This window comes from Astyanax mexicanus, chromosome 21 (assembly GCF_023375975.1).
Source record: "Astyanax mexicanus isolate ESR-SI-001 chromosome 21, AstMex3_surface, whole genome shotgun sequence".
In the NCBI taxonomy this organism is placed as follows: Eukaryota; Metazoa; Chordata; class Actinopteri; order Characiformes; family Acestrorhamphidae; genus Astyanax; species Astyanax mexicanus.
In genome coordinates, this window is record NC_064428.1 from 4,926,356 (window position 1) to 5,070,534 (window position 144,179).

Consider the following 144,179-nt stretch of genomic DNA (forward strand, 5'->3'; position numbering starts at 1 on the left):
AATGCATCAACTAGCATTATAAAGTTGAATGTTAAAAGTTGGCCTGACTCTATTTTAAAGTGATGGGTAGAATACATAAAACAAGATTGGTGGAGGCCTGTATACTACTAGGATGATGATTTAGTGGACACTGTTTCCACAGTTTTGTTGTGCTTGTTTTTGTCTTTCTTCCTGTTTCTGTTGGTGTAATTACAATGTTTGTCACATTGTTAATCATCCTTTGTCCAGCAATTCTATGTTTTGTTTGAAAAAGTAAGTTCAATAAAAATTGACAATCATAAAAAAAGTTGGTCTGACTAATTACCTTGGTTGGCTAAATTTACTGATTGTAGTTGAAGCCTAAGGCTGTGTCCAGAAACCCCAGGTTGCTACTTTTGGAACTAATTTTGTGGCGCCATCTTGCCACGATATTCAGTGGAGGATACACCAGGGTATCCCACCCAGGAAGTCTTTTAAAGAATTTGGAGTGACATCACAAGCATTCGTTATTTAATGAATTAATGATTTATTTACTAATATATATTTTTTTAATTATGTAATCTTATAAAAACACTTACGTGCTTGTAGAAAATATATTCACCTATCATAAACAAATAAAAAATAGATAAAAGTTTTGTTATTAATTTTATTTCATTTATCAAATTGACAGATATTAAATACAATTTTAGAAATGTTTTCTCTGCAATGAGCAGGAATTTAAATACACAATTAACACAATTAAAGGGATGAACATATATTTGCTGACTGTATCAGCTGTGCATCACACACCTGGTGCTGAAAGCGCACCTCCCTCCCTCGAACTCAGCTCTGCCTAAGATCTTTAGTCTCCGGAACACGTTACACAGAATGCAACACACATGGACTACACTCACTTACATGATCACATGACTCCTCCAGGAAGTAATCCATGTATTTAGTCTTACCTGTTTTCCTGTGTATATAAGACTGTTCAGCTCACTCACTCTCTGCTGAGTATTGTTTTGGTTCATCCTGCATTAAAACATGTTTCCCTTGCTCTGATTGTTTATGTCCATTTGTCTGTGTACCTCGATGCTGCCTTTTGCCTGCCCTATGTTGCTGTTTGCCTGTGTTTTGAACCTCGACTGTCTCTCTTTATTGGTATGTCATTCCCCGTTGGCTCCTGTTCATCGGTATTGACCCCGCTGTGCCCATAACTGCCCCACCTACCTTTGGCCACCCTGTTTGTGAGCCCAATCTTTTTGACGGCACCTCTGAGAAATGCAGTGTTTTTTTGCTTTAATGCTCTGTGTTTCTGAACAACTCACCTCCGTCTACAGACAAAGCCAAGATAGCGTTTGTTATCTCACGTCTCTTGGATAAGGCACTGGATTAGGCTACCAGAACTGACATGCAAAGATGATAAACTCACCCTAGACAAGATGATTTCTATTTCCATCTGTCTGGATCAGCTCCTCCACTTATGCTACTACTCCAGTTCCAGTTCTAGTCTACAGCCCTGCCTTTAGCATCAGGTCACTACTCCCTGATCCAGTTTCCATGGAATTCCAGAAAACCCATGAGTCAGCGCCGGATCCGTCTGCGTTTGTGCCTATATTTTGGAGGCTCCAGTCACGTCAAGGCTGACTGCCAGCAAAATGTCAAGGCGTTGACTCTGGGAAAGTGCATGGAAACTACACAAGCTAATGTGTTGCATAACCATTCCTCAGGGTTGGCACATAACAATTTCAACATTGAAGTTGCTATTACTTGCCCAACTGGAGTTTTCTGTGTTCCAGCCCTTGTAGATTTTGGTTCTGAGGGAAGACCTCTGACCATCTGTGAAGACCTGGTCCGTGAGTGGGAAATCCCCCTTCATCGCCCATCCATGTTGTTCACGGAAAAAGCATCCAAACTCAAGGTTCGTCTTAAAGAAGCCAACAACATGAAGGAGGACTGACATATGCTGTCTAACTAGGAGAGCTCCTCCAACATGTGTTTAACCTGAGTCTGCGTCTAGGGAGGGTTCCTGCCACGTGGAAGACAACCTGCCTCATTCCATTTCTCAAGAAGGCATACCCGAAGGAGCTGAATGACTACTGGCCGGTTGCTTCTCACATGATGAAGACCATGGAGCATCTGCTGCTAAGACCTCTCAGACCTCAGGTCTACCATGCTGAGGACCCACTGCAGTTTGCGTACCGGGAAAAGGTGGGAGTGGAAGATGCCATCCTCTACCTTACCGTAATGGTGATGGGAGGGAGTACAGAACCCTGGTGGAGGAATTTGTGGTGTGGTGCAAGATGAACCATCTGCAGCTGAACATCACCAAAACCAAGGAGATGTGCATAGACATCAGAAGGTCCAGGCTCTCTGTTCAGCAGCCAATCTCCATCGAGGGAGTCGATGTGGAGGTGGTCAAATCCTACAGATACCTTGGTGTGCACCTGATGATATTTATACATGAAAATATATCGCCTCTGATTGGCTAACAGCAGTGAAGCAGAGAATGCCTACCAGCCAGTGGCGGATGCTGGTCTTTCAAGGAGGGGACGCTCCATTTCGGCCTACGTCATAAAATGTTTCGGTTTATTTATACATAAATTCTACCCTTCGTTCCTTTTCAAGAAAATTATCTGTGACCCTGTCGTACCAACAAGGTGTCTTTTTCAGGGACTTGACTAGTGTCCTCTCAGTGGCCAGCAGAGCTAGGCTGCTTAAACGGCCTTGGCCCATGGCGTTGCAGGTATAAGACTTGAGCCGCTTTAAGGAGAAGCTCCTCTCTACACCTGCAGATGTAGCTCCAATCGTTGCCACTAATGACAATAGTTTGTACACCTGAGGCATTGCACTGTCCAACTCCATGTCTTTCAGAAACAGCAAGAAATCACATAGCTTTCTCCTGTTGCCCTGCAAGTCCTGGTTGGAATATAGGACTTGAAGTTCGGACCTCAGTCTCCCTGAATCAAAGAACTGGCCAAAACTTTTCAGTACACTCTGAAATGCCTCCCCTGAAAACACTTGTCTCATCTCATCAAATTTCCCTGGATTGACCAATTCCAAGAAGCGCAGACTTTCCAAATTTGCCAAGGTATCTGCTCTGTGAGATTGTCTAGGATGGCAATGTACAGATTTCTGTAGTGCTCCTTGGGATCCTGTAGTTGTGACAGACTGCGTTTTCACATAAGCTCCGTTTGTGGGTCTGATGTGAGATCTGCTGCTTTGGCATAAACAGCTTGGAAAGCCTCCTCTGACCTCTTCTCTTTGACAAAGCAGGGAAGGGACTCTCTGCTGGACAATGTCAAACACCACATCGGTCTCAGAGAGGATTTGTTCATATGTGTACAACATGAACACAAACTCAAAATCCTCCAGTTTCATCAGAAGGCCTTTGGCACAGTCTAATGTGTCATCATCCATGGACTTATCTGCAATGATCATCTTAAAAGTTTGCAGGAAGGCATCATAATTGTTTGCCACAGTGCTCACTATTCGTGATGTGAAATTCCATCGAGTAGGAACATTTCTGGGCAACCTTGAGCAGCCTGCAGACTCAAGAAAAGACATCCTCTTTTTAGATTTTAAGAAAAATGTGGCGAAACCACAGAGTGCCACAAAAAATATTGTGCACTCAGATAAGCATTTAGCCCCCTGAGACAGAACCAGATTCAGTCTGTGTGCATATCAATGCAGAAACATTGCATTGGGGGCTATTGCTTTAACTTTGGCCTGCAAACCATTGAGAGCTGAAGCCATGACAGCAGCCCCATCATAGGTTTGCGCCACAAGTTTCTCCCTGAAATTGTAGCCCTGCATGTTCTCATTCAAGACTTCAAAAAACAGATTGAGCATCTCTTTTCCCAGAAACATAAAAAAAAACCAATAAAGCGCTCCTGAATTTTACCTGTCCTTTCCACACAGCGAACAATGACAGAGAGTGGAGCATGGCAAGCTATATCAGTTGTTTCATCCACCTACCTTGCAAAAAAGGGAGCAGCCTGGATTGCATCATTGATCTCATCAGAAATAGTGGCTGAATGAGCAGAGATCAAGTCATTTTGGATTGCATGGAACATACCAGAAAACACAGCTGATGACTGGAATTGTGTGGCCAGGACAGAGTCATATTTAGCTAATGTTTCATTAAACTCCCCTCATTAATTCCCCTTGTTTGGATGATTCAACACTCTCATCATGCCCCCTAAATGACAGCTCCTGACGTCCAAGCGAGGAAGTCACATCAATAAGGAGGTTTAGGAAAGCTCTGTTTTGTTTAACTGCTCACATGGTCATTGCTTTTTTCATGCCTTTTGTATGCCCTGTCAAAGTTGAACAGATCCCCAAAACCCACTTTTTTTTTTTTATTAAGTGGCATGATGGCCAACAGTACATTTTATTTGTTAGAGCACTTCCAGACAGCCAGCTCACTTTATCACACCAGCACAGCTAAAAAGACCTGTTACTTTTCCCCACCGTTTACACCAAATTAATCTGAGGAGTTGATCTGCCCTGCTGTTTAAGTAAAAAACTTAAGCAGGGCATAAGGAAGAATATCAAATGGCTTCGCCAAAATCCGGTGCAACATTAAAACTGTCTGACATTATGTGCAGGTTGCTACCTAGCTAGCTCACTAGCTGGGACTGGAGCGAGGCTAGTGTGAAGTGTGTCCGCCTGTGAGTGCTTTGTCAGCGAGAGTGATAGAAGCAAGCAGCTACAAAAAAACCCCCACCAGTAATAGAAGCTGGATTTGTCGCTAGTTTTTAACAAAGAAAATGCAGCTAAGAGGATTAGGGAAGTCTCAGGTTCAACAGAATGAAAGTTAAATGCTTCCAGCACGGATGTTTACACTTAAAGATCGCTGATTTTCTCATTTCGCTGTCAATCAAAAATCAATTCAGCCTCAGATAGATCATCGAAGCACGCAGAAGCTGAGCGTCCGGGCCAGCCGAGGCCAGCCCACTTCCCCATAGACCCCCAGAGACGCTGAGCATCCGATGGGCGGGACAAATCCCAGCGTTTATCCAGTGACTCGCTGCACTCTTTGCTTCGCTATTGAACTCTGTGGATGCTCAGCGTCTGTATAACACCGCACACCACCCCTTCAAATCTTTGCCATCCAAATCAGGGCTTGTTGGTATGACTACAACCAAATACTGTGGTATTAGAACATTTGAAATATGATTTTAAACTAGGGCAGCATTTCATAAAATGTTATGCATCTGATGTGCCAAATTTCTGCTCTCACTAATACAAGCCAAAAATCACTCCAGCATGTGCATTTTAAGATGGGCACAGGATTGGGTTTGCTTTTTTAATTTGACATGGTTTTCTGAAAACCAAGCACACCTAGTTGTACGTTTAGGAAAAGGAGTCGGCAGGAAGTTCCTCAAACTCTCTAGAGATCATTTCACTCAGCCGTGTGCACCGGTGTACATTTGAGCATCACTGTCTGTGTGGTTAGCATTTATCCAGTTAGCTAAGTGTTAATGTTCTGTGCTGTGCTGTTATCAAATAGCTTGTTGGCCTCCCAGCTAATGTTATTGTTCTGTGGTGTAAGGAGTTAACACGATTACTCCTAGTTAAAACCAGGGGTCCGTTTCCCAAAAGCGTAGTTGCTAACTACATTAGCAACTTACATAGTCTGGACGATGCAGCTGCGATGCAGGTGTTTCCCAAAAGCGTGGTTGGAACTATGGAGGTAACCACGTTAATAACTTACACCTTAGTTAAGCTACTCAGGTGTTTCCCAAAACCGTGGCTCCAGCGAATATTCGCAACTACCGTGGTTCAGCTGCGTCGTTCCAACTACAGCTCTAGACCTGTCGTTAGGAGCTTAGTTCCTGGAGCAGACGATGGACGTTAGGATTCAGAAAGCTGATAAATCACATTAATATCGCTGCATAAGGATATAAGATGTCAAGTGTTATGAACATGTACCTATTTTTTTTTTATGTTTGTGTTTATTAGATTTATTGAGCCACTTCACTTTTACCAATGTGCGCCCAGCGAAAATAATCAAATTTAGTACTCAAATGTATTTTGAAAATGTAAGATAATTGCCCATTTTTAATGTATGTCTTTAACATTTAGCTTTATTTAGCAAACATGAATTCAGTGTAGTGAAAAAAGTGCACTGAAGTGCTCTTTAGCTAAAATGTATTTTACAGTCTTGGAAATATGTATGTCAGTTATTCAAGCAGGCATCTCTTGAGTAAAGATAACTTGTGATGTGAACATTTATGAATGTGTATTTTTTTTAAACCCACTGTGCACTACTATATGCACTCTTTGAATAAGGGTACCAAACTGTCACTGGGGTGATACTCTAAAATGGCTTTAACGTAAACACCTGTACCTTAAGGACCTTTGAGGGTATATCTGCATTGTTTGTACCCAGTGAAACAAATTTAGCCACACAGTAGGCAAGAATGTGTCTTTTACTAATATATTCATAACAAGAAAAAAACTAAGTAAAAAGTGTCTTAAAATAAAAGTGAAAAATATAGAGACATGTAATAAGCAGGTGTTTTGAATTACCTAATTACTCCTCTAGAGGTAACAGGACCAGGCAGAGTGTGAATAAAGAAAATGTATCATTTACCCACTACATGTGTGTTTCTAGGCCTATACAAATGTTATTTGTTAAATAATATATATCACAGAGAATAAGTAGAAATATGTAGGCTACATTAATAGATATTTTTTAAAATGAACATTAATTGGCATTATGAAAAAAACATTAAGAGAATAAAACCAGACTGGGATTCGAACTAGGCTTCCATCCGGTGTTCTGTCGAGTTTTGCTACTCTGTCAAACCGTGCTACCCTAGTGCATATTTAAATGTACAATTGCTAGACAAATTCCCATATTTAAACATGCTTTCGGTAGAATATTTGGAAAGCCTGAATCAAAATATCAGGAGATAGTTTAGAGTTATTAGGGGTGATTTATAACCTGTATTTTTTTTGCACTGCTCACTTATTACTTTTATTTTTATCAACTGTCATTTACGCATTTGTAATACTCAGACAAATAATGGCAAAAGGTTTCTGGTTGTTTAATGCACCCAAGAAGAACAGAATTACCATAAAAAATGTTTCACGCATGGGCGCTGGTGTTGAGAAGCACATCTCGATGGGTTGCACAATTCGACAGAACACCGCCCGCTACACCGTCGTAGGTGCTCTGCTGAACCACTGAGTAACACAGTTCTCATGTCTCATGTTAATAAAACTCACTCAGAATGGTGATGTATATACATTTTATTTAAAAGAAATATTGCAAAAGCAAATGTGTATGTTTTTTTTTTTAAGTAATACTGTTAATAAAATAACAATGAACAGCAAGTAAAATCCACACAATAATTGCTAGATATTAATTATTAATAGTATTGTTGTCTGTTTATGTTGTGGTGATGATTACAATATAAATAGCCTAAATAATACATTAGTAACATATTTTTGGCATAATATTTTAAAGATTGTGAGTTTCGCACGTTTTCTGCTGGGAAAGTCTGGCCAAACACGTCTGGAAAAACCTTAGTTAAGACCACGGTGGATCTAACCAACATAGTTCAGACTCCTGTGGTACCAACAAAGTACGATGGTTTCGGGAAACGGTGGTACTTCAGATGTTAGTTTAACGATGCATCGTACCACGTTAGTTCAATGCTAGGCTCCGCCGTTGTACGGGAAACGCACCCCAGATGTACTGAAATACTTAACATGTTTTGATAGTCAGACTGACAGCTGAACAGTTACTGTGCAACTGACTTAAGTGTGTGCAGAATTCACCTAGTCAGTAAACGAACTAAACTGAGAATTTTACCATTTTTTTGTTTAAATATAAATGAGAATTTGACTGTATTGCAGCCACTTAAACATGACTTGTGCAGTAATCTCAATTAAATTAAACTTTCTTCTGCGCACAGTGCACACAGATTCAACATCAGACAGTGCTTTATAAAATAAAGACAACACCACCTTATCTATAATCTTTTTATTTTTAAATCTTGGAGTGAGTGGACTAAAGACAGAACATACTGTTAGAACACACCTGCACGGAGCAAACAGATGCTGCAACCCCCTCCTCCCATTCATTGTTAACCATAAAGAAAAATAAAGGAAAACAAAATTTAAAATAAAAATCCAAACCAAAGGAAAAAAAAAAAAAAAAAAGTAAACAAACAAAAGTAACTGTGTAACTGACCACTGAGTCTTCCAAGCTCAACAAGCAGGTTTTGATTCAGAGATCAGATGAAGTCTCAGATTGTGTTACGTTTTAATAGACGAGAAGTTTTTGATAATACGGCTGAGCTAACTCAATATGGAGAGAAGAAGTATAGTTCCTACACTGGAAATACTTTAACACCTAATGACAGTGACTTCACCTTCCTACTTTCAATCAGATGAGCCCAAGGATTCTTCTCTGAAGACTTTCTTTGGGAAGCTGAACCAATGGGAGGGGAAGGTGTGGAACTTAGTCCTACAATAAAGCCATGCTACAGTTCCTGGAGAGGAATGGGGTAGGGTTCCGAAGACGTCTTCCAAATCAAAGAGTTCTTATAAGGTGGCTGAGCGGACAGGACAGCTTCACTCATGCTGTGTTGAGGAGATCCTGAATGGCCTTTTGGTGAGCTTCATTAAGACTGGATACACACTGTGTCCACAGTCCTCCAGAGACCTGAAGATCAGATACACAGATTTTAGTGAGGTAGATCTTTACACTGAAGCAGGACGTCTGCAGGTACGTGAAAATTTCATTCAAGCCCTTAAGGCTTATTAAAAGCACTTTGGAAACAATACAAAAAAAAAAAAAGTGTGTGTGTGTGTGTATGTATGTATATGTGCAAAATTTGGGCTTTCAAACTCATCTACAGTACTGTTTTCACTAGCTAAAACTAAAAATACCTAAAAAAAAGGCATAACACAGGCATTATTTTCATAGCTCAGAGGGGGCGGTCCCGGTAACTGTTTAATGGATGCATCATAAGATTTATGGGGTTATTTATTGTGAACAGTATACTAAAATTAAAGCAGCTGTTTAAGGCACCAAAATGCACAATTTTCCCCACTGTGGGTTTAAATGATTACAATGGATGAAACACAAAAGAGCCCAGACCCATCTTTGAATACTGATACAATACAAATATCTAAAATTGAATCAAATTTAGAAGCCAGGTCTTTTTTTTATTTATTGTGGGGACATAACTACATATTTTAAAGGTTAAAATATATATATATATATTTTTTTACAATTTTCATAAACTTGTTTAAGATTTTGTTCTAGAAATCAGGTCAGAATGAGGTGTGGAATTAACATTTAATGACAGAATTAAGATGATTAAATGCTTGGAACAGAGCTGTAGAAGCAAAGACAAAACTTAAAAAAAAAAAAAAAAAAAGAAAAAGTCTCGTCTTTGCTTCTACAGCTCTGTTCCAAGCATTTAATCATCTAAATTCTCTCTTCAGCACAAATCCAACAAACCTATATTCTGTAATTACGGTCATATAAATAAAAAAAGCACAGTGTACTGTAGTGATGCTGTCAGGATGTTCAGTACGTCATATTTAGGGGCTTTATGAGTTAAAAGTGCTGTAAATTTCACACCTTTTAGACTCTGTGACATACATCTTTTCCTTTTAGATAATTTCTTAGATTTAAATTAATTTAGGGATCTGTAGAGACCCTGTGAATCATCGGCCCATAGTTTTCTCTCTAAAACATACTGAGAACAGATGGGGATCTGAGGACACTTGCCTGTACTTGACGGATGACGTTAGCCAGCCTCTTGCTGCAGTCGTAATCGCTCTTAATGGATTCATTAGCAACTCCCTCAGCAATGATGAGGAAAATCTTGGGAAGGTTTGTATTGTCGGGGCCGAGAACCACAGGATTATTGCTGTTCAAAAGAGGAAAAAAAAAAAAAAAAAAAAACACCCCTCAATCAGAACTGCTCAAGCTTTTAGTAATTCTTGGCTGAATTCCAGACTCAGAAACGAAGAACATACCATTCAATAAGATCACACAGATAATTAAAAGTGTGCACAGCCTCTTCTTTGTCTTCGTTGAGCGGCAGCCATGAAACCCAGTGAGGAAGAACCTCGCTGACGTTGATGCACTCAGGCCGATACCTCATGACCTTCCCCACAGCAGAGATGCAGTTCTCTGTTGCGTTGACGTTCTCTTTGGCTTTGGACTCTGCAGCCTGGATCACACCGATCAGGAGAGGAATCGCTTCTGAAAACACAGAACCAAAAATATGGAGAAAAAAAAAAGCTTATTTTATGACCATTTAATACTTTCATAGTTTACCAAGACCCACTATTTCTATTAGCATTTGTTTAACAGAAAAATAAATTAAAACAAATTATTTAAAAATAACAGCTGCTTTAAATATTTCCTCCCTACCTTAAATAAAAGTGAGGGCTACATATAAACAGTGATTTTGGGTGGCAATGCTTCAACTTTAATGATACAAATGGACAATTTTGCACTATCCAAATATCCCCCCCCTCCTATTGCCTGAGCATAATCACAGTGCGCTCGGAGGAAAGCACAGCGGCTAGGTCACGATACATCAGCTCACAGACGACTCGTGCCGCCCAGCACCACCTTTAAACGTGATTGCTCCCTCTGAGTTCGAACCTGCTATATTATAACTACAATTTTAAGGTATTTATGGAAAAAAATATAGGATTAAATTTCTATCAAACCATTTTTTGAGGTTTATTTATATAGTCCTTTCACTTATTTGTCAAGGGTTAATTATGCTTGCTGAATAATAAGTATTCCATAGATATTGTAAAAAGGATTGACTACAAACCATTTTTTTCCCCCTTCCAATATTTACCCAGCTCTAATGTGAAGGTGTTCATTGGAGAACCAGGGTAACAATATTTTCGGTCACAACTCATTTACATACTACTTTACAGGTCTTCGATGACAAATCTCACCTGTACAGAAGGGCCTGTAGCTCTCTCCTCCAAACTGGGCCATAACACCGATCCCGTACGCGGCCGCCTGCCGAACCTCAGGGCTGGTGTCACACAGAGACTGAATCATGGGTCTCAGGAAGTACTCCGCATACTTAAACGACGAGGGACTGCAGTGCTCAATCACATCATCGAAGATGCATAAACCCCACTGTCTGTCTGCCCAGGGTCTATGTGGACACTGAAACAGAGGAGAGGAAGAAAGAGAGATAGTGAGAACATTGACAATTCAGTCATACTTACAGATGTTCACACAAGAGGTAAATGTGGCAAGATGGGCGTGTCGTTTCTGTGATTTTTCCCCCCCCGGGTCTGATTTTGTCCACTTCAATATGTGGTATTGAAATCTGATACATATAAGGATGTAAGTTGGGACAGTGCCGTTTTAATATCAACAGGGGAAGAAGTCTGAGTAGAATGTAAAAATACACGAAAGCTGTAAATAAGTGTTTTAATTGGCTAAAAAAAAAAAAAAAAAAAAAGGGATATAATATTCAGGGTTCAAACACTTTTTAACCAATACATTTTCATTATTTTTTTCCTGACTTTTTGATGCTTTCAAGGCAGCTTTTCATGACCATATGATTTTAAAACATCAGTGCAGACAAGGGGGAAAAAAAAGAAAATCACTTAAACTATCAAAAAATAAATAAATAAATAGTGTCAGATCCTAAGAGTACCATTGTGTAGGGCTAAATTACTGAATAAACTCTGTGCTGATGCATTTGTTAGCTCAAAATAGATTTTCAATTGTCAATAATGAAAACACAAATTTTCATGACTTTTTCAGAATGTTTTGGGTATTTTTATTTTTCTAAAACTTATCCAGACCTGGCAATGGCCATTCCTAAATTCTATGACATTTCCAGGTTTTTCATGATCGAACGAACCCCGAATATTATGAATAAGGACAGCTCAAATATTTTAATAAATATTAGAAGACTTGTGTCTTAACCGCTTTGTGTTCCTAATGAAATGGCCCAATGTGGACATGACTGCAGCGTCAAAAAAAAAAAAAAAAAAAAATCCTAGAAAGCACTGGCAGTCTGTGGCCCACTTTAGCAAGCTACAGCAAATTCTAACCCAGCCCAACTCATGTTTCTGCCTATTCAGTATATGAAAAGCTATAGATGTCAGTCACACAAGGCAGGCTGTTCAGACGAATGCTAGATATGGGTCAGATTTAGGCCACTTCCACCTCAGGTATGACCATAGCCTTTGTTGTTCTTTTCAAAATACTGAGCTACAATTACCTCAAGTTCAGTAATTTAGATTTTAATCCCAAAGAATTAATGGATTGCTGAAGTGAGAAATATAAGAGAAGAGAGCACTGACTGTACTTACCACAAGATTCACTATAAGCTGAAGAAGCTGCTCAAACCAGGGAAGCACTTTCTCTTTGTAACTGCTGAACACTGAGTGCAGAATGTCTGAAACCTTGGTAAGGATGTAGACATCATTCTCATCCTGGAAAAGACAGTTAAGAACAGTTAAATCAAGACTTTCATCTGCAAATCAAAAATATAGTCTAAGATCAGCAACTGAACTTGCCTCATCTTGTAATGTTTCCTCAACTTGCTCATCATAGTCTTCATCCTGTCTTTTGGCTGCAGAGAAAAGCAAGTAAACTGATCAGATAAGATAATAAATAGATGGTGAATAATAGATTTTAATAAATCTTTGAAACAAGTCTCACCTTGTCTGAGTTCCTGGTTTTTAAAGTGCTCCTCCAGTTTTCCCTTCAGAATTCCTCCCAATTCCTCAAAGTGCTCATTGTTTAAACAGCCATCTCCCATTAACTCAATGCACTGTGGGTAAAATACAGAAACATCACACCCAGTGAAGAAAGAGAGACCTTATACTTGCAGACACAAATAGAAATAGATAAATAAAGTTATTTTTCAGTAATTCTGTTCAAAATGTGAAACTCATTATATAGATGTGTTACACACAAAGTGATCTATTTTAAGCGTTCACTTCTTTTATTGTTGATGTTTATGGCTTACAGGCAATAAAACCCCAAAAATCATTATCTCAGAAAAATAGAATATATGATCAATTGGTACTTTTGGCAGTGTGCCAAGTCCTGCTGGAAAATGAAATCTGCATCTCCATTAAAAAAGTAGTCAGCAGCGGAAAATCCCAGAAAATCTTACAGTACTTTATGCCTCCCTCTGCTGACAACTTTTATGAAAATATGGATTTCATTTTCCAGCAGGACTTGACACACTGCCAAAATACCAATTGGTCTTATTAAATATATACATTTTCTGAAACGCTGATTTTTGAGTTTAATTAGCTGTAAGCCATTATAAACAACAAGCAATGAACACTTAAAATAGATCACTTTGTGTAATACATCTACATAAATGGGTTTTACATTTTAAACTGAATTACTAAAATAAAGGAACTTTTAAATGATTTCTAATTTTAAGATGCACTAGCAGAATTTCAAACTTAACTTACTCTATACATGCATTATTTCACAGTTAAAGGTAGTAACAAACTGAATACACAGATATATAAATAGCTTTATACATATAGACAATTGAAAACATGCTAATGTAAATGTATCCAAATCTAAACAAGAGACATCGTTTGAGTGATAGAAATTCAGGTGCAGGTGCAGTGTGACTAAAGTTAGTACAGTAAGTAAAATGCAAGGAGCATAGTGAGTTTGTAAGGTATAAAAAGGTGTGGTAACTTTATAGTAAGATAGATGACGAGAGTTTACGGCGGACTATAGACTGATACTCTGCTACTGTCCGTTTAGCAGCCTAACAGCCTGGAGGAAGAAGCTGTTTCTGAACCTGCTGAGTGTAGAGAGTTTGATGCAAATAAAAGTAGAATACCTTTGCGAAGGAGTGCATGATTTCTGAAAGCACATCCGAGTCTGGTTCAGTGCCAATAGACTTGATGAGAGCATCACACATGAAATGCCACATCTGAGTGAGATACTCGGGGCCACGGACCCGAGCACATTCCAACAGCAAAGGCATGGACTCAGCAGCAGCTACACGCACACGTGAGGAACATTAAGGAAAACACATCTCAAACAGTTGCCTGACTAAAATGTTATGAAAATTCGTATTTGTGGAAATAAGATAAGTCAGCCAGCAGAGTCACAGGACAGTGTTTGAGCATTTAAAAATCAGTAAAAGACACCACATATGAAAGACAATCTGAACTGCAACTCAATTTAATTACTGCCATATGAACTGGGCCATCATATGAATTTGTAGAATAATGAGCTAAAAGAGTAGAACTGTTTTCTCTAGGTTTTTATTCATTTATACAGACCGCCCACCTTTAGTCAAAAGACCATAAATAGGTCCACTCTAGTGGTGGGCGATACGGCTCTAAAATAATATCACGATATTTCAGGGTATTTTTGCGATAACGATATACTTGACGATATAGGAAAACTAAAATAATTAATTCATTTCAGGAATATAGCAGAATAGTATAACAGTTTAATCATAATGTGGCAAAATAAATAATATAGCATAAAATAATATAATGCAGCAAAAAATATTGCAGAATATTTAGTGCATGCATATAAACTGCAAACTAAAACAATTCTATAATAAATACATTTAAAGCTTCACAGTAAATAATAATAGACTACTTTTAAGACAGAACATCCCTATTACCTCTATATGGATTTTTAATATCACGATATTCCTGTGTCACGATATATTGTATACGATATAATATTGCCCACCCCTAGTCCACTCATCCAGCACAATGTTTTATATAATACACTCACCAGACGGCATTATAATTGGTTATATGCGGATGGATGCTTGGCTAAACTTGCCAACTGAACATTGTATGAGATATGCTGCTTAAATGCAATTCATGAACACAATTTATAGTTTATCATAAAATCACTTTTGTAACCATTTCTAACATTTACTGTTGTATTTCTTAAACTAACAGTGCCAGCATGACAAAGCCAGATATAGTTAATTGACATCAAAATAAAAAATATTTTTAAAAATATACAAAATTCTGTCTAAAAATCTGCCACAGAAAGGTGAAGGTGGCAAACTAGCCAGGAGAAATGGTATGTGTAAAGGATATCATCATGGAAGTAGAATTTCAGCAAAGGAACCATCAGCTTCACCACCTGCTCTGTGTACTCCACAAAACCTTCCTTTAACTCCTTGGCATAGCAGACCTACCAAATAAAGACAGAAAATCATCATTAATAAATCATACTGGAACAAACATCACGTTTTTAAATATAATTTTGGGAAGTTAGCAGGTTGTCCATTTTTGATTTATTGGCTGAATAAATTTGACGCTCAATGGGTGTTTGTGTCAACGACCAACTTAGCCTAGTCTCCACTCAAGTGTGTTTACTGTGCATAACATAACCAGAGCATCAGTTTGAGGTATAGTTACTGTGAGCCATGAAATAGAACAACTAGAAACAGACTTGCTTTTATAATCTTTGGAGAATTTAAAAGCAATGAGCATTTTGGCTGAAGCTCCAAACACTAAATAGCAGGGGTGTGAGGAGACACTAATATCACGAGACGAGACACGATACTGGGTTCACGAGAATGAGACGAGATTAAAAAATAAAATTTTAAAGTAAAAATTTGACAAAATCATATAACGTAAACTTAACAGACTGGTTCCTCTCACACATTGATTCTATAAGAAATAGAAATAAGAATAAAAAATAAATCTTTTCTACGTCTTATATAGTGCAAACAAGAAGTGCAAACCATAACCAGTCATATTAAGACTAGGGTTTGTGTTTTTTTCTCCTAAATTTCTTGTAATGTAACTATTCATAACCATAACCAGTCATATTAAGACTATGCTTGAAGTGAAACAGAGACAGAACATGTTTTTAAATACAGTACAGAGCTAAGGGATTAGTACAGCTGCCTATGAAACAGTCACGTGTAGATTTACTTACAGTATTGACTAGAGCTGTGAATCTTTGGGACAGTAAGAGCACTGTCACGGGGAGCTTTTTAACTGGACCGCGGAGCTCAAATACTGTTTTTTTTTTTTAAACCTGGATTTTACTAATACACATTTTGGCTGTAAAAACAACAACTACTAGAGTTATTTCTAGAATAAAACAGAAATTGTTTACTTATGTGTTTGTTTATTTAATCAGTGCGTTTGACAGTCCTGAAGTACGGCATAAATTGGACCGCGGGACATTCTGCTGTTTAAACAAAAGCAAATCGACCACTTTCTGCTACTCTGCCTGGATGTGTGTGTTAGTTAATGACTTGACTTTCCTAAACGATAGTCTGTCCCATGACTTTTGGCATGACAACGACAATAGTAACAAGGAAAATGCATTTTAAAATGCATGTTAAGCTATACTCGCTTTTAGGGCGTTACTCAAACAAGAACAGCGAGAGATGGTGGTCTTGGTCGGATGCCAAAAACGAACAGCTCCAGACCATCACATATTCCATGTTCAGCTAAACAGCTGTTCAGGTGCAGTTTAACATGATTTCTTTACCCCGATAATTACTACAGCAATTAACTAATGCCGTCTCTGCAGCTGCTCCATTCTAATGTTATCTGATTTGGACCAGGGGTTTGGGGGTGGACATACCAACATCTGACATGCTGTAGCTTTCTCTTCTAACCCAGCTGTCTTTATTCCGAAGCTTTGTTGATCTCCCAGATTCACAAACTCCCAACCATCGTCTTCAGACATGTTCTCCATGTCCTGGGCTGAGAACAGAAAAAGAAACATTTACTTACATTAAAAGTAAGTAAAAATCATTTGAGCAATCTTGTCATGTGCTAGAGTCTTTAAAAACACAAGGCTTCTGCATAAGTTATTACTTACTGTCCAGAAGAGCTACTTCAGGCTTAATGGACGCAGTTTTCATAAGTGGACCCATAACCACAGGCAGGTACTGCTGGAACTCCTTCCCCAAAATCTTACACATCCTGGCCCACGCAGAGATCATGTAGGAGATCTATGGACAGAAAAAAGATGAACAATAAATGACTCGAACATAAACCAAATAAATTATAAACGAATGCAAAGTAATGCAAACTAGCCAAGCAGTGTAAAGTTTTACTGATTCAATAACTGAGGTTGAGTTAGAGCTGGACGATTAATCGATTTTATCGATTAATTCGAATTTACAGTTAAGGACGATGTGTTGTAATGAAAATCGATTTTCTCTGAGTTTTAATTTTTCACCACCGACGCTCCCCTGAGCTTAGCCCCGCCCCTCTCTCCCGCCCTGTATTTACAGAGCAGAAATATGAATATAAGTGTCTTTAGTGTGACACAGGGGAAGAGGGAAAAAAAAAAAAAAAAAAAAAAAAAAACACACCTCACTGAATTTAACTCACAGTCTCCTGTCAGTCACCTCGTCCACAGTGTCTCCCTCTTTGTAAAAAGCTATTCAACAATTTGTCTATAATAGGTTTGAAAATAAAGAACTTAAAGCTAAAAAAATAATTTAATAAAATAAACTGCTCTTATAATAACATTTAACACGGCAAAAAACTGATTTATGCAATTTACGTAAAAAAATAGTTATTTTGAGACGTGACTGCCTATTTAAAAAGCAACAGAAGTTGTTCATTTGTTGACGTTTATTTGTAGCATTTCTAACATATTTAGAGTGTTTTTACTCACTTTTTTCTCTCTCAAAGTTAATCCTTTATAGCTTAAAAACATGTATAGTGCAAATCAGGCGATGACGTCATTAAGCGACTTTTAGGAGATTTTAGAAGATTTAGATTTTAGAGATTTTCGATTTTAAATCGAAAATCAGATTTTTTTTTTTTTTTTTTTAATCGAAGATTTTTTTTTGGGCCGTATCGTCCAGCTCTAGGTTAAGTTATAGACCTCACATGCAGCTCAATTATTAAATTTCCAACAGGGTCTGTTTATGGAGAGCCTGTCAACTTTATATTCCCCAATATCAAAATTACAGCAAAATCACTAGAGGGAGTCAGTGAGTGAGTAGTCAATGAATAGGGTGAATTGGATAAAACTAAAAAGTTTAATTGAATATAGCATACAGCAGTTAGTATAGGATATTCATTAAATTTAAAAAAGTTGGGGGGGAAAAAGCATTTTTCTACAGCAAACTACAAGTTTTGGATAGAAGATGCCAGCATTACTGGAGATCATAACTGGATTTAAACTATAAAAACTAAACATTAAGCTAAAAAATATTTTATATAAGTTTCATATGAATCCATTCATTTTGGACTCCCTGAAACACTTTAGTCTCAGACAAACCCAGAACTCATCCTCAACTGAGTCACTTCCCCCCCCTCTCTAGAAGTCTAAAGTTGAGAAATTTAAAAATAAATGCATTTTGAAGTTAAGAGGACTGTATTCAGAAAGGATTAAAAGGAAAAACAGGATTAAAAACATGCAATGCCAAAAAACATTTAACATGTGTTGTGTGATTTGCTCCCTTTTTTCATCGTCATCAGATGCAAGCAAACATCAGTGACTGGCTAAAACACAATAAAGCACTCACCTGTGGATCATCATCTTCCAGGTCATTAAAGTCAGTCTGTGTTTTCAGGAGCAGCTGCATCACTGCTGAGGCGTCAGGTATGAACTGGAGCAGAACAAAAAAAATAAAATAAATAAAAAATTAAAAAATTAAAACCTTAAATACCATAAGAGTTTCTGTACTGTAGGTGACAGTTTTAAAGAATTTTAATACAAATATAGATATTTGGCAGCACATATCTATAAAATAACACAAATGAAAATTATGCATCATGATACATATATTTTAGTCTCTACCCTACTTTGGACATTGTGAAGTTTTGAGAGGATAATTAAACGCACCCCACACAACCCACTAGGGGTGTCATGATTTCGATAAAATATTGAAATTATGTCATGGTCTCGAGCATCGACATTTAAAAGATGGTCGATAATCCCTCCCTCTAAGCCGTGGATGTGGACATTCTCATTTTCTTAAAGAAAAACTTGAAAATATAAAAATAACAGTTGTTTTGTCTAGCCTCAAATATGTTAATAGTTTTGGTACCTTAAGGAGCATCTTCCTCTCAGATAAAGTTAATAATATATCTTTATTAAAGAAAAAAAAACATGTCACTCAGGAACTGTCTTATTTTTCATGTTTAACTGTTATAGTAGGATAGAGTTCAGTTTGTTAAGGCTCTAATTGTTCTATTATTTTGTACATGACTGTTCCTGTATTTTTTTATTATTTATTTTATGTTGCACATTGCTGTTTTAATAGCGCACACTGCTGCACTATTACCAAAAAAGCCACTAGATGGCATTACATATATATCTTAATTAAATTATTTAAATTTGACCATTAGTGCCTAATGTGGTGTATTACAGATCACTTGTATCACTTTGCATCACTTACATCAAGCCCACCTTCTGAAATAAGATATCGTAAATTTGATGAATCAAACCAATGACTGACCATAGACTAATCTAAAACTGGCATAGACCTCTCTGCTGTTAAAGAAAATCGAGTGAAAATCGTATTGAATCGTGACCCTAATATCGGAAATGAAATCGAATCGAGGATTTAGAGAATCGTGACACCCCTACAACCCACCCATACGTACCTTCTCTTTGCCCACAGCCAGACCGATCAGACTGATGCACTCGATGGTCTTTCCTCTGAGCAGACGAAGCTCCTTCTGTACGGCGTTCTCTACTATGTGTTTCAGGGAGGGCATGAAAAGATCATAATAAGGAACGAACTTCTCCTCTGCTGTGTCAGCCACTGATGCAATGGAGGTCACCACCTGCTCCAGCACCAGCTTGGTGCCCTTCTGAATCAGCTGAGAAGATAAAAGGAGTAGAATAAGTTAATTACATTGAGTCTAACGTGTAAAATTTAAAATGAGAAACAGGCTGTAACTTGTACAACTGTATGTTCTGTACAAATAAAATAAAGTCAGCATTAGACACATTAAGGCTTACTTGGGTTTTAATCACTCGCTTCACTAAACTAATATGAGCGAAGCACATGGGTCCAGAAATAAAACTAACCTCTTGAAGCTTGGCAACCATGATCACATGGAGGTGCTGAACCAGGTTGTCCAGGTAGGGAATGAGGAGAGCTTTGGGGCAGTCCTCTGTGAAGTTAATCAGAGCTGCAGCAGCGTGAGCCTGGACGCGAGGGTTCGACTGGTCCTCCATGGTCTGCAGCAGGGCAGAGATCACCTACAGACAGGTGGGATAAAAAATAAAAAAGTAAATTTACTTCAGTGCAGTTTGCTAAGATTCTTTATTATTATTATTATTATTATTATTATTATTAGAAAGAAAACACACCTTGTCATGGAACTTCTTTTGGAAGGTAGGGGCAAAGTCTGTTGCCATCTGACCAATGGCATTGCAGGCAGCATATCGTACTCTAGGGTGCTGAAAAAAAGGAGGAAAAACATTAATACAGTCAAGTCAAAAATCATTGGTGCCTAATATTGAAAAGGAAAAGAGCATGTGTCAAACTTTCATGAAATTACTTAGTTTATTAGTTTCAAAATATTATAAATGAACTGAAATTAGGAAATTTTATATTTAGAAGAAGTGATCCATTTATTATGGACCTATATGAACAGAAACAGCTCTATTTTTTTTCGCTCTGACTTTATCTGACCTGAACTTTGGTGGATGGGCCCCTAATGGGAAAGCACACCAAGTTCCAAGTCTAATTAATTTGTGGTGAACAGCTCTTGTGGTCTACCAAACTCCAAATACCTTAGTAACAGCTTTGTAATGCTTTCCAGACGGGTATTTTTGGGACATTCTAGTTTGTTTTAATTTCCCAGACATGGGAACATATAACATGGGTGTTATTTACATTGTATCAACAAGGGACAAACACATTAAAATTAGCTTCCCCTTCATTAAACTCGCCATTTCAGTGATAACTTTAAATGACTTACACTAAGATTAATATTCAAATAACCAGATAGTTAGTGCTGAATTGTTTAGTGTAATAAAATATGGCATGTATCTAGTATCATCCAATATGTATTGTACACAACATCATGAAATGGTAACAGTAATAAGAGTTTTGTATTGTTGTATCGCTATTGTGCATTACATTAGATTGTGTTACATCATTAATTTATACAAAATTAAGACTCCTGGTAAGGTTCTGTTTGGACCAAAAAACAACCAACTAGTAATTTGATACAGTAATAGAACATTAAAATGAATAAAATCAGTGTTTTGTCACATTGTCAAAAATCCTAAAACATTACATTTGAAGGCAGACAAATACTTACAGGATCTTGGCAGAAAAGCAGAACGAAGTTGACAATTTCATTCAAAATTGTCTCCATTTGCTGATGGCAACCTTCGCCAATGGCAGACAACGCCATAAGACCAGCATGCCTGTACCTCCAATCGGCTATGGGTTAAATAAAAAAAAAAAAAAAAAAAAAAAAAAAAAAAAAAAAAAAAAAAAAAAAAAAAAAAAGGAAGAAGACCATGCATTGGATCAATTTAAATCTGTTAAAATAAATAAATAAAATTAAAATAAAAGAGGATATCAAACTCACAATTCTGCAGCATTTGCATAATGTGCTGTTTAATCATGGGAAGCACAATTTTTCCTCCAAGGCCACACGCAACTCTGTCCAGAGCACTTTCACCTGCCACTGCATTACTGCAGAAGAGAAAATGAAGAAAATTATCAGACAAAAGGCACAGGAGGAACAGGACAACCTTCAAATACATGTATATCAATCATGCATCGCGAACTCTCAGCCACATCATCCATCCACCTAGTGGACTGGAATGAAATGGCAGCTTTCATCTGCTGTGTGAAGATACTCTTGGCCAATAAACTGCACAAAACCACGAGTAATAGTTCAGTCCAGCTGCAAAAGCTTACACAGAGCAGGTTAAAAGTCAGGAAATATATACCGGCAACTAATTTTTATTACAAAACTTTTTTCCACTATAACAGAATAATAAGAAAATGGATCACCCCATCACTGGTGATGGCACAACAAGGAGGGTAAAGACTAGCACATGCCTCTCATTTAAAGCATTTAAATGAAAGCATTTATCCATCTTAGAATAATACAGTTTAAAACATGGGTAATTATTAGTTATTATGCAACGCATCTTGCGACACTTCTTTCTTGACTTGCATATTATACTCTAGCATATTATAGTTATTATTATTATTATTATTATTATAACATTATACTCTGCGTAACTGAGGGAAGAGTCGTGGCAGGTGTGATGTTTTCGTGCACTTGCGCTTGATTTCAAGTTGATTATGATGTACTAAGAGAAAGTACGTGGGATTCTGTCTACGCAGTTTGATAAATCAGGAATTTTTTGTGCGTACGGAACTTTCAGGTCTGAGCGTACGGAACATTTTAGTAGGAAGTCCACGCAAGTCTTAGTACATGAGGCCCCATTTGTGCTCTCTCGGGGCTCTGGCAGCTGATGGCAAGCTGCATGACCGGGATACAAAATAGCGATTTCCTGATCATAGTTACCCGCTGGACCACTTGAAGCCCCCCAAACATTCTTTTATGCCAAATCAGTTTTTGTAAGCTTTGCAGCAGTTTCAAACATTACGTACATTTATTTTCATTATACTACAACAAAACTCATGTTTTAGCTTTGTTAAAAAATAAATCAATAGTGACCAATCTCCCACCTATAGAAAGAACCTTAGCAATTAATTTGTATATAATGCAGGTTATTATTAAAACTACATTAAATCTGCATCTAGTTAAAGCACTCTTAACTATGGTGCCATTTCTTCAATGATTATTAAATGCATGAATATACAGTATTGTTTTACCTGTCAAAATCATCATCCTCCAATTCATCTGCCATTGCCCAGTCCTCATCCTCTTCCAAATCCACCATCATAGCCAACATCTGGGGAACTGCAAATAAATAAATAAATAAATAAATGAAAATTATGCAAAAAGGTCACCAAGATATTCTGTGTGTTATTCTGTGTACCAAATTCTCAGCATGCAGACGTGCCTGTAACAAACTGGGGCACACTTATGATTAATTCTTTTACTGTATCGGCCATGGTTTTTAAAAGCACCAGTGTGCACTGATGAACATTGATCCAGCTGTACATTTCATTACGCTGTGAAGAATCCTATTTAACTGGATGCTCTGCAGCAAACACTGAATTAGTGCTGGGCGGAACACCGGTATACCATTGCGCAATTTTGAACCGGTATGCACATTTCACATACCGCAATACTGTAGAACAGCACCACCAAAGAAACACGCTGTGCGTTTAAATACGGTCACTCTAAACTCGCTGTTCCCAGCTGCACACACCCCTCACCTCTCCCCTCACATGCAGACCTCACGGTCAGACAGTGCTCTGCTCAAGCACCAATCAGAACGCTCCAGCAAGTACCAAGCACTGGCGCCACCTGGACCAGAGTTGAGGAGAAGCAGGAGTGGGAGGATATTGGCAGAGAAGTTTTGGATGATTCAAGGCTTTACAACAGACATCATTTGTTTGTGTCTTCATGAGACTGTAAGTGTTTGGATCTGTTTAGTGGTGTATGGAGTGCTGCTGTTTGCTTTGTCTGCGCAAAGCCTCGCCTCATTCAATAGCTTGAACTATTCATCAAAATATTTAGTTTTGTAAAGTGTTAACGTTGTTAGCGTATCTCTTTTTAAGGTCTATCATTTATATTCTTTAGCTGTTTTTCTGCTAATAAAATTTGATTACCTTGAATATTGTGTAATTTTTTAGAACAAAGTAAACCCAATAGTAATCAGTCTTAATTTAAAGCCTTAGTGTTTTATAATATATGTACTTCTAACAGCAACAGTAAGTCACGGACCTATATAAAAACCCTGTTATGCACAGAAATACATAAATAAATAATAAATAATGTGATACACCATGAAACCATCACAATTTTGAAAAACAGTGATATGCATTTTTGGTCATACCACCAAGCACTACACTGAATAAAATTCACTATAAAATGTCAAAGTATTTAAATAACAGTATGGAATCTGCCACTGCTGATGCATTGTCTGTCAAAACAATGCAATAAATCACATTTTGTAAAAAATATCTAAATATTGTGATAATTTTAGCAAATCGTCCAGCTCGAACAAGAAACATGCAGCACATCTAACTATATCCATCATAGTTAGCACTGCACAAAAAGCTTAAATTAGACTAAATGTGCCTTTTGTGACACTGCCTGCACAATAGTCAGGTGTGCACACATTGAGATGAAGACGCCGAATAATTTTATTGAGCAGTCCAAATGATAAAATTCATGTTCAGCTCTGTTTCATAAGTAAATGGAGGGAGACTGCTCCCAGCTTACCGCTCTGTGCCACGATTGACGTGTGTTTCCTCAGCATGGCAGCAGCAGTCTCAGAAAGCGTCACAATCACTTCCAGAGCCAGCTGCCTCTGCATATTCGACAAGTTGGTATCTGCACACAACTGAAAGCAAAAGAACACAAATATTTAACTAAACTCAACTGTAATTACACTATCAATTTGAAATAACATTTTTTTTTTTTATGATAGTTTATCGTATCTACATAAGCACTTTAAAGCATATTGAGAAACCAGTTAATAGAACAAAGGCCTATAAGTCACTAACAAGTATAGGACAGCATTTAAAGTGTCCTTAAGGATCCGACACTACTGCACTTTAACTGAGATCAACCATATATAGTAAAAGTTTCTTTAAATATAAAAAAAACAATATACTGCCCAGCTCTAGCTAAATATTATTAAAAAGTTACTTTTAGTCTGTTCAAAATGTGAAACTTACATTTTATTTATTTTAGTTTGTTTCTTTTATTGTTTATGGCTTACAGAAAATGAAAACCCAAAAAACAGCGTCTCAAAAAATTGGATCATGTAAGAAATTGGTACTTTTGGCAGTGTGTCAAGTCCTGCTCGAAAATGAAATCCGCATCTTCATAAAAGACACTTCCAAAAGTACCAATTGGTCTTATATATTATTCTAATGTATCTATATTCGATACTGGATTGTGTCTTTATTGGATATAGGTCTTAAAACAATAAAAAAAAAATCTATTTTAAGCATTTAACTGTGTATAATACATCTATACAATATGTTTCACATTATAAACTGAATTATTTATAATAAAGTAAAGTAACTTTTCAATGATACTGAAATTGACATGCACTAATAAAAATACAAATATCAATATCAAATTATAAATAATAATAATAATAAAAATTAATTCCACACAGATTTTAACAAACTGACCACCAAGGCTGTCTAGAATTAACATTTTTATAAATTAACCAAATAATTGTTTTGCCAACAAATCAGCTTTATTATAACTTTTAAAAAAGTACTAATAAAAACAAACCTACCTTCAGACAGAGCTGCAGCGTGGCCTCCAGGTTTGGCCTCAGGTATTTGGGGGCAGTGTCTGCAATTTCTACCAGAGACTTCAGCACAGAATCATCTCCACTGTAACAGGACTGATCCACTGCCTGGTTCAGAACAGGAATACGTTACAGTGCATTCTCAATCCAATCAATTAAACCTGTATCAACTTAATTACAGGAAATGCTTTGAAAAAAATCAATATCTATAAAAGAACTGCAAGCAAGTAAACTGCATTTGGAAATATTTAGTTTAAAGAAAAGGAAATCTTTACCTGCAGGATTCCAGGCAGCAGGTCAGAAAAGTGTTTAAGCAGTGCTGAGTTGCCCTCGTTGGACAGGATGAAGGAGGCGGTGGCTCGGGCTGCCAGGGTACGAATCTAAAAGAAAAAATAATTGCAAAAGATTTGAGAAACTAACAAAATTGAAACAATAAGCAATACTTTAGGTAACATTGTGGACCTCTTGGATAAGAAGTTAGTTTGTTGATGCTCTTCAGGCTGGAAAATGTTACAAAACCATCTCTAGAGAGTTTGAACTTCCATAGTCAGACAGATTGTGTACAAATGGTGGAATTTCAAGACCATCGTTACCCTCCACAAAAGCGATCAAAAAAAAAAAAAAAACAACAACTCCATGAGGATAGGCGTCGAATTGTCATCAAGGTCACATACAACCCCAGGGTGACTTCAAAGCAACTGAAGGCCTCTCTTACATTGGCTGTTAATGACTCCACCATCAGGAGAACAGTACATAATGAAAGCAAAGGTTCACATACTTTTGCCACTCACAAATACATAATACTGGCTCATAATCCTCAATAAATAAATCATCAAGTATAATATTTGTCTTATTTGTTTAGTCATCTACTTTAAGTGTAAATAAAAACTACTGGTTTGGGTATGCCCGTTTCTAGACAAGTGCTAGACCTTAAAGCAGCACTAGGTAGGATTTTCTTGATTCTTGATCATTTTAAAGAAGTAAAATTACAGCTTGAAACTCACTGCGCTCGTGAGAACTGCGACCTGCTTTCCGACCTTTAGTTCTAACAGTTCTACAAGGACTGCTGGTTCATTCTTTACAAACTAACATACAGACACTCTGGCAGAAGCTGAAAAGAGACCGAATATGTCTGTGAAAGAGAAACTAATCCGCCTGAAACATTTATTACACACTACAACTGTAGTGGGACCCCACAAGCACAAAATCTCAATTCTACCTAGTGGAGCTTAAAATAGTAAACATAAGGCCCACTACGGAAACGTGCAGTGTGTGGCTCTTATTAACACTGTATAAAACCTCACTGTTGTGAGTCTATGCTCTGTAAAGTACATTATCTGCCAAATAAAATGCTCCACAATTAACCTAATCATTAATATATAAAACTATTTATTGACCTAAACTCCAACATGGCTGTTTTCTACAGCAGCTGTGTGTAAGGTGGAGTTGTGTTAAACTGACCTGAGCATTGTCCTGGTCCTGCATGCACTGCACCAACATGCGCTTGATAACCTCCATATAATGCTGCTGCTGGTTGCCAAAAATTCCCGGAAAATTCCTTTACACAAAATTAGAAAGAAAAAGTAGTAATTTAAATTAAATAAAAAAATAAGTTTAAAATGTTTAGTTCATTTTAGACTGAACGTCGTGCATACAGATTTATTTATTTTTTTGCATTGAAATGAATGGGTGGAATATGAAGAACTCCTCACCAGAAAATATGGAGCGCAGCTTCCCGCAGAGCAACGTTCTGAGAGTTAACAGAGTCGAACAGGAACTTGAGGAGCTCCGGCCACTGATTGTTACCATCGTCATCTAAACACAAAGAAAGCATGCACTTGAAATCAATCACTTAATAAAAGGTAGATATGCTAAGTGTGAACTGAACAGTTTTGCTGATCATATTCAGCAAAAATAATTAGTATACAATACTTTTTTTTTTTTTTATGGAGATAAATGTTCTGTTGCCTGAGGGAAGAGAGGTACAGACAGTGTGTGGTTTGTAAAAGGTTATAAATAAATAATGTGGCAATTGAGGAGACTGTGCTGTTCAGGACAGCTCAATTAGATCTCCATGTTACTGTAAATGTTGCCGACTGGGGTCACGTGGGTACACTTTTTAAGGACAGTTTACACATGGGGGTGGGAGAATTGGTCTAATACACATTTCTATCTAAGTAAGGCAACAAATACTTTGTTACTTTACTTAAGCAGAAATATTGATTATACGTTACAGGAGTAATTTTTCTCTTTCTTTTATTTTTTTTCCCCTTCACTTCTACTTCTTTAATTTTTACTCAATTATCTGAACTTTCTACTCCTAACTTTTTAAAAATAGCCTTGTTACTCCTATTTTACCTAATATGTGTCAGCTTGTTTTCATTTCAGCTTCTCATTGTTCAATAAAACCCCTATACAGATAAATCTCTCCATCCAGAAAGAGTGAATCTGATTGTGATTGGATGTAGAGAAGTAGAAACAGAGCTGGGCAATTAATCGATTAATTCGAATTTACAGTTAAGGACGATGTGTTTTTATGAAAATCGATTTTCTCTGAGGTTTAATTTTTACCACCGCCGCTCCCCTGTGGGCTCCTGTACTTCAGAGTGAGCTTAGTTATCATCTTTAGTTTGATTTTTAGTAGGGGGAAAAAAATCTTTTTTTTTTTTTTTGTTTTGGGCCATATCTCCCAGCTCTATATAAACATATACCATTCCGACACCCTATTGGTTTATCCTGTGATCCATCATATCTACACACGTCACATCACTCTGTGGCACAGCCTAAGCTTACATTACTTTTATACTTTTATAATTTTGAAACCAGTACTTTTACACTTTTGAGTAAAAACTTGACACTTCAACTTCTATTAAACTATTTTAAACCCTAGTATATGTATATATAGTATATATGCTCCAAAAATATCATAATGATCACAATTATCCTAAAGCAATACCCAAAAAAAAAAATCATAAAACTATAAAATGTTATATAACTTATTTTCCATGTTTGAACCAGAGGTGGAGGACTGACTGTTCAGAGTTTGTGAGTAAGAAACACTGTAAATGTAGTTCATTAATATTATTAATCCTCTTACTGTGAGCTTCTGTTTAACTGGTGTTATTGGAAACCAGTTACTGCAGACAAAGACTAATAGATGTTGGTCACATGGTTTTAGCGTGATTATTTAGGGGTTGCAGCGCCAGTGTCAGGGCTACACCTTTCAGCTGACGTGGGGCTCAGATGCCGTGGTCTTGGGTGGTAGAAGATGCAAATACTCACAATAACGCCACGTAAATATACAAGTAGGAGCTCTTGTGAGCTGAAAGATATACACCTGACGCTTTACTGAACGACTAGACCAAAAACCAGTTTCACTTCTGTTTTATTCTGGCGCCAGTAAGAAACAGCCGAAAAGGAAAGGAGATGAGCCAATGCTATGTACGACATTCATGTTTTTTCAAACCAAGTAACCGGTTATCGCTGCACCACAGCTCTGATTAACTGTGTATAATTTTGTTCAGGCCCAGGCATCCGTAATGATCCTAATGTGAAACATACCCAACCCTTTAACTTGCACATTAAAGGATTTGGAAAATATGACCTGTAAAAGAAGGAGTCCATAAAATCTACTCACCAAGCAGGTTGCGGGACAGCTCGGCAGCCACATCACAGACCTTCTTGCGAATACTAGAAGATCCATCCATTTGTATGCTGGCAAGCAGCTCTGTTTTGATGGCCATCTGAACATCTACAGTCAGACTCGGATAGACTTCTTCAAACGATGAGGACAACAATCGCCGCAGCAGAACGGCGGCCATCTGCTTAACCTGAGGAAGAGGAAGGAGGGAAAATGCAGCAGTTTGATTAGTTTAGGAGACTTTATTTATTCTGAAAACTAGTTAGGCTGTAGTTGGCCATTATGCTTTGAAATTATTTTTTTTAATTATACAGACAAACATATCAAATATAAACAGAGCCTGGTGACATAGCAGTTTGATACTGCATCACTACTATCAAGTTCAGAAGATGTAGTAGTAGTTTTAGTAATAGTACTGGAGTTTTTTTTCTTTTATTAATTTTCTCATTTCTGATTTTTATTTCTGATGCTGATGCCCCAACCTCGGGAGGGTAAAGACTCTGCCACCTCTGACACAAAGTCAGCCACAGCCTCTTTATGAACTGCTGCTGATGCATTACCAAATATCACAGTGCGCTCGGAGGAAAGCGCAGCGACTCGGTTCTGATACATCAGCTCACAGACGCCTTGTGCTGGTCATCACCCTAGGAGTGATGAGGGGAAAGAATGCCATCTACCCACCCAGAGAGAGCAAGGCCAATTTTGCTCCCTTAGGTCTGGCAGCTAATGGCAAGCTACATGAACAGGATTCGAACCAGTGATCTCCCGATCATAGTGGCAGCGCTTAGCACGCTGGACCACTCAGAGCCCAGAATTGGGAATTACCACAAACAGCTCATAGGCTATTTTCCTGATAGAAGCAATTATGTTGGGTACTGTCTTTGGAGAGTAAAGAAGTGTTCAGACATTTGCTTTTAATCAAGTGAGCAATAAGAATTAACAGTGTTCCAGGTTACTTTCAGTAAAAAATGTCTTGTGTGTCAAAACAGACATATCAGGTTGACATGTAATTTATGACCAGATCCCATCCATTTTTCCCATCCAAGTTCCTGGTCTTCTGCTCTGTATTTGTTGGGGATGATTTCATGCAGTTTATTAGTGGTTTGTAGGAAACCAACAATGGTCTAGCACAGGGGTGTCCAAACTTTTTTTTGTTGGGGCCAGAAGGAGAAATATATTTGAAGTCACGGGCCACAGACTCTAATAAAACAAATAATGAAATATACCACTTTAAATAATACTTTTTCCTGATTACTTTCATTTACACACCATTTTACTTGACTTACCATCTTCATCTTTTACAGTGTTGTGTAAACTAAGATTTTTCAAATTGATGTTTCATTTCATGATGTCTCTTAATATTAAACTCCTTAATTACGGCAACTTTTAGACTCTTTGCCCTGTTTTTCTGCGCTAGAAATGCGCACTCTCTCCACTTTTAGACTCTTTGGCTCGTTTCTGATACCTAGCGTTCAAACTTTGAATCTCATTATAAAAACCTGCTTAACAGCGGGCCAACTTTCATTCTATTTCTAAAATACCTCTCGGGCCGCTCCAAAAAAGGAAACGGGCCGCAAATGGCCCGCAGGCCGTAGTTTGGACACCCCTGGTCTAGCATCAGTTGGTGGGGTCTTGCACACAGTAACTTTTAGCACAGCAGCTTTCCTCTCCTTTATTGCCTGGGAGAATGCAATGACCAGGGATCCAGCTAAACAGACATCATAATTTAAAGATTTTAGTTGGTATGCCCTAATGATGGGATGATCCAAATCAATAGCACTCAGCAAGATTTGGAATCTGTGCACACGAGTACTTTTTCCTCGCTCTGTATTCTGGGCATGGTCAAGAGCCAAGAGGACATGCATAGGATTCTGTTGTGAAAACTGAGCAATGTTTTGGTGGGGACTACTCCTTTGGTTGGTTGTTTGTCTACCATGGCTGCAGATACAAGCTCATCTGGTTTGGAGTCATCCATTTAGACTGGAAAGTGCAGTGGGAATGTTAAGCTAATTTTAGGAAACTCCTGGAGACGGGTAACTGGGTGGGTTGGTGATTTTAGATTGTGGGACAGGTCCATAAATAGTCATCTTGCGAGGATTCCAAGGTGGGATAAGAAAAAGCTAAAAAACTGAAAACTCCCTTCATTTTTTGAAAGATGAAAAGCTTTATGGGTGCGGCCTCAGTGATGTGACTCTAAAAATCCCTAAATGACTTCCTGGCTAGGATACTTGGGAGAAGGATCATAATGCACATAATGTCTGACATTATAGCTATACTGTACGACAAAACATGCATCACTTTCAGGGTGGTGCAAAAAATTGAAAAGTAACAATTAAAAAAAAAAAAAGCTATTAGTATTGAATTGTTGGGTGTAGCTTTGAAATTCATGAAACAACCGTAACTGTGCTTGTGGTGGAACTTTAGATGGAATTTGGTCTTCACTTAACACATCTGTACAATATAGACCGACAGGGAGAGACCGACAGGGAGAGACCGACAGGGAGAGACCGACAGGGAGAGACCGACAGGGAGAGACCGACAGGGAGAGACCGACAGGGAGAGACCGACAGGGAGAGACCGACAGGGAGAGACCGACAGGGAGAGACCGACAGGGAGAGACCGACATATTTAGTCAGGCTTAAAGGCCATACTAAAGGGCTAAACAGGGGCAGCATGGGCATCCTAGCATGGGTATCGAACAACCACAACCTTTGTTATTGATGACCTGCTGCTCCAACCCCACTCTAATATGAACTCATGATTGCAGTCAGCAGAGGAGAACCCTCAACCAATCAACACATGTTGGTATACTGCACACTTATTTAGCCATGAAGGAAAATGAAGATTATACGAACCTCCTCAGCAGCAGAAACATCTCGGATGGCCTGGAGAAGGAAGGTGATCTTTGTTGAACCTGGAATGGTGTCATATGTTTCCTACAAAACAAAACAAAAATTAATAAATAAAATAAAGACTTTGGGTATGAATGGTAATTTATAAAGCTGAGCACTTATGCTGTAAATGCATAAAATAAACAAGGATTTAAAAAAAAGGGGGGCATTAACATTGACCATTTTGGCCATTTTTATTGATATGTACAAAACATGACCCAGCTATACCTCCATTACAATTACATTGTCAGACTGGAGATGTCAACTATACCCTTGAATTTCATAATTAAAACACTGAAACTGGAAGTCGCAACATGAGCACTGGCTTTGTCAAATGCTGTACAAAGTCTACGCTTAGTTTCAGACTGTATTTATAGTCAGATGAGTAACAAACATGAAAACCAGAGAGCTGTCTATCCCTGAAAGATCACTACTGGTGTACTAAGTAACAGATGTCAACCAGGTAGACTGAGAAAAAAAACAGCAGCTGATAAAAACAGTGCACATGTTGTAAAGAAAGACCCTAAAACAAGTGTTAGAACCAGAAACAACCTCCAGAACGCAGGAGCGAAGGCATTAATTAGCAAGAAGAATATGAAAGCTGGGCAGGAATTTACCAAGTAGAATAGAGCCGAGCTTTAGAACATCTGGACCAACGATTAACGTTTAACAATGTGATGTTAAGGCTATAGTTGAGAAAGATGCGCTAGTTGGCCTTAGGCTTGTATGTCTTCTTCAGTGACAGGCTCATTAATATTCATTGGCGATGATCACGCATGACTGCTGCAATACAATAAACTCCAATCTACAGAACATTTAGTAATGGTAGAACCTTCACCAGGCAGCAAGATAATAAAGAATGCAAAGGTTTAGTAATGTCAACAGATCAGAGACTTGATATAGTTTGGATTTGCGACTAGATATTGATTCTTATTCACTTTAACATATTTAACCAGTTTCTGTTTCAATACTTTTTGCTGATCACAAGAAAAACAGGTGAGCTCAGAAGGTGCCATTTTTTGAACTGTATTATATCTAAATGCAACTACCTGGAATTCAAAGCTAAAAATGTAGTTTTTTGGGTCTCATGTAGACTGAAAACATTTGAGTTTGATATTAAAACATCATTAAAAATATAGGAACTGGTTTCTCTGTTTCAATACTTTTGGAGGAGAGTATTTTCTAGCAAAGCTGCAGCAGCTTCAGTCTGTGAGTCAGAAAGTTAAATTAGAAAATTTAGTTTGAGCAAAATTTCAAAAGGAGCTCACTTTCATAACACTCAATGACCAGTTACTGTCTTTGGTGAAAAATAGTGGATATTACAGCCTGCTGGTGCATTTAAAGCCCAGGCATAAATCAGTTATACATATAAGCAATATATTCAAGTTATATACAAGTATATAAGTTGTTGCGAAGGCATTTAAACATATTTAAACTGTATATATAATTTGACTCACTTTATTTAGCCTCAATGTAATCTTAAGCACATCAACAATAAGAGTGATAAAATAAAACTATTAAATACGTAAGTTAAATAAACAATATTAATATGAAAAGATCTTGTGGCACAATTTGTTTCAGAATCAGCAGTTGAACAAGTATCAGAATCAGATCAAAAGAATTGTGCTTCCTGCCAATAATACTGGAAATTATAATGGTCATCCATGTATCGATAGACAACCATACATCTCCCTCACTATCCAATCCATCCATACATCTATCTATCTAGTTAACTTAAGCTTAGTCTGGATATGCAAATGAACTCGACTCAACTCAAACTGCAACAAAGCAGTGAGGAGGAACTAATCTTGTACCCAGACTTTTGATTCCAGTGGAGTAGTAAAAGCGTCTGGGGTGCATTGTCTGTAAATAAAAGAAAATGCTGACGGCTGAAAGTGAGAGGTGAGAAAGTGCCCACTGACTGGGACAGATGAGGCAGCTGTTAACATCCACAGAGAATAGACAGCCAGCCAAGCTTTAACTGGGATATGCGCTTAATCACAGAACAAAAGACTTAGCCAGGCTAAATCGTCCTGGCGGGTGACCAGGTTTAACTTGTATATATCGAGGAAAATGTGAAATTACCAATAAGAGAGAGAGATGCAATAATGTGCAACAACAGTAGCTTTTATAGCTAACTAACCTATATGAACTGTATCGTCTTCTTAGCTAACTAATGCTAAACAATCTGTATAACACGGACAATGAACTATATGAATATAAGCAATATTGTTTAAGACTAGTTTTGATGGTTAACAAAATAGCTAACGTACCAGACCAATTATTGCTTAATAAAAAAAAATACCAGAAAAGCCTACTTCAAAGTTACAGGTTTAAAATGAAGAAAAATAAGTAAGAACCATGAACATGTACAGCATCAATTCACTGTAATGGCCCAAATATTAGTAAAATAATCAATGCATATTCTAACAAAAAAAACACATTATATGAAGTGGCCCAAGTCCTCATCATTAGTGTTTTATCACTATTTCAAATATAAATGGATGTTAGCATAAAGAACATTGTTTAGCACTAGTCAGTAGGGATGTAATAAAAGCATAGTGACATGATACACTGCAATGATTATCTGCAACGTGGGAACAGACAATTGCATGTTTATTGGTTAAGCACCAGAAGATGCAGGAACCAAAATAAACAAAAGATTAATATTACAAAAAAAGTACCGGTAGTGGACTGCAAAGCAAGATATCTGGATTTGAAACAGCTGAGGCCTAAGTTTCTTATTTAGTACTAAAGCAGAGTCAATCAATTATTATTATTATTTTTTTTTTAACATTTAGTGTAGTGCATCTTGTGGCATCCAACAGCTCATACACTGAGACAAGATAGAGTTCTCTCTCAATGTATAAGCTTTAAGTGAGCAACATTGTTATACAGTAGAATATCAATAGCATGTACTAGTCTGTTTTAAGTGTGGAGAGTAAACCATCAAAAAAAAAAAAAAAAGGAAGAAGTCAATTGCTGCTAATTCCGCCACTAACACATCTTGTGGCTTTTCACATGGTTCTGTTCTAGGGCTGCTGAAATGGTTAAAATAAAGGGTAAAATAGAGGAAATACTTGAGTAATGACTCATGAAAGATACTGTTTAAGCAGAATAACCTATTTTCTACACTTCCTTTGTTACTATCCAACACTGCTGATCTTGGACAGATTATACAACGATACTTTCACTTTTAAACAAAGCAAAAGGGGATTTCTTAAAAATTTATAAAGCACAGCAGTTTGTTTATAACAGGTTTAGCAATACTTTTACAATACATACATATCTGGTACTTCCCCAAAAAATCAAACAGGGATAACAACAACAACACACACCTCTGTGCCAAAAAAAGGAGACCACTTAAAAATGATTAGTTCCTTTAATTTTACCAAATTGAAAACCTCTGCAATGTAATCAAGAGGAAGATGGATGACCACAGGCCATTACACCAAGCTGAACTGCTTGAATTTGTGCAAAAGGAGTGGCAAAGGTATCCAAAAGCAGTGTGTAAGACTGGTGGAGGAGAAAATGCCAAGATGAACGAAAACTGTAACTAAAAACTAGGGATTATTCCACCAAATATTGATTTCTGAACTCTCTCTGAATACTTTATGAATATGAACTGGTTTTCTTTGCATTATTTGATGTCATTTAAGCCATTTCTCATTTTCGACGAATAAATGCTGTAAATTACCAAATTTAATTTGTAATTTGGGAGAAATGTCTGTAGTTTCAAAACGTATTCCAGAAATATCGTGAAATTATCGAATAGGTAATCCACAATCGTGGTTTAAATCGAGTTTATTGTAAACACACATGCTAGTCAACAGTGTTTTTTTGGAAAACAACTTTACTAGCTTAGCTAACTACAGTTATTAAGAATAGTTAAGGGATAGTTACATTAGCTGGAAAGCTATTTACCCAATAAGATACCAGGCAATGAAATGATAGTTAATTAACCTAGACAAGCTTCTGCTTAACACGTTTACAGCTCTGGTTTACAGCTGTTATTTTACACAGATTAAACAGAGAACAAATACAGTTAGGCAAAAGTTAGGCTACAGGCGCTGCTATGCTATAGGCTAGCTTAGCTGTCGACTCCTAAAATGAGCAGCTAACTTTAGCTAGCTAATATTACGGTGTGATTAATATTAGCCGGTTAGCACAGACAGCTAGCGGCTAAAGAAAGCAGACATCCAGCCCTGAGATTTATTTTCACTTTCTAGGCCCAGGACAACCCATCTCTACTGGCTAGCTAGTTAACCCGGGTAACCATGTATATAGTTAGCTAACTATGTACCTAAACGCCAGCTAGCTTTAGCCGCCAGCGCTGTGGCGGCTCTATCTCAGCGGGTTAGCCGGCCAGGCAGCACCACAGCACACTGCCCTAAACTTGCGCCCTCCTCCTCACACGTGGGCCGGAGCCGAACCCGCGCAGTTCATCAGCTAAGCGCCTTATAAACCCCACGACCCGCAATCACAGCCCCGTATTCCTGTAGCGGGAGTAATCCGTACCTCTGACTGCTTCCTGATCGCGTTATCAGGGCTCATCAGGTTCCCCAGTAAGAGGTAGAACTGCTGCTGCTGCTCCGCCATTGCTGTAGCGTCCAGAAAGAACCCCGCCGGCCCGAGAGCGCTATTACAATAATGGCGGGGGGAGGAGTCAGCGCCCAGGCCACGCCCCGGAAACAAGATCTCGCGCCATTACGACGACAATGCAGGACCACGTCAGGCCTTTCCCGCCACCTAAAACAATACATCATTCAGCAAAAAAAACTGTATACATGTCAATGGTGGGCTTCACATAAACCAGCTGTCCTTACACTGCCTTTATAAAGAAAAAAAATAAAGAAAAAAATACACAATACAGCACCTATTGTTTCCCATTATTTAGTAAACTGCGATTATCTCATTATTTTAAAGCTATTATCTCACTATTATAAAATGCTGTCTCATTATTTTGAAATGCTAAGTTGTTATTTTGAGATGGTCTCTCATTGTTATTTTGAAGTGCTATCTCATTATTTTGAGGTGTTATCTCTAGCTTAAAATAATGACTTGGTATCACAAAATAATGACTGGTTATCTCGAAATAAAGGCTTAGTATCTCAGAATTACGTGGTAGCATCTCACAATGACAACTTAGTTTGATATCAAAATATCAAGTTAGTATCTCAAAATAATGGCTTAATATCTAACGATTGAGATAGTACATCAAAATAATAACTTATTACTGAACCTAAATCATGGAACAATGATTTCGTCCTGATAAATAACATAAAACTGATTTTTGTTTGATTTATTTGATTGAAAAAGAAAACCTTTAATTAAACTTCATCAGAAGACAAACACATTTTTTCAGTTGTTCATAAGTTTTTAGTGTTTAGTGTTTTAGTGATCTAAAATGCAGGATTAAAGCAGAAATGTATTCCAAATGTGAGCCAGGTATTGGTCTGATCACTTAATAAGAACCTCATTTCCCTCATTTTTGAAAAACATTTCAAAAAGAAATAATAATGACTAATTCTGATCAAAATGATTTGGTTGTTGAAAATAGGGCAGTGCTAAAACACAATTGTTAATTTAACAGTGAATAAATATGTTGATTTAGCACTGACATTGGAGCAATTCAAACCAAAAGATGATTATAATTACAGATAATTAAACATGTTAGCAACGTTTACTTACAAGTTTTTTTATGTTTATTTGACAAATTATTAGAGGTTCTGGTATTATTATAAGTGGTTCATTACTATTATATAAGTATTATAAGTACTGTGTTGTTAAGTCAGGGCCTAAACTGAAGGTAATTTTAGAGAAAGATAATAAAACTGAATGTAAAAGTGAACATGACATTATTACCACACAACTATGTGTAAAATATTGAGATTACTTATGTTTTACACCAATAAAAGAGCCCAATAAAACAGACGTTGAAGTTGATATATTTGAAACATCTTATGTTTTACTTATTGTCTTTATCAAATTATGAGAAGACGGTAAATATGAATGACAAAAGTAATGTCGACCCTTTTTTTAGAGACTTTAAAAATTGAATGGGGTCAAATTGACCCCAAAGACAATAGGAGGGTTAACAATGTTTATTACTGCTAGTAGTGTTTTATGTGAACTGTAGTTTTACCAAATTTGGTGTTCTAATTTGTCTCATGTTTCTGTAATATCTCCCTCTGCTGGTCTCAGTGAGGATTACTCTATTAAACAGTTAAAAGTAAACTCCAAAATTACCAGAACTGCATCACCAGAAGAGTTTATATGATATATTTATTTTCTCCTAAAGTAATCCTGTTAACACCAGCATGACTGTAAATGTAGGATTTTAAGGACCTCACTCCTCCTTCTTGCTGATCATCAGAGGACCATCAGTTAACTGTTGATATGTAAATGCAGGCATTTAAAATCCAAAGAGCCCAATTTTACACAGTAAGATCATATAAATAACAATTTGAAGAACCACAATGCATTTCATACAACATAATGACTTAAATACGTAGTATAAATACATAGTATCTCAAGATAGAGAGTTAATATCTCTTAACCTAGTATCTTAACTTAGTATCTGAAAATAACAACTTAGTATCGCAAAATAACAACTTAGGCCCTTATTTTGTATCTCAAAATGAGATAGTATCTTAAAATAATAACTTAGTATCTCAAAATAAAGAAGTTTTAGATGATATATTTACTTTCTCCTAAAATCATCTTGTGAACACTAGCATATTTGTAATTGTAAATGTAGGATATTGAGGACCTCACGTCTCCTTTTTGCTCATCATCAGAGGGCCATCAGTGCACTGTTTATATGTAAATGCAGGCATTAAAAATCTGAAGACCCAGTACACAGTAATGTCATTCTAATCACAATTTGGAGAAACGCAACACAATTAATACAACATAATGACTTAGTATCTCAAAATAAGATTTGGTATCTCAAGAGAATAAGTTAGTATTTCAAAATAACATTTTAGTGTCTCAAATTAATGATTTACTCAAAACATCTCAAAATAAAGAGATAGTATCGCGAAATAATGACTTAATATCTCAAAAGAATGACTTAGTATTTGAAAATAATAACTCATTTTCTGAAAATAATAACTCATTTTCTGAAAATAACAACTTAGGATTGCAAAATAATGACTTGTTATGTTAAAACAACAACTTGGTATCTCAAAATAACAACTTGGTGTCTCAAAATAATAGTTAGAGGATCCTTAAAATTGAGTCTCTCAAAAATAAAAATATATTGTATCATACATGTTGATAGGCATCACACATCTTTTTTGGCCAGGGCCCCCCTGACCTTAAGGGCCTCTGGGCTTTGGCCCCACTGGCCCAATCAGTAATCCAGCCATGGTGTGTAGCCTCAAATATGTTAATAGTTTTGGTACCTTAAGGAGCATCTTTCTCTCAGATAAAATTAATAATATATCTTTATTAAAGAAAAAAACTTCTCATTCTCAGGGACCGAAAAAGTCTTAAAGTCTTATTTTTCATGTTTAACTGTTATAGTAGTATAGAGTTCAGTTTGTTAAGGCTCTAATTGTTCTATTATTTTGTACATGACTGTTCCTGTATTTTTTTATTATTTATTTTGTTATGTTGCACATTGCTGTTTTAATAGTGCACACTGCTGCTACAAAAAAAAACACTAGAGGGCATTACATATATATCTTAATTTAATTATTTAAATTTGACCATTAGTGCCTAATGTGGTGTATTACAGATCACTTGTATCACTTTGCATCACTTATATCAAGCCCACTTTTTGAAATAAGATATTGTAAATTTGATGAATCAAACCAATGACTGACCATAGACTAATCTAAAACTGGCATAGGCCCCTCTGCTGTAGAAAAAAAAATCGACAATCGAGGATTTAGAGAATCGTGACACCCATAATATTTAAACAATATAGTACAGCTTATAACAGAAACTGCTAAATGTATCAATACGTGTATCAATATCTAAATGAAATATTGAAATATTGAGCTTTAATAAATCGTCTTTCATTTATCTTCTGTCTTCTCCAAAGATTGACATTTACAAAATATTTCAAAGCATTTTTGTTGGGCTCAACTGGCATAAAAGTTCATGTTTGGACAGATTTTCCTCCTATACTCCTAAAACACATAAAAGATTTAAAATACATGCAAACTCTTGTAGATTTTATCAGAATGCACACATATGCCACAAATCTAATAAAATGAAAATCTATATTTTTTAGTCACAGATATAATAACACAGATATGCAGGTGAATAAAAAACGTATAACTTGCACTATATATACTATACATTATTGCATATTAAAAAAATTGTACAGATATAAATCTACAAACTATGAATATACACATGCACAAAAAGTCCCTAGATTTATTGCTAGACACTTCTGAAAAACAATCGCTAAGGGGGTCTGAGTTTGACAACAATGTAAAGAAAATAAAAATAAAATAAAAGTCCTTCTCATTACAGCACACACCCACAAAAGAACATTTTTTATTAACATTACATTTTATTAGAGTCATCATACATTATAAAAGAGTCTCTCAGTAAAATCATAGTCATACAATTGTGCACTTATTTGTAATAAAATTCAAAATACTGTAAAATGGTCCAATCTCATAGACTGTAGTCTTATAGACTCTTAACAAATAATCACACAAACCAAACATCCTATACAAAAATAAAATACTGTGCCAAAGTCCACTTGGGTTAGCAATGGAGATTCTTATTGCTTTTAATGAAACATCTACTGTTAAAAGTTACATTTCCTAAAGAACTTTAGATGTTGAAAATGTAGAGAAACCAATTAATGTCTTTAGAGCAACATTTAAGAAAGCTAAGGGCACTTTAAAGATTTAAAGACATTTTCTTCCAAAATCTTTTGCTTGATAAATTTCTAAAAGTTCTTCAAGGAACTCCTACTTTTAACAGTGTTGTTGCCTGTGTTGAGTTTTCATCACACAACAGAGAAATATAATGAGCTTCAAAAATGCATTAACCCATTCACTGGACTCATCAGGGACTTGGTCCTATTGTTCTGTTTATCCGCTCTAACTATGTATCTGTTCATTAGTATATTAGTTATTACACAGTTATTCAGTCCAGTTTTTGAAAACCAACTAAACAGTAATATTTTACCCCTTGCGATTCCCAGGATGTCTAGAAGGTTGACAAACATGAAGAGACCTACTTCTTACTTCAGTTGAAAAGCTCAAACAGTGCATTTTACTCATCACATGGCATTTGTTACATACAGTGTCCAACAAATATGAGTATGCATCTCACATTTCTACAAATGTTTTATTATATCTTTTAATGGGACAGCACTATAGAAATTAAACTTGTATATAACTCGATCTGTGTTCAGCACCTTTTTAATTGCTGGTATTTCCCTTTGCATTCATACAAGCATGCATGTGTAAGAGAAAGACAATGGCGGAATTCAGCTCCCCAGCGCCAGCATTACTCATGCAGCCTCGGACCATGATGCTACCACCACCGTGCTTGACTGTAAGCAAAGAACAGTTGTCTTGGAGTTGTACTCCTCACCAGGGTGCTGCCACACTTGCTGGACACCATCTGGGCCAGACAGGTTTATCTTGGTCTCGTCATATCTCAGGACATGGTTGCAATAATTAACGCTCGTGGAGTGCTTGTTTTCAGCAAAACGTTTGCAGGCTTTTTTGTGCATCAGCTTCAGAAGAGGCCACCTTCCAGGACAGTGCCATGCAGACAGTTATATTTAAGCAATAGAACAGGAGAGGGAGTGTGTTATCACAAATAACATCACGGCTGTGATTCGGTCATAGGCACGAGCCGAAGGCACAGCCGTGATGTTATTCGTGATAACACATGACCTCGAGTGTTCTATTGCTTTTATACAACAGTTTTTTTTTTACAAAATGAATAAAGAAAATAAATGAAAGAACTTTAAGAAATTAAGAATGAAGAAGCTTTAATATGGACTGTGCCTTCCACCAAAAAGTAGTTCCACCACAACTGTAACAGAACTGAAACTTAACTACAAAACGGTGTATGATTTATACAGACTAACACCACGAAAGTTAGCTTGAAATTAAAATTGGGAATAAGTGAAGATGGTAACGTTAGGAGCGTGAAATAACGATAATACTCTCCTCTCCTGCTCCGTGGAGTCGTCTTCAGGTGAAAGCTGAGCATTTTTTAAACATTTCTGTTTGTTTTGCTGGGTGGTGTTGGTTTTAGCTAGCCGGCTTGACTTTGGTTAGGTTAGCGTAGCTTGCTTTAGCTCAGCATTAACTTAGGATAGCTTAGCCTAGCCTGGCTGGTTAGTGTTCTGGCTGAACCGGTCCAAGAAAATCCTGTGGCTCAGTCTAGGCCATCTTTTTGAATAGCAATTCTGTTTCTCACATCCTCAGAGTTCTTTGCCATGAAACGCCATGTAAAATATCCAGTGTCCTGTATGAGAAAATTGTTCCCAAAACACCAAAATGAACAGCTGTGCTTCCCTTTCACATCGGGAACTTTGTAACTCTAATGAGTCACATGACACCAGGTGTGGAAAATGACATAAATGGGCACAAATTGAACATGTTTACCTACTTCATTTCTATGGTGCTGTCCCATCAAAAAAAGATATAATAAAATATTTGCAGGAGTGATAGAGGTGTACTCACTTTTATTGTATTTGTATTGTAAGTGTAGCACCACAGTTAAGGGAAGAACACAAGGTTTTATTGAGTGGAAGTCACAGATACTAGGTCTGGATCTTTCACAATCTCCTGTAAAAATGATCTCATATCTAAATATGAGTAACGTTTTCAAAAAGAAAAAAAAAACATACACTGGCAGATTTAGGAGGAAGGGAGTCAACTGCCCCCCTAAATTTTGCATCCATTAATCATCAGTTTTAGCCCCTAGAATATACACGCCCCTTGTCATGCAGAAGGTGCCCATTATTTTTTTTCCGGCGCTGCATCATTAGGTCAAAAGTCCACTGACCTCCTTGGGAGTCTTCATTGGTTCAGAGATGCTTATTCTCTTATTCTGAGTCCTTAAAGGTTCACTTACTGCAGTTACAGTCACAATCTCTGTTTTGGAGCATAAGAGAGATGAATTTATATCTAGAACATGGCTGGTTCTGGTTCTAGTCAGCTTGTGGGGGAGCAGCTGTGTGTGTTCTGTGTCTGTCAGTCTACCTCCAGGTCCATGAGCTTGATCCGAGTGCGTGGGGTGTGTGTAGTGTTCCTGCAGCAACACTGAGCACAGATAAGGCCCAGAATGAGGGAGAAAAGACCCACAGAAAGGGATGCACACATCCCATACATCAAAGGCAACTTCATCGAGTCCCATACTAAAAAAGATAAGAAATAATTCAAATTAATACCATGTTAAATATACATTTCAAGAAACATCGAGAAACATTTTGCTAAATAAAACATAGGCACAGATGTGCTTCTAAAATCATTAAGATGCATAATAAACAGTAGTGAGGAGATTAAAAGTGAAGTCTAATTTGTTTAATCCACAGGTTTGAAATATCACTGGGAAGGCCAAAGTATACTTCCGCCTCAAACCTACACCTACCCAGCGAAAGTGTGATACACAGCAGAACACGTTTATACTTCTGCGTGCGCGTATCAGTGGCTCTACACTTTAAACCAGGGGTCACTAATAGGCGGACCGCGGTCCGGGTCCAGACCCAGACGTTGTCCAATCCGGACCCAAACTGATCAAATACTGAGAAGAATTTAATTCTGAAAGAGTTCATTTAAAGCGGAGGAACGTTTTGTCTTTATGGTTTACGTGCTTTACAGCACAGTAAACTCACAGACCAATCACGTGTGCTGTAAGATCACCAAGCGCTCTCCTCGGCCAATCTGTGCAGATGCGAGAGCGCGGAGCCACACAGGAGAAGCAGGCGGTGAGAAGTTGGAGAATAAAGCGAGAAAAGCTAATACAGATGGTGCGCACCAGAAAAAGACATTAAAATACTACAGTTATAAAACATATTAACAGTAATGTAAACGAGCGGAGTTACTCAGAGGAATTAAAGAGAAACAACTAAAACAAGAGTCCAAAATATTCCACTTTACTCCACCTGATCAGAACTCCTCAGCAAGAGCTCCCAAAACATCCCTACCTCAAAACTAAGGCAGCCCCCAGGGGACAAAAAGCATTGGCAACTTCCCCCATCAGTTTTACCCACAACATAATAAAGTCTGATACAGTAATAATATTAAATAAAATAAAACTACTGTTTTTAAACAAAGCTGATATTTTTGGCCGAGTTCAGCAAACATTTCTCTATATATTGTAAGATTTATCATTCACGTAATTATTATTATGGCAGGCAGGCCTAAATCTAATACAAATAAAATCAAATAGAATAAATATAGCATATATAAATATATAAATATAGACTTGATATGTTAAATTATTCAGGGTGTTTCCATTTATTTTATGATAGGTTGATAATGTAATTATTGTAACAGGCCTATTTAAAACAATACATATTGTTGAAATATACTAGTATGTGTAATTTGTTTTATCTTTCAGTTGTTGATGACATTATTGAAACACTGATAGAACTACTATAGGCTTCTTCAGGAAACAGAATAAAACACTGAATTATAACACAAGTTAACATTGGCGACCGTCCGGACCTTAGCCTGGTGAAATGTTCTCTAACTGGACCAAACTGAATTCTAATTAAATACCCCTGGTTTAAACTATGCGTCACAAGACACGTAGTTACATTTCCAGGGGGGTGGGAAAGAGGCAGAGGTATAAATTGGCCTTAACGCTCAACCCCTTTATGCTTCTGTGCAAGGATAATGTCCCACTTTAACATCCCCCCAGTTTTTGGAGGAGGGTAATTGTGCTAGTGGAGGAAAGTTTCCCTCAGGTGAGGAGATCTGTGCAAGTGCAGTAGCCATACCAAGCCGAAAATCAAGTTAGAGTCAAATGCTACGCACTATTCATGACAGTTTTGTCAGATTTCATCAGTGACTTAAATTATTTTGTTAAAATGGTAACTAGACCTTCAGTTTAGTGTATTTTGGTCACTCCCCTTTCATAGAGAAGAGAGGCTGGTCTTGTAAAAGTAGTGCCCAGTAGCATTATAAAGATAAATGCAGGCTAAACTGAATTGCCTGTAAAGACTCTATTCTACTGGAGCTATTCAAAGCACCAGCTCAATAACTTAATTTGGATTCATTTATTTCTATGATATAACACACAACATAACAGATTAAAGTTTAAAGTAAATAAACAAACAACAGCCAGCATTTAAAAATTACTAGCTGCTCCTTTTAGAAAAGAGTTATATAATGCCTGATTTACCATAATTAGGTAAAATTATTTGTACGAATGTATGTTTTTCTCCCAAAAAATTGTGCAAAATGTCCAGTGGTGTAACATATTATAAATGAATTACGAAATATAAACACTGCTACAAATAAATCTGTAACACCTGAACTGTTAATAATTACTTTTGGAGCTATAGTCCTGCAAACAGGCGAACCCAAGTACTGAATACTGTGGACTAGTCCCCACCCACTTGTAAAAACAGGCTCAAAACTAAAAGCGAGAAAGTTCTGAAATTGAATGCAAGAGCGAGAGATGCGTAACTGTGAAAAAAAAAACAAAAAAAAATGAATTCGAAAACAGATTTAGGTAAAACACAAAACGGAAAATTATACTCTTTATTCAATATTAAATATTCTGTTTACAAACCTGATTTTAAAATTCTTGAAATCAATAATAGTCCTCTCGTTTTCAAATTTAAATTTATTGGTTATAAATAATAATTTGATTTAAAACTGCCAGATTAAACTAAGACTGATATAAAGAAGCTAAAATGCCAAAAATAAAGAGATTAAAAAATGAATAAGAACTCACATGCAAATTTGACATTAATGAAGATCTTTTTGGATATGATGTCTGGCTCTCTGCTCCAGACCCCTGTGTTTGATCGTATCCAGGGCGTGGCGCTGCAGTAGTATTCTCCTCCATCACTGTCCTGGGTGCCGTGAATGTTGAGGGCAAATTTGTGGTCTTTGAGTCGCTCCAGACTGCAGTCGCTGGAGTCATTACGACGACTCTTCTTCACCATGCCCCAGCGATCCATACTGGCCAACAGAGCCAGACTGCCTGATCCCGAGAATCGACCCTGATACCAGTGGATATCATACGCCAGGTCATCTGGATGAAGAAGAGATTCAGAAAAAATATACTTAATAAATTCATTAAGGTTGGGTGGTATCACTGGCAGTTCTAGGAGAGGGGCTACAGGGGAAATCTGATTGGCCCCCAGAAGTTCCCTTGTCCTGTCACTCATTTGCCAGAGAGCAATGATCAGTATATAGGTGGATGCAATTCCACACCCAAACACTAGTGGCGCTAATGAGCCAAATAGGAATATGTAGTCTTATTAAAGCTTATGTAGAAGAGATGTTTTGATTTTTTTGAACTGACAGGATTTGTAAAAAAATAAATAAAAATAAAAAGGGTTTAAAAAAGAATAAAATGCTGGATTTTCTCACATACTGTGTATGTTTGAAAGTATTTTGTCTGTGTACAATACAAATGCAAGGAGGTTTTTAAAGAGATTTTCAAGCATTTTGTGCCAAAAATATTTAGACAGAAATATATTTAATCTGCAATCAGAATAACATATAGATTATACATATAGAAGCAAAAAAAAAAAAAAAAAAAAAGCAAACGAGAAAAAAAGACAAAAACACAAAAATAAAAGCAAAGTCTTGCAAAATGTTATCACAAATAATTTTAAAATAGCTGCAAAGAATTGATTCTTAAAATTTTGATTTCAGATTTAATTTAAACTTTTGGAACAAAATTAATTCCAAAGATTTTACTGTATAAACTATTTAAAATTACATTCATAATATTGTGGCCCCCACCTAGTTTTGTTCACATTTTCAGACCCCCATATCGTGTCAAAACATTACAGTAGTATATAGTATTAAGGTATTATTTGCTGCGAAAGTCCTCTGTATTTTTTAAACTAAAAATGTATTAAATACAACATTTATTTTGTTTACAAACAAAGTGAACACTGCACATACTGAAACTCACTTTTAAATGAGTGCCTTTTTACTTTTTTTTATAATATCTCATTATAGTCCTGTTTGTTTTTAAATTAGAATATTTGAATGTGCTGAGAGAATATGCTAGGATTATAGATTAGTATAAATAAAAGCCCTAATACATCACTATACTTTTATATACATAAATTATAAAACATGATTAACAAGCACTAAAAATGTTACAAATTTCCACATAATTAGCCTGTATTAACATGGTAATGGTGACAACACTTATTTTATTACAATCTAAAACTGTTCACAATTATTACATTGCGATTATGCTTTATCCTCAAGCTGAGGGAGAGAACTGTATATGTTAATCGGTTAGATTGTGTCGAACCATGTAGTCGAAATTTGCTTCCATATTTGGCAGTGGTGTGCAGTGAGGCCCTTCTAAGCCTTCAGAGAAGGGGTGACAATAAATTAACGTAAATAATTACATCATTTTTAATCAGGAAATATATATATATATATATATATATATATATATATATATATATATATATATATATATATATATATATATATCATAGCTTTTGTAAGTGTAAGAATTTATTTTATAAATAAAATAAAATAAAAAAAAGCAAATAATTCAAAGCATTAGTCTGTGTTTTTCAGTTGCTACAGGACTCTTATCTGACCCACAGCGGTTTTAACCAATCAAAGCTTTTTAAAATGGATTCTGTCCCCACGTGACTGTGTGACCCTTCTCCTGATTTTGAGAAGGGTGTAGTAATAAATCTATTAGCAAAGTCGAAGGACAATCTAACCAATCAGATTCATGATTTTCACTCCAGGGGCGGAGCCATGGCTGTCTAACCCCTTCTCAGCTCTGTGCTGAAGGAGTCATAAACGTCACTCATGCTGGATTATTTCAATAGTTACAGAACTATCATGGAATTACGGCTGCAAAAGAGACAGATATTGTGTCATATTATATTAAAAGGCGTGGGTGTGTACCTAATGTTTTGGCTGCTCTGGTGTACTGTAGACATACAAATGAGTGATCTTTGTTGAACGGTTATACTTGTAGGCAAATTAAGCATTTATTGTTGGGTCTATTGTATACTTTTGTAGTTTGTAGTTGTATTTGTGGGCTGTTGATGTGCATTAAGTTAATATAACTAAGTCAAGAGAGAGAATATGTAGTTATTGTAATATTTATCTATGTGTCGGTCGGCCGAAACATAGAGTGTCGGGGGGGTATGGGTGGTGGTTACAGAAGGGGTACCCACTATATTCACTGCACGCCATGATATTTGGAGAAATAAGCGTCCAGCACCAGACACCCTCCCAAAATAACAGTCAGATATGAGAACAGTGCTAAAGAACCTGAGTAGAGACTGTTGTAAATTATGGCAGGTACAATTTAGCAATAATTATTTTAGTGCATCTATGAGGTATATGAATATTTGGCTAAATGTCTATTTCGTGCATGAGTCACAAAGGTCAGTCTTTTTATTTTCCCATATCAGCAGGACATTTCTTTGGACCTGGAAATAAATATTATATCCTTATAGAAATTGTCCTCAAAGTGTTACTACAATACTAGTATTATCTATAGTTATTGTTATCATAACACACACTATAACCAGATCTGTGTGTGTTTATATGTGTGTGTGCCACTTATTGTTACCTCATATTTCTGTGGGTGATCAAAACTGAATACAGAGGTATTTTTTTTTGTGGGTTCCAATAATGATAGTAATGGATCCCTAAATTAAGATTAAAATGTATTGAATACTGCTAAGATACGGCCAACAGTAATAGTGTGATAATACGAATAATAGGATGAGCTGTAGAAAATGCCTCAACTCCTCAGAGAATGAATGGTCTGGCTGTTTCTCATTATACACCATCTGTGCATAGGAGTATTGTTGGCAGGGTGGCAGAGCTGGCACTGAGCAGTGCGTGGCATCACTGGGTAGGGCTATGCTGGAAAGGATATGTTGCTGAGTGTGGCACTGGTGAATGCTGCATTTTTACAGTAGGTTGGGATTTGCTGTGTGCAGCAGTGTTTTTTTAGGCTTCTTTAGCTGATTGGCTGTAGCTGTTTTCAGATTATATGCCAATTTCCACCTGGTAATGTTTATGTTCAGTAGGGGTGTGCCATATCGTATTGTACACGATAATATCGTAAATTCTTTAAAATATCCCCTAAAATATCACCCATCCCATTTCCCATTATATATCTACTAGAGACATATTATATCTGTCCAGTATCATTTATTTTACTTTAATCCTGGATATATGGAGATATTTGGAGTGCATTATTATTAGTATCATTACATTCCGGATGATTAACTTCTGGTACATGTCATGTCCTCGCCCTGTTCCTGTCTGTCCTCGTGCCTGTGTGTTATTCCCACGTGACCCCTGCTCCTCTGTGTCTCCTGTCTCAGTAGTTTTCCACCACGTGTCTCATTTGTAGCTCCGCCCCTTCCCCAGGTGTTCATTGTTTCCTGTTCATATAAATAGATCCCCTGTGCCACTTTGTCTTTGTCGGTCTTTGCACCTTCCTTTGTTGTTTTGTCCCTTGTTTTCTTTAGTTTATTCTCCTCGTTCCCTAGTTCCTTGCTCTGTGTTTTTCTCTGTTTTTGCCTTGTTTATATATTTAGTCTATTTCCTTGTTTATTTCGTAGTTTATTTCTTGCATATATTGCCCTGCCCTGTTTAGTTTGTTTCTTATTATTATCCCTAGTTGGTTTAGTTTATGTTTTTTAGTTTCTCTCGTTTGTTTTGTTTTTTGGTTATTAGTTTATTTATTTTCAGTTACTTAGTTTATTCCCCAGTTCCTTGTATATATCTCCCTGTTTTATGTTTACGTGTTTACTTTTGTCTCGTTTCTTTGTTTATTTATTTATATTTATTACATTTCTTTCTTACCTGCACTTACATCCTTCTCCACGTCTTCCCTACACCGCGCCCTGACAGTAGAAATCTGATAACATTCTTGTATTTTTTAATATCTCACTTAGGGGTGTGCAGTATTATATTGTATGTAATATATATATTTGCAGTGTATAGTGTATTTTTGAAAACATTTTTTAAGTGTTTTGTCATATCGCCAAGAGTATCCTTATCGCGAAAATAGCATGAAATATCGTGATATTATTTTAGGGCCATATCGCCCACCCCTAATGTTCAGGTGTTTAGAGATGGGCAGTTTGTTTTGTGTAGGATACAGGCCAGTAGTGGGAAATCACAGGGCTTCTCACTATACGCGATTATCATGATACATCACCTACGATAATAAAAATGATCTCAGTACTGGATTCTGTTATACTTGATACATGATATATAGCAAGACATTTCTCTATGATATTCACAGCATCTGTGTTACTAAAGAGGTTAAAATACTCCTAAATAATTACATTTGGATTATGGATTTATTGTTGTCAGGTTTACAGAATGTAACAACCACATGGGGTAATGAAGCAGTAACTTTAGTTTAAATCAAGGGAGCTCTTGCACCTAAGCTTCAATAAAAATCTCAATATTTGACACATCATATTAATACGATAATATTAAAATGATAAGATATGATCAAATTATACAATACATTGTGATATCAATATTTTGTCCCACCCATACTACAACCTTACAGCTGTTACAGTTGTGGTCAAAAGTTTACATACACTTGTAAAAAAACATAATGTTATGGCTGTCTTGAGTTTTCAATAAGTTCTACAACTCTTATTTTTCTGTGATAGAGTGATCGGAACACATACATGTTTGTCACAAAAAACAGTCATAAAATTTGGTTCTTTCATAAATTTATTATGGGTCTGCTGAAAATGTCACCAAATCTGTTGGGTCAAAAATATACATACAGCAACATTAGTATTTGGTTACATGTCCCTTGGCCATTTTCACGGCAACTAGGCGCTTTTGGTAGCCATCCACAAGCTCCTGGCAAGCTTCAGGTCGAATGTTTGACCACTCTTCTTGACAGAATTGGTGCAGTTCAGCTAAATGTGATGGTTTTCTTGCATGAACCCGTTTCTTTAGCACTGTCCACATGTTCTCAATGGGGTTTAAGTCAGGACTTTGGGAAGGCCATTCTAAAACCTTAATTCTAGCCTGGTTTAGCCATTCCTTTACCACTTTTGATGTGTGTTTTGGGTCATTGTCTTGTTGGAACACCCAACTGCGCCCAAGACCCAACCTTCGGGCTGATGGTTTTAAGTTTTCCTGCAGAATTTGGAGGTAATCCTCCTTCTTCATTATCCCATTTACTTTCTGCAAAGAACCAGTTCCACTGGCAGCAAAACATCCCCAGAGCATAATACTACCACCACCATGCTTGACAGTAGGCATGGTGTTCCTGGGATTAAAGGCCTCACCTTTTCTCCTCCAAACATATTGCTGGGTGTTGTGGCCAAACAGCTCAATTTTTGTTTCGTCTGACCAGAGAACTTTCCTCCAGAAGGTTTTATCTTTGTCCATGTGATCAGCAGCAAACTTCAGCCGAGTCTTAAGGTGCCTTTTCTGGAGCAAGGGCTTCTTTCTTGCACGGCAGCCTCTCAGTCCATGGCGATGTAAAACACGCTTAAATGTGGAGACTGACACCTGTGTTCCATCAGCTTCCAAATCCTTGCAGACCTGCTTCTTGGTGATTCTTGGTTGACTCTTGACCATCCTGACCAATCTCCTCTCGGCAGCATGTGATAGCTTGCGTTTTCTTCCTGATCGTGGCAGTGACACAACTGTTCCATGCACTTTATACTTGCGTATAATTGTCTGCACAGTTGCTCTTGGGACCTGTAGCTGCTTTGAAATGGCTCCAAGTGACTTCCCTGACTTGTTCAAGTCAATAATTCGCTTTTTCAGATCCACACTGAGTTCCTTTGACTTTCCCATTGTAGCTTTTGTAGCTGAGTCTAATCACTGGGTCAAATGAGCCCTATTTAAATGGGCTCATGAGAAGTCAACAGCTGTAGTCAATCAGAATCACTTACAAGAAGTGAAGAGGCCATGACATGAAGCTAATTTGATTGACACAACTCGCTACATCACCAAAATTGACTAATTTTGTTGCTGTATGTATATTTTTGACCCAGCAGATTTGGTGACATTTTCAGCAGACCCATAATAAATTTATGAAAGAACCAAATTTTATGACTGTTTTTTGTGACAAACATGTATGTGTTCCGATCACTCTATCACAGAAAAATAAGAGTTGTAGAACTTATTGAAAACTCAAGACAGCCATAACATTATGTTTTTTTACAAGTGTATGTAAACTTTTGACCACAACTGTATGTCACACAGGAAAGAATCAGCCAAACAGCCCAGTGAAAAATCTCTCTCTCTCTCTCTCTCTCTCTCTCTCTCTCTCTCTCTCTCTCTCTCTCTCACATTGACCCAATTAATAAATAGCAGCAAAGGAAATATGCTAGGTGTCTAATTTAACAGAATACTGTTGGTATGTTTAAAATACCAACTTCTTGAGGATGGTTTGCATTTATTAATACCTAGTATAGTCTATTGTAAGGTGTATATGGGTGATTCTTAGATTATGTGCACCTTTGGCCTTGTAAAGTTGAGTAAAAAACATTATAAAAATTCAACTCACACAGCTTCATATGTTTAAATAACCATTGTAGTATTGAGATCCATTAGATTTCAAACTAAATTTACAAGACTAATTGTTATTTTTTTTACATTTTATCTGACCTGGAATAAACAAATGTAATTTCCACCACATTTCATTTAACACATATAAATAAACAGTGCAATAATTTAAACACCCTAGAATTTTCTAGAACCATTAGCTTAACTATTTGTACCAGTTACTACTATTTACAACAATAATTCATTTCCGAATGACCTAATTTAACTGTCCTAAGGATCAAATGCTGAAAATAAAGCTTTTCATGTTAAATTTGTGATCATTTTCAAAACAACAATGTAACTACAGCATGTTTGGAAATGACATACAATAAATATATTTGCTGATCAAGCAATATTTACCTTGTTTTTTCTTCAACAGTTGTGAGTGGAAAATTAAGTGGCTTCCATGTCCAACATGTGCTCTGATGTCACTTTACATTTCCATGAAAACAACCTAAACAATCTTTCACCAGAACTTTTTAAAAGCGAAAGTAGGCATTGTGGTGGAAATGACGCCAATGCTGTGAGACAGGTATATTTTGTATAAAAAATAATATTGACAGTGGAGTCAAATCAAATATTTGTATATATTTTATTTATTTCAGTATTCCTTACTACAGCTGCATTAACATTTCTCATATAAATGATATTTTTAATTTATAATTTAATTTTTAATTATTTTTTTTCATTGTGGAAGTTTGAAAATCTGGGGGTGAGACAAATAGTGATTTTGCAACTTCGTGAAACTTAGTGAAAATAGTGATTTTGCAACTTCGTGAAACTTAGTGAAAATAGTGATTTTGCAACTTCCAAGTGAATGAAAAGTATTGAAAAATCATTTTTAAAAGGTGGTAATTTTTTTAATAAGAGTTTTTTTGTCACCATTTCCCTACAGAAAGAGATATTTTTCCAAAATTGCAATTATATTTTAAAAATATGACTATATATATATATTTTATTTTATATTAATAAGTACAGATGATTTCAAAGTGTACTTCAAGTGTCTGTACTGTGCTCTTACAGTTTTTGAAATCTTTTGAATAAGCAAAAAGTTAATAAAAAATAAATAATAAGTTTAACACCCTCGAATAAGGCTCTCCCATCCTCCAGCTGCATTAAATTCAAACATCTTGGTAATACGCCTCCATCTTTCAGAAAAAAACACTGGCTGAACGGCATGTTTAGGCTACTGCAGTATCAGTAAACTACTGCACAAGATTAATGAGTTATACTTGTGTTCCAGTGCATGAAGGTCACTGAGGGGGTGATAAGCTGTAGTGAGATTGAGCAGAGAAGACAGCAAAGAACTTTAGTGAACAGAGACTTCTTCTGATTGGTGAGACGGCCTAAGACCACTTTTTACCACAGGGATAAATGATTCTGAGGGAACTCATTCTGGTAGCTTTTCTACTCAGACACTGTGTGGCACAGAACACTTACAAACTGGGCTGGTCCTGGTTTTTCAGCATTGTTAGCTCATAACCATTCAGTGGGAGGTCTTAAAGACTGAGGGATCTGCCTATTGGCTAGCCAGAAAGGGCCATATTAGTAACTAACATCAGTGATTATTGATGTGATTAATCCTCAGCATGTTAACGCCACATTAAGAGCTTGTTGGGCGATGCTGATACTAATGTGGGACAAGATTGGTAGCTGCCACAAAAACACACAGTTCTCCATGTTTTATTTAGTTAGCAAAGGTATCAAAATGATTAACATTCATTACTCTGTAGGTAGAACCTTATTTTGACTCGGAAGTACATTAAGGGAACTGTAAGGGCTGGTGCCCGATCGAGGCGTCCTCCAGGGCATCGGAGGGCGCGCCAGGCCAGCGCCGAGGGTTAGCGCTGGATCTTTGAAGCTCGTGAGAGCGAATCTATGCCCGTTTTTTCGAGTGAGCCTCGGCTCTTTTCTCTTTCTCTTCCTGCTGTCCCTTTGGAGAGAGTTTTGTTCAGCACCGCTGGCAAAACTCCTCCCGCAAAAGTATCTTCCTCTGTCCCTTTCCTCACTCTCGAGTCTGCTGGAGATTAAGCTGTGTGCTCTCTCCTGTGTGTGTGTGTGTGTGTGTGTGTGTGTGTGTATGTGAAGCAGCCGCGAGGCACGCGGTTTTGCTCACCTTCTCTCTCCCGCTGTTCCTCCCCTCTCTGGTGGAATAGCATATAATCCACAAACACCTCAGTTCAGTTTTGTTTTCTTTGGAAGCCCTTTTGTTTAGTTAATCCTTCACCTCATCTCATCAGAGGTAGCCGTAGCTTCCACGGCGAGTCTTGTTTACAATTCTCCCCCTTTCTCTCACTCACGCTCGGCGTGAATTTTGTTTTCCGCCTGTTTTCCCTCTCCGCCCGTTTTCGTTGCTCCGCCCCTTTCGGCGGAGGCTCTAAAGGGCGATTAAAGCGGCCGCGTCCCAATTCACTCGCTGGTTCAGCGGTTAGAGCATTGGTCTGCGACCGCGACAGCCTGGGTTCAATCCCCGCGTGGAGCGGGGTTTAATAATAATAATTATATCTATAATATTATTATATATCCTATTAATATATATATATATATATATATATATATATATATATATATATATACAATTATATATTGATTATTATTATTATTGTTATTATTATTATTATTTTCCCCTTTTTCTTGGGTTTACCTGCTTTGAGATCTGCTGCTCTGCACTTGGTTCCTACCACCTTCTGGGCTGGAGAGCTACTGCTCCCCAACCCATTACAGGAACAACCCTCATTTTCAACGTAGCTGAGCATTTAAACAACAAGGATTGACATGACAAGAAAAATAATAGCTAAATTTGATTATTTTAAAATAACAGTAAAAAAAATATAAAAATAGATAAAAAAAAGAATTAGAATATATATATAAAAAAATGATAATAAAACTTACTCTCTTAACACCTTTAACAAACTAACTACTTCTAACCTCTTTTCCTTCTTCCCCTCCTTCACTCCTCTATCCCATTATTCGGCTTTGACCTCCTTTAGGCCCTGTCTAAAAATATTTTTTTACCTTTAACTTCTATTACTTTTGTACTTCACTATTGTAAGTCCCTTTGGACAAAAGCATCTGCCAAATACAATGTAAAAAACTTGGTTTAATTGATGATTAATTAAGATCAAAATAAGATAAGATTAATACAACAAAAATGTGTTAAAATTAAGCTAAAACTAACATTTACATAAAACAATAAAAAAACACAACTAAGTAAATGAACTAAAAAATAAAAGCAATACTAAAAATAATAATAGTAATAATAATACAACATCGAAATAAGTTAAAAAAGCAACAATACAAAACTATTAGAAGAAGAAGAAGAAAAAGAAGAAGAGGAAGAAAATAATGAAAGAAATAAAAATAAAATAAAGAACTAAGAGAAGAACTAAAAAAAAAAAAATAAAAGTTAAGAATAAATAAGATTAGGTAAAACAGGTACAGGCTGTCTGAAGGTGGTTAGATATTAAATGTTTAAAATGATTTAGTGACACCAGTGAGCTGTGTGTCCTGTAAAGAAAAGTAAAAGTAAAACAAAAGCTTAGGCCTAAAGTGCACTAAAATACGTGTTCTAAAAGCCATAATGACTATAATGTTCTATTATTAAAATTTTAACATTGATGATATAATTTGTGATGCACTTGGCTGTTCCCTAGAGTTTCAGCTGCAAATATGCTGATTGTAAACGAATGTATTTATTTTAGTAGAATAATATAATAAATAAATATATTAAAGTGAAAGTTTAGTTGGACTGGAGTTTATCTGGAGTTCTCTTGAGTCTCTGCACGGATCATCTTCATACTAGACTACATACGTCTGCTATGTTCTTGCTGGAGTGTGTGTGTGTGTGTGGGGGGGGGGTGGCGGTGGCGTGTGCAGGTGTGATAAATCAGAGTATAAACCAATAGGGAGTGGGAATGGTATATGTTTATACTTCTCTACATCCAATCACAATCAGTTTCACTCTATCTGGCTATATTTAAAATGTGAGGAATAGAAATTTTGATAACTAAAAAAAATCTTCTTAAGTAAGGTAACAAAGAATCATTCATCCATGCATCCATCTATCCTTCCATCCATCCATCCATCCATCCATCTATCCATCTATCCTTCCAACCATCCATCCATCTATCCTTCCATCCATCCATCCATCCATCCATCTATCCTTCCATCCATCCATCCATCCATCCATCTATCCTTCCATCCATCCATCCATCCTTCCATCCATCTATCCTTCCATCCATCCATCCATCCATCCATCCATCTATCCTTCCATCCATCCATCCATCCATCCATCTATCCTTCCATCCATCCATCCATCCATCCATCCATCCATCTATCCTTCCATCCTTCCATCCATCCATCTATCCTTCCATCCATCTATCCATCCATCTATCCTTCCATCCATCCATCCTTCCATCCATCTATCCATCCATCCATCTATCCATCCATCCATCCATCCATCCATCCATCCATCCATCCTTCCATCCATCTATCCATCCATCCATCTATCCTTCCATCCATCCATCCATCCATCCATCCATCCATCCATCCATCCATCCATCCATCCATCCATCCATTCATCCATCCATCCATCCAAGTGCATTTAACACCCAGAATCTTTAACAATCTGTCATTACCCCTCACTGCTGCACTGATGGCTGCAGATCAGGCCTGTAATGTATTAATCCTACATATTTTAGCAGCCTGATCTTTCTCTACAAGTAACACTATGTATTGGCTCTCAAACATATTTTGTATTTTGTGCAGATATCTGAAAGTGAAAATTATCATCAGGATCTTAACACATGTCTACAGGTAGTTTTATAACTATGTACTACTGATACATAGCAACAATGGCAAAAACCCAGGCATAGTGTAAGATTTATTCTTGTTTAATTGTATGTTTTTTCATTGTTTTAACATTAGAGAGTTGATTTAAGCTTAAGTTACATCAGTTTCTAAAAACGAAACAGAAACAAGCAGGAGGTAGAGCACACCAGACCGGACATTCAGCATATTTGCTGTCAGTGTAACACCCTGACTAACTAACTCTCACTCTTACCCCTCCCTCATTCCTCTGCTTCTCTCTCTCTCGAACATTACATTAATAATTAGAACAGAAACAAATGTGCACTCTTACCGATGCTGGGGGATGTACCGGATACACTCAGTGTGCACTCCATTTTAACAGTTTCCCAGGGGTAAACATTACTGGTGTCTGAAACGATGGATATCTCGAATGATGGCTCTGCAGAGAATATGCACATGAAACAGAAATGAAAGACAATTAAATATCAAGCACTTATCAGTAATCATAGTTTACGATTGTCTACACAAAGTGCCTTTAATTGTATCTTAAGAGCTTCAATTTTCAACAACTCCTACATTCCTTTGTTACTGTGCCACATCTGGGGGTTAGGAAACGCATAAAATTGACACATGTAAAGTAAAGTTTCATTGTTTAAGATCAATTTTAACTTTATATCGACACATAGTCACATGTCTGGTTATGCCAACAACTAAACATAACAATTTAATTAAGATGTTACAGATTACAGGAAGGTTAATTTCTTACTAATTAGTTTTCTGAAGAAAAATTCAGACAATTTATTTGTTGTCAGTGACATGAGAACATAACCATACTGATATGTGTTTACCACAGTCTTGAGTGTTTATTTGCATATGTACTTCTAATGCACAATATTAATAGCTTATTAATTATAATCATAACTGAAAAGATCATCATGCACAATTTGACACTAACTACAACATACTCTATATTTTCACAAAATCACATAGTTTGTGAAAATGATTTCATTCAGATATCTACACTTCTTTATTACACTGCCTCTACTGTATAATATACCATTACTGTTTTCTAGAATGGCTAGAAAACTGGTTGTCTAACATGCTTGCTATATAGTATAAAAACTCTATAAAAGCAAATTAATATACTTAATGCAGGGGTGTCCAAACTACGGCCCGCGGGCCATTTGCGGCCCGTTTCCTTTTTTGGAGCGGCCCGCGACGTATTTTAGAAATAGAATGAAAGTTGGCCCGCTGTTAAGCAGGTTTTTATAATGTGAGATTCAAAGTTTGAACGCTAGGTGTCAGAAACAGGCCAAAGAGTCGGAGAGAGTGCGCATTTCTAGCGCAGAAAATCGGGCCAAAGAGTCTAAAAGCGGAGAGGGTGCGCATTTCTAGCTCAGAAAAACGGACCAAAGAGTCTAAAAGTTGCCGTAATTAAGGAGTTTTATATTAAGAGACATGATGAAATTAAACATCAATTTGAAAAATCTTAGTTTACACAACACTGTTAAAGATAAAGAGAGTAAGTCAAATAAAATGGTGTGTAAATGAAATAATCAGGAAAAAGTATTATTTAAAGTGGTATATTTCATTATTTGTTATATTAGTCTGTGGCCCGTGACTTCAAATATATTTCTCCTTCTGGCCCCCAACAAAAAAAGTTTGGACACCCCTGACTTAAGGTAACAATTTGCACTCTATTTGATAATATGCACTTTATTTGAGAAGAAATCACAGCATATTTTGAGTAAATATATTTACTGTTTGATAAAATGCATTAAATAAAATGGCAACCTGCTCTTATGTCCTACAACACTGTGGTCCGGCAGTCAAACTTTATATAGAATATAGCTAATTACCATAGAGAAGACTACACACTGATGGTGAGTAAGGGTTAGAGGGGCACATCCCTTATGCAAATACATTATGCCAAGAGCTAATACAATGTAATGTATGAAAACTCTTGCAATTTACAGTATTTTCAAATTAAAGCTACCTCTTCATTAAAAGGGATGAACTGTGTTTAAAAAATATTAAAAATAACACAAAATGCAAAATGTAAAGCAGCTATTTATGGAAGATCAGGTCAGTGTTCCTCACTGAACAGCTTATCCACCAGCAACCATTGCTTTTTGAAGTTAGTCACTGTAATAACGAAACTAAAATAATCTGCATATTTACTATAAAAAAAAACTTCACCATGTGAACTTACAATTTAAAATCGACCACTTCTGTGTTTTTGTAAATCAATACGGCATTGCAAATCAAAATATTGCGATGTGACACAATATCAGTATTTTTTAAGATCCATAATTGATACAAAATAATCTATATGCTCTTACTTGTGTATTCAAAGGAAAGTTGAACTTTATTGGAGTCTCGTTTCATCCCCTCTGACCAGTCGTTTCCATCCTGTCTGCTCCACACACCAACTTCACAGGAGTAGAAGCCTCGATCTGTCAGCTGCACACCCTGGATCCGGAACCGGAACTCCTCTTTCCCAATCTTCACCAAACTCAGCCGGTCCTGCTGACTGGACTCCTCTAGTTTGAAGACCAGGTCCGGGCCGAGGGAGGCGAGTCTGCGGCTGGGTGTCCCGACCCCTTCCTGGACCGATATGAGGACCGAGAGTCCTGCGTCTGCCTGCAGGACCTTTGATTTAACCTGGCAGGTCATTTCAAAAGTGGAGCCGCAGGAAGTTGCCGGCCGTGTGGTGCGAGCTACTACACTGAGGCTCAGACCTGGAGAGAGAGACAGCAACTGTTCTAGTGAAGTTTATTTTTAAACAGTGTTCTTGTGTGTGGTATTAATAATTAAGGATCACTCAAAATTATAATAATAAATTTCAGTAATAAAGCTCTCCAGCCCAGAAGGTTGTTGAACCCAATTGTAGAACAGTTGAATTCAAAGCAGGTAAACCCAAGAATAAAGGAAAAAAAAAAAATAAACACACCGGTCCTCACGCGGGATCAAATTTGTGTCGTCATGATCGCGGTCCAATACACTACTGCTGCCCCGGCTACTGAATTGGGACACGGCCGGGAAAAAAACTCCCTTAGGGAGATAGGGAGCTCAAGAACGGGCGGAAACTAAAATCACGCCGAGCGCAACAGAGAAACAGGGGAGGTTGGTAAACAAAAGCTCTCCAGAGAAGCATTTTATTTTTTTCATTATCGTTTATTATAGTTCAAAAACCTCACAGGCCAGATGATTAACGCTTGCGGGCCACATCTGGCCTATGAGCCGTCTATTGCCGACCCCCAGATTAGAGGATGACCAACACTGTAAACTGTGCAGCAGCAGATTGAGATCTTCTGTCTCTGACTTCATTTTATCTACAGGGTGTTTCAGCTGTAGGTAGGAGTGTGTAATAGAGTGAGAGATTAAACACAGTGTTTAAAAACTCCAGCAGCACTGCTGCAGTATCTGATCCACTCACTGTACCATCAGCACAACACACACTAACACCTCATACACCACCACCATGCTAATCAGTGCTAATCACTGCAGTGCTGAGAATAATAATGACCCACCACCCAAATAATAATAATAATATCTGCTCTGTGGTGGTATTGAAGAACAGGGTGAAAGAAGGAGGACAATAATGTGTGTAGAAACAAGAAGGTGGACATAACGTTATGCTTGGTCTGTGTATATGCTGCTGTTAATTGTTTTTTTCAACAATTGAAACATTTACTTGTTTCAGAACACAGTAAATAATTCACTAAATTATACACCACTGTCAAAAAAGCAAAAAGCACATGCTTTTACTATGGCTGTAAAAAACCTAAAAGACTAAATCCACATTGGTTAACATTATAGATATAATAACAAAATATATTCATCAATGAAAAATAGTTGCTCCCAGAAAGAAGTGCCAGATTGCAGATCTAGAGAAATAAAATTTACCAGGAACAATAAATTATTAAACATTTAGACTATTTAGGCAATATTTATTGTGCTACACATACAGAAGTAGAGAGTAAAGCATGGGTAAGGTAACATACTTGGAGCATGGAGTTGTGTGTAGGAAGCAGGGATTTCGCCTGTGTTGACAATTTACTGCCAAGATAGCAATGAACATCTAAGATAGCAATATGCCAGAAAGCAGTGTTGCTATTTAAACAACTTGGAAGGTGTGAAAATAGATTGTTGTTGTCAGGGTGTAAGATAGCAATCAGCATCACTAAAAACTTTGTTATTTATTGTTAAAGGTAACCTTTATCTTCCTTCTGAATAGCACTGCATTCTGACGCTACTTTCTGAAGCAACTAATTTTGGGATGATGAGTGTACGTAAAAATAAATCACAAGGAAAAAACTCAATCAAGTAATATCAAGTCTCACCTTTGGATGGTAAGCTGACCTTTAACGCCTGAGTTTGATGTTCTGATGATTTTATCCACAGGCCGTGATGAGTCGGTGCCCATGTAGCAACCCTGCAGGAATAGTCACCTGCATCTGTATTCGCTGTACGGAGAAGGCGGAGCTTAAAGGTGCCTTGCTCAAGCCGGGTCACCATAACCAGACCTCTCTCGATTCGGCTCATATATTTCTCACTTGGAACAAGAGACCCGTTTTCATTCAGTGAGGCGATGATATCGGTGCTCATCTGCCCAGTACTAGCATTAGCTGCCGAGTAGAACCAGGACACACTCAGCCGCTCACAGCGGAGCAGAGAGATGTTCGTCACTTGGCACACAAGCTCAGTTTGATCCCCCACGTACTGAGCTACAACCGGAGAGTCCAGAGTCACAGAGAACGCCAGATCTGAAGGAGACAGAAAAGAAAACAACTGTTAGTAATCCTTGTTTGAAGCTGCACTTCCTGTCAAAAGTTTTAGAACACCCCTGTTGTTTCTTTGTCCAGTAGTCCAGTGCTGTACGGCACAGACAAGCTGTTTTTCTTATCTTAGCAATGAGTTTATTATTGCACGTTTCAGACCTCTAATTCCAGGCATCCTTTACCAGTCTTCACCAGTTTGCAACAGATGATTACAGGCTTCAACTGAATTTTTCCTAAAGAAAAGACTTATGCTTTTAATAGATACACAGTTGTCTGTGTTTCTGGGTCTTTTTCTAGTTATTATGATAAAAGTCTGTCTAAATGGGCAGATCTGTTCACAAACTGCTGTGCTACAGACAAAGGCTATGTAAATTGACATTTTTAACAATAACTGTTTAAAGCTCAGTTTATTTTCATTGTTACTCACCAGCTGTAAGTTCAGTTTAGTTTAGTTCAGTTCTTTAGAATATACTACGTACTATATATCAGTGGCGTGCAGTGAATATAGTGGGTACCCCTTCTGCAACCACCCCCCATACCCCCCACCCCACCGACGGCCGACCGACACATAGATAAATATTACAATAACTACATATTCTCTGTCTTGACTTAGTTATATAAACTTAATACACACCAACTGCCCACAAATACAGCTACAAACTACAAAAGTGTACAATAGACCACAACAATAAATGCTTCATTTGCCTACAATACAACCGTTCAACAAATATGTCTACAGTACACCAGGTCAGCCAAAACATTAGGTACACACAAAAACTCACCAGTCAGGCGGCCTATTATTGTGATTTAGTTGCACATTGAAGGACAGCCTTTAAAAAGGCCTTTTAATATGATGTGACACAATATCTGTCTCATTTGCAGCCGCAATTCCATGATAGTTCGCTAACTACTCAATTAATCCAGCATGAGCTCCATTTTACGACTAAGCGACGCGTAACACCTTCAACACAGAGCTGAGAAGGGGTTACACAGCCATGGCCCCGCCCCCGGAGTGAAAATCATAAATCTTATTGGTTAGATTGTCCTTTGCTAATATACTCATTACTACACCCTTCTCAAAATCAGGAGAAGGGGCATGCAGTCACGTGTGGGCAGAAGCCATTTTAAAAAGCTTTGATTGGTTAAAACCGCTGTCAGTGAGATAAGAGTCCTGTAGCAACTAAAAAAACACAGACTAATGCTTTGAATTAGTTGTTGTTTTTTATTTTAGTTAATTTATAAAATAAATTCTTACACTTACAATAGCTATGATATATATTTCCTGAATAAAAATTATGTAATTATTTACATGCATTTATTGTCACCCCTTCTCTGAAGGGTTAGAAAGGCCTCACTGCACACCACTGATATATATGTATATAGTTTATTTGTTTTTCTTACAGTCCCTAACTTTGTGTGATTTACAGTTACTGACTGGACCTACAAAGCTTACTGTATTTTTCCCCATTATAAGATGAACCAGATCATAAGGCGCAATATCTATAGATATAGATATCTATTTTCTGGTCAATTTAATATGGCGAGACCTGTAAAGCTAAGCTAAGTAAAGTAAACAAAACTGTAAATCTTAAAAAAACATTTTCTTTTAAAGTCAAACGAGTGCTGGATGCTGGATCTACACAGTTTCTCTCCTGAAAACTGTTTATTTGGGTAAGTAAAGCACTTGCGTTTTTTAGAGTAGGCTTAGATTTGCAGATTTCCACTAAGGCTAGCTGTGGTTAGCAGCTAATGCCACCCGACAGAGCTACACTGAGGAACCCTGAGTGTTCCGGTGAGCCAGGGAGATGTTAGCTAGCGATTCTTGCCACATAGCTTATTTTAACATGATAAACACGCAGACTACAGGCCACTCACCTCTGAACAGTGAAAGAGCTAGCGCTTAATGCGGTTAGCAGCTAATGCTAATGCTACTCTGGAACTCTTGTATAACTCTGTACTTCAGCAGAGTGTCTTTACTGCTCCTTACAACCTGACTGGTAGAATCATACATTAGGTGCACCAGATTATAAGGCGCTAGGGGTGGGCGATATGACCCTAAAATAATATCACGATATTTCATGGTATTTTTGTGATAACGATACTCTTGGCGATATAAATTAATGTTTTTTTTTTCAGGAATACACTACTGCAACAAAATTACATTTTTATTTATTATTGCACACAATTTATGCCACACCCCTACCTGAGATATAAAAAAATACAAGAATTTGATCAGATTTGTAACAGAATCAATGATCCAGAATGTTATGATACTAATAATGCACTCCAAATATCACCATATATCCAGAATTAAAATAAAACAAATGACACTGCACAGATATAATCTGTGTCTAGTAGATATATAATGGAAAATGAGAACAGTGTGAATTTTTCTTTTGCTAAAAACAGTACAAAAGTAGAATCCTGATGTGATAATTAGGGGTGGGTGATATGGCACAACATAGGGTATAATATCGTTCACGATATTCAAAAAAGTTGGCGATATTATCACATACGATATGGCACATACGGTAAATTGAAAAAAATAAATGGAAAGAATTAGACCGACTGGTACTAGAAAAATGTTCTTAGTACATTTGAACATTTCTTAGTGTAAAAACACAAAAAAATCCATCATTTTCTATTGGCTCCTGGCATCCATTATTTGCATAATGGGTGTGTCCTCCAAACATCAGTCAACATTAGTGTGTACTCCTGACCAGCATGGCCACCTTCTCGGATATAAAGTTACAGAATGTTATAGTTAGTTAGTTTTTATAGTTAGTTTTACAGTTAGTTTTAGTTTGATTGACTTCCTTTCAACTGTATTATAGAAAATAAGAGCAAGCCACAAGACTACACACTGATTGTAAATGAGGGTTTTAACATAAAATAATGGTGGAAGCCAGTATTAAAGGTAACGTGATATAATTTAATACAGAGTAAAATACAATTTAAAATAAAGTAAGTAGATGCACAAAAAAATAGCAGTAAAATACCAGTTCTGTCATTTCATTACTGTACTTTTACAAGACTATTTTATGGTGCATAAAACACTTAATAATATGCAGTATAATTATACTATAATAATAATGCATGATGTACTTAAGAACAATTATAGGATTCTTGCACACAAAATTGACAGTTTATCACTCAGAACCTCATGCCATCTGTGTGCATTTACCACATTAATATGTGCACTTCATAGCTTGTAGACCATCTGTTGCAGCACAATTTATCACCCCCCCCATGAACTCATCCACCTGTAACCCGATATTATCTGTGCAGTGAACCATACCCAGCACAGCAGTGACTTTGACAAGGTGTGCATGCCAGACCACTATAAAGCCAGCCTCTATTGAACTGCTGAAACTGACTGGCAGTTTTAATGAATAGAATCTCAGTTAGCTGTGAATTTTCATTTTCTATTCACTAAATCAGAAACAAGAAGCATCTCGTAATAATCATGAGACAGTTGCTGTTGTTGGATGTGTCCCGTCTCACACTGCAGTCCTGGTTTTATAATTTATTTAATAGCAGCATGTCCCCTGTCCCCATGTCCCTACCATGATGTTAGGATGCAGCTAACCATGCATCGCTCATCTACATCCTAAATTTAAGGGCTGTTCTAGTGCGCTGGTACTGTACCAGGTTCTGTTAAGGTACAAACTTCGGGAGACTTTTTTTGAGACTGTGGGTCTTTTAAACATCATCATAATGCTTTATCTCATCAAATCTTTATTCTGTATCTTCTGCACCTAAATAGAGCCCAACAAAATCATCGAATTTCATAATGTTTAAAAATTTTAAGGTGTTTAGTAGTTCTGCCAGTTTTTTTTATAAATTACAATTAATCACATTTAATTGCATTCATATTCAAAATATTTTAAACTCTACAATTCAGTAAAATTTTATCTGAGGTACAAATGAATAAGTGGGTAACTTTGAAAACCTTAGAAATTATCCTTAAGTGTAGTCACAAAGACCATCAAAAATGTTATGATGGAACCGGCTCTCATCAGGGCCGCCACAGGAAAGTAAGAGCAAGAGTTTCCTCTGTTGGACAGGATATGCTTATCTGTCAGGATTGACCCAGGTAGGGAGACGAGGAGACGACGTAAGTGCAAGTGCAAGTTAGAATTTAACTAAACAACAAATAAACAAATAGACGGTAAACACAGAACAATGAAATGAATAAGAAAACCAATGTGATGTAAAACTAACATAAACAAACAAGAGATACTACAAAACTGGGCAGGATAAACTAAAACAGGGCAAGGGAATAAACTAGGGAAAACACAGGGAACTTAAAAATAACAAAGGATAAACAAAAGATATACAAAGATATACACTAAGGAGGGAACTAAGGAGTACAAGAATAAACAAGATAAATAGAAACTACAAACAAAGAGGGAGGCTATACAAGGAAAACAAATGAATAATGAAACAAGACTATGAACAAAACAAAGCAGAGACAATTACCAGGAATAAACAAGATAAACAAGGAACTAAAACAAGACAGGATAAACACAGAGCAGGAAACCAAGGAGCGCAGGAATGAACACAAGAAACAGAGGTACGACAAACAACAGGGGTTAGTGCAAAGACAGACGAAGGACAAGTGACAGAGGAGGGCTATTTAACACACAAGGGAAGTGGAAACACCTGGAGCTAGGGGGCGGAGCTACAAATTGACACAGGTGGAAAAGTACTGGAACAGAACACAGGGGCACAGGTCACGTGGAACACACACAGGCACAAGGACAGACAGGACATGACAGAAGCCTCCCCCTAAACGCAGCTCCCGAGGCGCATAAAAACGAACCCCGGAGGCCGGCGGCAGGGAGAGGCCAGGGAAAACAGGAGCTGAGACCGGGGACTGAAACTGAGACAGGACAGAGAACAGAGACTGGACGGGAGACTTGACAGAGCTTGAAAACTGCTGCTGGTGCTTGTGCTGGATCACCGGGTGCTGCTGGTGCTTGAGCTGGAGCTGGAGCAGCGGGTGCTGCTGGTGCTTGAGCTGGAGCAGCGGGTGCTGCTGGTGCTTGAGCTGGAGCTGGAGCAGCGGGTGCTGCTGGTGCTTGAGCTGGAGCTGGAGCAGACATGGAGGCTGGAACTGCTGGAGCTGCCACGGAGGTTTGGGCTGCACGCACAGCAGCGTATGCAGGCTCCGGGACGGCAGGAGTCCGGGGGCGTGGCTCAACAGCCGAAGAAGCCTCGGAGATGGGCGTGGCCGCCGAGTGAACATCGGGGCTCGGCGTGTAGAGATCCGGCGCTGCAACAATGGGGCCTGAAGCCGCGGGTGAAGCAAAAACCCGGACTGGAGCTGCAGCTTCGCCGGCAGAGTCACTAGCCCGAAGTGCGGGACCGCCGGTAGAGACTGGCGCGGAGATAATCCCAGAGCGCAGCTGGGTCGCCGCGGAGAAAGTCTCAGAGCTGGGCTGGATCGCAGCGGCGGAATCCAGCTCTGCAGCCGCCATGAAAGCCGACTCTTCAGCTGGAAGAGCCAGCGCTGCAGCTGTGGGACCTGAGATTGCGGGTGCAATGAAGACCCGGACTGGAGTTGTAATCTCTCCGGTAGAGTCAGGTGTGAGGAGAGTCTCTGGCCGCGGCTGGCTCGCCGCGTAGGGGGTCTCGGAGCGCGGTTCAGCCACCGCTCTTGGAGGTAGCGGCAAGCGGGCTGGTGTAGGAAGGTAGTCCTCTTCCTCCTCACTGGACGCAGGTGTGAGGAGGTCGGTGTAGTCCCAGAAATAGGACTCCTCACAGCCTGCATCCCTGCCACCCCCGCCCTCCTCGAGGCGAGGACCGAGGCTGATAGCACGCAAGCTACCAGCCTCAGATAAGAGCACCTAAATGCTTCTTCACAGAGTATTTTTTTGGTTTGTTTAACACTTTTATGTTACTACAAGAACTCGTATGTGTTTCTTCATAGTCATACTATGTAGGAAAAATACATTGAATGAGAAAATGTGTCCATATTTTTGATTGGTACTGTAATTACTTATACATAGGACAAAAGACTAACAAATATTTTTTTGTTATATCTAGTCTATTTTGTAAATGTCTCTTTGGCTTTGTCAAGACTGCTTACTACATTTCCCAGAAGATCAAAAGATCAAAACACCCAAAAGCAGTGTGCAAGTCTGGTGGAGAGCATGCCAAGACACATGAAAGCTGTGATTAAAAATCAGGATTATTGATTTCTGAACTCTTAAAACTTTGGTATTGTTGTTTCTTAATGAATATGAACTTGTTTATCTGAAAGTTCTGCATTGTTTTTGTTATTTTGACCATTTGGGAGAAATTATGTCGTTAGTAGTTAGTAGTTTGCAGAAACCCTCAATGTTGATTTTACTCAAACATATATAGTAAAACTAATCACTTTGAAGTGGTCTCTTTATTTTTTTTACATAAGAAAATGAAAAAAGTCAGTTTTATTTATTATTGACTGTAGAGTACAATAAAACTTGTATGAAGCAAACATTAAAACAAATACTTAATTTAGCTAAAGATCTACAATCTCAGTTATTTAATTTTGCGTTACAACAGTACTCAGTATTGTGATATTTCTATCGCCATGTTTCTTCAGTACACTGTTTTATGCACTCGATAAGTCTGATTAGAAGCTTCGCAATAAAAATATCCTGACTGTTTTGTAGTACAGCACAAAAACTACTGATTGTAGTGTAGTATAAGTATAAAATATATAAAGCATTTAATTGTCAGATATACTACAGACCCTGCAGTGTAAAACTGGGATAAACAGACACACACAAACTAATAACTCAGCGTGTATAACTGATCTCAGTATGTACTGGTGGGTTTGTGATAGGCTTGTAGACGTCACTTGTATGTGAGTCATAAGAACCATCTGCCTAATTCAGCTCAAATCCCACCCGTTCCCCACTGTTCTTCTCACAGCTCTTTTCCCACAGCTGTCCACAGTAAAGAGAAATCAAAACGTAGATCTTCTTAATATCTCTATTACTTTTTCCTGAGCAACAATGAGATCAGATGAAAAGACAAAAGAGACGTTAGCATACATCTCCTGCTGCTTGGATGTAGTGAAACTGCCCAAACACAGAAATAACAGGTCTAGCTTAAAGAAATGCTTAGCTGAAAGAAATGTTATCAATGCCATGGGGAAAGCGGCTCGGCCGTGTGGGGAGTGGTAGGTTGGTGGTGGCCATGTGAGCCGTTTTGTAAAAAACAGTGCTCAGGTGTTTCAATTTAGCCCTGCTTTAGTTCACTGAAATAGTGGTCTCTGAAGAAAGACAGGGTTTTGGTTCTTGCTCATGAATATTCATACATGCAAATATATCACTTCTGATTGGCTAAAAGAAGTAGCAGACCACGCCAACCTGCCTTAGCCCACAGTCAATTTTACAGCTCTAAAACTGAAAGGACAAAATGTTTTCAGAGATTTTCTTTATAATTTTATTACTATTTTTCACATTTTCTCCCCAATTTACAAGCTGCTGCTGCTGATGCAGCATTACCAAGTAGCATTACAGCGCTAACACTCGGAGGAAAGCGCAGCGTCTCGGTTCTGATACATTAGCTCACAGATGCCCTGTGCTGCAGACATCACCCTTTAGTGATGTGGGGAGAGAGAGTGCCATCTACCCACCTGGAGGGACCAAGGCCTCTGAGTGCCTCTGAGCGCCGGCAGCTTGATGGTAAAGCTGCTTGAGCGGGGGTTCGAACCTGCAACCTCCTGCATCCTCAGATCTAAACCTGATTCTCTGGACCACTCGGCGCCCCAGATACAGCCTTAGTTATAAAGATATAGCACTGAGTGCTAAGTAAAGTTAACTCTTAAACTTGACTTAACGTCAGATTCTCAGTGTCACTCGGCCACGAAGGGTGGGTGAAAAAAGGAAGCTATTAGCATCCTTGACCCTGTCAAGTTAAAGTATACTTGATGTCTTGGCAGAACCATCTTAGTGACTACAGCGATATTAACTTGAACTTGTTGGCTATGAGAATGAAACACACTTGAAAACTGAATCACAGCAAATATACTGGCTGCAGGGTTTCTTGCAGTTTATCACAGTTTTTACAGTTTATTGAAACTACTAGTGCTGGATGATATGGTCAAAATTTATATCACAATATATTCCTTAATTTCAGTCGATACGATATAATTTCGATATCGATATAAATACTTTGAAGGCCTCAGAAAAACTGCTAAGAATCCCTGCAATGGAAATCTGTACACTACTGTCTGAAATTTTAATTTAAGTCTTTAAAGCCTCCTCTCACAAAAACTATATAATACTTTAGAAATAAAAATGGTCAGAATAAATCAATGCTCATTTTTATTTGAATGTAGCAAAATAAAAACATGACATCTCTGTCAAACACAAACCTATAACCTGTATACATATTACCAATATAAAAAACTGTACATTAAAAATATTTCTTCTGTTTAATCACTTGAGGAAACGTCAGGTGCGCTCATTTTGCATCTAAAATGTCCTGCGCTGAAACCGAGCTTCATTGCGGGGTATTTTATGTGAGGACCAGAGCGCGACCGAGATCCGCTCGGTTAAGGTCGGTTTCGGTTGGTTTCGCTTCTTCGCGGGAGATTTTAGGTGCGATGCGGAGCCTAGCCCGGCTATGGAGGCTGATTGTGTTCAGCTCTGCAGTGAACTGACGCCGCTAAAAGAACGCCTGTCTGTGATAGATTTAGTAAATAATACATATCGATATGCCTTAAAAATGATATCACCGTTATTGAAACATTTCTTATCGCGATAAATACCGATATCGAAATATTGTCTAGGCCTACATGAAACATTATTGTAGAAACATTAGATTCTATATTAGTGCATGTTTTGTCAGTGTAGCCTTTAGCCAAACATAAATCCAGTTTTATCAACAGAGAAAGAGTTAAATTGTTCTTACAGTCTACAACACTAAGGCTGGGCAGTCAACCACTACATTAGATATACACATATACACAAGAGAAGGAAGCCTAGAAGAAATGACTACACACTGACAATAAGTATCAGTAACAGGAGAACACGTCCATTATGCTAAAAGATGGTGTCATGAACCATTGGGAAAGATGTGGAAAGGTTTTGCTCAAACATAAAGCACACCTAACAAGCATCTTTCAAAAACACGTGAGCAATTATGGAAATACTTTAAATATTGTACTAACTTAATGTAACACCTGTTGGCTAAACAATAATTGGCATTAGCAAACAAGACAGTTCTCACATTTAAAATCAGCTAATACTTAATCATATACTGTTTTTTTAGATGCTAGGCATCTAATCTGCTAATCAGTCTAAAATTCCCCACTTCAATCTGAGGCAACTCCCCTGATAGGCTGTGAAAATAGTGTTCCTGAGGGTTTTTGAAGAAATTGACATGTGATGGTGGGCATGGACTAAGGAGGCTTCGAGGACATACTGTTCTTTAATCTAATCTAAGTGCTTTACTGGTGCCATACATCATCAAAACATGGTAATACAGTTAATAAAGCATTGTTATTCACAGTATTAATGTATTCATATTTACTAATGTTTTTTGCTTGTGTTTGTACTGGAATGTTCAGAACATCCCCCATGGCAGCATCCTCAGATCTAAACCTGATTCTCTGATACTAATCTGAATTGTTAAACACAATGCCCTCTATTGTCCTGGATCATCTTAAAAGCACAGTTCTACTCACCTTTGGGAGTGATGGACACCTGTACAGGGGTTGATGTTTTCTCTGCAGCCAGGTACCAGTTTCCCTTGCTGCGCTGCACCATGGCCCTCACCCTGCACGAGTACAATCCCATATCAGAGGGCTCGACTCCATCCATCTCCAGACTGAAAACACCCTCTCCCACCTGGCTCATGCTCAACACATTGGAGTTTTTAGCCACTACTCCATCTCGACCAACATGAGCGAGAACCTGTGTGGCATTAAACAACCAAGACACCTCCAGACTCAGAACAGCGTGATCATCAGCAGAAACCCAGCAGGTGAGGTTCAGAGTATCTCCTGTGGTGAGGGTGGTGCTACCCAGTATGTGCACAGCCAGGGATTCAGCTGAAATCAGGAAACATGGGGAAGTGTGTTAGCACTGCTGTGACATTATCAGTGAAGAATAAAGAAATTAAATTATATGTAACATTCAACAAGTAACATCTTAACCCTCTAAAGCATTATATACTCCGCTTTTTACTAAATTGGAGGTCCATGTTGATGTATTAATAATAAAACTAACTAAAGTGTTACAACTGCAAAATTTTGCACAAGGCAACAAACAATGCAAAAAACATTGGTTAAGTAGGTGAATTAAAACAATGTCTAGATATGTTTAAACAGCCAAATATACTATTTATATGAAAAGTTTGGGCACCCCTATTAATCTTAAACATTTTTAGTTGTAAATATTTGCAGTGTTTGCAACAGCCATTTCAGTTTGATATATCTAATAACTCATGGACACAGTAATATTTCAGGATTTAAATGAGGTTTATTGTACTAACAGAAAATGTGCAATATGCATTCAACCAAAATTATGGGCACCCTTATCAATTCACAGTGACACCATCTGCAAGATGATGCTGCAGCTCTTTGGAGGTGGTCTGTGGATTGTCCTTGACTGTTCTCACCATTCTTCTTCTCTGCCTTTCTGATATTTTTCTTGGCCTGCCACTTCTGGGCTTAACAAGATCTGTCCCTGTGCTCTTCCATTTCCTTACTATGTTCCTCACAGTGGAAACTGACAGGTTAAATCTCTGAGACAACTTTTTGTATCCTTCCCCTGAACAACTATGTTGAACAATCTTTGTTTTTAGATCATTTGAGAGTTGTTTTGATGAGCCCATGATGCCACTCTTCAGAGGAGATTCAAATAGGAGAACAACTTGCAATTGGCCACCTTAAATACCTTTTCTCATGATTGGATACACCTGGCTATGAAGTTCAAAGCTCAATGAGGTTACCAAACCAATTTTGTGCTTCAGTAAGTCAGTAAAAAGTAGTTAGGAGTATTCAAATCAATAAAATGATAAGGGTGCCCATACTTTTGCACCGGTCAAATTTTGGTTTAATGCATATTGCACATTTTCTGTTAGTACAATAAACCTCATTTCAATCCTGAAATATTACTGTGTTCATCAGTTATTAGATATATCAAACTGAAATGGCTGTACCCAAATATTTACAACTAAAAATGATTAAGATTAATAGGGGTGCCCAAACTTTTTCATATGACTTTATAAATATCAACATATACAGTATTAGACAAAGATTTAGAGACTCCTTCAATTCAGTGATTCCTTATGTGTTCCTTCATAGTCTGGATCACTTCAGTATTGATTTACTGTGTTGTAATTTTAATTTCTCTGCACCCTTTTTGTTTAACTGCAACTTTGTATATGGTGGATAGTGCTTTGTATAGTCAAACAAAAAAATGTTGTGTCCAGTCTCCCTACAAACAGTGTTTAAATGATTTAACCAATCAATTTGTAAACAAGGCCTGGTAACACGTATTTACAATTCTGTACTAGCTTTTTTAAATAGCCTTTTAATGGGAAGGGAAACTGAAACCTCTGGGATTACAGTGTCAAGATCAAATATGGTTTAAATGACTGCTACCTCAAGAAGCTTGCTATATACAGGGTTTACTCCACACCATAATTAAGACATAAAACGAGCAGGGTGCCCAAGCCTTAGTGTACTGTGCTTAATATTAATTTTTGTCGGCACATTTCTTCTTACTGTATGTTTTTGGTTTGCACTGTTGGGTCTACAATTTGGGACTAAATTGTATCCATTATGTTTAATGTACGGAGCCCGGGAGGGGCCGTGGATAAAAAAAATGAAATTGAGTGAACAATGTAGCAGTTCGTGCTCATGATTTCTTTAATTCGTGCTCACGATTTCTGTAATTTGAGCTAACTTTTTTATGCGCACTAAGGCAAGAAGCTCTCTTTTGATCAGTTACAGGGGTGCGGTGAAGATAATCAGTTATCTACATTTATAACCTGCTGATTATTACTGCACTGGTGTTACAGTTAGATGTACAGTACAGTGTGCAGATTGTGCCGTGGTGGTGGAATCGCCACAGCGCGTGGGGGAGAGCTGACCGCGGCATCGGTTCCCCGGCCGCGAGACACCTGCTGCGCGCAGTTCTTCACAGAGCTTATTTACCAACAATATAGACAAATACAGTCCATTCCAGTCATGAATAAAGGAAACAAACATTTTACTGATGCAGGATAAATGTGTGTTATTAAAACCAGATCAAAACAAAGTTATGATGCAATGTGTTTTTTTATTTCTTATTTTCAACAATAATATAACGTAAAGAAGTATACTTTTATAAATATACAGCTATAAGAATTAGGTCCAAATGTACACTGTAAAAGTTAATAAAGATAATAGCAAATTAATGCAATGTGTGACAGTTGTCTGGCTTATATAAGAGCTGCTTTAAATATGTAACACTAAATAAAATACTATTAATACAATGTTTTACGATATTTAGTAAATGGGCATTTCATATAATAATTTGGATCAATTTGATCATTTATTCCAATATGTTTCCTAAAATTATTCTGTTTTTATATCTGATAAAATGTCCTGAATATCTGCTCATTGTCAAATCACAGTGTCCTGCCCAGAAACATGCCACAAGCTTCAAATAAAAAATATAATAATTATGAACTTGTTGAAGGTATATTTTCTGAATTATTTTTTTAATACAAATTATTAAAATATAGATTAAATCTATCATAAAAGTAATAATGATGACTAGATTTAAGAAGATGTGCATTTCCTTGGAGGCTGGCTGAATGTTATTGAGAAATTAATAAACACATTTGCACATTGCATTATAACTTTGTTTTGATCTGGTTTTAATAAATTAAATAATTTTTTTTTATTATCCACGGCCCCTCCCGGGCTCCGTATAAATGTAATGATAATTGATAATGACAAAAATCCATATCTATTTTTATAAAGTGATAGTTAACATTACATAACAAGTAATAGACTACATTATCTAATATTAATGTAGTGTTTCAGCTGTGAAAAATGCTTTATTTGCAATGTTAGTGTCAAGTTTAATTAACATTACTGAAGCTTTATTAAAGGTTTTGCTCATTTCTTGTTAAGTCAAATGTTAATCAACTTTTAATGTAAATTGTTAGCAGATACAAAAATGATTTATCTATAACTATAACTATATTTGGAGCCTGATGAAACCATTTTCAAAAACTGCTGCCTGGACCAGAGCCTTCTCTGTTTTTAAAGTGATCTCCTGTCAGTCACTTCGTGAATCAGTTTTTAAAAACCAATTACTCTACTCTCTATCTGTTAGACTAATAAGAAATATGGTAAAATCATACACTGTTGCCAAAATGTGGCATATTCTCAGCTGTTTAATACACCTATTACATCAAATTCATATTTTGATCTCAAACGTAAATGTCTTCAGTGTAAGGTAAAAGCAGTGCTGATCCAGCTCTTTCAGTCTAGACAGGAGGTCCAGTTTAATTAAATTCCTAACATCACTGACAGACGACACGGTAACCAGGAATATCCCTGGTAACGTCATTTAAACAGCCATCTGTAGGAAAAGTTATAGACACACGGCAAACAGTACTAAAGTCAATAAACGGCAGAAATGTGACACTGCTCTCAGCACCTGAATATACCAGTTCTGTTGTACTGCACACAATATATCGTAATGACGTTTTTTCTGCTGAATGTTATAATGGTATATTCTTGAAATTAGTACCACAAAAAAGGAACACCACAATGTCCTCACTAACCAACAGATTATAACAATTATTCTACAATGCTTGTGAGAACTTGTAGTTCTTACAAGGTTATCAAAACCTGCACACACAAACACACTCTAGGGCTGTGTATTGGTAACAGTTTGGCAATACAAGATGTATCATTATATAGAGGTTACGATTCAACATATTGTGATATATATCACAATATAATAATTTAACAAAAATAATTAATATTACAAAAAACAACAGTTAAAGGAAAGTTTACTTTTCATCCAATCAGCACAGTGGGCTCTAATGACAACACTGCCTTCTAGTGGTCAGGATTTAAACACAACAAAAATTATAACACTTCTGACACCAATCTTTTTATCTGAACTAATAACTAAAAATAAACAATATTTTTGAAAATCAATACAGTATTGCAAAAAAAATATATATATATACCATGTGAGTTTATTTAAATTATGTTGAATGTATATGTGTGACCATTGATTAGACTCAATAATGCAGAGTTAAAGTAACACTATACTTAAAGTTAATCTTTTAACCCTTTTTTAGGAGTAAAGGTAAACCTTTAACTAACATTTCTCAGTTCATCACACAAGAAGGACATATTTCATTTATTTGCATAACGGGCATGTCCACTAACCCAACAAAACCATTAGTGTGTTGTCTTTTCCATAAGGGCTACCTTTCTTTGGGTATTCAGATGACATTTTTGATAAAAGTGAGAAACATAATACTAGTAATAGGTCTTCACCATATTTTTTTATTCATGACTCATCATAAATACAGGCTTCATACACCTTTTACAAGGTAAAATTCAAGCACTTTTTTAAGCACTTTCAAGGCCTATTTTCAATTTTTTTCCAGCACCTTTCAGCTGTGGTAAATTAATGATAATGGTGACCCACTTGGCAGCACTGTTAACCCGGCTTTTGGCTTTAAGCATAGCTAAATCGGCTCGTTTCAGCTTGTTTCACGGCACTGTAGCGAACCAAACAGCAGCTCGTTGGAGGACGGTAACACCGAGTTAACAGTGCCAGGCTGGGTTTAGCCTAATAGTATATTATACGTGTAAACCGGATTATTACTATTATTTTTTAGATCATAGACTGTATATAGCTGGACAGAGCATCGTCTCTCAAAAGTGAAGCCACCACAGGTCGGGCGCCCCCTGCTGTTCAGTTGCAGAAAGCTGTGTAACCCCACCCATCCCCATAGGTTTCAATGGCAAAACAGAACAACTTTTAATCACGTTTTTTCCTAATATACTGTAATTCTACCTCCTTTATTTAAATGCAGCAGCTAGTGTAACCTCTGATTATTTTGTTAAATTTTTATATCCCCACAGAATACGGTTTTTAAAACGTTATTCAGCTCTATTCAAAAAAGGTGTGGTTATTGTGAAAGGGCTGGTTATGGGCGGGACCAATAACAGACCGTCAGCTCCGCTCTGCAGCCTGTGACCTCGAGGCAGCCCTCAGGGGCGGGGTTATTTAAATGAGTAGGCTGTCTCTCCACAGTCTTTTTCCCTCCTCTGGTCTCTACTGCGCAGACTCGGGTATCAGGATCGCCAAAATGGCGGAAGATTTTCGCTTCATTTTCATTGAATAAATGGGAACGGTGACACGACGTCCATCTTTTTTTAGAGTCTCTGATTTAGATAAATCCAAAGCTTGGCTTTTAGCATAGTTAGCTAACTCTCCTGCTGTCAGTGTTTTAAAAAAACACAGAGGTGTAAACAGAGCCGATTCCTCGTGAGCCAACTCCTCTTGGATTACAAGAAAGAACCGGACTTTTAGTCTTACATACGTGGAGGCGCGAGCGAAGCCTTTTTTATTTTACGCTCTGCAATTTTTTTCTTTAGATGAACTTATTTAGTCAGACAGTTATTTGTTGATGTAGTTACAATTTCAAGCAGTTTCAAGCACTTTCTCCAAAATTCCAGCACTTTCCAAGCCTGGAAAACAGAATGTTAAAATTCAAGCATTTTCCAGGATTTCAAGCACCCGTACAAAAACCTGTAAATAATATTTTTTTTTTCAGGGAAGGTTAGCTTTCTCATTTGTCATTTAGTTTTATTTCTCTGCAGGCTTGTGTTACAAATACATTGGAAAATTAATGCAGCATGGTTCTTGGAGAGAATGAAGTCACACTTTGCACATTTGCATAAAGAAAATGGTAACTTGCTCTTATGGCCAACAACACTGTGCTCAAGCAATCTAATCTAAAGGAAGGGAGCCCTCGCGGGCAAGACTACACACTAATGGTAGGTGAGGGTTGGGGGCACGGTTGTTATGCAAATAATTGGAAAGTAAATGTGCACTTTTTTGTTGTAAAGTACTAAGAAAAATGTTAATAGACTTTACATTATTTAGTGTGTGTCTCAGCTGTTTAATGTAGGTAATATGACTTGACCTTGCGAATAAACTCTGAAACACTACACCACCAAAGAGTAACTCTGAATTAATAAAATAAATATAAATATAAATATATAGCATTTTCAGATTTTCCAGTAATTAGTTGTGCCCACACACACACACACACACACATTCAAACACACACACACACAGACACACACACATCCAAATGCTTTCTGCAATCCATCCTCACCTGTTGGAACAACAACCACTTGACCCATGACCGCTGCCTTTTCCTGTATCCTGTTCCAGCCACCCTGTTCTCTGGTCCACTCTCTGCCGGTGCACACATACATCCCCTGATCTGCAGGCACAGCTCCAGAGAGCACCAGGCTGTAGGAGCCACCGGTGTCCGAGTGCAGATGCATTCCACCATCCGCATAGCGCTGAGTGAAATTCCCACCCACTGTTATTCCCACACCGGGGCCAAACGTTACCAGATCCTCTTCTGTAGACGTCTCCTTTTTAATAGACCAGGTCACAGAGAGATACTTCCCCTCAGTGAAGTCGTGGGAGACGCTGCAGCGCAGACTGAGAGATCTACCCTCCCGGACTGAGGAGACGGGAGCTTCAGGGGCCAAGACCAGCGAATCATGAATCACTGCAAACAGACAATACAGAGGAAAAGGCTCAGGACATTTTTGGCCCAGGTGTTGAACAGCACTGACAGATTAATGCCACTGGACAAAAATATATATATGTGTGAACACACACACACACACACTGATATAAATATTTTTATACACCAACTATAATACAGAAAGTGCTGAGAGTGTACTATGGGTCAGGAGTACATAAGCACACAGTCATAATCACATCATAACAGGTCCTGAAAGTGAATGTGTTATTTCTCGGGCTGCAACGATTAGTTGAGATAATCGACAATGTTTGCTGTTTGTGATGTTAAATTATTGTTAAATTAATAATGGTATCAAAACTAGTAAAAATTAGTCACAAGAAAAATACTCAGAAACCCACAAAACAGACCACCCCAGAGCAGATATTATTAGCAGTACTGTGGGCAGCGTCCTGTGGGCAGTGTCCTGTGAGCAGTGTCCTGTGGGCAGTGTTCTGTGGATACTGTACTGTGGGCAGTGTCCTGTGGGCACTGTACTGTGCGCAGTGTCCTGTGGGCACTGTACTGTGCGCAGTGTCCTGTGGACAGTATACTGTGGACAGTTTATTGTGAGCAGTGTCCTGTAGACACTGTACTGTGGGCACTGTACTGTGCACTAACTTTATTTTATCTACAAGGTGTTTCAGCTGTAGGTAGGAGTGTGTAATAGAGTGGAGGACAGTGAGAGATGATTAAACACAGTGTTTAAAAACTCCAGTAGCACTGCTGCAGTATCTGATCCACTCGTACCTTCAGCACAGCTCAGAAACTCTTACCTTTCAGCTGCACTGATGCATCATAGTTTCCACTGATGGTGGAGTCAGTGCTGGGGGTGCTGCAGGTGTAAGTGGCGCTGTCCGTCACTCTGGCCTCTTTAATCCTCAGCTCCACAGTGGAATCTCCCAGCCTGTGCAGACTGACGTCCTTACTGAGCACACGCTCTGTTAAAGACGGGTCTGAGAATGAAGAGTCAAAGGTGGAGATGACACTGATGCTATCAGACCCATGTGCTGCTTTCCACTCAAAGTCCTGCTCCTGGGGACCCTCATAGTCCGATACTTCACAGCGCAGAGACAGCTCCTGACCCTCCACTCGCACTAGAGGTCCCTCAGGTACCGACACTTTCCGGCCCCAGCTCAAACCTAAACATCAAACAATTACAGGAACTGTATTATTAAACTGAAGAGGACTGTTACAATTTGTGTGGTACACACTCAACAATGCCTTCCATGGTGTCAAACCAATCTTATAGATCAGGGGTGTCCAAACTTTTTTTGTTGGGGGCCAGAAGGAGAAATATATTTGTGTGACGGGCCACAGACTCTGTAATAAAACAAATAATGAAATATACCACTTTAAATAATACTTTTTTCCTGATTATTTCATTTACACATAATTTTACTTGACTTACTATCTTTAACTTTATCTTTGACAGTGTTGTGTAGTAAACTAAGATTTTGGCCTGTTTCTGACACCTAGCGTTCAAACTTTGAATCTCACATTATAAAAACCTGCTTAACAGCGGGCCAACTTTCATTCTATTTCTAAAATACCTCGTGGGCCGCTCCAAAAAAGGAAACGGGCCGCAAATGACCCGCGGGCCGTAGTTTGGACACCCCTGTTATAGAGTGATAATTATTTATTGTGAAACTTTAAAGGTATTTTTTGTACACTTTTTAGGCATATACTAAATATTCTGCACTTTACCACTGTGTTGTAGTAGATTACACTTACCGTTAGCGTGTAGTCACCCCCAGGGTACCACAAAATTGAGAATTTCCAAATTTGATCCAATTTATTGAATTAATTTGAATTTAAATTTAAAATTTGGTTTGATTCAAAATTATAGTGTAGGGAAACATACTGATCCCACGCATACAAATTCTGCTGGCTTTTCTCCAGATTCTCCTGATCTGGTAGTAGAAGGTAGTTAGTTAGAGGTGTTAGGAGAGTAAGTGCTCTTTGAAGAGCTCTGTCTTCAGGAGTTTATTAAAGATAGTGAGAGATTCTCCTGATCTGGTAGTAGAAGGTAGTTAGTTAGAGGTGTTAGGAGAGTAAGTGATCTTTGAAGAGCTCTGTCTTCAGGAGTTTATTAAAGATAGTGAGAGATTCTCCTGATCTGGTAGTAGAAGGTAGTTTGCTCCACCATTGGGGAACCATTTTGGCGCATGTACTTTTGGGAGGATTGCGTTGGGGAGTTGGGGATGATCAGGTTGGGTGGTCGCCATTCAACATCCTCACATCACTAGCACCCTTGTTGCTAAAAGCAACCTAATGTAGAGACAGTTACTCCTACAAAAGTATGGTTAGCTCTTTTTAACAGCCTTGATTTCTGCAGAAATCCCAATACCACTGGTGTCCCAATATATTAGTCCATACTCAATGTATACTGTATAGTTGCTAATGATTCTCTATATATAACTTTAGGGGAATTTGAGGTTTTTGGACTTAAATCATGTCATGTTTCTTTATTTTGTATTTGTGCCAAGTAACAAGTTCTGGCAATACTGTAATCACATGTTAAACCAGTTTAAACAAGTAAACGCTTTGTCTTTGTGCTGCACTACACACAGAGAAAAGAAAGAAGAGCAAAGAATTTCAAGGCCATATGTCTACTGTAAGTGACTATCTACTGATAGTGTTTTTGTTAAATGTTGTAATACTGTAAATAACAAAACTTTATTTACAGTATTAGCATATGCTGAAGGCGCAAGGCACCAGTAAAGTACTCAAAGCCGTCTTTAACCCCACCCACCATTAGATGCCCCCACCTACAAAAAAACTTTTGGAGTACTGTTTTACTGTATATCAGGTAAACTGCCTCAGTAATAAACTGTGGTGCTAATGTGGGATATATTTTGGATTGATTAAGCAATTACATGTCTAGCTAATAAAATCAGAACAGATCTACATGATTAAGAAGTTTTAAAAAGGTTGAATGTTAGAACTGGCTGGTTTGATAATGCTAATCATTGTTTAGTAATGAACATACAATAGTGAGTAGTACAAAATGTAAAGTGTTTTCAACAGTTGCTCAATTGTCATTGAAAGCTGCTTGTCTGGTGTGGTTTGCATTTGGCCACTGCAACCTTGATGAGTAGAACTCAGGACTTGTTTCCCATTGGCTCCTGACACCATCTATTTGCACTGGCACTATCTGGGTGTGTGGTCCTGTTAATGACACTCTCTCTCTCAGTGTGTAGCCATTTCCCCTGGGCTATGTATATGTGTATATCTTATTTTAGGGGTTAACTGCCAGACTGTAAGAGCAAGTTACTCCTTCCTCTCTGATAAGAGTGGGTATATGTTGTTTAGTATGCACTAATGTAGAATTTTATAATTGGAAAAGGCCTAATCAATTCAAATTAAATGTATTTATTTAGCGCTTTTAACAACTGAACTGAAACGTTTAAAAAGCTTTTTGATGGTGGTGCTACTCACCTAAAGTAGACTGAAAGGTATTTTTTAAACAGTCGGTTAGTTTATGTAGTTCTGTTGGGTTGGGTTTACTGTGGGTTGACTGTTAATAGTGATATTAACCCTTGTGAGGTGTTCATATTTTTGTTACTCGTTTACTTTGTTACTTGTATTTAATTCAGCAAAATTAAGCAATTTTACATTAAAATGCTTTACACATGCTTGCTTCACCTAAATTGCAAGCAATATAAACAGCTTACATGGTTAATATTTGCCCTTTACCTTTCTTATGTTACATTTCTTTTAAAAAGTGCTACTCTTTTTTATTAGTTTTTTAATAAAATGTAAAAGAAAATGAATTAAACTCAAGATATGAGTAGAAAATTTGTTTAGTTTCAAATTTACAAATGAAGCAATGTTTATTAGCCCTTGGCCAAACATACTGTATGTAATATAAATGGGTTGGGGGGGGGGGACAACACACAAGGGTTAATATAAAGTATCTGAGGGTTGAGCCAGCTTTTCCTAACCAATGCTATTAAGTCGCTAGCCTAAAGAGACAAACAGATAAGTAATTAAACAATAAAGACTTTGACTATTAACAAAAACATGTTAACATAAAGTCTTATCTATTATTAAAACAATAACTTTGTGTGCACATATCTTAACATCTACTTTTTCTTTCAGGTTTACTCTACCTAAATACTCTTACCTGACTCCACCCATCAACCAGAGTTGGTACATATTTAAAGGTAGGTAAAACAGGTAAGCATCACAACCTCGCTGGTAATGAAGAAAGCCATTGTCTTCATCACACCTGAGCTGAGTATATAATTATAGCCTCGTTTATTGCTTAATATTCATTAAGCCTAATCCAGGGTTCAGTGGGGTACAGCAAATCAAATATGTGATAGCTTATAATTGAATTTGCTAATTGAATTTTTGAATTTTGCTGACTCAGAATTTAGAGATCTAAGGTGAATTAAACCAACCTTTAAATTGTTTAATATCAATTTATATTTGAATATAAACATGTTCATGTTTAATTCGAGGAACAGACACAGTCTGATCCTGGCTATGGATTGTCAGCAGCTTGTTAAACTACTATGTCGACAACCTAAAAAATGTGGTTAATGTTGTAATGAGTCCCAAATGCACAGTATTAAATAAAATCATATTAAAATAATGGTAAGTATCTGTATTAAAAAAATAGAGTAAACAGCTGGAAACCCTGCAGTATTATTGTAATTAAAAGGAAAAAGGTATTGGATGCTAAAGGAATGAAGTGGGAATGAAATGGGATGATATAGTAGTAGACTCAGAAGGATCTCACTGTTGACAGAGTGATACAAAAAAGTCAGACTGAAGTTTGCCAAAACTTGAGGAAGCTACAATACTTCTGGGAGAATGATTTCTGGACAGATGAGACCAAAATATACCTTTATCTCAAAGCCTGTCATTTTATGATTTACTCTGAGGCCTTCAAAGAATAGAAAAACAACCCCTATTGTGAAACATGGAAGAAAAGTTAAAGGTTTTGAGGATGTTTTGCTGCTTCTGGGACTGAATATCTCAAGTGTGTGTGTGTATGTGTGTGTGTGGCATAAAAAACTTTTTTCACTCTGTGCGAGAAGGCAGGAAAGGGGGTGGCTTAGCAAGTGTCTTCAAAAATGTATTTAACTGCAGAATTGTATCTTTTGATAGTTTCCAATCATTTGAATATTTAGCAATTATATTAAAAGGTCAAGAGTCAGTCCTTCTGCTGACTGTTTACAGACCTCCTAAACATTCACCCTCCTTCCTCCCTGAATTCTCAGAACTACTGTCTATTTGTGTTACCCAATATGATCAGATTCTTCTTATTGGTGATTTTAATTTTCACATTGATGATGTTTCAGATAGAAAAGCTTGGGATTTTATACAACTTGTAGAAACGTTTAACTTTAATCAGTATGTTACTAACCCCACCCACAATAGAGGGCATTCTTTAGACCTAGTGATGTCAAGAAATCTGTGTTTAGATATTAATGAAATTTTAGATGTTGCAGTCTCAGATCACTATTGTGTATTTTTTACAGTATCAATCTATTTAAATAAGAGGGTTAGAAATAACAATCTTACAAAGAAAAGATACATCAAAGCATCAACTGCTAATGACTTCATTAACATTTTAAACAACACACCAATTCTTTTTGAAGACCTTGATGTAAATGAAATGGTCGACATTTTTAACTCAAAAATAAGATCAGTTCTAGATTTAGTTGCTCCCGAAAGAGAAAAAAGAATCTCTTTGACTAAGAAAACACCATGGAAAACTGAACAACTGCAACAACTAAAAAGAAAATGTCGTAAAGCTGAGAGAGTGTATAGAAAAACAAAACTGCATGTACATTATGACATTTTAAAAAATTGCATAGAAGAGTACAATAAGGGCATGCGCACACAGAGGCAGCTACATTTCTCAAAGATAATAGATGAGAATAGCAACAACCCAAAGTTTTTATTTTCAATCATAGACCGCCTTTTAAACCCCACTACCACGAAATATTGGCTATTAGAAGCATCTCCAAGCAAATGTGAATCATTTGCACAATTTTTTAATGATAAAATCTATAATATTAGATCAAATCTGATGAGCTTAAAACCTGAAGCTCTGATCATCTTTAAACCACAATCTGTAATGCAGGATTTTAGAAAGATCTCACTTACAGAATTGCATAAGATAATAACTCCTCTTTCTTTAAACAGATTCTAGAAAGTGTTATTCAGAATGTTTTGGAAATCATTAACTGTTCCTTAGACACTGGCACTGTACCAGATGCCCTCAAGGTTGCTGTGGTAAAGCCCCTACTAAAAAAGCATAACCTTGACTCATCAGTTTTAATAACTTCAGACCCATTTCAAATTTACCCTTCCTCAGTAAAATCCTAGAAAAAGTTGTATTTGCACAAGTAAATGAATTCTTAAAAAATAATGATGTGTTTGATAAATTCCAGTCAGGCTTCAGATCGGGCCACAGCACTGAAACAGCTCTGCTCAGAATAGTAAATGATCTCAGAGTAAATTCTGACAGACGCCAGGTCTCTGTCCTTCTTCTCTTAGATCTCAGTGCAGCTTTTGACACTGTAGACCTTGACATTTTAATAGATCGACTTGAAAATTGGGTTGGCCTCTCAGGAACAGTCCTACAGTGGTTTAAATCATATCTTCAAGGCAGAAAGTTCTTTGTTAGTCTAGCCGAGCATAGATCTAATGATTATAATATAAATTATGGTGTCCCTCAGGGTTCAGTTCTAGGTCCTCTACTGTTCTCTCTTTATATGCTTCCTTTAGGACATATTATAAAAAAACATGCAGTCAGCTATCACAGTTATGCAGATGACACACAGCTTTATATTTCTGTTGAGCAAAATGATACAAGAGCTCTAGACAGACTAACGTCCTGCTTGACCAACATCATTAACTGGATGAATAGAAATTTCCTCAAATTAAATGAAGAAAAAACTGAAATTCTTATAATTGGCAACACAACAGAAAAATCTATAGTTTTAGGCCAACTTGGAAATTTGGCTCCACAAGTTAAAGATGAAATTAGAAATCTGGGTGTAATTCTAGACTCAAGTTTAACTTTTAAACCTCATATTGGAAATGTTACAAGAACAGCTTTCTATCACTTAAGAAATATTACACGAGTTAGACCTATCCTCAAACAGATGGATGCTGAGAAATTAATCCATGCTTTTGTTTTCTCTAGACTAGATTACTGTAATGCGTTATTTACTGGGCTCCCAAAATCTACTACTGACAGATTACAGCTGGTTCAGAACGCTGCAGCTAGAGTTCTAACTTGCGCTAAAAAGAGAGAACACATCACACCTGTTCTAGCTTCACTGCACTGGCTGCCAGTGCCATTTAGAATGGATTTTAAGATTCTCTTACTGGTTTTTAAATGTCTGACTGGATCAGCTCCTCAGTACATTTCTGAACTATTGACAGAATATGTTCCAGATCGAGCTCTAAGATCATCAGGAGCTGCTTTATTAGATATTCCTAAAATGCAATATAAAAAGACGGGTGAAGCTGCCTTCTGTTTTTATGCACCAAAAATCTGGAACTCTCTACCGATACACATTCGACAGTCACCAGATATTACACAATTTAAAAAACAGCTTAAAACACATCTATACACCCTTGCTTTCTACTAGCTTTATAAATTATATTTTATATTTATTGTTTCTATGTTTTGCTGATAAATTATTTTTTATTTTTTTTTTCTACTTTTTCTTTTTTGGTATTCACTTTTCCTATTATTTTGTTTACCTTGTTGTAATGTACCTCAGGTAATTATCTTGTATATTGATCTTATATTGAAAAGCACTTTGAGCTACATCTTATGTATGAAAGGTGCTATATAAATAAAATTATTATTATTATTATTATTATTATTATTATTATAAAAAAATCAGGAGATTACCAAAAGCTTTTGGAGCTCAGGATCAGAAAGCTGGGTTTTTCTCATGATGCTGTAGGTCTTCCAGCAGAAGAGGGTGTGTCAGTGTACCTTTGCTGTCGTAACGGCGGGAAAAGTAGGCCTTGCCCAGTTTAAAGCTTGCAAAAGGCATGTACTAATTCTCTTAATTAATCATGGGTGTGTTTTGGGCGTAGCATGAAATAAAACTATCAGCGTATCTCTTCCAATTCCCTTTAAGGGCCAGGTTCTCGTTTATGCTGTGCAGGTGCTCAAGCAGCTAAATAACGGGAAAATTAGCAACGTGTGTTAGTACGTGTGTTGGGTACATGCAGTGCTCTCTGTAGGTTGTATTGAGTCAGTGGCGCACCTGTGTTTTCCAATAGCAAGATAGCAATAAAATAGACCTGAAAGCACCACACTTCCAGACCACCACACCCATCACCGTAGAAATATTTACAAGCACTGTTACTATTTAAGCGATACAGGCGGAAGGTGTGAAAATAGACTATTGTCAGAGTGTAATATAGCAATGAGCTTTGTGTAAGACATGGCCTACTATCTTAAAGCATCATTTAAACAGTAAAAACCTATAATTCATACCTGGTGACACGAACACGCCCTACCCAGCCTTCCCCTTCTCTTTCTCTAAAATATTTTAATCATGATTAATCACATAATATTGTGTGACAAATAACTGACTGCACCCACTATTATAAATAAAATATTATAAATTAATATTATAACTGTAAGAAACTAAACCATTTAATCAGTTATTGTTCTTTTCCTCGCTTTTTTGAGTTGTTCCCTTTTTTATAATTTTTTCCTAAGCCTGACACTTAGCAAAATGTACGTAAGATTTTTTTTTTTTTTTAATTGAAGCATTTCCAGTCAGTGCAGCCAGTTCAGTATGAAAAACACACAGACTCACTCTCAGACACAGACGCAAAGTTAAATAAGACCCTCTTAGGGCCACAAAAGGGGGCTCTCGTTAAAGAGAAGGATTCCCCACCCCTGTACAAACACAGAGAGAGAAAACCTGAGGGGGAAAGAGAATAAAAAAGACGCAAAAAGAGAGATCAGTGTAAGTGTAGCACATTTCTCACAAAAGCTCTAGCAACCATCTGTTTCTCACACTCGCAAAGGAAGGAACTGAGGAAAGCATGAGAACTGGAACTGGTTCGACAGCTTTAACTCTGGCAATAACTCAATACATGACACATCCACACCTCCCTCTGAACTAAAACTAAAGATAAAATGTTTATTAAAGATTTAATATTAAATTTAGTATTATATTATATTAGTCAAAGTCAAAAATGTTTAGGTGGGACAATTAGGAAAAGATGTAGAGTAGCAGAGGACCAATCACATAATTTTAAACATTATGACAAATCACACAAATTACACATAAACAAGACCACAATAACACATTTTTAAAAAGTAAATTAAGAGTTTTTTTGCCCTTCCACCTTTTTAAGGTCTATTCGATACATTTTATCATGTCTATTTACTCAATTCCCCTTTATCAATAAGCTATATTTAATTTATATTTTTGAATAGAATAATAAATTAAATTGTAAGTAAAATTATGTAAAATATATATTTTTATTACACCTACAGCTACTACAGGTCTGTAAATGTGGCAAAAGTGATATGCATCATGTTACATGGATTTAATTGGCTTTTTTTCAGTTCACTACACAGTTTAGTTATGTACACTATGAGTAAGCAATATGGCACTAAAATAATATCACAATATTTCAGGGTATTTTTGCTTTAACAAAATTTTTATCAAAATGTTTTCATTAATTTTAAGAATATATTACTGCAACAAAATAAATGTATTATTTTGCATCCCAGTTTCAAACATTCAGTAGCAACAAAATCTCGTAACTTTTCTGTTTTAAATGTTTTAAATGACAGTAACGTAATAATAATAAAAATGTTTAAAAAATAATGTAAAAAAGAAACAAAGAATGATGTATTATGTAATAAATAACCTACCAAAATTCTACAGTACAGAATATTTATATGCATTATTCATTACATTTTAATACAAGTACAAGACAAGTATGTCTGTTTGTAAAGACAAGTAAAGATTTCATAATGTATTATATGAGTATGTTCTTATAAACAAATATTCTATCTGTTCTAGGGATTATGAAATTTTTAGAATGTCATGTACAGTACCAGACAAAAGTTTGGACACACCTTCTCATTTTTTTCCTTATTCCTCAATGTTTTTTCCTTATTTCTTTCTTTAATTTATTTCCATTGTAGATTGATATTAAATACATGAAAACAATTAAGTGACACATATGGATTTATGTTATTCCTCCACATTAATCCCCTGATTTAAACCTGATGAACTGAGATGGTGATTTGAGGTGATTTATAGGATGAGCTGGAGCTTCACAGCGTGAAACTATTGTTCAGCACCTCCAGGAACTCCTTCCTTCAAGTCGCTGAGAAAACTATTCCAGGTGACTTTCCCTCATGAAGACACTGAAATTAAAATCTCACCAAGAGTGTACAGATCTGAATTCAAAGATAAATATGTTTGTGTATAGCTTTAATATAGTCTTCAATATTAAATTTACAATGAAAAAAAAAATCATAAAAAGAAATAAAACACAGTGAATGAGAGGAGATGTGTCCAAACATGTGACTGGTAGTGTACTTACACATGATTGATTGAATGGGATGAAATGCATTGTGTTATAAATACAGGATTCTAAAGAAGGATTCCATCTACCTTTTCCTTTTTTATTTCTATTTCCTGTTGGTTTATAATAGCATCTAATAAAGACAGGAATTAATAAATGAATGAATGAATAAATGAATGAATGGCAAACCCATTCTGATTTTATGATCACACTATAGTACTATAGTACTTCATCCTTCATGCTCTCCACACAGTGTGTGCTGCAGGATACTCACCGCTAAAGGAGCAGAAGGTGAGCAGCAGCAGCAGCAGCGGAGCTCCCATGTCGCAGAGGCGCGTAATTCCTAATAAACCTCCGTCCTTCTGTCACACGGACTGACAGCCCGGCTCCTACCTGCGCGGTTCCGCACGAGCTCTTCACACAACTCAACCCCAGCAGCCCCGGCTCCGTTCCCCTCTGCGATACGTCTCGTGCGTGTGGGAGGAGCGAACGCGCGCGCGACCGGACCGTCCGCCCGAACCCGACAGCCCGCGGGCGAATCCCGTGGAGCGGCTCGCTTACGTGCGGCGGTGACGGCACGTGACGAAACCTTGATTTTGAAAGCGGAACCGAGGAAGCTACCTGTGCCGGTGTTCTACCAAGTTGTGCAACCCCTTGCATATATGCTTCTAACCTGCACTGCGCATGCGCTGTACCACATTTTTAAAATCCGTGAATAGAAATACAGCTCTGGAAAATGAGGGTCGCCCTCAATATATATATATATAAAAAATATTATTGCCTCACATCTGCACATATACTCAAGTACAGATTATATTATAAGACTTAACTACTATCCATACACTAACAAAACGAACAGATTACAGAGTAAAGCTAGAGTACTTACAGTAGCATGTCTTCTACTCTACACACACACTGAGACTATAGATCAGAGGAGTTATACGTGCATTTGATCTCTAGTTGCTTTCTTGATAAATAAATAGATTTTAAGGACATGGCATTTTACAGCAGAAAAAAAAACTTTCTACTTAATTTCTACTTTCTATTTGATTAGACTTATTTTCACAGCACATCAACAGGCGAGTTCTAGCCTATCAGTGAGCACTATCAATAGACCACATAAAAATGATGAGTTTCTTAGATTTTACCATATTAAAAACTCTGGAATATAATCAAGAGGAAGATGGATGATCACAAGCCATCAAACCACTAAACTGAACTGCTTGAATTTTTATAATTATTATAAAGCTATTCAAAAGCAGCGTGTAAGACTGGTGGAGGAGAACATACCAAGTTGCATGAAAACTGTTATTAAAAACAGGGTTACACAGGGACTCTTAAAACTATGAATATGAACTTGTGTCTTTGCGTTATTTGAGGTCTGTATTTTTTGTTATTTTGGCAATTTTTCTCATTTTCTACTAATAAATGCTCTAAATGACAAGACCTTTTTTCGGAATTTGGGATAAATGTTGTCCGTAGTTTATAGAATAAAACCACAGTGTTCACTTTTACTCAAACATAAACCTATAAATAGCAAAATCAGAGAAACTGATTCAGAAACTAAAATGGTCTCTGAATATTTTCCAGAGCTGTATATATTCGTGTTTTCAGTGAGTGTTTTTGTTGCCTTCAAGCCATGTAGGAAGTATCGTATTTAAGAGATTAGCGCACCTGAACGCTACACAAAGACACAGGTAATTACCTGCGGATAGGAAACGCGCACTTTAGGTTGAAGGGGCGTGTCAATAAATGAAAAAATAAAAACGAAAAACTGATTTAACAACAGGTGCAGTCTGTTTTTTATATTTTACTCTTATCTACCTGATTTTTTTTACTAGAGAAACACCTAAACCACACTTTGTTTTAATAGCAATAAATACAAGTATATTTGACCTCTGTTAACAAAAATATAAACATAAATAAACCCCTACATAAAAAAGTATTTTCCCAAGTTGTTCATGTTTTTTTTAAAAACTCACATGAACAAAAATCATGCTCACCTTTTTTCTTAATAGTTTTTTTGTGGCTAATATGTGCGTTTGAAGGCAGCATTTAAACACCTTCAGCTCACTGTCATTGACTAGCACTAGCTTATTTGAGTGTTACAAAAATGTAAAAATACATAAAACAGTTTCTAATCACAACTATTATATTAAATTCATCCTAAAACAAGGCGTGTGATTTAGGCTATTCAAATATCCTATCTAGACTTCTTTTGGGAGTATGTTCTATTATGGTGCATTTTTATAATAAATATAGGCAGGGTAGCACAGCTCTTCAGAACACCGTGATTAATCGGGAAATTATTAACTGTTGCAGATTGAGGGAGGAAGTTATTTCTTTTTATTGAGAAATACACATTAAATCTGCCAGCCCTCAGTCAACACCCACACTGTTACAGTACGAGTTTAAGTATTAATTTAACGCTGATAGATTTGCTGTGTTAATTTATTATAAAGCAACACGTTCGGTATATTACATTAGCTTTAGGCTACACACACAGTTTACTGAAGCACATTTCTCCTCAGTCAACCTTCACCTCTTCAGAAACACGGAAACACTCCCTTCTGTATCACAGGTCAGGTTTCAGATTTGTTTAGGTGTGGCTAAAGGAACACTAGAAGGCTTGATGTGATTTGAGGCTGGTTTTCTTCATTTCCCCTTTGTGCTACCTTTTTTAAATCGTGCTATTTTAATGAGTAGCCTGTAGGAAATGTTAAATAGCCTATATAAAACAGCAGCCTGAAACTGATGTTTAATAATCTTTTTTTGGTCATCTGTATCAATAGTTTCAACAAGTTCTGTCAAACTCAAGCCAATAATAACAGTAAACTATTTAAAATTCATTTTTTAGCCAATTATAGCCAAGCATTTAAAAGGCACAATGATTAAAATACATAAAAATAAATATATAAATAAAAATATATATTTAATCACAATATTTATTCAGGAATATAAGTAATTTAAACCATTATAAGGACAAAAATTGGAGTATAGTAGAGTAACTACTATAATATGATCAGATTAAGATTTATATAAAAATAAAAAGGTTAATTAGGATAAAAATATAAAATAAGATTTTAAATAAACATATTAATAAATAGGTAAATACAAGGACAAGAAAACAAAAATGTAAAATGTGTAACAAAAAAAGTTAGTGCTTAAAATTCTTAAAAGGCAAAGAAAATGTTAAGATGCTGAACAATGCTCTAGAGTAATTGGCTATTGATAGTGCTCACTGATCTCACCTGTTGATGTGCTGTGAAAATAAGTCTAATCAAATATAAAGTAGAAATTAAGTAGAAAGTTATTTTTTTATTTTCTGCTGTCAAATGCCATGTCCTTAAAATCTATTTATTTATCAAGAAAGCAACTAGAGATCAAATACACGTATAACTCCTCTGATCTATAGTCTCAGTGTGTGTGTAGAGTAGAAGACATGCTACTGTAAGTACTATAGCTTTTATCTTTGATCTGTTCGTTTTGTTAGTGAATGTATAGTAGTTAAATCTTATAATATAACATGTACTTGAGTATATGTGCAGATGTGAGGCAATAATAATGTGCATGCATCACACAGGGAAAAATCTTCTTAGAGGGGAAATGTTCTTATTTCAGCCAATTACAGCCTAACATTTAAAAAACACGGATTGAAATACATAAAAATAAAAATATGATTTAATCACAACATACCAAATAATATTTAATCATAATATTTATTCAGAAATATAAGTCATTTAAAACATTTGCATGGATTGCCAGTGTAACACGGGAAAAAAATATTGTTTGGATGAAAAAAATATGATTTTTTTTTTTACTTCAGTTTTATGCTGTAGTTTCTGAATCTGTCCATTAGGTGTCAGTATGAGACTTGTTTTCATGTGTGAACAATAACGTGTACCTGTGATAAATCAGTCAATAATTTTTGCATGGATATTAGTGTCTGTATATTTTTGGGTACACCACACATTAAATAATGTATGAGTTTACATTAGAAATAGAATATATTTTATAGAAATGTTTAAGCTTTAGTACAGATAAACACACGTTTACTAATACTATTATTGTTTAAAATGTGAGGTGTAACAGACCATATTTTATTTTTTATAAAAACAATTATGTATGTTAAATTCATTCAAGAGATTTTTTCAGGAAATAGTTCAACTTTAAATGTCTAGAGATACATTGTTGATGTTAAAAATGTTTTTTCCATTAAAGGGAGTTTTGGCAAAACTGGTTATAATGTTTATGTTAAGGCGGTGGGAGGTGATGTGTCTGCAGCTGCTGAAAGTAACTAATAAAGTAACTTGTAAAGTAATTTAGTTACTTTTAAAATCAAGTAATCCATAAAGTAACTAAGTTACTTTTTAAAGGAGTAATCAGTAATCAGTAATCGGATTACTTTTTCAAAGTTACTATACCATCACTGGTAATATCAGAGTGATGTTACTGTGCTGTCAGATATGGAAATTTCTGCTGATTTAATATGATATGTGTACGTTACACCTAACTTCAGTTATGAAGGTTAGAACACCAGCAACAGGCTACGATATATTTTAAAATGAACCTGACCAGAATCCCTTCCAAGCTTTTAATCCATCTCCAAACTGAAAAAAACTGCACAAATAAGAACCTAGAAAATAGATGTGGATAGAATCCCATGAATGTTAGATTTTTGTTAAAATTGGACAAACAAATATTTTTGATAGCTAGTCTGTAATTAGAACAAGTAAAAATACACTTAAGAATTGAAAATAAATATCTTTCAACAACCTGAGGTCAAATTGATCAGTCAGATGTCTGTACAAAAATTGTACAGTACAGTGAAAATAGATTATTAAATTAATTAATTAATTAATTAATTAATTAATTAATTAATTATGTTTATTTTATAACAATGATGCTGATCATTTCTTTCAGATACATTAAACAGTGACACCAAAGATTATAGGGGGATAAAACATGTCTATTTACTTTTTCTATAACTTTCTATATTTTTACATATATTTCACCTAAAACTCAACTAATACACCCTTAACCAAACAATAAGACAAGAATATTATACTTGTTCATTTATTTAACGAAGAAAATGATCAAATAATACATAAACTGTGAGAGACAAAAGTATGTAAACCTCCAGGTTTAGCAGTTATTTTGATGAAGTCAGGTTTTTCAATCAGTGATGTGAGTGAGTGGAGCTTTGTTTTATTTGAAAGTGGGTCCCACTTTATAATAAGTGTCTCTAAGTACTATGTAGTTACACAGTAACAATCCATGTAACTACAGTGTAACTACTGAAGTACACATTGTTACAGATTAACTACAGAGGAACAGGTTATGTAATTACACATGTGTATTAAGGTTAATTTTGACTTGTGTAAGTACACATGTGTACCAGGGTGAGTGTACTTACACAAGTAATAGAGCAAGTGTACTTACACATGTGTAACAACGTGTGTGTACTTACATATATGTAATAGTGTGTGTGATAAGTTGAGTATAAACTTATCCAACAGCTTTTGTCTAGTATGTAATTAGGGCTGATTGAGCACACACACGTTGTTACACATGTGTAAGTACACTCCCCCTGGTACTCACATAAGTCAAAATTAACCTTAATACACATGTGTAATTACATAACCTGTACCTCTGTAGTTAATCTGTAACAATGTGTACTTTATCAGTAGTTACACTGTAGTTACATGGGTTGTTACTGTGTAACTACATAGTACTTAGGGACATTTATTATACAATTTAGTTCAAATTTATGCAGAAATAAAAAGAACTTGATCAAAGAAATTTATCAAAATCTTTGAAACACTTCTGTACGCGTGCAGAATTAGGGGGAATTAAAGCCACAAGTGACACAAGGGGACAGTAAATCCCACAAAGTTACATAATTTTCTATGACCTTCTTACACTTATGAATGTGGCTCTGGTGAAGTGGACGGGTCTTTGCTGTGAGTCTGTGGAGGGAAACTGGGTTCTGAAGCTCTGGTGAAGTGGACGGGTCTGTGCTGTGAGTCTGTGGAGGGAAACTGGGTTCTGAAGCTCTGGTGAAGTGGACGGGTCCTTGCTGTGAGTCTGTGGAGGGAAACTGGGTTCTGAAGCTCTGGTGAAGTGGACGGGTTGGTGCTGTGAGTCTGTGGAGGGAAACTGGATTCTGAAGCTCTGGTGAAGTGGACGGGTTGGTGCTGTGAGTCTGTGGAGGGAAGCTGGGTTCTGAAGCTCTGGTGAAGTGGACGGGTCGGTTCTGTGAGTCTGTGGAGGGAAGCTGGGTTCTGAAGCTCTGGTGAAGTGGACGGGTTGGTGCTGTGAGTTTGTGGAGGGAAACTGGGTTCTGAAGCTCTGGTGAAGTGGACGGGTCGTTGCTGTGAATCTGTGGAGGGAAACTGGGTTCTGAAGCTCTGGTGAAGTGGACGGGTCGGTTCTATGAGTCTGTGGAGGGAAACTGGGTTCTGAAGCTCTGGTGAAGTGGACGTGTTGGTGCTGTGAGTCTGTGGAGGGAAACTGGGTTCTGAAGCTCTGGTGAAGTGGACGGGTCGTTGCTGTGAGTCTGTGGAGGGAAACTGGGTTCTGAAGCTCTGGTGAAGTGGACGGGTCGGTTCTGTGAGTCTGTGGAGGGAAACTGGGTTCTGAAGCTCTGGTGAAGTGGACGGGTCTGTGCTGAGTCTGTGGAGGGAAACTGGGTTCTGAAGCTCTGGTGAAGTGGACGGGTCGTTGCTGTGAGTCTGTGGAGGGAAACTGGGTTCTGAAGCTCTGGTGAAGTGGACGGGTCGGTTCTGTGAGTCTGTGGAGGGAAACTGGGTTCTGAAGCTCTGGTGAAGTGGACGGGTCGGTGCTGTGAGTCTGTGGAGGGAAACTGGGTTCTGAAGCTCTGGTGAAGTGGACGGGTCGGTTCTGTGAGTCTGTGGAGGGAAATTGGGTTCTGAAGCTCTGGTGAAGTGGACGGGTCTGTGCTGTGAATCTGTGGAGGGAAACTGGGTTCTGAAGCTCTGGTGAAGTGGACGGGTCGGTTCTGTGAGTCTGTGGAGGGAAATTGGGTTCTGAAGCTCTGGTGAAGTGGACGGGTCTGTGCTGTGAGTCTGTGGAGGGAAACTGGGTTCTGAAGCTCTGGTGAAGTGGACGGGTCGGTTCTGTGAGTCTGTGGAGAGAAACTGGGTTCTGAAGCTCTGGTGAAGTGGACGGGTCGGTTCTGTGAGTCTGTGGAGGGAAACTGGGTTCTGAAGCTCTGGTGAAGTGGACGGGTTGGTGCTGTGAGTCTGTGGAGGGAAACTGGGTTCTGAAGCTCTGGTGAAGTGGACGGGTCGGTTCTGTGAGTCTGTGGAGGGAAACTGGGTTCTGAAGCTCTGGTGAAGTGGACGGGTCGTTGCTGTGAGTCTGTGGAGGGAAACTGGGTTCTGAAGCTCTGGTGAAGTGGACGGGTCGGTTCTATGAGTCTGTGGAGGGAAACTGGGTTCTGAAGCTCTGGTGAAGTGGACGTGTTGTTGCTGTGAGTCTGTGGAGGGAAACTGGGTTCTGAAGCTCTGGTGAAGTGGACGGGTCGTTGCTGTGAGTCTGTGGAGGGAAACTGGGTTCTGAAGCTCTGGTGAAGTGGACGGGTCGGTTCTGTGAGTCTGTGGAGGGAAACTGGGTTCTGAAGCTCTGGTGAAGTGGACGGGTCTGTGCTGTGAGTCTGTGGAGGGAAACTGGGTTCTGAAGCTCTGGTGAAGTGGACGGGTCGTTGCTGTGAGTCTGTGGAGGGAAACTGGGTTCTGAAGCTCTGGTGAAGTGGACGGGTCGGTTCTGTGAGTCTGTGGAGGGAAACTGGGTTCTGAAGCTCTGGTGAAGTGGACGGGTCGGTGCTGTGAGTCTGTGGAGGGAAACTGGGTTCTGAAGCTCTGGTGAAGTGGACGGGTCGGTTCTGTGAGTCTGTGGAGGGAAACTGGGTTCTGAAGCTCTGGTGAAGTGGACGGGTCTGTGCTGTGAGTCTGTGGAGGGAAACTGGGTTCTGAAGCTCTGGTGAAGTGGACGGGTCGGTTCTGTGAGTCTGTGGAGGGAAACTGGGTTCTGAAGCTCTGGTGAAGTGGACGGGTCTGTGCTGTGAGTCTGTGGAGGGAAACTGGGTTCTGAAGCTCTGGTGAAGTGGACGGGTCGGTTCTGTGAGTCTGTGGAGAGAAACTGGGTTCTGAAGCTCTGGTGAAGTGGACGGGTCGGTTCTGTGAGTCTGTGGAGGGAAACTGGGTTCTGAAGCTCTGGTGAAGTGGACGGGTTGGTGCTGTGAGTCTGTGGAGGGAAACTGGGTTCTGAAGCTCTGGTGAAGTGGACGGGTCGGTTCTGTGAGTCTGTGGAGGGAAACTGGGTTCTGAAGCTCTGGTGAAGTGGACGGGTCGGTTCTGTGAGTCTGTGGAGGGAAACTGGGTTCTGAAGCTCTGGTGAAGTGGACGGGTCGTTGCTGTGAGTCTGTGGAGGGAAACTGGGTTCTGAAGCTCTGGTGAAGTGGACGGGTCGGTTCTGTGAGTCTGTGGAGGGAAACTGGGTTCTGAAGCTCTGGTGAAGTGGACGGGTCTGTGCTGTGAGTCTGTGGAGGGAAACTGGGTTCTGAAGCTCTGGTGAAGTGGACGGGTCGGTTCTGTGAGTCTGTGGAGGGAAACTGGGTTCTGAAGCTCTGGTGAAGTGGACGGGTCTGTGCTGTGAGTCTGTGGAGGGAAACTGGGTTCTGAAGCTCTGGTGAAGTGGACGGGTCGGTTCTGTGAGTCTGTGGAGAGAAACTGGGTTCTGAAGCTCTGGTGAAGTGGACGGGTCGGTTCTGTGAGTCTGTGGAGGGAAACTGGGTTCTGAAGCTCTGTTGAAGTGGACGGGTTGGTGCTGTGAGTCTGTGGAGGGAAACTGGGTTCTGAAGCTCTGGTGAAGTGGACGGGTCGGTTCTGTGAGTCTGTGGAAGGAAACTGGGTTCTGAAGCTCTGGTGAAGTGGACGGGTCGGTTCTGTGAGTCTGTGGAGGGAAACTGGGTTCTGAAGCTCTGGTGAAGTAGACGGGTCGTTGCTGTGAGTCTGTGGAGGGAAACTGGGTTCTGAAGCTCTGGTGAAGTGGACGGGTCGGTTCTGTGAGTCTGTGGAGGGAAACTGGGTTCTGAAGCTCTGGTGAAGTGGACGGGTCTGTGCTGTGAGTCTGTGGAGGGAAACTGGGTTCTGAAGCTCTGGTGAAGTGGACGGGTCGTTGCTGTGAGTCTGTGGAGGGAAACTGGGTTCTGAAGCTCTGGTGAAGTGGACGGGTCGGTTCTGTGAGTCTGTGGAGGGAAACTGGGTTCTGAAGCTCTGGTGAAGTGGACGGGTCGGTGCTGTGAGTCTGTGGAGGGAAACTGGGTTCTGAAGCTCTGGTGAAGTGGACGGGTCGGTTCTGTGAGTCTGTGGAGGGAAACTGGGTTCTGAAGCTCTGGTGAAGTGGACGGGTCGGTTCTGTGAGTCTGTGGAGAGAAACTGGGTTCTGAAGCTCTGGTGAAGTGGACGGGTCGGTGCTGTGAGTCTGTGGAGGGAAACTGGGTTCTGAAGCTCTGGTGAAGTGGACGGGTCGGTTCTGTGAGTCTGTGGAGGGAAACTGGGTTCTGAAGCTCTGGTGAAGTGGACGGGTCATTGCTGTGAGTCTGTGGAGAGAAACTGGGTTCTGAAGCTCTGGTGAAGTGGACGGGTCGGTTCTGTGAGTCTGTGGAGGGAAACTGGGTTCTGAAGCTCTGGTGAAGTGGACGGGTTGGTGCTGTGAGTCTGTGGAGGGAAACTGGGTTCTGAAGCTCTGGTGAAGTGGACGGTTCGGTTCTGTGAGTCTGTGGAGGGAAACTGGGTTCTAAAGCTCTGGTGAAGTGGACGGGTCGGTTCTGTGAGTCTGTGGAGGGAAACTGGGTTCTGAAGCTCTGGTGAAGTGGACGGGTCCTTGCTGTGAGTCTGTGGAGGGAAACTGGGTTCTGAAGCTCTGGTGAAGTGGACGGGTCCTTGCTGTGAGTCTGTGGAGGGAAACTGGGTTCTGAAGCTCTGGTGAAGTGGACGGGTCGGTTCTGTGAGTCTGTGGAGGGAAGCTGGGTTCTGAAGCTCTGGTGAAGTGGACGGGTCTGTGCTGTGAGTCTGTGGAGGGAAACTGGGTTCTGAAGCTCTGGTGAAGTGGACGGGTCGGTTCTGTGAGTCTGTAGAGCAGAAGCTTGGACATAAACAGATAAATAGCTAATGCTAGATAGTTGCTAGGAATAGCCATGAATAACCTTTACCGTTACTCATTTTGGACTTCATTCATATAAATACTCACCACTTTTGTAGCTAAATTGAGTCAATATAGAGGTTTCTGGCATATTTACATACTCACGTTTAGTTCACGTTAGCATGTGTAGCATGACTGCATTAGCCAGCATAGCCCACATCACTTTACCTAACCTAGCTAACTATCCCAATAACCTTCTGCATTGTTGTTCCAGCTGCACACAGACCACAGATGAACACATTTTTTACTTCATTAAAACGCCCATCTTTAGTTATTGAGCTTTTTAAATGAATGCCGGAGCTTTTTAGATGAATGTCCTGCTTAATAACTTCCATGGCTGCTGTTGTGTTTTTAAACCTGGAACCTCTGGGATGGAGTTAGGTTGGGGAATGAGCAGCAGATGGAGACAGAGACTATGTGCACATATTTTCAATTTTCTACACTTCAGTTCTAGTAAAAAAAAAAAAAAAACTGGGAATAAAGCTCTGCTATGAAGAGAGGACAGTGCTTGAAGTTGCATGTATCCTTAAAATCCTTTTATACATTACTAATGAAATATATAATAATTACTGGTCCTTTATATGGAACCTTATATTTTGAGGAAAGAATAAATTTACACTGTTATATAAGCTGCACACAGACTACTCATTATTGTGTCAAAGTGTTATTTTGTCAGTGTTGTCCTATTCACTTTTGTGATACACTGTAAATAAGATATATGGCCTTGCCTAAAGCCATTCGCTTTATTCATCTACGTCACCATCATCTACCAAAACGAGGTTGTGGGGTACAGAAGTAGCGTTGTACTGCTGGGTACTAGCAAGACTGCTTCACTGCTTCACTGTCTTCTCAAGTGCACTTCTTCAAAAAGAAAGAAATCTTATAAAGGTCAAACCTTCTACAGTTTCCCCAAAGATCCTGTACTTCACTGTGAATGGATTCACAAAATCAGTGGAGATCTCAATTTCAATATAAGATGAATGCCATTTAAACTGGTGGATATTCTGCCTGGCTCAGTCACTGTCTTGGAATTTCCTGTTTAGGAAGCCTCGCTTCCTTCGGTTTCAATATGAGCGCAGATTAAATAAACACCTTCAGTGCTTTTACACTGATGTACAATAGAAATTAACTAGATTGCAGTTCCTACAGAAACTGCGAGTGTGATTGCAGTGCTGGCTGGTATCTGCTATGGTGTTGCTAGGTGGTTGCTAAGGTGTTGCTAGGTGGTTGCTAAGGTGTTGCTATGGTATCCAGGGTGGTCGCTAAGGTGTTGCTAGGTGGTTGCTAGGTGGTTGCTAGGCGGTTGCTAAGGTGTTGCTATGGTATCCGTGGTGGTTGCTAAGGTGTTGCTAGGTGGTTGCTAGGTGGTTGCTAAGGTGTTGCTAGGCGGTTGCTAAGGTGTTGCTAGGCGGTTGCTAAGGTGTTGCTATGGTATCTTGGGTGGTTGCTAAGGTGTTGCTATGGTATCCGGGGTGGTTGCTAAGGTGTTGCTAGGTGGTTGCTAAGGTGTTGCTAGGCGGTTGCTAAGGTGTTGCTATGGTATCTGGGGTGGTTGCTAAGGTGTTGCTAGGTGGTTGCTAGGTGGTTGCTAGGGTGTTGCTAGGCAGTTGCTAAGGTGTTGCTATGGTATCCGGGGTGGTTGCTAAGGTGTTGCTAGGTGGTTGCTAGGTGGTTGCTAGGGTGTTGCTAGGCGGTTACTAAGGTGTTGCTATGGTATCCGGGGTGGTTGCTAAGGTGTTGCTAGGTGGTTGCTAGGTGGTTGCTAGGGTGTTGCTAGGCGGTTGCTAGGTGGTTGCTAAGGTGTTGCTATGGTATCCGGGGTGGTTGCTAAGGTGTTGCTAGGTGGTTGCTAGGTGGTTGCTAGGGTGTTGCTAGGCGGTTGCTAAGGTGTTGCTATGGTATCCGGGGTGGTTGCTAAGGTGTTGCTAAGTGGTTGGTAGGTGGTTGCTAAGGTGTTGCTAGGCAGTTGCTAAGGTGTTGCTATGGTATCCGGGGTGGTTGCTAAGGTGTTGCTAGGTGGTTGCTAGGGTGTTGCTAGGCGGTTGCTAAGGTGTTGCTATGGTATCTGGGGTGGTTGCTAAGGTGTTGCTATGGTATCCGGGGTGGTTGCTAAGGTGTTGCTAGGTGGTTGCTAAGGTGTTGCTAGGCGGTTGCTAAGGTGTTGCTATGGTATCTGGGGTGGTTGCTAAGGTGTTGCTAGGTGGTTGCTAGGTGGTTGCTAGGGTGTTGCTAGGCGGTTGCTAAGGTGTTGCTAGGTGGTTGCTAGGTGGTTGCTAGGGTGTTGCTAGGCGGTTGCTAAGGTGTTGCTATGGTATCCGGGGTGGTTGCTAAGGTGTTGCTAGGTGGTTGCTAGGTGGTTGCTAGGGTGTTGCTAGGCGGTTACTAAGGTGTTGCTATGGTATCCGGGGTGGTTGCTAAGGTGTTGCTAGGTGGTTGCTAGGTGGTTGCTAGGGTGTTGCTAGGCGGTTGCTAAGGTGTTGCTATGGTATCTGGGGTGGTTGCTAAGGTGTTGCTAGGTGGTTGCTAGGTGGTTGCTAGGGTGTTGCTAGGCGGTTGCTAAGGTGTTGCTATGGTATCTGGGGTGGTTGCTAAGGTGTTGCTAGATGGTTGCTAGGTGGTTGCTATGGTGTTGCTAGGCGGTTTCTAAGGTGTTGCTATGGTATCCAGGGTGGTTGCTATGGTGTTGCTAAGTGGTTGGTAGGTCACTACTAAGCAGTTGCTAGGTGGTTGCTAAGGTGTTGCTATGGTATCCGGGGTGGTTGCTATGGTGTTTCTAAGTGGTTGCTAGGTGATGTATATGCATAAATTTGATTAAATGGTGTTTGCACGTTGCTACGCAACGTGCAAATACATCAATCAGCTATGCACGCTAGGTTGCTCTGGCCGTTCGGGGGTGTCCAAACTTTTGACCCGTGGCTCCATTACACACAGTACTGGGGGGCCGGGGTGTCCAAACTTTTGACCCGTAGCTCCATTACACACAGTACTGGGGCTCTGGGGTGTCCAAACTTTTGACCCGTGGCTCCATTACACACAGTACTTTGGGGCCGGGGTGTCCAAACTTTTGACCCGTGGCTCCATTACACACAGTACTCGGGGGGCCGGGGTGTCCAAACTTTTGACCCGTGGCTCCATTACACACAGTACTGGGGCTCTGGGGTGTCCAAACTTTTGACCCGTGGCTCCATTACACACAGTACTGGGGGGCCGGGGTGTCCAAACTTTTGACCTAATGCTGTTTTATCCCATAGCTGCTCCATACACTCACAGTACTGGAGTTCTAGCTACCTGTCCTTCGATCTAGCTGCCGTCCTCCGATTGGCCCCATTCATTCCAATGGGGCCACTTCGTACGACAATCGTACGAAATCCGTACGACGTAACTTTTCGTAACGCATATTTTCGGAAAGAGCTCAATAAGTTCTACAGGTCCTCAATTGGTTTCATCTTCGTATTTCAAAAATTGCGACGTCCACGGGCGTGCAAAGTTCTGCCCATTCATTTTCAATGGTCAAAAAAACGCGTACTTACGAAGTTTTTACGAAAAACGTAAGTCCGATCGGAAAGCTGTATACAAGCCCACCATTCCCGATATGGACGCACGTTTTCTCTTTTGAACGAAGTCGATATTTCGAAAACTGTGGCACTAGTTAACCGGACAAAAAACAGGTGGAACTAGATTGCAGTTCCTACAGAAACTGCGAGTGTGATTGCAGAGCTGACCGGGGTACCCAAACTTTTGACCAGTTGCTCCATTACACACAGTACTGGGGCACTGGGGTGTCCAAACTTTTGACCCGTGGCTCCATTACACAGTACTGGGGCTCTGGGGTGTCCAAACTTTTGACCCGTGGCTCCATTACACACAGTGCTGGGGCTCTGGGGTGTCCAAACTTTTGACCCGTGACTCCATTACACACAGTGCTGGGGCTCTGGGGTGTCCAAACTTTTGACCCGCAGCTCCATTACACACAGTGCTGGGGCTCTGGGGTGTCCAAACTTTTGACCCGTGGCTCCATTACACACAGTACTGGGCTCTGGGGTGTCCAAACTTTTGACCCGTGGCTCCATTACACACAGTGCTGGGGCTCTGGGGTGTCCAAACTTTTGACCCGTGGCTCCATTACACACAGTGCTGGGGCTCTGGGGTGTCCAAACTTTTGACCCGTGGCTCCATTACACACAGTACTGGGGGGCCGGGGTGTCCAAACTTTTGACCTAATGCTGTTTTATCCCATAGCTGCTCCATTACACACAGTACTGGAGTTCTAGCTACCTGTCCTTCGATCTAGCTGCCGTCCTCCGATTTGCCCCATTCATTCCAATGGGGCCACTTCGTACGACAATCGTACGAAATCCGTACGACGTAACTTTTCGTAACGCATATTTTCGGAAAGAGCTCAATAAGTTCTACAGGTCCTCAATTGGTTTCATCTTCGTATTTCAAAAATTGCGACGTCCACGGGCGTGCAAAGTTCTGCCCATTCATTTTCAATGGGCAAAAAAACGCGTACTTACGAAGTTTTTACGAAAAACGTAAGTCCGATCGGAAAGCTGTATACAAGCCCACCATTCCCGATATGGACGCACGTTTTCTCTTTTGAACGAAGTCGATATTTCGAAAACTGCGGCACTAGTTAACCGGACAAAAAACAGGTGGAATAATAATAATAATAAGAAGAAGAAGAAGAAGAAGAAGAAGAATAAGACTTAAGAAGATCAATACTGTGATTGCATTACTGCAATCACACTAATAATAATAAGAAGAAGAAGAAGAAGAAGAAGAACTAGATTGCAGTTCCTACAGAAACTGCGAGTGTGATTGCAGTGCTGGCTGGTATCTGCTATGGTGTTGCTAAGGTGTTGCTATGGTATCCGGGGTGGTTGCTAAGGTGTTGCTAGGTGGTTGCTAGGGTGTTGCTAGGCGGTTGCTAAGGTGTTGCTATGGTATCCGGGGTGGTTGCTAAGGTGTTGCTAGGTGGTTGCTAGGTGGTTGCTAAGGTGTTGCTAGGCGGTTGCTAAGGTGTTGCTATGGTATCCGGGGTGGTTGCTAAGGTGTTGCTAGGTGGTTGCTAGGTGGTTGCTAAGGTGTTGCTAGGCGGTTGCTAAGGTGTTGCTATGGTATCCGGGGTGGTTGCTAAGGTGTTGCTAGGTGGTTGCTAGGGTGTTGCTAGGCGGTTGCTAAGGTGTTGCTATGGTATCCGGGGTGGTTGCTAAGGTGTTGCTAGGTGGTTGCTAGGTGGTTGCTAAGGTGTTGCTAGGCGGTTGCTAAGGTGTTGCTATGGTATCCGGGGTGGTTGCTAAGGTGTTGCTAGGTGGTTGCTAGGTGGTTGCTAAGGTGTTGCTAGGCGGTTGCTAAGGTGTTGCTAGGGTATCCGGGGTGGTTGCTAAGGTGTTGCTAGGTGGTTGCTAGGGTGTGGCTAGGCGGTTGCTAAGGTGTTGCTATGGTATCCGGGGTGGTTGCTAAGGTGTTGCTAGGTGGTTGCTAGGTGGTTGCTAGGGTGTTGCTAGGCGGTTGCTAAGGTATCCAGGGTGGTTGCTATGGTGTTGCTAAGTGGTTGGTAGGTCACTCCTAAGCTGTTGCTAGGCGGTTGCTAAGGTGTTGCTATGGTATCCGGGGTGGTTGCTAAGGTGTTGCTAGGTGGTTGCTAGGTGGTTGCTAAGGTGTTGCTAGGTGGTTGCTAGGTGATGTATATGCATAAATTAGATTAAATGGTGTTTGCACGTTGCTACGCAACGTGCAAATACATCAATCAGCTATGCACGCTAGGTTGCTCTGGCCGTTCGGGGGTGTCCAAACTTTTGACCTGTGGCTCCATTACACACAGTACTGGGGCTCTGGGGTGTCCAAACTTTTGACCCGTGGCTTCATTACACACAGTACTGGGGGGCCGGGGTGTCCAAACTTTTGACCTAACGCTGTTTTATCCCATAGCTGCTCCATACACTCACAGTACTGGAGTTCTAGCTACCTGTCCTTCGATCTAGCTGCCGTCCTCCGATTGGCCCCATTCATTCCAATGGGGCCACTTCGTACGACAATCGTACGAAATCCGTACGTCGTAACTTTTCGTAACGCATATTTTCGGAAAGAGCTCAATAAGTTCTACAGGTCCTCAATTGGTTTCATCTTCGTATTTCAAAAATTGCGACGTCCACGGGCGTGCAAAGTTCTGCCCATTCATTTTCAATGGGCAAAAAAACGCGTACTTACGAAGTTTTTACGAAAAACGTAAGTCCGATCGGAAAGCTGTATACAAGCCCACCATTCCCGATATGGACGCACGTTTTCTCTTTTGAACGAAGTCGATATTTCGAAAACTGCGGCACTAGTTAACCGGACAAAAAACAGGTGGAATAATAATAAGAACTAGATTGCAGTTCCTACAGAAACTGCGAGTGTGATTGCAGTGCTGGCTGGTATCTGCTATGGTGTTGCTAAGGTGTTGCTATGGTATCCGGGGTGGTTGCTAAGGTGTTGCTAGGTGGTTGCTAGGTGGTTGCTAGGGTGTTGCTAGGCGGTTGCTAAGGTGTTGCTATGGTATCCGGGGTGGTTGCTAAGGTGTTGCTAGGTGGTTGCTAGGTGGTTGCTAGGCGGTTGCTAAGGTGTTGCTATGGTATCCGGGGTGGTTGCTAAGGTGTTGCTAGGTGGTTGCTAGGTGGTTGCTAGGGTGTTGCTAGGCGGTTGCTAAGGTGTTGCTATGGTATCCGGGGTGGTTGCTAAGGTGTTGCTAGGTGGTTGCTAGGTGGTTGCTAAGGTGTTGCTAGGCGGTTGCTAAGGTGTTGCTATGGTATGCGGGGTGGTTGCTAAGGTGTTGCTAGGTGGTTGCTAGGTGGTTGCTAAGGTGTTGCTAGGCGGTTGCTAAGGTGTTGCTATGGTATCTGGGGTGGTTGCTAAGGTGTTGCTAGGTGGTTGCTAGGTGGTTGCTAAGGTGTTGCTAGGCGGTTGCTAAGGTGTTGCTATGGTATCCGGGGTGGTTGCTAAGGTGTTGCTAGGTGGTTGCTAGGTGGTTGCTAAGGTGTTGCTAGGCGGTTGCTAAGGTGTTGCTATGGTATCCGGGGTGGTTGCTAAGGTGTTGCTAGGTGGTTGCTAGGGTGTTGCTAGGCGGTTGCTAAGGTGTTGCTATGGTATCCGGGGTGGTTGCTAAGGTGTTGCTAGGTGGTTGCTAGGTGGTTGCTAAGGTGTTGCTAGGTGGTTGCTAAGGTGTTGCTATGGTATCTTGGGTGGTTGCTAAGGTGTTGCTAGGTGGTTGCTAGGTGGTTGCTAAGGTGTTGCTATGGTATCCGGGATGGTTGCTAAGGTGTTGCTAGGTGGTTGCTAGGTGGTTGCTAGGGTGTTGCTAGGCGGTTGCTAAGGTGTTGCTATGGTATCCGGTGTGGTTGCTAAGGTGTTGCTAGGCGGTTGCTAAGGTGTTGCTATGGTATCCGGGGTAGTTGCTATGGTGTTGCTAAGTGGTTGGTAGGTCACTCCTTAGCAGTTGCTAGGTGGTTGCTAAGGTGTTGCTATGGTATCTGTGGTGGTTGCTATGGTGTTTCTAGGTGGTTGCTAGGTGATTTATACGCATAAATTAGATTAAATGGTGTTTGCACGTTGCTACGCAACGTGCAAATACATCAATCAGCTATGCACGGTAGGTTGCTCTGGCCGTTCGGGGGTGTCCAAACTTTTGACCCGTGGCTCCATTACACACAGTACTGGGGGGCCGGGGTGTCCAAACTTTTGACCCGTGGCTCCATTACACACAGTACTGGGGGGCCGGGGTGTCCAAACTTTTGACCTAATGCTGTTTTATCCCATAGCTGCTCCATACACTCACAGTACTGGAGTTCTAGCTACCTGTCCTTCGATCTAGCTGCCGTCCTCCGATTGGCCCCATTCATTCCAATGGGGCCACTTCGTACGACATTCGTACGAAATCCGTACGTCGTAACTTTTCGTAACGCATATTTTCGGAAAGAGCTCAATAAGTTCTACAGGTCCTCAATTGGTTTCATCTTAGTATTTCAAAAATTGCGACGTCCACGGGCGTGCAAAGTTCTGCCAATTCATTTTCAATGGTCAAAAAAACGCGTACTTACGAAGTTTTTACGAAAAACGTAAGTCCGATCGGAAAGCTGTATACAAGCCCACCATTCCCGATATGGACGCACGTTTTCTCTTTTGAACGAAGTCGATATTTCGAAAACTGCGGCACTAGTTAACCGGACAAAAAACAGGTGGAATAATAATAATAATAATAATAACTAGATTGCAGTTCCTACAGAAACTGCGAGTGTGATTGCAGTGCTGGCTGGTATCTGCTATGGTGTTGCTAAGGTGTTGCTAAGTGGTTGCTAGGTGGTTGCTAAGGTGTTGCTAGGTGGTTGCTAAGCTGTTGCAATGGTATCCGGGGTGGTTGCTAAGGTGTTGCTAGTTGGTTGCTAGGCGGTTGCTAAGGTGTTGCTATGGTATCCGGGGTGGTTGCTAAGGTGTTGCTAGGTGGTTTCTAAGGTGTTGCTATGGTATCCGGGGTGGTTGCTAAGGTGTTGCTAGTTGGTTGCTAGGCGGTTGCTAAGGTGTTGCTATGGTATCCGGGGTGGTTGCTAAGGTGTTGCTAGGTGGTTGCTAGGGTGTTGCTAGGCGGTTGCTAAGGTGTTGCTATGGTATCCGGGGTGGTTGCTAAGGTGTTGCTAGGTGGTTGCTAGGGTGTTGCTATGGTATCCGGGGTGGTTGCTAAGGTGTTGCTAGGTGGTTGCTTAAGTGTTGCTAGGCGGTTGCTAAGGTGTTGCTATGGTATCCGGGGTGGTTGCTAAGGTGTTGCTAGGTGGTTGCTAGGTGGTTGCTAGGGTGTTGCTAGGCGGTTGCTAAGGTGTTGCTATGGTATCCAGGGTGGTTGCTAAGGTGTTGCTAGGTGGTTGCTAGGTGGTTGCTAAGGTGTTGCTAGGCGGTTGCTAAGGTGTTGCTATGGTATCCGGGGTGGTTGCTAAGGTGTTGCTAGGTGGTTGCTAGGTGGTTGCTAAGGTGTTGCTAGGCGGTTGCTAAGGTGTTGCTAGGCAGTTGCTAAGGTGTTGCTATGGTATTTGGGGTGGTTGCTAAGGTGTTGCTAGGTGGTTGCTAGGTGGTTGCTAAGGTGTTGCTAGGCGGTTGCTAAGGTGTTGCTATGGTATCCAGGGTGGTTGCTAAGGTGTTGGTAGGTGGTTGCTAGGTGGTTGCTAGGGTGTTGCTAGGTGGTTGCTAAGGTGTTGCTATGGTATCTTGGGTGGTTGCTAAGGTGTTGCTAGGTGGTTGCTAGGGTGTTGCTAGGCGGTTGCTAAGGTGTTGCTATGGTATCCGGGGTGGTTGCTAAGGTGTTGCTAGGTGGTTGCTAGGTGGTTGCTAGGGTGTTGCTAGGCGGTTGCTAAGGTGTTGCTATGGTATCCGGGGTGGTTGCTAAGGTGTTGCTAGGTGGTTGCTAGGTGGTTGCTAGGGTGTTGCTAGGCGGTTGCTAAGGTGTTGCTATGGTATCCGGGGTGGTTGCTAAGGTGTTGCTAGGTGGTTGCTAGGTGGTTGCTAGGGTGTTGCTAGGCGGTTGCTAAGGTGTTGCTATGGTATCCGGGGTGGTTGCTAAGGTGTTGCTAGGTGGTTGCTAGGTGGTTGCTAAGGTGTTGCTAGGCGGTTGATAAGGTGTTGCTATGGTATCCGGGGTGGTTGCTAAGGTGTTGCTAGGTGTTTGCTAGGTGGTTGCTAAGGTGTTGCTAGGCGGTTGCTACGGTGTTGCTATGGTATCCGGGGTGGTTGCTAAGGTGTTGCTAGGTGGTTGCTAGGTGGTTGCTAAGGTGTTGCTAGGCGGTTGCTAAGGTGTTGCTATGGTATCCGGGATGGTTGCTAAGGTGTTGCTAGGTGGTTGCTAGGTGGTTGCTAAGGTGTTGCTAGGCGGTTGCTAAGGTGTTGCTATGGTATCCGGGGTTGTTGCTAAGGTGTTGCTAGGTGTTTGCTAGGTGGTTGCTAAGGTGTTGCTAGGCGGTTGCTAAGGTGTTGCTATGGTATCCAGGGTGGTTGCTAAGGTGTTGCTAGGTGGTTGCTAGGTGGTTGCTAAGGTGTTGCTAGGTGGTTGCTAGGTGGTTGCTAGGTGATGTGTATGCATAAATTTGATTAAATGGTGTTTGCACGTTGCTACGCAACGTGCAAATACATCAATCAGCTATGCACGCTAGGTTGCTCTGGCCGTTCGGGGGTGTCCAAACTTTTGACCCGTGGCTCCATTACACACAGTACTGGGGGGCCGGGGTGTCCAAACTTTTGACCCATGGCTCCATTACACACAGTACTGGGGGGGGGCCGGGGTGTCCAAACTTTTGACCTAATGCTGTTTTATCCCATAGCTGCTCCATTACACACAGTACTGGAGTTCTAGCTACCTGTCCTTCGATCTAGCTGCCGTCCTCCGATTGGCCCCATTCATTCCAATGGGGCCACTTCGTACGACAATCGTACGAAATCCGTACGACGTAACTTTTCGTAACGCATATTTTCGGAAAGAGCTCAATAAGTTCTACAGGTCCTCAATTGGTTTCATCTTCGTATTTCAAAAATTGCAACGTCCACGGGCGTGCAAAGTTCTGCCCATTCATTTTCAATGGTCAAAAAAACGCGTACTTACGAAGTTTTTACGAAAAACGTAAGTCCGATCGGAAAGCTGTATACAAGCCCACCATTCCCGATATGGACGCACGTTTTCTCTTTTGAACGAAGTCGATATTTTGAAAACTGCGGCACTAGTTAACCGGACAAAAAACAGGTGGAATAATAATAATAATAACTAGATTGCAGTTCCTACAGAAACTGCGAGTGTGATTGCAGTGCTGGCTGGTATCTGCTATGGTGTTGCTAGGTGGTTGCTAAGGTGTTGCTAGGTGGTTGCTAAGGTGTTGCTATGGTATCCGGGGTGGTTGCTAAGGTGTTGCTAGGTGGTTGCTAGGTGGTTGATAGGCGGTTGCTAAGGTGTTGCTATGGTATCCGGGGTGGTTGCTAAGGTGTTGCTAGGTGGTTGCTAGGTGGTTGCTAAGGCGTTGCTAGGCGGTTGCTAAGGTGTTGCTAGGCGGTTGCTAAGGTGTTGCTATGGTATTTGGGGTGGTTGCTAAGGTGTTGCTAGGTGGTTGCTAGGTGGTTGCTAAGGTGTTGCTAGGCGGTTGCTAAGGTGTTGCTATGGTATTCGGGGTGGTTGCTAAGGTGTTGCTAGGTGGTTGCTAGGTGGTTGCTAGGGTGTTGCTAGGCGGTTGCTAAGGTGTTGCTATGGTAACTTGGGTGGTTGCTAAGGTGTTGCTAGGTGGTTGCTAGGTTGTTGCTAGGGTGTTGCTAGGCGGTTGCTAAGGTGTTGCTATGGTATCCGGGGTGGTTGCTAAGGTGTTGCTAGGTGGTTGCTAGGGTGTTGCTAGGCGGTTGCTAAGGTGTTGCTATGGTATCCGGGGTGGTTGCTAAGGTGTTGCTAGGTGGTTGCTAGGTGATTGCTAGGGTGTTGCTAGGCGGTTGCTAAGGTGTTGCTATGGTATCCGGGGTGGTTGCTAAGGTGTTGCTAGGTGGTTGCTAGGTGGTTGCTAGGGTGTTGCTAGGCGGTTGCTAAGGTGTTGCTATGGTATCCGGGGTGGTTGCTAAGGTGTTGCTAGGTGGTTGCTAGGTGGTTGCTAGGGTGTTGCTAGGCGGTTGCTAAGGTGTTGCTATGGTATCCGGGGTGGTTGCTAAGGTGTTGCTAGGTGGTTGCTAAGGTGTTGCTAGGTGGTTGCTAGGTGGTTGCTAGGGTGTTGCTAGGCGGTTGCTAAGGTGTTGCTATGGTATCTGGGGTGGTTGCTAAGGTGTTGCTAGGTGGTTGCTAGGTGGTTGCTAGGGTGTTGCTAGGCGGTTGCTAAGGTGTTGCTATGGTATCCGGGGTCGTTGCTAAGGTGTTGCTAGGTGGTTGCTAGGTGGTTGCTAGGGTGTTGCTAAGGTGTTGCTATGGTATCTGGGGTGGTTGCTAAGGTGTTGCTAGATGGTTGCTAGGTGGTTGCTATGGTGTTGCTAGGCGGTTGCTAAGGTGTTGCTATGGTATCCAGGGTGGTTGCTATGGTGTTTCTAGGTGGTTGCTAGGTGATGTATATGCATAAATTTGATTAAATGGTGTTTGCACGTTGCTACGCAACGTGCAAATACATCAATCAGCTATGCACGCTAGGTTGCTCTGGCCGTTCCGGGGTGTCCAAACTTTTGACCCGTGGCTCCATTACACACAGTACTGGGGGGCCGGGGTGTCCAAACTTTTGACCCGTGGCTCCATTACACACAGTACTGGGGGGCCGGGGTGTCCAAACTTTTGACCTAACGCTGTTTTATCCCATAGCTGCTCCATACACTCACAGTACTGGAGTTCTAGCTACCTGTCCTTCGATCTAGCTGCCGTCCTCCGATTGGCCCCATTCATTCCAATGGGGCCACTTCGTACGACATTCGTACGAAATCCGTACGTCGTAACTTTTCGTAACGCATATTTTCGGAAAGAGCTCAATAAGTTCTACAGGTCCTCAATTGGTTTCATCTTAGTATTTCAAAAATTGCGACGTCCACGGGCGTGCAAAGTTCTGCCCATTCATTTTCAATGGGCAAAAAAACGCGTACTTACGAAGTTTTTACGAAAAACGTAAGTCCGATCGGAAAGCTGTATACAAGCCCACCATTCCCGATATGGACGCACGTTTTCTCTTTTGAACGAAGTCGATATTTCGAAAACTGCGGCACTAGTTAACCGGACAAAAAACAGGTGGAATAATAATAATAACTAGATTGCAGTTCCTACAGAAACTGCGAGTGTGATTGCAGTGCTGGCTGGTATCTGCTGTGGTGTTGCTAAGGTGTTGCTAAGTGGTTGCTAAGGTGTGGCTATGGTATCCGGGGTGGTTGCTAAGGTGTTGCTAAGTGGTTGCTAGGTGGTTGCTAAGGTGTTGCTAGGCGGTTGCTAAGGTTTTGCTATGGTATCTGGGGTGGTTGCTAAGGTGTTGCTAGGTGGTTGCTAAGGTGTTGCTAGGCGGTTGCTAAGGTGTTGCTATGGTATCCGGGGTGGTTGCTAAGGTGTTGCTAGCTGGTTGCTAGGTGGTTGCTAAGGTGTTGCTAGGCGGTTGCTAAGGTGTTGCTATGGTATCCGGGGTGGTTGCTAAGGTGTTGCTAGGTGGTTGCTAGGTGGTTGCTAAGTTGTTGCTAGGCGGTTGCTAAGGTGTTGCTATGGTATCCGGGGTGGTTGCTAAGGTGTTGCTAGGGTGTTGCTAGGCGGTTGCTAAGGTGTTGCTATGGTATCCGGGGTGGTTGCTAAGGTGTTGCTAGGTGGTTGCTAGGTGGTTGCTAGGGTGTTGCTAGGCGGTTGCTAAGGTGTTGCTATGGTATCCGGGGTGGTTGCTAAGGTGTTGCTAGGTGGTTGCTAGGTGGTTGCTAGGGTGTTGCTAGGCGGTTGCTAAGGTGTTGCTATGGTATCCAGGGTGGTTGCTAAGGTGTTGCTAGGTGGTTGCTAGGCGGTTGCTAAGGTGTTGCTATGGTATCCGGGGTGGTTGCTAAGGTGTTGCTAGGTGGTTGCTAGGTGGTTGCTAGGGTGTTGCTAGGCGGTTGCTAAGGTGTTGCTATGGTATCCGGGGTGGTTGCTAAGGTGTTGCTAGGTGGTTGCTAGGTGGTTGCTAGGGTGTTGCTAGGCGGTTGCTAAGGTGTTGCTATGGTATCCGGGGTGGTTGCTAAGGTGTTGCTAGGTGGTTGCTAGGGTGTTGCTAGGCGGTTGCTAAGGTGTTGCTATGGTATCCGGGGTGGTTGCTAAGGTGTTGCTAGGTGGTTGCTAGGGTGTTGCTAGGCGGTTGCTAAGGTGTTGCTATGGTATCCGGGGTGGTTGCTAAGGTGTTGCTAGGTGGTTGCTAGGTGGTTGCTAGGGTGTTGCTAGGCGGTTGCTAAGGTGTTGCTATGGTATCCGGGGTGGTTGCTAAGGTGTTGCTAGGTGGTTGCTAGGTGGTTGCTAGGGTGTTGCTAGGCGGTTGCTAAGGTGTTGCTATGGTATCTGGGGTGGTTGCTAAGGTGTTGCTAGATGGTTGCTAGGTGGTTGCTATGGTGTTGCTAGGCGGTTGCTAAGGTGTTGCTATGGTATCCAGGGTGGTTGCTATGGTGTTTCTAGGTGGTTGCTAGGTGATGTATATGCATAAATTTGATTAAATGGTGTTTGCACGTTGCTACGCAACGTGCAAATACATCAATCAGCTATGCACGCTAGGTTGCTCTGGCCGTTCGGGGGTGTCCAAACTTTTGACCCGTGGCTCCATTACACACAGTACTGGGGGGCCGGGGTGTCCAAACTTTTGACCCGTGGCTCCATTACACACAGTACTGGGGGGCCGGGGTGTCCAAACTTTTGACCTAATGCTGTTTTATCCCATAGCTGCTCCATACACTCACAGTACTGGAGTTCTAGCTACCTGTCCTTCGATCTAGCTGCCGTCCTCCGATTGGCCCCATTCATTCCAATGGGGCCACTTCGTACGACATTCGTACGAAATCCGTACGTCGTAACTTTTCGTAACGCATATTTTCGGAAAGAGCTCAATAAGTTCTACAGGTCCTCAATTGGTTTCATCTTAGTATTTCAAAAATTGCGACGTCCACGGACGTGCAAAGTTCTGCCCATTCATTTTCTATGGGCAAAAAAACGCGTACTTACGAAGTTTTTACGAAAAACGTAAGTCCGATCGGAAAGCTGTATACAAGCCCACCATTCCCGATATGGACGCACGTTTTCTCTTTTGAACGAAGTCGATATTTCGAAAACTGCGGCACTAGTTAACCGGACAAAAAACAGGTGGAATAATAATAATAATAATAATAATAAGAAGAATAAGACTTAAGAAGAACAATACTGTGATTGCATTACTGCAATCACACTAATAACTAGATTGCAGTTCCTACAGAAACTGCGAGTGTGATTGCAGAGCTGACCGGGGTACCCAAACTTTTGACCAGTTGCTCCATTACACACAGTACTGGGGCCCTGGGGTGTCCAAACTTTTGACCCGTGGCTCCATTACACAGTACTGGGGCTCTGGGGTGTCCAAACTTTTGACCCGTGACTCCATTACACACAGTACTGGGGCTCTGGGGTGTCCAAACTTTTGACCCGTGACTCCATTACACACAGTACTGGGGCTCTGGGGTGTCCAAACTTTTGACCCGTGGCTCCATTACACACAGTACTGGGGCTCTGGGGTGTCCAAACTTTTGACCCGTGGCTCCATTACACACAGTACTGGGGCTCTGGGGTGTCCAAACTTTTGACCCGTGGCTCCATTACACACAGTACTGGGGGGCTGGGGTGTCCAAACTTTTGACCCGTGGCTCCATTACACACAGTACTGGGGGGCTGGGGTGTCCAAACTTTTGACCCGTGGCTCCATTACACACAGTACTGGGGCTCTGGGGTGTCCAAACTTTTGACCCGTGGCTCCATTACACACAGTACTGGGGGGCCGGGGTGTCCAAACTTTTGACCTAATGCTGTTTTATCCCATAGCTGCTCCATTACACACAGTACTGGAGTTCTAGCTACCTGTCCTTCGATCTAGCTGCCGTCCTCCGATTGGCCCCATTCATTCCAATGGGGCCACTTCGTACGACATTCGTACGAAATCCGTACGTCGTAACTTTTCGTAACGCATATTTTCGGAAAGAGCTCAATAAGTTCTACAGGTCCTCAATTGGTTTCATCTTCGTATTTCAAAAATTGCGACGTCCACGGGCGTGCAAAGTTCTGCCCATTCATTGTCAATGGGCAAAAAAACGCGTACTTACGAAGTTTTTACGAAAAACGTAAGTCCGATCGGAAAGCTGTATACAAGCCCACCATTCCCGATATGGACGCACGTTTTCTCTTTTGAACGAAGTCGATATTTCGAAAACTGCGGCACTAGTTAACCGGACAAAAAACAGGTGGAATAATAATAATAATAATAATAAGAAGAAGAAGAAGAAGAATAAGACTTAAGAAGAACAATACTGTGATTGCATTACTGCAATCACACTAATAATAATAATAATAATAATAACTAGATTGCAGTTCCTGCAGAAACTGCGAGTGTGATTGCAGTGCTGGCTGGTATCTGCTAAGGTGTTGCTAGGTGGTTGCTAAGGTGTTGCTAGGTGGTTGCTAAGGTGTTGCTAGGCGGTTGCTAAGGTGTTGCTATGGTATCCGGGGTGGTTGCTAAGGTGTTGCTAGGTGGTTGCTAGGTGGTTGCTAGGGTGTTGCTAGGCGGTTGCTAAGGTGTTGCTATGGTATCTTGGGTGGTTGCTAAGGTGTTGCTAGGTGGTTGCTAGGTGTTTGCTAGGGTGTTGCTAGGCGGTTGCTAAGGTGTTGCTATGGTATCCGGGGTGGTTGCTAAGGTGTTGCTAGGTGGTTGCTAGGTGGTTGCTAGGGTGTTGCTAGGCGGTTGCTAAGGTGTTGCTATGGTATCCGGGGTGGTTGCTAAGGTGTTGCTAGGTGGTTGCTAGGTGGTTGCTAGGGTGTTGCTAGGCGGTTGCTAAGGTGTTGCTATGGTATCCGGGGTGGTTGCTAAGGTGTTGCTAGGTGGTTGCTAGGTGGTTGCTAAGGTGTTGCTAGGCGGTTGCTAAGGTGTTGCTATGGTATCCGGGGTGGTTGCTAAGGTGTTGCTAGGTGGTTGCTAGGTGGTTGCTAAGGTGTTGCTAGGCGGTTGCTAAGGTGTTGCTATGGTATCCGGGGTGGTTGCTAAGGTGTTGCTAGGTGTTTGCTAGGTGGTTGCTAAGGTGTTGCTAGGCGGTTGCTAAGGTGTTGCTATGGTATCCGGGGTGGTTGCTAAGGTGTTGCTAGGTGGTTGCTAGGTGGTTGCTAGGGTGTTGCTAGGCGGTTGCTAAGGTGTTGCTATGGTATCCGGGATGGTTGCTAAGGTGTTGCTAGGTGGTTGCTAGGTGGTTGCTATGGTGTTGCTAGGCGGTTGCTAAGGTGTTGCTAGGGTATCCGGGGTGGTTGCTATGGTGTTTCTAGGTGGTTGCTAGGTGATTTATATGCATAAATTAGATTAAATGGTGTTTGCACGTTGCTACGCAACGTGCAAATACATCAATCAGCTATGCACGCTAGGTTGCTCTGGCCGTTCGGGGGTGTCCAAACTTTTGACCCGTGGCTCCATTACACACAGTACTGGGGGGCCGGGGTGTCCAAACTTTTGACCCATGGCTCCATTACATACAGTACTGGGGGGCCGGGGTGTCCAAACTTTTGACCTAATGCTGTTTTATCCCATAGCTGCTCCATACACTCACAGTGCTGGAGTTCTAGCTACCTGTCCTTCGATCTAGCTGCCGTCCTCCGATTGGCCCCATTCATTCCAATGGGGCCACTTCGTACGACATTCGTACGAAATCCGTACGTCGTAACTTTTCGTAACGCATATTTTCGGAAAGAGCTCAATAAGTTCTACAGGTCCTCAATTGGTTTCATCTTCGTATTTCAAACATTGCGACGTCCACGGGCGTGCAAAGTTCTGCCCATTCATTTTCAATGGGCAAAAAAACGCGTACTTACGAAGTTTTTACGAAAAACGTAAGTCCGATCGGAAAGCTGTATACAAGCCCACCATTCCCGATATGGACGCACGTTTTCTCTTTTGAACGAAGTCGATATTTCGAAAACTGCGGCACTAGTTAACCGGACAAAAAACAGGTGGAATAATAATAATAATAATAATAAGAAACAGACTTAAGAAGATCAATAGTGTGATCTGCAATCACACTAATAATAATAATAAGAATAAGACTTAAGAAGATCAATACTGTGATTGCATTACTGCAATCACACTAATAATAATAATAACTAGATTGCAGTTCCTGCAGAAACTGCGAGTGTGATTGCAGTGCTGGCTGGTATCTGCTAAGGTGTTGCTAGGTGGTTGCTAAGGTGTTGCTAGGTGGTTGCTAAGGTGTTGCTATGGTATCTGGGGTGGTTGCTAAGATGTTGCTAGGTGGTTGCTAGGTGGTTGCTAAGGTATTGCTAGGCGGTTGCTAAGGTGTTGCTATGGTATCCGGGATGGTTGCTAAGGTGTTGCTAGGTGGTTGCTAGGGTGTTGCTAGGCGGTTGCTAAGGTGTTGCTATGGTATCCGGGGTGTTTGCTAAGGTGTTGCTAGGTGGTTGCTAGGTGGTTGCTAGGCGGTTGCTAAGGTGTTGCTATGGTATCCGGGGTGGTTGCTAAGGTGTTGCTAAGTGGTTGCTAGGTGGTTGCTAAGGTGTTGCTAGGCGGTTGCTAAGGTGTTGCTATGGTATCTGGGGTGGTTGCTAAGGTGTTGCTAGGTGGTTGCTAAGGTGTTGCTAGGCGGTTGCTAAGGTGTTGCTATGGTATCCGGGGTGGTTGCTAAGGTGTTGCTAGCTGGTTGCTAGGTGGTTGCTAAGGTGTTGCTAGGCGGTTGCTAAGGTGTTGCTATGGTATCCGGGGTGGTTGCTAAGGTGTTGCTAGGTGGTTGCTAGGTGGTTGCTAAGTTGTTGCTAGGCGGTTGCTAAGGTGTTGCTATGGTATCCGGGGTGGTTGCTAAGGTGTTGCTAGGTGGTTGCTAGGGTGTTGCTAGGCGGTTGCTAAGGTGTTGCTATGGTATCCGGGGTGGTTGCTAAGGTGTTGCTAGGTGGTTGCTAAAGTGTTGCTATGGTATCCGGGGTGGTTGCTAAGGTGTTGCTAGGTGGTTGCTAGGTGGTTGCTAGGGTGTTGCTAGGCGGTTGCTAAGGTGTTGCTATGGTATCCAGGGTGGTTGCTAAGGTGTTGCTAGGTGGTTGCTAGGGTGTTGCTAGGCGGTTGCTAAGGTGTTGCTATGGTATCCGGGGTGGTTGCTAAGGTGTTGCTAGGTGGTTGCTAGGTGGTTGCTAGGGTGTTGCTAGGCGGTTGCTAAGGTGTTGCTATGGTATCCGGGGTGGTTGCTAAGGTGTTGCTAGGTGGTTGCTAGGTGGTTGCTAGGGTGTTGCTAGGCGGTTGCTAAGGTGTTGCTATGGTATCCGGGGTGGTTGCTAAGGTGTTGCTAGGTGGTTGCTAGGTGGTTGCTAGGGTGTTGCTAGGCGGTTGCTAAGGTGTTGCTATGGTATCCGGGGTGGTTGCTAAGGTGTTGCTAGGTGGTTGCTAGGGTGTTGCTAGGCGGTTGCTAAGGTGTTGCTATGGTATCCGGGGTGGTTGCTAAGGTGTTGCTAGGTGGTTGCTAGGTGGTTGCTAGGGTGTTGCTAGGCGGTTGCTAAGGTGTTGCTAGGCGGTTGCTAAGGTGTTGCTATGGTATCCGGGGTGGTTGCTAAGGTGTTGCTATGGTATCCGGGGTGGTTGCTAAGGTGTTGCTAGGTGGTTGCTAGGGTGTTGCTAGGCGGTTGCTAAGGTGTTGCTATGGTATCCGGGGTGGTTGCTAAGGTGTTGCTAAGTGGTTGCTATGCGGTTGCTAAGGTGTTGCTAGACGGTTGCTAAGGTGTTGCTATGGTATCCGGGGAGGTTGCTAAGGTGTTGCTAGGTGGTTGCTAGGTGGTTGCTAAGGTGTTGCTAGGCGGTTGCTAAGGTGTTGCTATGGTATCTGTAGTGGTTGCTATGGTGTTTCTAGGTGGTTGCTAGGTGATTTATATGCATAAATTAGATTAAATGGTGTTTGCACGTTGCTACGCAACGTGCAAATACATCAATCAGCTATGTACGCTAGGTTGCTCTGGCCGTTCGGGGGTGTCCAAACTTTTGACCCGTGGCTCCATTACACACAGTACTGGGGGGCCGGGGTGTCCAAACTTTTGACCCATGGCTCCATTACACACAGTACTGGGGGGGGCCGGGGTGTCCAAACTTTTGACCTAATGCTGTTTTATCCCATAGCTGCTGCATTACACACAGTACTGGAGTTCTAGCTACCTGTCCTTCGATCTAGCTGCCGTCCTCCGATTGGCCCCATTCATTCCAATGGGGCCACTTCGTACGACATTCGTACGAAATCCGTACGTCGTAACTTTTCGTAACGCATATTTTCGGAAAGAGCTCAATAAGTTCTACAGGTCCTCAATTGGTTTCATCTTCGTATTTCAAAAATTGCGATGTCCACGGGCGTGCAAAGTTCTGCCCATTCATTTTCAATGGGCAAAAAAACGCGTACTTACGAAGTTTTTACGAAAAACGTAAGTCCGATCGGAAAGCTGTATACAAGCCCACCATTCCCGATATGGACGCACGTTTTCTCTTTTGAACGAAGTCGTTATTTCGAAAACTGCGGCACTAGTTAACCGGACAAAAAACAGGTGGAATAATAATAATAACTAGATTGCAGTTCCTACAGAAACTGCGAGTGTGATTGCAGAGCTGACCGGGGTACCCAAACTTTTGACCAGTTGCTCCATTACACACAGTACTGGGGCACTGGGGTGTCCAAACTTTTGACCCGTGGCTCCATTACACAGTACTGGGGCTCTGGGGTGTCCAAACTTTTGACCCGTGGCTCCATTACACACAGTGCTGGGGCTCTGGGGTGTCCAAACTTTTGACCCGTGACTCCATTACACACAGTGCTGGGGCTCTGGGGTGTCCAAACTTTTGACCCGCAGCTCCATTACACACAGTGCTGGGGCTCTGGGGTGTCCAAACTTTTGACCCGTGGCTCCATTACACACAGTACTGGGCTCTGGGGTGTCCAAACTTTTGACCCGTGGCTCCATTACACACAGTGCTGGGGCTCTGGGGTGTCCAAACTTTTGACCCGTGGCTCCATTACACACAGTGCTGGGGCTCTGGGGTGTCCAAACTTTTGACCCGTGGCTCCATTACACACAGTACTGGGGGGCCGGGGTGTCCAAACTTTTGACCTAATGCTGTTTTATCCCATAGCTGCTCCATTACACACAGTACTGGAGTTCTAGCTACCTGTCCTTCGATCTAGCTGCCGTCCTCCGATTTGCCCCATTCATTCCAATGGGGCCACTTCGTACGACAATCGTACGAAATCCGTACGACGTAACTTTTCGTAACGCATATTTTCGGAAAGAGCTCAATAAGTTCTACAGGTCCTCAATTGGTTTCATCTTCGTATTTCAAAAATTGCGACGTCCACGGGCGTGCAAAGTTCTGCCCATTCATTTTCAATGGGCAAAAAAACGCGTACTTACGAAGTTTTTACGAAAAACGTAAGTCCGATCGGAAAGCTGTATACAAGCCCACCATTCCCGATATGGACGCACGTTTTCTCTTTTGAACGAAGTCGATATTTCGAAAACTGCGGCACTAGTTAACCGGACAAAAAACAGGTGGAATAATAATAATAACTAGATTGCAGTTCCTACAGAAACTGCGAGTGTGATTGCAGTGCTGGCTGGTATCTGCTATAGTGTTGCTAAGGTGTTGCTAAGGTGTTGCTAAGTGGTTGCTAAGGTGTTGCTATGGTATCCGGGGTGGTTGCTAAGGTGTTGCTAGGTGGTTGCTAGGGTGTTGCTAGGCGGTTGCTAAGGTGTTGCTATGGTATCCGGGGTGGTTGCTAAGGTGTTGCTAGGTGGTTGCTAGGTGGTGGCTAAGGTGTTGCTAGGCGGTTGCTAAGGTGTTGCTATGGTATCCGGGGTGGTTGCTAAGGTGTTGCTAGGTGGTTGCTAGGTGGTTGCTAAGTTGTTGCTAGGCGGTTGCTAAGGTGTTGCTATGGTATCCGGGGTGGTTGCTAAGGTGTTGCTAGGTGGTTGCTAGGTGGTTGCTAGGGTGTTGCTAGGCGGTTGCTAAGGTGTTGCTATGGTATCCAGGGTGGTTGCTAAGGTGTTGCTAGGTGGTTGCTAGGGTGTTTCTAGGCGGTTGCTAAGGTGTTGCTATGGTATCCGGGGTGGTTGCTAAGGTGTTGCTAGGTGGTTGCTAGGTGGTTGCTAAGGTGTTGCCAGGCGGTTGCTAAGGTGTTGCTATGGTATCCGGGGTGGTTGCTAAGGTGTTGCTAGGTGGTTGCTAGGTGGTTGCTAGGCGGTTGCTAAGGTGTTGCTATGGTATCCGGGGTGGTTGCTAAGGTGTTGCTAGGTGGTTGCTAGGCGGTTGCTAAGGTGTTGCTATGGTATCCGGGGTGGTTGCTAAGGTGTTGCTAGGTGGTTGCTAGGTGGTTGCTAGGCGGTTGCTAAGGTGTTGCTATGGTATCCGGGGTGGTTGCTAAGGTGTTGCTAGGTGGTTGCTAGGCGGTTGCTAAGGTGTTGCTATGGTATCTGGGGTGGTTGCTAAGGTGTTGCTAAGTGGTTGCTAGGTGGTTGCTAAGGTGTTGCTAGGCGGTTGCTAAGGTGTTGCTATGGTATCCGGGGTGGTTGCTAAGGTGTTGCTAGGTGGTTGCTAGGTGGTTGCTAGGGTGTTGCTAGGCGGTTGCTAAGGTGTTGCTATGGTATCCGGGGTGGTTGCTAAGGTGTTGCTAGGTGGTTGCTAGGTGGTTGCTAGGTGGTTGCTAGGGTGTTGCTAGGCGGTTGCTAAGGTGTTGCTATGGTATCCGGGGTGGTTGCTAAGGTGTTGCTAGGTGGTTGCTAGGTGGTTGCTAGGGTGTTGCTAGGCGGTTGCTAAGGTGTTGCTATAGTATCCGGGGTGGTTGCTAAGGTGTTGCTAGGTGGTTGCTAGGGTGTTGCTAGGCGGTTGCTAAGGTGTTGCTATGGTATCCGGGGTGGTTGCTAAGGTGTTGCTAGGTGGTTGCTAGGTGGTTGCTAGGGTGTTGCTAGGCGGTTGCTAAGGTGTTGCTATGGTATCCGGGGTGGTTGCTAAGGTGTTGCTATCCGGTTGCTAAGGTGTTGCTATGGTATCCGGGGTGGTTGCTAAGGTGTTGCTAGGTGGTTGCTAGGGTGTTGCTAGGCGGTTGCTAAGGTGTTGCTATGGTATCCGGGGTGGTTGCTAAGGTGTTGCTAGGTGGTTGCTAGGTGGTTGCTAGGGTGTTGCTAGGTGGTTGCTAAGGTGTTGCTATGGTATCCGGGGTGGTTGCTAAGGTGTTGCTAGGTGGTTGCTAGGTGGTTGCTAGGGTGTTGCTCGGCGGTTGCTAAGGTGTTGCTATGGTATCTGGGGTGGTTGCTAAGGTGTTGCTAGGTGGTTGCTAGGTGGTTGCTAGGGTGTTGCTAGGCGGTTGCTAAGGTGTTGCTATGGTATCCGGGATGGTTGCCAAGGTGTTGCTAGGTGGTTGCTAGGTGGTTGCTAGGGTGTTGCTAGGCGGTTGCTAAGGTGTTGCTATGGTATCCGGGGTGGTTGCTATGGTGTTTCTAGGTGGTTGCTAGGTGATGTATATGCATCAATTAGATTAAATGGTGTTTGCACGTTGCTACGCAACGTGCAAATACATCAATCAGCTATGCACGCTAGGTTGCTCTGGCCGTTCGGGGGTGTCCAAACTTTTGACCCGTGGCTCCATTACACACAGTACTGGGGGGCCGGGGTGTCCAAACTTTTGACCCATGGCTCCATTACACACAGTACTGGGGGGGGGCCGGGGTGTCCAAACTTTTGACCTAACGCTGATTTATCCCATAGCTGCTCCATACACTCACAGTACTGGAGTTCTAGCTACCTGTCCTTCGATCTAGCTGCCGTCCTCCGATTGGCCCCATTCATTCCAATGGGGCCACTTCGTACGACATTCGTACGAAATCCGTACGTCGTAACTTTTCGTAACGCATATTTTCGGAAAGAGCTCAATAAGTTCTACAGGTCCTCAATTGGTTTCATCTTCGTATTTCAAAAATTGCGACGTCCACGGGCGTGCAAAGTTCTGCCCATTCATTTTCAATGGTCAAAAAAACGCGTACTTACGAAGTTTTTACGAAAAACGTAAGTCCGATCGGAAAGCTGTATACAAGCCCACCATTCCCGATATGGACGCACGTTTTCTCTTTTGAACGAAGTCGATATTTCGAAAACTGCGGCACTAGTTAACCGGACAAAAAACAGGTGGAATAATAATAATAACTAGATTGCAGTTCCTGCAGAAACTGCGAGTGTGATTGCAGTGCTGGCTGGTATCTGCTAAGGTGTTGCTAGGTGGTTGCTAAGGTGTTGCTAGGTGGTTGCTAAGGTGTTGCTGTGGTATCCGGGGTGGTTGCTAAGATGTTGCTAGGTGGTTGCTAAGGTATTGCTAGGCGGTTGCTAAGGTGTTGCTATGGTATCCAGGATGGTTGCTAAGGTGTTGCTAGGTGGTTGCTAGGGTGTTGCTAGGCGGTTGCTAAGGTGTTGCTATGGTATCCGGGGTGGTTGCTAAGGTGTTGCTAGGTGGTTGCTAGGGTGTTGCTAGGCGGTTGCTAAGGTGTTGCTATGGTATCCGTGGTGGTTGCTAAGGTGTTGCTAGGTGGTTGCTAGGGTGTTGCTAGGCGGTTGCTAAGGTGTTGCTATGGTATCCGGGGTGGTTGCTAAGGTGTTGCTATGGTATCCGGGGTGGTTGCTAAGGTGTTGCTAGGTGGTTGCTAAGGTGTTGCTAGGCGGTTGCTAAGGTGTTGCTATGGTATCTGGGGTGGTTGCTAAGGTGTTGCTAGGTGGTTGCTAGGTGGTTGCTAGGGTGTTGCTAGGCGGTTGCTAAGGTGTTGCTATGGTATCCGGGGTGGTTGCTAAGGTGTTGCTAGGTGGTTGCTAGGTGGTTGCTAGGGTGTTGCTAGGCGGTTACTAAGGTGTTGCTATGGTATCCGGGGTGGTTGCTAAGGTGTTGCTAGGTGGTTGCTAGGTGGTTGCTAGGGTGTTGCTAGGCGGTTGCTAGGTGGTTGCTAAGGTGTTGCTATGGTATCCGGGGTGGTTGCTAAGGTGTTGCTAGGTGGTTGCTAGGTGGTTGCTAGGGTGTTGCTAGGCGGTTGCTAAGGTGTTGCTATGGTATCCGGGGTGGTTGCTAAGGTGTTGCTAAGTGGTTGGTAGGTGGTTGCTAAGGTGTTGCTAGGCGGTTGCTAAGGTGTTGCTATGGTATCCGGGGTGGTTGCTAAGGTGTTGCTAGGTGGTTGCTAGGGTGTTGCTAGGCGGTTGCTAAGGTGTTGCTATGGTATCCGGGGTGGTTGCTAAGGTGTTGCTATGGTATCCGGGGTGGTTGCTAAGGTGTTGCTAGGTGGTTGCTAAGGTGTTGCTAGGCGGTTGCTAAGGTGTTGCTATGGTATCTGGGGTGGTTGCTAAGGTGTTGCTAGGTGGTTGCTAGGTGGTTGCTAGGGTGTTGCTAGGCGGTTGCTAAGGTGTTGCTATGGTATCCGGGGTGGTTGCTAAGGTGTTGCTAGGTGGTTGCTAGGTGGTTGCTAGGGTGTTGCTAGGCGGTTGCTAAGGTGTTGCTATGGTATCCGGGGTGGTTGCTAAGGTGTTGCTAGGTGGTTGCTAGGTGGTTGCTAGGGTGTTGCTAGGCGGTTGCTAAGGTGTTGCTATGGTATCCGGGGTGGTTGCTAAGGTGTTGCTAGGTGGTTGCTAGGTGGTTGCTAGGGTGTTGCTAGGCGGTTGCTAAGGTGTTGCTATGGTATCCGGGGTGGTTGCTAAGGTGTTGCTAGGTGGTTGCTAGGTGGTTGCTAGGGTGTTGCTAGGCGGTTGCTAAGGTGTTGCTATGGTATCCGGGGTGTTTGCTAAGGTGTTGCTAGGTGGTTGCTAGGTGGTTGCTAGGGTGTTGCTAGGCGGTTGCTAAGGTGTTGCTATGGTATCCGGGGTGGTTGCTAAGGTGTTGCTAGGTGGTTGCTAGGTGGTTGCTAGGGTGTTGCTAGGGGGTTGCTAAGGTGTTGCTATGGTATCTGGGGTGGTTGCTAAGGTGTTGCTAGATGGTTGCTAGGTGGTTGCTATGGTGTTGCTAGGCGGTTGCTAAGGTGTTGCTATGGTATCCGGGGTGGTTGCTATGGTGTTTCTAGGTGGTTGCTAGGTGATGTATATGCATAAATTTGATTAAATGGTGTTTGCACGTTGCTACGCAACGTGCAAATACATCAATCAGCTATGCACGCTAGGTTGCTCTGGCCGTTCGGGGGTGTCCAAACTTTTGACCCGTGGCTCCATTACACACAGTACTGGGGGGCCGGGGTGTCCAAACTTTTGACCCGTGGCTCCATTACACACAGTACTGGGGGGCCGGGGTGTCCAAACTTTTGACCTAACACTGATTTATCCCATAGCTGCTCCATTACACACAGTACTGGAGTTCTAGCTACCTGTCCTTCGATCTAGCTGCCGTCCTCCGATTGGCCCCATTCATTCCAATGGGGCCACTTCGTACGACATTCGTACGAAATCCGTACGTCGTAACTTTTCGTAACGCATATTTTCGGAAAGAGCTCAATAAGTTCTACAGGTCCTCAATTGGTTTCATCTTAGTATTTCAAAAATTGCGACGTCCACGGGCGTGCAAAGTTCTGCCCATTCATTTTCAATGGGCAAAAAAACGCGTACTTACGAAGTTTTTACGAAAAACGTAAGTCCGATCGGAAAGCTGTATACAAGCCCACCATTCCCGATATGGACGCACGTTTTCTCTTTTGAACGAAGTCGATATTTCGAAAACTGCGGCACTAGTTAACCGGACAAAAAACAGGTGGAATAATAATAATAACTAGATTGCAGTTCCTACAGAAACTGCGAGTGTGATTGCAGTGCTGGCTGGTATCTGCTATGGTGTTGCTAAGGTGTTGCTAAGTGGTTGCTAAGGTGTGGCTATGGTATCCGGGGTGGTTGCTAAGGTGTTGCTAAGTGGTTGCTAGGTGGTTGCTAAGGTGTTGCTAGGCGGTTGCTAAGGTGTTGCTATGGTATCTGGGGTGGTTGCTAAGGTGTTGCTAGGTGGTTGCTAAGGTGTTGCTAGGCGGTTGCTAAGGTGTTGCTATGGTATCCAGGGTGGTTGCTAAGGTGTTGCTAGGTGGTTGCTAGGTGGTTGCTAAGGTGTTGCTAGGCGGTTGCTAAGGTGTTGCTATGGTATCCGGGGTGGTTGCTAAGGTGTTGCTAGGTGGTTGCTAGTTGGTTGCTAAGGTGTTGCTAGGCGGTTGCTAAGGTGTTGCTATGGTATCCGTGGTGGTTGCTAAGGTGTTGCTAGGTGGTTGCTAGGGTGTTGATATGGTATCCGGGGTGGTTGCTAAGGTGTTGCTAGGTGGTTGCTAGGTGGTTGCTAGGGTGTTGCTAGGTGGTTGCTAAGGTGTTGCTATGGTATCCGGGGTGGTTGCTAAGGTGTTGCTAGGTGGTTGCTAAGGTGTTGCTAGGCGGTTGCTAAGGTGTTGCTATGGTATCCGGGGTGGTTGCTAAGGTGTTGCTAGGTGGTTGCTAAGGTGTTGCTAGGCGGTTGCTAAGGTGTTGCTATGGTATCCGGGGTGGTTGCTAAGGTGTTGCTAGGTGGTTGCTAGGGTGTTGCTAGGCGGTTGCTAAGGTGTTGCTATGGTATCCGGGGTGGTTGCTAAGGTGTTGCTAGGTGGTTGCTAGGGTGTTGCTAGGCGGTTGCTAAGGTGTTGCTATGGTATCCGGGGTGGTTGCTAAGGTGTTGCTAGGTGGTTGCTAGGTGGTTGCTAGGGTGTTGCTAGGCGGTTGCTAAGGTGTTGCTATGGTATCCGGGGTGGTTGCTAAGGTGTTGCTAGGTGGTTGCTAGGTGGTTGCTAGGGTGTTGCTAGGCGGTTGCTAAGGTGTTGCTATGGTATCCGGGGTGGTTGCTAAGGTGTTGCTAGGTGGTTGCTAGGTGGTTGCTAGGGTGTTGCTAGGCGGTTGCTAAGGTGTTGCTATGGTATCCGGGGTGGTTGCTAAGGTGTTGCTAGGTGGTTGCTAGGTGGTTGCTAGGGTGTTGCTAGGCGGTTGCTAAGGTGTTGCTATGGTATCCGGGGTGTTTGCTAAGGTGTTGCTAGGTGGTTGCTAGGTGGTTGCTTGGGTGTTGCTAGGCGGTTGCTAAGGTGTTGCTATGGTATCCGGGGTGGTTGCTAAGGTGTTGCTAGGTGGTTGCTAGGTGGTTGCTAGGGTGTTGCTAGGGGGTTGCTAAGGTGTTGCTATGGTATCTGGGGTGGTTGCTAAGGTGTTGCTAGATGGTTGCTAGGTGGTTGCTATGGTGTTGCTAGGCGGTTGCTAAGGTGTTGCTATGGTATCCGGGGTGGTTGCTATGGTGTTTCTAGGTGGTTGCTAGGTGATGTATATGCATAAATTTGATTAAATGGTGTTTGCACGTTGCTACGCAACGTGCAAATACATCAATCAGCTATGCACGCTAGGTTGCTCTGGCCGTTCGGGGGTGTCCAAACTTTTGACCCGTGGCTCCATTACACACAGTACTGGGGGGCCGGGGTGTCCAAACTTTTGACCCGTGGCTCCATTACACACAGTACTGGGGGGCCGGGGTGTCCAAACTTTTGACCTAACGCTGATTTATCCCATAGCTGCTCCATTACACACAGTACTGGAGTTCTAGCTACCTGTCCTTCGATCTAGCTGCCGTCCTCCGATTGGCCCCATTCATTCCAATGGGGCCACTTCGTACGACATTCGTACGAAATCCGTACGTCGTAACTTTTCGTAACGCATATTTTCGGAAAGAGCTCAATAAGTTCTACAGGTCCTCAATTGGTTTCATCTTAGTATTTCAAAAATTGCGACGTCCACGGGCGTGCAAAGTTCTGCCCATTCATTTTCAATGGGCAAAAAAACGCGTACTTACGAAGTTTTTACGAAAAACTTAAGTCCGATCGGAAAGCTGTATACAAGCCCACCATTCCCGATATGGACGCACGTTTTCTCTTTTGAACGAAGTCGATATTTCGAAAACTGCGGCACTAGTTAACCGGACAAAAAACAGGTGGAATAATAATAATAATAATAAAGATTGCAGTTCCTGCAGAAACTGCGAGTGTGATTGCAGCGCTGGCTGGTATATGCTAAGGTGTTGCTAGGTGGTTGCTAAGGTGTTGCTAGGTGGTTGCTAAGGTGTTGCTATGGTATCCGGGGTGGTTGCTAAGATGTTGCTAGGTGGTTGCTAGGTGGTTGCTAAGGTATTGCTAGGCGGTTGCTAAGGTGTTGCTATGGTATCCGGGATGGTTGCTAAGGTGTTGCTAGGTGGTTGCTAGGGTGTTGCTAGGCAGTTGCTAAGGTGTTGCTATGGTATCCAGGGTGGTTGCTAAGGTGTTGCTAGGTGGTTGCTAGGTGGTTGCTAGGCGGTTGCTAAGGTGTTGCTATGGTATCCGGGGTGGTTGCTAAGGTGTTGCTAAGTGGTTGCTAAGGTGTTGCTAGGCGGTTGCTAAGGTGTTGCTATGGTATCCAGGGTGGTTGCTAAGGTGTTGCTAGGTGGTTGCTAGGCAGTTGCTAAGGTGTTGCTATGGTATCCGGGGTGGTTGCTAAGGTGTTGCTAGGTGGTTGCTAGGTGGTTGCTAGGGTGTTGCTAGGCGGTTGCTAAGGTGTTGCTATGGTATCCGGGGTGGTTGCTAAGGTGTTGCTAGGTGGTTGCTAGGTGGTTGCTAGAGTGTTGCTAGGCGGTTGCTAAGGTGTTGCTATGGTATCCGGGGTGGTTGCTAAGGTGTTGCTAGGTGGTTGCTAGGTGGTTGCTAGGGTGTTGCTAGGCGGTTGCTAAGGTGTTGCTATGGTATCCGGGGTGGTTGCTAAGGTGTTGCTAGGTGGTTGCTAGGTTGTTGCTAGGGTGTTGCTAGGCGGTTGCTAAGGTGTTGCTATGGTATCCGGGGTGGTTGCTAAGGTGTTGCTAGGTGGTTGCTAGGTGGTTGCTAAGGTGTTGCTAGGCGGTTGCTAAGGTGTTGCTATGGTATCCGGGGTGGTTGCTAAGGTGTTGCTAGGTGGTTGCTAGGTGGTTGCTAGGGTGTTGCTAGGCGGTTGCTAAGGTGTTGCTATGGTATCCGGGGTGGTTGCTAAGGTGTTGCTAGGTGGTTGCTAAGGTGTTGCTAGGCGGTTGCTAAGGTGTTGCTATGGTATCCGGGGTGGTTGCTAAGGTGTTGCTAGGTGGTTGCTAGGCGGTTGCTAAGGTGTTGCTAGGCGGTTGCTAAGGTGTTGCTATGGTATCCGGGGAGGTTGCTAAGGTGTTGCTAGGTGGTTGCTAGGTGGTTGCTAAGGTGTTGCTAGGTGGTTGCTAAGGTGTTGCTATGGTATCTGTGGTGGTTGCTATGGTGTTTCTAGGTGGTTGCTAAGTGATTTATATGCATAAATTAGATTAAATGGTGTTTGCACGTTGCTACGCAACGTGCAAATACATCAATCAGCTATGCACGCTAGGTTGCTCTGGCCGTTCGGGGGTGTCCAAACTTTTGACCCGTGGCTCTATTACACACAGCACTGGGGGGCCGGGGTGTCCAAACTTTTGACCCATGGCTCCATTACACACAGTACTGGGGGGGGCCGGGGTGTCCAAACTTTTGACCTAACGCTGATTTATCCCATAGCTGCTCCATTACACACAGTACTGGAGTTCTAGCTACCTGTCCTTCGATCTAGCTGCCGTCCTCCGATTGGCCCCATTCATTCCAATGGGGCCATTTCGTACGACATTCGTACGAAATCCGTACGACGTAACTTTTCGTAACGCATATTTTCGGAAAGAGCTCAATAAGTTCTACAGGTCCTCAATTGGTTTCATCTTCGTATTTCAAAAATTGCGACGTCCACGGGCGTGCAAAGTTCTGCCCATTCATTTTCAATGGTCAAAAAAACGCGTACTTACGAAGTTTTTACGAAAAACGTAAGTCCGATCGGAAAGCTGTATACAAGCCCACCATTCCCGATATGGACGCACGTTTTCTCTTTTGAACGAAGTCGATATTTCGAAAACTGCGGCACTAGTTAACCGGACAAAAAACAGGTGGAATAATAATAATAATAATAATAATAATAACTAGATTGCAGTTCCTGCAGAAACTGCGAGTGTGATTGCAGTGCTGGCTGGTATCTGCTAAGGTGTTGCTAAGGTGTTGCTATGGTATCCGGGGTGGTTGCTAAGGTGTTGCTAGGTGGTTACTAGGTGGTTGCTAAGGTGTTGCTAGACGGTTGCTAAGGTGTTGCTAGGCGGTTGCTAAGGTGTTGCTAGGCGGTTGCTAAGGTGTTGCTATGGTATTTGGGGTGGTTGCTAAGGTGTTGCTAGGTGGTTGCTAGGTGGTTGCTAAGGTGTTGCTAGGCGGTTGCTAAGGTGTTGCTATGGTATCCGGGGTGGTTGCTAAGGTGTTGCTAGGTGGTTGCTAGGGTGTTGCTAGGCGGTTGCTAAGGTGTTGCTATGGTATCTTGGGTGGTTGCTAAGGTGTTGCTAGGTGGTTGCTAGGGTGTTGCTAGGCGGTTGCTAAGGTGTTGCTATGGTATCCGGGGTGGTTGCTAAGGTGTTGCTAGGTGGTTGCTAGGTGGTTGCTAAGGTGTTGCTAGGTGGTTGCTAGGTGGTTGCTAAGGCGTTGCTAGGCGGTTGCTAAGGTGTTGCTATGGTATCCGGGGTGGTTGCTAAGGTGTTGCTAGGTGGTTGCTAGGTGGTTGCTAGGGTGTTGCTAGGCGGTTGCTAAGGTGTTGCTATGGTATCCGGGGTGGTTGCTAAGGTGTTGCTAGGTGGTTGCTAGGTGGTTGCTAGGGTGTTGCTAGGCGGTTGCTAAGGTGTTGCTATGGTATCCGGGGTGGTTGCTAAGGTGTTGCTAGGTGGTTGCTAGGTGGTTGCTAGGGTGTTGCTAGGCGGTTGCTAAGGTGTTGCTATGGTATCCGGGGTGGTTGCTAAGGTGTTGCTAGGTGGTTGCTAGGGTGTTGCTAGGCGGTTGCTAAGGTGTTGCTATGGTATCCGGGGTGGTTGCTAAGGTGTTGCTAAGTGGTTGCTAGGTGGTTGCTAAGGTGTTGCTAGGCGGTTGCTAAGGTGTTGCTATGGTATCTGGGGTGGTTGCTAAGGTGTTGCTAGGTGGTTGCTAGGTGGTTGCTAGATTGTTGCTAGGCGGTTGCTAAGGTGTTGCTATGGTATCCGGGGTGGTTGCTAAGGTGTTGCTAGGTGGTTGCTAGGTGGTTGCTAGGGTGTTGCTAGGCGGTTGCTAAGGTGTTGCTATGGTATCCTGGGTGGTTGCTAAGGTGTTGCTAGGTGGTTGCTAGGTGGTTGCTAGGGTGTTGCTAGGCGGTTGCTAAGGTGTTGCTATGGTATCCAGGGTGGTTGCTAAGGTGTTGCTAGGTGGTTGCTAGGGTGTTGCTAGGCGGTTGCTAAGGTGTTGCTATGGTATCCGGGGTGGTTGCTAAGGTGTTGCTAGGTGGTTGCTAAGGTGTTGCTAGGCGGTTGCTAAGGTTTTGCTATGGTATCCGGGGTGGTTGCTAAGGTGTTGCTAAGTGGTTGCTAGGCGGTTGCTAAGGTGTTGCTAGGCGGTTGCTAAGGTGTTGCTATGGTATCCGGGGAGCTTGCTAAGGTGTTGCTAGGTGGTTGCTAGGTGGTTGCTAAGGTGTTGCTAGGCGGTTGCTAAGGTGTTGCTATGGTATCTGTGGTGGTTGCTATGGTGTTTCTAGGTGGTTGCTAGGTGATTTATATGCATAAATTAGATTAAATGGTGTTTGCACGTTGCTACGCAACGTGCAAATACATCAATCAGCTATGCACGCTAGGTTGCTCTGGCCGTTCGGGGGTGTCCAAACTTTTGACCCGTGGCTCCATTACACACAGTACTGGGGGGCCGGGGTGTCCAAACTTTTGACCCGTGGCTCCATTACACACAGTACTGGGGGGCCGGGGTGTCCAAACTTTTGACCTAATGCTGTTTTATCCCATAGCTGCTCCATACACTCACAGTACTGGAGTTCTAGCTACCTGTCCTTCGATCTAGCTGCCGTCCTCCGATTGGCCCCATTCATTCCAATGGGGCCACTTCGTACGACATTCGTACGAAATCCGTACGTCGTAACTTTTCGTAACGCATATTTTCGGAAAGAGCTCAATAAGTTCTACAGGTCCTCAATTGGTTTCATCTTAGTATTTCAAAAATTGCGACGTCCACGGACGTGCAAAGTTCTGCCCATTCATTTTCTATGGGCAAAATAACGCGTACTTACGAAGTTTTTACGAAAAACGTAAGTCCGATCGGAAAGCTGTATACAAGCCCACCATTCCCGATATGGACGCACGTTTTCTCTTTTGAACGAAGTCGATATTTCGAAAACTGCGGCACTAGTTAACCGGACAAAAAACAGGTGGAATAATAATAATAATAATAATAATAATAAAAATAATAATAAGAAGAAGAATAAGACTTAAGAAGAACAGTACTGTGATTGCATTACTGCAATCACACTAATAATAATAATAATAATAAGAATAAGACTTAAGAAGAACAATACTGTGATTGCATACTGCAATCACACTAATAATAATAACTAGATTGCAGTTCCTACAGAAACTGCGAGTGTGATTGCAGTGCTGGCTGGTATCTGCTATGGTGTTGCTAAGGTGTTGCTAAGTGGTTGCTAAGGTGTTGCTATCGTATCCAGGGTGGTTGCTAAGGTGTTGCTAAGTGGTTGCTAAGGTGTTGCTAAGTGGTTGCTAGGTGGTTGCTAAGGTGTTGCTAGGTGGTTGCTAAGGTGTTGCAATGGTATCCGGGGTGGTTGCTAAGGTGTTGCTAGGAGGTTGCTAGGCGGTTGCTAAGGTGTTGCTATGGTATCCGGAGTGGTTGCTAAGGTGTTGCTAGGTGGTTGCTAGGTGGTTGCTAAGGTGTTGCTAGGCGGTTGCTAAGGTGTTGCTATGGTATCCGGGGTGGTTGCTAAGGTGTTGCTAGGTGGTTGCTAGGTGGTTGCTAGGGTGTTGCTAGGCGGTTGCTAAGGTGTTGCTATGGTATCCGGGGTGGTTGCTAAGGTGTTGCTAGGTGGTTGCTAGGGTGTTTCTAGGTGGTTGCTAAGGTGTTGCTATGGTATCCGGGGTGGTTGCTAAGGTGTTGCTAGGTGGTTGCTAGGTGGTTGCTAGGGTGTTGCTAGGCGGTTGCTAAGGTGTTGCTATGGTATCCGGGGTGGTTGCTAAGGTGTTGCTAGGTGGTTGCTAGGTGGTTGCTAGGGTGTTGCTAGGCGGTTGCTAAGGTGTTGCTATGGTATCCGGGGTGGTTGCTAAGGTGTTGCTAGGTGGTTGCTAGGTGGTTGCTAAGGTGTTGCTAGGCGGTTGCTAAGGTGTTGCTATGGTATCTGGGGTGGTTGCTAGGTGGTTGCTAGGGTGTTGCTAGGCGGTTGCTAAGGTGTTGCTATGGTATCCGGGGTGGTTGCTAAGGTGTTGCTAGGTGGTTGCTAGGTGGTTGCTAAGGTGTTGCTAGGCGGTTGCTAAGGTGTTGCTATGGTATCCGGGGTGGTTGCTAAGGTGTTGCTAGGTGGTTGCTAGGTGGTTGCTAGGGTGTTGCTAGGCGGTTGCTATGGTATCCGGGGTGGTTGCTAAGGTGTTGCTAGGTGGTTGCTAGGCGGTTGCTAAGGTGTTGCTATGGTATCCGGGGTGGTTGCTAAGGTGTTGCTAGGTGGTTGCTAGGTGGTTGCTAGGGTGTTGCTAGGCGGTTGCTAAGGTGTTGCTATGGTATCTTGGGTGGTTGCTAAGGTGTTGCTAGGTGGTTGCTAGGGTGTTGCTAGGCGGTTGCTAAGGTGTTGCTATGGTATCCGGGGTGGTTGCTAAGGTGTTGCTAGGTGGTTGCTAGGTGGTTGCTAGGGTGTTGCTAGGCGGTTGCTAAGGTGTTGCTATAGTATCCGGGGTGGTTGCTAAGGTGTTGCTAGGTGGTTGCTAGGTAGTTGCTAGGGTGTTGCTAGGCGGTTGCTAAGGTGTTGCTATGGTATCCGGGGTGGTTGCTAAGGTGTTGCTAGGTGGTTGCTAAGGTGTTGCTAGGCGGTTGCTAAGGTGTTGCTATGGTATCCGGGGTTGTTGCTAAGGTGTTGCTAGGTGTTTGCTAGGTGGTTGCTAAGGTGTTGCTAGGCGGTTGCTAAGGTGTTGCTATGGTATCCGGGGTGGTTGCTAAGGTGTTGCTAGGTGGTTGCTAGGTGGTTGCTAAGGTGTTGCTAGGTGGTTGCTAGGTGATGTATATGCATACATTAGATTAAATGGTGTTTGCACGTTGCTACGCAACGTGCAAATACATCAATCAGCTATGCACGCTAGGTTGCTCTGGCCGTTCGGGGGTGTCCAAACTTTTGACCCGTGGCTCCATTACACACAGTACTGGGGGGCCGGGGTGTCCAAACTTTTGACCCATGGCTCCATTACACACAGTACTGGGGGGGGGGCCGGGGTGTCCAAACTTTTGACCTAATGCTGTTTTATCCCATAGCTGCTCCATTACACACAGTACTGGAGTTCTAGCTACCTGTCCTTCGATCTAGCTGCCGTCCTCCGATTGGCCCCATTCATTCCAATGGGGCCACTTCGTACGACAATCGTACGAAATCCGTACGACGTAACTTTTCGTAACGCATATTTTCGGAAAGAGCTCAATAAGTTCTACAGGTCCTCAATTGGGTTCATCTTCGTATTTCAAAAATTGCGACGTCCACGGGCGTGCAAAGTTCTGCCCATTCATTTTCAATGGGCAAAAAAACGCGTACTTACGAAGTTTTTACGAAAAACGTAAGTCCGATCGGAAAGCTGTATACAAGCCCACCATTCCCGATAAGGACGCACGTTTTCTCTTTTGGACGAAGTCGATATTTCGAAAACTGCGGCACTAGTTAACCGGACAAAAAACAGGTGGAATAATAATAATAACTAGATTGCAGTTCCTACAGAAACTGCGAGTGTGATTGCAGTGCTGGCTGGTATCTGCTATGGTGTTGCTAGGTGGTTGCTAAGGTGTTGCTAGGTGGTTGCTAAGGTGTTGCTATGGTATCCGGGGTGGTTGCTAAGGTGTTGCTAGGTGGTTGCTAGGTGGTTGCTAGGGTGTTGCTAGGCGGTTGCTAAGGTGTTGCTATGGTATCCAGGGTGGTTGCTAAGGTGTTGCTAAGTGGTTGCTAGGTGGTTGCTAAGGTGTTGCTAGGCGGTTGCTAAGGTGTTGCTATGGTATCCGGGGTGGTTGCTAAGGTGTTGCTAGGTGGTTGCTAGGTGGTTGCTAAGGTGTTGCTAGGCGGTTGCTAAGGTGTTGCTATGGTATCCGGGGTGGTTGCTAAGGTGTTGCTAAGTGGTTGCTAGGTGGTTGCTAGGGTGTTGCTAGGCGGTTGCTAAGGTGTTGCTATGGTATCCGGGGTGGTTGCTAAGGTGTTGCTAGGTGGTTGCTAGGTGGTTGCTAGGGTGTTGCTAGGTGGTTACTAGGGTGTTGCTATGGTATCCGGGGTGGTTGCTAAGGTGTTGCTAGGTGGTTGCTAGGTGGTTGCTAAGGTGTTGCTAGGCGGTTGCTAAGGTGTTGCTATGGTATCCGGGGTGGTTGCTAAGGTGTTGCTAGGTGGTTGCTAGGTGGTTGCTAAGGTGTTGCTAGGCGGTTGCTAAGGTGTTGCTATGGTATCCGGGGTGGTTGCTAAGGTGTTGCTAAGGTGTTGCTAGGTGGTTGCTAGGGTGTTGCTAGGCGGTTGCTAAGGTGTTGCTATGGTATCGGGGGTGGTTGCTAAGGTGTTGCTAAGTGGTTGCTAGGTGGTTGCTAAGGTGTTGCTAGGCGGTTGCTAAGGTGTTGCTATGGTATCTGGGGTGGTTGCTAAGGTGTTGCTAGGTGGTTGCTAAGGTGTTGCTATGGTATCCGGGATGGTTGCTAAGGTGTTGCTAGGTGGTTGCTAGGGTGTTGCTAGGCGGTTGCTAAGGTGTTGCTATGGTATCCGGTGTGGTTGCTAAGGTGTTGCTAGGGTGTTGCTAGGCGGTTGCTAAGGTGTTGCTATGGTATCTGGGGTGGTTGCTATGGTGTTGCTAAGTGGTTGGTAGGTCACTCCTTAGCAGTTGCTAGGTGGTTGCTAAGGTGTTGCTATGGTATCCAGGGTGGTTGCTAAGGTGTTGCTAGGTGGTTGCTAGGTGGTTGCTAGGGTGTTGCTAGGCGGTTGCTAAGGTGTTGCTATGGTATCCGGGGTGGTTGCTAAGGTGTTGCTAGGTGGTTGCTAGGTGGTTGCTAGGGTGTTGCTAGGCGGTTGCTAAGGTGTTGCTATGGTATCTGGGGTGGTTGCTAAGGTGTTGCTAGATGGTTGCTAGGTGGTTGCTATGGTGTTGCTAGGCGGTTGCTAAGGTGTTGCTATGGTATCCGGGGTGGTTGCTATGGTGTTGCTAAGTGGTTGGTAGGTCACTCCTAAGCAGTTGCTAGGTGGTTGCTAAGGTGTCGCTATGGTATCCGGGGTGGTTGCTATGGTGTTTCTAGGTGGTTGCTAGGTGATGTATATGCATAAATTTGATTAAATGGTGTTTGCACGTTGCTACGCAACGTGCAAATACATCAATCAGCTATGCACGCTAGGTTGCTTTGGCCGTTCGGGGGTGTCCAAACTTTTGACCCGTGGCTCCATTACACACAGTACTGGGGGGCCGGGGTGTCCAAACTTTTGACCCGTGGCTCCATTACACACAGTACTGGGGGGCCGGGGTGTCCAAACTTTTGACCTAATGCTGTTTTATCCCATAGCTGCTCCATTACACACAGTACTGGAGTTCTAGCTACCTGTCCTTCGATCTAGCTGCCGTCCTCCGATTGGCCCCATTCATTCCAATGGGGCCACTTCGTACGACAATCGTACGAAATCCGTACGTCGTAACTTTTCGTAACGCATATTTTCGGAAAGAGCTCAATAAGTTCTACAGGTCCTCAATTGGTTTCATCTTAGTATTTCAAAAATTGCGACGTCCACGGGCGTGCAAAGTTCTGCCCATTCATTTTCAATGGGCAAAAAAACGCGTACTTACGAAGTTTTTACGAAAAACGTAAGTCCGATCGGAAAGCTGTATACAAGCCCACCATTCCCGATATGGACGCACGTTTTCTCTTTTGAACGAAGTCGATATTTCGAAAACTGCGGCACTAGTTAACCGGACAAAAAACAGGTGGAATAATAATAATAATAAGAATAAGACTTAAGAAGATCAATACTGTGATTGCATTACTGCAATCACACTAATAATAATAAGAAGAATAAGACTTAAGAAGAACAATACTGTGATTGCATTACTGCAATCACACTAACTAGATTGCAGTTCCTGCAGAAACTGCGAGTGTGATTGCAGTGCTGGCTGGTATCTGCTAAGGTGTTGCTAAGGTGTTGCTATGGTATCCGGGGTGGTTGCTAAGATGTTGCTAGGTGGTTGCTAAGCTGTTGCTAGGCGGTTGCTAAGGTGTTGCTATGGTATCTGGGGTGGTTGCTAAGGTGTTGCTAGGTGGTTACTAGGTGGTTGCGAAGGTGTTGCTAGGTGGTTGCTAAGGTGTTGCTAGGCGGTTGCTAAGGTGTTGCTATGGTATTTGGGGTGGTTGCTAGGTGGTTGCTAGGTGGTTGCTAGGTGGTTGCTAGGTGGTTGCTAGGTGGTTGCTAGGTGGTTGCTAAGGTGTTGCTAGGCGGTTGCTAAGGTGTTGCTATGGTATCCGGGGTGGTTGCTAAGGTGTTGCTAGGTGGTTGCTAGGTGGTTGCTAGGGTGTTGCTAGGGTGTTGCTAGGGTGTTGCTATGGTATCCGGGGTGGTTGCTAAGGTGTTGCTAGGTGGTTGCTAGGTGGTTGCTAGGGTGTTGCTAGGCGGTTGCTAAGGTGTTGCTATGGTATCCGGGGTGGTTGCTAAGGTGTTGCTAGTTGGTTGCTAGGTGGTTGCTAAGGTGTTGCTAGGCGGTTGCTAAGGTGTTGCTATGGTATCCGGGGTGGTTGCTAAGGTGTTGCTAGGTGGTTGCTAGGTGGTTGCTAAGGTGTTGCTAGGCGGTTGCTAAGGTGTTGCTATGGTATCCGGGGTGGTTGCTAGGGTGTTGCTAGGTGGTTGCTAGGTGGTTGCTAAGGTGTTGCTAGGCGGTTGCTAAGGTGTTGCTATGGTATCCGGGGTGGTTGCTAAGGTGTTGCTAGGTGGTTGCTAGGTGGTTGCTAGGGTGTTGCTAGGCGGTTGCTAAGGTGTTGCTATGGTATCCGGGGTGGTTGCTAAGGTGTTGCTAGGTGGTTGCTAGGTGGTTGCTAGGGTGTTGCTAGGTGGTTGCTAAGGTGTTGCTATGGTATCCGGGGTGGTTGCTAAGGTGTTGCTAGGTGGTTGCTAGGTGGTTGCTAAGGTGTTGCTAGGCGGTTGCTAAGGTGTTGCTATGGTATCCGGGGTGGTTGCTAAGGTGTTGCTAGGTGGTTGCTAGGTGGTTGCTAAGGTGTTGCTAGGCGGTTGCTAAGGTGTTGCTATGGTATCCAGGGTGGTTGCTAAGGTGTTGCTAGGTGTTTGCTAGGTGGTTGCTAAGGTGTTGCTAGGCGGTTGCTAAGGTGTTGCTATGGTATCCTGGGTGGTTGCTAAGGTGTTGCTAGGTGGTTGCTAAGGTGTTGCTAGGTGGTTGCTAGGTGATGTATATGCATAAATTAGATTAAATGGTGTTTGCACGTTGCTACGCAACGTGCAAATACATCAATCAGCTATGCACGCTAGGTTGCTTTGGCCGTTCGGGGGTGTCCAAACTTTTGACCCGTGGCTCCATTACACACAGTACTGGGGGGGCCGGGGTGTCCAAACTTTTGACCCGTGGCTCCATTACACACAGTACTGGGGGGCCGGGGTGTCCAAACTTTTGACCTAATGCTGTTTTATCCCATAGCTGCTCCATACACTCACAGTACTGGAGTTCTAGCTACCTGTCCTTCGATCTAGCAGCCGTCCTCCGATTGGCCCCATTCATTCCAATGGGGACACTTCGTACGACAATCGTACGAAATCCGTACGTCGTAACTTTTCGTAACGCATATTTTCGGAAAGAGCTCAATAAGTTCTACAGGTCCTCAATTGGTTTCATCTTCGTATTTCAAAAGTTGCGACGTCCACGGGCGTGCAAAGTTCTGGCCATTCATTTTCAATGGGCAAAAAAACGCGTACTTACGAAGTTTTTACGAAAAACGTAAGTCCGATCGGAAAGCTGTATACAAGCCCACCATTCCCGATAAGGACGCACGTTTTCTCTTTTGGACGAAGTCGATATTTCGAAAACTGCGGCACTAGTTAACCGGACAAAAAACAGGTGGAATAATAATAATAACTAGATTGCAGTTCCTGCAGAAACTGCGAGTGTGATTGCAGTGCTGGCTGGTATCTGCTATGGTGTTGCTAAGGTGTTGCTATGGTATCCGGGGTGGTTGCTAAGGTGTTGCTAGGTGGTTACTAGGTGGTTGCTAAGGTGTTGCTAGGCGGTTGCTAAGGTGTTGATAGGCGGTTGCTAAGGTGTTGCTATGGTATCTGGGGTGCTTGCTAAGGTGTTGCTAGGTGGTTACTAGGTGGTTGCTAAGGTGTTGCTAGGCGGTTGCTAAGGTGTTGCTAGGCGGTTGCTAAGGTGTTGCTATGGTATTTGGGGTGGTTGCTAAGGTGTTGCTAGGTGGTTGCTAGGTGGTTGCTAGGTGGTTGCTAAGGTGTTGCTATGGTATCCGGGGTGGTTGCTAAGGTGTTGCTAGGTGGTTGCTAGGTGGTTGCTAGGGTGTTGCTAGGCGGTTGCTAAGGTGTTGCTATGGTATCTTGGGTGGTTGCTAAGGTGTTGCTAGGTGGTTGCTAGGTGGTTGCTAGGGTGTTGCTAGGCGGTTGCTAAGGTGTTGCTATGGTATCCGGGGTGGTTGCTAAGGTGTTGCTAGGTGGTTGCTAGGTGGTTGCTAGGGTGTTGCTAGGCGGTTGCTAAGGTGTTGCTATGGTATCCGGGGTGGTTGCTAAGGTGTTGCTAGGTGGTTGCTAGGTGGTTGCTAGGGTGTTGCTAGGCGGTTGCTAAGGTGTTGCTATGGTATCTGGGGTGGTTGCTAAGGTGTTGCTAGGTGGTTGCTAGGTGGTTGCTAGGGTGTTGCTAGGCGGTTGCTAAGGTGTTGCTATGGTATCTTGGGTGGTTGCTAAGGTGTTGCTAGGTGGTTGCTAGGTGTTTGCTAGGGTGTTGCTAGGCGGTTGCTAAGGTGTTGCTATGGTATCTGGGGTGGTTGCTAAGGTGTTGCTAGGTGGTTGCTAGGTGGTTGCTAGGGTGTTGCTAGGCGGTTGCTAAGGTGTTGCTATGGTATCCGGGGTGGTTGCTAAGGTGTTGCTAGGTGGTTGCTAGGTGGTTGCTAGGGTGTTGCTAGGCGGTTGCTAAGGTGTTGCTATGGTATCCGGGGTGGTTGCTAAGGTGTTGCTAGGTGGTTGCTAGGTGGTTGCTAAGGTGTTGCTAGGCGGTTGCTAAGGTGTTGCTATGGTATCCGGGGTGGTTGCTAAGGTGTTGCTAGGTGGTTGCTAGGTGGTTGCTAAGGTGTTGCTAGGCGGTTGCTAAGGTGTTGCTATGGTATCCGGGGTGGTTGCTAAGGTGTTGCTAGGTGTTTGCTAGGTGGTTGCTAAGGTGTTGCTAGGCGGTTGCTAAGGTGTTGCTATGGTATCCGGGGTGGTTGCTAAGGTGTTGCTAGGTGGTTGCTAGGTGGTTGCTAGGGTGTTGCTAGGCGGTTGCTAAGGTGTTGCTATGGTATCCGGGATGGTTGCTAAGGTGTTGCTAGGTGGTTGCTAGGTGGTTGCTAGGGTGTTGCTAGGCGGTTGCTAAGGTGTTGCTAGGGTATCCGGGGTGGTTGCTATGGTGTTTCTAGGTGGTTGCTAGGTGATTTATATGCATAAATTAGATTAAATGGTGTTTGCACGTTGCTACGCAACGTGCAAATACATCAATCAGCTATGCACGCTAGGTTGCTCTGGCCGTTCGGGGGTGTCCAAACTTTTGACCCGTGGCTCCATTACACACAGTACTGGGGGGCCGGGGTGTCCAAACTTTTGACCCATGGCTCCATTACATACAGTACTGGGGGGCCGGGGTGTCCAAACTTTTGACCTAATGCTGTTTTATCCCATAGCTGCTCCATACACTCACAGTACTGGAGTTCTAGCTACCTGTCCTTCGATCTAGCTGCCGTCCTCCGATTGGCCCCATTCATTCCAATGGGGCCACTTCGTACGACATTCGTACGAAATCCGTACGTCGTAACTTTTCGTAACGCATATTTTCGGAAAGAGCTCAATAAGTTCTACAGGTCCTCAATTGGTTTCATCTTCGTATTTCAAACATTGCGACGTCCACGGGCGTGCAAAGTTCTGCCCATTCATTTTCAATGGGCAAAAAAACGCGTACTTACGAAGTTTTTACGAAAAACGTAAGTCCGATCGGAAAGCTGTATACAAGCCCACCATTCCCGATATGGACGCACGTTTTCTCTTTTGAACGAAGTCGATATTTCGAAAACTGCGGCACTAGTTAACCGGACAAAAAACAGGTGGAATAATAATAATAATAATAATAATAATAAGAAACAGACTTAAGAAGATCAATAGTGTGATCTGCAATCACACTAATAATAATAAGAAGAAGAAGAATAAGACTTAAGAAGAACAATACTGTGATTGCATTACTGCAATCACACTAATAAGAAGAAGAAGAAGAAGAATAAGACTTAAGAAGAACAATACTGTGATTGCATTACTGCAATCACACTAATAATAATAATAATAATAATAATAAGAATAAGACTTAAGAAGAACAATACTGTGATTGCATTACTGCAATCACACTAATAATAAGAAGAAGAAGAAGAAGAAGAAGAATAAGACTTAAGAAGATCAATACTGTGATTGCATTACTGCAATCACACTAATAATAATAATAAGAAGAAGAAGAACTAGATTGCAGTTCCTGCAGAAACTGCGAGTGTGATTGCAGTGCTGGCTGGTATCTGCTAAGGTGTTGCTAGGTGGTTGCTAAGGTGTTGCTAGGTGGTTGCTAAGGTGTTGCTATGGTATCCGGGGTGGTTGCTAAGGTGTTGCTAGGTGGTTGCTAGGTGGTTGCTAAGGTGTTGCTAGGCGGTTGCTAAGGTGTTGCTATGGTATCCGGGGTGGTTGCTAAGGTGTTGCTAGGTGGTTGCTAGGTGGTTGCTAAGGTGTTGCTAGGCGGTTGCTAAGGTGTTGCTATGGTATCCGGGGTGGTTGCTAAGGTGTTCCTAGGTGGTTGCTAGGTGGTTGCTAGGGTGTTGCTAGGTGGTTGCTAAGGTGTTGCTATGGTATCCGGGGTGGTTGCTAAGGTGTTGCTAGGTGGTTGCTAGGGTGTTGCTAGGCGGTTGCTAAGGTGTTGCTATGGTATCCGGGGTGGTTGCTAAGGTGTTGCTAGGTGGTTGCTAGGTGGTTGCTAGGGTGTTGCTAGGCGGTTGCTAAGGTGTTGCTATGGTATCCGGGGTGGTTGCTAAGGTGTTGCTAGGTGGTTGCTAGGTGGTTGCTAGGGTGTTGCTAGGCGGTTGCTAAGGTGTTGCTATGGTATCCAGGGTGGTTGCTAAGGTGTTGTTAGGTGGTTGCTAGGTGGTTGCTAGGGTGTTGCTAGGCGGTTGCTAAGGTGTTGCTATGGTATCCGGGGTGGTTGCTAAGGTGTTGCTAGGTGGTTGCTAGGTGGTTGCTAGGGTGTTGCTAGGCGGTTGCTAAGGTGTTGCTATGGTATCCGGGGTGGTTGCTAAGGTGTTGCTAGGTGGTTGCTAGGTGGTTGCTATGGTGTTGCTAGGCGGTTGCTAAGGTGTTGCTATGGTATCCGGGGTGGTTGCTAAGGTGTTGCTAGATGGTTGCTAGGTGGTTGCTATGGTGTTGCTAGGCAGTTGCTAAGGTGTTGCTATGGTATCCAGGGTGGTTGCTTTGGTGTTGCTAAGTGGTTGGTAGGTCACTACTAAGCAGTTGCTAGGTGGTTGCTAAGGTGTTGCTATGGTATCCGGGGTGGTTGCTATGGTGTTTCTAAGTGGTTGCTAGGTGATGTATATGCATAAATTTGATTAAATGGTGTTTGCACGTTGCTACGCAACGTGCAAATACATCAATCAGCTATGCACGCTAGGTTGCTCTGGCCGTTCGGGGGTGTCCAAACTTTTGACCCGTGGCTCCATTACACACAGTACTGGGGGGCCGGGGTGTCCAAACTTTTGACCCGTGGCTCCATTACACACAGTACTGGGGGGGGGCCGGGGTGTCCAAACTTTTGACCTAATGCTGTTTTATCCCATAGCTGCTCCATTACACACAGTACTGGAGTTCTAGCTACCTGTCCTTCGATCTAGCTGCCGTCCTCCGATGGCCCCATTCATTCCTATGGGGCCACTTCGTACGACAATCGTACGAAGTCCGTACGTCGTAACTTTTCGTGACGCATATTTTCGGAAAGAGCTCAATAAGTTCTACAGGTCCTCAATTGGTTTCATCTTCGTATTTCAAAAATTGCGACGTCCACGGGCGTGCAAAGTTCTGCCCATTCATTTTCAATGGGCAAAAAAACGCGTACTTACGAAGTTTTTACGAAAAACGTAAGTCCGATCGGAAAGCTGTATACAAGCCCACCATTCCCGATAAGGACGCACATTTTCTCTTTTGAACGAAGTCGATATTTCGAAAACTGCGGCACTAGTTAACCGGACAAAAAACAGGTGGAATAATAATAATAACTAGATTGCAGTTCCTACAGAAACTGCGAGTGTGATTGCAGTGCTGGCTGGTATCTGCTATGGTGTTGCTAAGGTGTTGCTAAGTGGTT

The 144,179-nt window shown here is 41.3% G+C and overlaps 2 protein-coding genes and 1 long non-coding RNA gene across 3 annotated transcripts; 1 reads left to right on the forward strand and 2 right to left on the reverse strand.

Moving 5' to 3' along the window:
• Positions 1-7,942: 7,942 nt before the first annotated feature.
• On the reverse strand, positions 7,943-36,506 carry kpnb3 (karyopherin (importin) beta 3). The gene is made up of 26 exons (XM_022664269.2): positions 36,374-36,506; positions 31,820-31,900; positions 28,962-29,154; positions 27,037-27,139; positions 26,786-26,882; positions 25,600-25,704; positions 25,310-25,432; positions 24,277-24,397; positions 22,755-22,842; positions 21,490-21,596; positions 21,214-21,338; positions 20,255-20,344; positions 19,970-20,143; positions 19,540-19,758; positions 18,456-18,539; positions 16,790-16,922; positions 16,550-16,671; positions 15,040-15,136; positions 13,806-13,978; positions 12,650-12,761; positions 12,505-12,560; positions 12,298-12,420; positions 10,915-11,134; positions 9,970-10,198; positions 9,719-9,860; positions 7,943-8,641 (listed from the first exon to the last, which is right to left on the reverse strand). The coding sequence occupies exons 1-26, from the start codon at positions 36,452-36,454 to the stop codon at positions 8,555-8,557; spliced, it is 3,285 nt and encodes a 1,094-aa protein (XP_022519990.2). The 5' UTR covers positions 36,455-36,506; the 3' UTR covers positions 7,943-8,554.
• A 3,327-nt stretch (positions 36,507-39,833) lies between these two features.
• Positions 39,834-90,088, reverse strand: ptgfrnb (prostaglandin F2 receptor inhibitor b). Its single transcript, XM_022664271.2, has 9 exons — positions 89,800-90,088; positions 79,751-80,116; positions 78,552-78,959; positions 71,863-72,228; positions 61,737-62,159; positions 59,733-60,131; positions 57,722-57,829; positions 45,758-46,060; positions 39,834-43,208 (listed from the first exon to the last, which is right to left on the reverse strand). The coding sequence occupies exons 1-9, from the start codon at positions 89,846-89,848 to the stop codon at positions 43,045-43,047; spliced, it is 2,586 nt and encodes an 861-aa protein (XP_022519992.2). The 5' UTR covers positions 89,849-90,088; the 3' UTR covers positions 39,834-43,044.
• Positions 90,089-119,067: 28,979 nt separating this feature from the next.
• On the forward strand, positions 119,068-134,771 carry LOC125785937 (uncharacterized). Its single transcript, XR_007428215.1, has 3 exons — positions 119,068-119,237; positions 129,682-129,735; positions 134,573-134,771. It is a non-coding gene; the product is annotated as an uncharacterized LOC125785937 (long non-coding RNA).
• Positions 134,772-144,179: the final 9,408 nt, after the last annotated feature.

What these genes read in the sequence shown, in the direction of transcription:
- kpnb3 (XM_022664269.2), bottom strand. Translation starts at nt 36,454, where the DNA reads ATGGCGGAGCAGCAGCAGCAGTTCTACCTCTTACTGGGGAACCTGATG. An exon ending in TGAAGTAGCTCTTCTGGACA is followed by an intron (nt 16,672 to 16,789) that starts GTAAGTAATAAC and finishes TTCTGTTCTCAG; the next exon opens with CCCAGGACATGGAGAACATG. An exon ending in CTACAGGCCCTTCTGTACAG is followed by an intron (nt 10,199 to 10,914) that starts GTGAGATTTGTC and finishes CTGTGTTTTCAG; the next exon opens with AAGCGATTCCTCTCCTGATC.
- ptgfrnb (XM_022664271.2), bottom strand. Translation starts at nt 89,848, where the DNA reads ATGGGAGCTCCGCTGCTGCTGCTGCTGCTCACCTTCTGCTCCTTTAGC. An exon ending in ACTTTCCTTTGAATACACAA is followed by an intron (nt 57,830 to 59,732) that starts GTAAGAGCATAT and finishes TATTCTCTGCAG; the next exon opens with AGCCATCATTCGAGATATCC. An exon ending in CGGTACATCCCCCAGCATCG is followed by an intron (nt 46,061 to 57,721) that starts GTAAGAGTGCAC and finishes TTCTTCATCCAG; the next exon opens with ATGACCTGGCGTATGATATC.